This window comes from Cibotium barometz, chromosome 49, assembly GCF_041138505.1.
Source record: "Cibotium barometz isolate CiBa-2024 chromosome 49, ASM4113850v1, whole genome shotgun sequence".
NCBI classification, from domain to species: Eukaryota; Viridiplantae; Streptophyta; class Polypodiopsida; order Cyatheales; family Cibotiaceae; genus Cibotium; species Cibotium barometz.
Window position 1 is genome coordinate 10,758,956 of NC_141094.1, and position 144,179 is coordinate 10,903,134.

The 144,179-nt window shown below is 38.7% G+C and overlaps 2 protein-coding genes across 2 annotated transcripts; one reads left to right on the forward strand and one right to left on the reverse strand.

Annotated features, from left to right (window-relative positions):
* Positions 1-43,773: 43,773 nt before the first annotated feature.
* On the reverse strand, positions 43,774-46,911 carry LOC147610281 (G-type lectin S-receptor-like serine/threonine-protein kinase SD2-5). The gene has a single exon (XM_086786217.1). It carries the CDS (start codon positions 46,887-46,889, stop codon positions 44,172-44,174), a length of 2,718 nt encoding a protein of 905 aa, XP_086642343.1. The 5' UTR covers positions 46,890-46,911; the 3' UTR covers positions 43,774-44,171.
* Positions 46,912-68,630: 21,719 nt separating this feature from the next.
* On the forward strand, positions 68,631-76,656 carry LOC147610282 (uncharacterized). The gene is made up of 4 exons (XM_086786546.1): positions 68,631-68,830; positions 75,942-76,203; positions 76,296-76,442; positions 76,525-76,656. Exons 1-4 carry the CDS (start codon positions 68,631-68,633, stop codon positions 76,654-76,656), a joined length of 741 nt encoding a protein of 246 aa, XP_086642672.1.
* The last annotated feature ends 67,523 nt before the right edge of the window (positions 76,657-144,179 follow it).

The window sequence follows — 144,179 nt, forward strand, 5'->3', positions numbered from 1 at the left end:
GAGTTATTCTCCTTAAAATTGAAATTATGCATAAATAGATGTGTAAAGAATCTTTATATAAAAAATAAGGATTGTCTTGCATTCTAAGAATGGATGTGATGAGATGGGATGTGAATCAGATAGATGAGAATGAATAGAGAATAGATGTGATGAAAATTGAAGTAATGAGAATGAGAGGTAGATAGATGTGATGATATGTGATATGAATCAAATAGATGAGAATGAAAGGATAGATAGATGTGATGAGATGGGATGCGAGTCAGATAGATGGGATGCGAGTCAGATAGATGGGAATGAATGGATGGATGGATGAGGATGTATGTGAAGAATAGAAGTGGATGTATGTTATGGTAATTGGGTCTTTAGATGGAAGTACTGCAATTGTATGGAATCCCTAACTTGTTGAGGCCTAGACATGATGGTATTTACCTTATAGTTCCAAGGACCGTGACTACCCGTCGTATATACCGAGGGTATAGCTGCAGCTCTTTACTGGCAGTATATACGAGTAAATCTAAGACTTGAAATTATAAGCATTAATACTATCTAGATGATGAACTCGAATGTGGTTGATATGATTTTAAATTCTGATTGAGAACTGATGAGTTGATTTGGATTCTGATTGAAAAATGAAGATTTCTGAATTTTGGGTGAATTGTAATAACTAGGCAAAACCACAATAAGGATGAATGGGACGAGTCCTTATGATAATGTTCGTAGCTGGATTGACGTTAATGACTTCAACAAATCACCACGAGATTAGTGGATTGTGCTGGCAGATTGCTACTGTTAACACTTGACCCAGTGGATCAAGTTAGGGGGTGTCAAATTAAAACTCTATAAAATGAAAATTTCCATGGCGGACTATTCAGATAGAAATCTCGATCTAATGGACCATTATTGTGATAAGGATTGAATGTTATGATCTGAGTGAATTATTATCTGATGATGAGTTTTATATAAGGAATCTTTATCCCAGGATTCTGTTGGGTTCTCTAGACTATAAGGAACCCAGAATCAGTTGGATCTTAAGAAAAAGAATTCTCCTCTAGCTTTGCGAGATGAGAACATCTCACGTTTTTTAAGTGGGGTAGAATGTAAGATTCCTCCCCAGCCTCTCAAGATGTCCAACATCTTCCCCTGTAATCAAATCCCTCTTCAGAAATATAAAAGATCTTGTTTCTGCCTGTTTTAGCCTAGAGAGAGAAAATGTTTTAGAGAGAGGTTATTCAGATTTTGAATATTTTTGGATGGAGAAATATCTCTTCTTATTAAAATAAGTTTCCTCCGAAACAGAAGTTCAAAAATATTTTCAGAAGGTGCATTAGAAATCAAGTATAATCTGTTCAAGAGGCCTTATCCTAGGGGTCCAGATTTTCAAAAAAAAATAAATTAAGGTTTTGAGGGGCCAATCAAATTCATCCAAATGTGTGGAGAAGATAAATAGAAGAAATAAAAAAATCCCCAAAAAAATGAGTAAATACTCGCATAAGATGAAGAGTGGACTAAGGACCAAAGGAATTCTTAAAAAATGGATTTTTGACACCTCAAAATGGGAATTCCTACCCTCATGAATGAGGCATGTATTTCACATGTGGGATGGAGTTTTAAATCATCAAAAATTGAGATACTTCATCTCTCCTCTATCCTAATTCAAAAAATAAGCTAAACTGACCTAAAAATGGTCAAAAATTGACCAAACTGATCTGGAAAATTCTAGAATCAGTTTGATTGGTTAGGAGCTCACTTATCTTACAAATAGAAGCCTCCCCCTTTTGTTGAAGCTTAATAGTGTTTTATGCATTGTTACTCTACTTCGCCCCAGAGTCAAGAACTATGAATTTCTTAATAATTCATTAAGTTTTGACAATTCCCTCTTCTAAAGAATTGGTGGCCACTCTTGTTGGCAAACAAGAGTAGATCCCTCAAACCATCAAGAGTGGAAACTTATTTTTATTTCAAAAGAGTTATTCTCATCAATTTTGATTTTATGCATAGAATGATGCATAAAGAAATTTTTTTTTGTTTCAAAAGAGTTATTCTCATAATTTTTCATTTTATGCATAAATAGGTGCATAAAGAATTTATTTTTATTCCAAAAGAGTTATTCTCATCAATTTTGATTTTATGCATAGGAAGATGCATAAAGAAATTTATTTTTATTTCAAAAGAGTTATTTTCATCAATTTTCATTTTATGCATAGGAAGATGCATAAAGAAATTTATTTTTATTTCAAAAGAGTTATTCTCATCAAGTTTTATTTTATGCATAAATAGGTGCATAAAGAATTTATTTTTATTCCAAAAGAGTTACTCTCATCAATTTTGATTTTATGCATAGGAAGATGCATAAAGAAATTTATTTTTATTTCAAAAGAGTTATTCTCATCAATTTTCAATTTATGCATAAGAAGATGCATAAAGAAATTTATTTTTATTTCAAAAGAGTTATTCTCATCAATTTTGATTTTATGCACAGAATGATGCATAAAGAAATTTATTTTTATTTCAAAAGAGTTATTCTCATCAATTTTCATTTTATGCATAAATAGGTGCATAAAGAATTTATTTTTATTCCAAAAGAGTTATTCTCATCAATTTTGATTTTATGCATAGGAAGATACATAAAGAAATTTATTTTTATTTCAAAAGAGGTATTTTCATCAATTTTTATTTTATGCATAGAAAGATGCATAAAGAAATTTATTTTTATTTCAAAAGAGTTATTCTCATCAATTTTGATTTTATGCATAGAAAGGTGCATAAAGAAATTATTTTTATTTCAAAAGAGTTATTCTCATCAATTTTGATTTTATGCATAGAAAGGTGCATAAAGAAATTATTTTTATTTCAAAAGAGTTATTCTCATCAATTTTCATTTTATGCATAGAAAGATGCATAAAGAAATTTATTTTTATTTCAAAAGAGTTATTCTCATCAATTTTGATTTTATGCATAGAATGATGCATAAAGAAATTTAATTTTTATTTACAAAGAGTTATTCTCATTAAAATTGAATTTATGCATAGAAAGATGCATAAAAGATTTATTTTTATTTCAAAAGAGTTATTCTCCTTAAAATTGAAATTATGCATAAATAGATGTGTAAAGAATCTTTATATAAAAAAAATAAGGATTCTCTTGCATTCCAAGAATGGATGTGATGAGATGGGATGTGAATGAATAGAGAATAGATGTGATGAGATGGGATGTGAATGAATAGAGAATAGATATGATGAAAATTGAAGTAATGAGAATGAGAGGTAGATAGATGTGATGATATGTGATATGAATCAAATAGATGAGAATGAAAGGATGGATAGATGTGATGAGAATGAGAGGTAAATAGATGTGATGAGATGGGGTGCGAATCAGACGACAGATGGGAATGAATGGATGGATGGATGAGGATGTATGTGAAGAAAAGAAGTGGATGTATGTTATGGTAATTGGGTCTTTAGATGGAAGTACAGCAATTGTATGGAATCCCTAACTTGTTGAGGCCTAGACATGATGGTATTTACCTTATAGTTCCAAGGACCGTGATGACTACCCGTATATATCGAGGGTATAACTGCAACTCTTTACTGGCAGTATATAAGAGTAAATCTAAGACTTGAAATTGTAAGCATTAATACTATCTAGATGATGAATTAGAATGCTTGATATGATTTTAAATTTTGATTGAGAACTGATGAGTTGATTTGGATTCTGAATGAAAAATGAAGATTTCTGAATTCTGGCTGAATTGTAATAACTAGCCAAAACCACAATAAGGATGAAAGGGACGAGTCCCTATGATAATGTTCGTAGCTGGAATGACGTTAATGACTTCAACAAATCACTATGAGATTAGTGGATTGTGTTGGCAGATTGTTGTTGTTAACACTTGACCCAGTGGATCAAGTTAGGGGGTGTCAAATTAAAACTCTATAAAATGGAAAATTTCCATGGCGGACTATTCAGATAGAAATCTCGGTCTAATGGACCATTATTGTGATAAGGATTGAATGTTATGATCTGAGTGAATTATTATCTGATGATGAGTTTTATATAAGGAATCTTTATCCCAGGATTCTGTTGGGTTCTCTAGACTATAAGGAACCCAGAATCAGTTGGATCTTAAGGAAAAGAATTCTCCTCTAGCTTTGCGAGATGAGGACATCTCGCGTTTTTTAAGTGGGGTAGAATGTAAGATTCCTCCCCAGCCTCTCAAGATATCCAACATCTTCCCCTGTAATCAAATCCCTCTTCAAAAATATAAAAGATCTTGTTTCTACCTATTTTGGCCTAGAGAGAGAAAATATTCTAGAGAGAGGTTATTCATATTTTGAATATTTTTGGATGGAAAAATATCTCTTATTAAAATAAGTTTCCCTGAAATAGAAGTTCAAAAATATTTTCAGAAGGTGTATTAGAAATCAAGTATAATCTGTTCAAGAGGCCTTATCCTAGGGGTCCATATTTTCAAAAAAATTTAAATTAAGGTTGGACTAAGGATGAAGAGTGGACTAAGGACCAAAGGAATTCTTAAAAAATGGATTTTTGACACCTCAAAGTGGGAATTCCCCCCCCTCATGAATGAGGCGCCTACTTTACATGTGGGATGGAGTTTTAAATCATCAAAAATTGAGATATTTCATCTCTCCTCTCTCCTAATTCAAGTCTAGTTCCAAAAAGTAATCTAAACTGACCTAAAAATGGTCCAAAATTGACCAAACTGATTTGGAAAATTCTAGAATCAATTTGATTGGTTAGGAGCTCACTTTTTTCTACAAATAGAAGGCTCCCCCTTTTGTTGAAGCTTAATAGTGTTTTATGCACTGTTACTCTACTCCACCCGAGTCAAGAACTATGAATTTCTTAATAATTCATTAAGTTTTGACCATTCCCTCTTCTAAAGGATTGGTGGCCACCCTTGTTGCAAATAAGAGTAGATCCCTCAAACCATCAAGCCAAAGGAAAGCTCTCAGAATTCTTGTAAGTTAGTGATTTTGCCTTTTCTTTATTCTTTTAATGGTTTTTCTAATCTTGTTTTGTTTAAATTGAAAACTCTGATGCTATGCCTTGCTGGAAAGGCTTTCCCCCTCTCTCATTCTTAAATTCAACCCTTCTTTATCCTAGTTAAATAATCTAATTGTTGGAATTAAACTTTTCATATTGTTTCTCTTTTAAAAGTGAAATTTGATTAGTTTAGAGTGCTTAAAACCAATTGGGGATAAGTTTTAAGTAATTTTAAGTCAGAAAATTTAAAAAATGGTCAGCCATACAAAGGAGGTTATGGCAAAATTTTATGAAAATTGGTGAAAAAAGTTTTATCTTTTATTATCCAAAAAGAGAAATCCCCACCATTGTGAATTCTAAAAGTGTAATTTTGATTTTATGCATAGGAAGATGCATAAAAAAATTAATTTTCTTTATTTTCAAAAGAGCTATTCTCATCAACTTTCATTTTATGCATAGGAAGATGCATAAAGAAATTTATTTTTATTTCAAAAGAGTTATTCTCATCAATTTTGATTTTATGCATAGAAAGATGCATAAAGAAATTTATTTTCATTTCAAAAGAGTTATTCTCATCAATTTTTATTTTATGCATAAATAGATGCATAAAGAATTTATTTTTATTCCAAAAGAATTATTCTCATCAATTTTGATTTTATGCATAGAATGATGCATAAAGAAATTTTTTTTTGTTTCAAAAGAGTTTTTTTCATCAATTTTCATTTTATGCATAGAATGATGCATAAAGAAATTTATTTTTATTTCAAAAGAGTTATTCTCATCAATTGCATAAATAGGTGCATAAAGAATTTTTTTCAATTCCAAAAGAGTTATTCTCATCAATTTTGATTTTATGCATAGGAAGATGCATAAAGAAATTTATTTTTATTTCAAAAGAGTTATTTTCATCAATTTTCATTTTATGCATAGAGAGATGCATAAAGAAATTTATTGTTATTTCAAAAGAGTTATTCTCATCAATTTTGATTTTATGCATAGAAAGGTGCATAAAGAAATTATTTTTATTTCAAAAGAGTTATTCTCATCAATTTTCATTTTATGCATAGAAAGATGCATAAAGAAATTTATTTTTATTTCAAAAGAGTTATTCTCATCAATTTTGATTTTATGCATAGAATTGTGCATAAAGAAATTTATTTTTATTTCAAAAGAGTTATTCTCATTAAAATTGAATTTATGCATAGAATGATGCATAAAAGATTTTTTTAATTTCGAAAGTGTTATTCTCCTTAAAATTGAAATTATGCATAAATAGATCTGTAAAGAATCTTTATATTTAAAAAATAAGGATTCTCTTGCATTCTAAGAATGGATGTGATGAGATGGGATTTGAATCAGATAGATGAGAATGAATAGAGAATAGATGAGATGGGATTTGAATCAGATAGATGAGAATGAATAGAGAATAGATGTGATGAAAATTGAAGTAATGAGAATGAGAGGTAGATAGATGTGATGATATGTGATATGAATCAAAAAGATGAGAATGAAAGGATGGATAGATGTGATGAGCATGAGAGGTAAATAGATGTGATGAGATGGGATGCAAATTAGACAGATGGGAATGAATGGATGGATGGATGAGGATGTATGTGAAGAATAGAAGTGGATGTATGTTAAAGAATGGATGTGGATGAGTGTATGTGTAAGGATAGATGCGGATGTGTTTGTGATAAGTATGGATTAGGATGTATGTGAAGAATAGAAGTGGATGTATGTTAAGAATGGATGTGGATGAGTGTATGTGAAAGGATAGATGTGGATGTGTATGTGATATATATGGATGTGGATGTATGTGAAAGGATAGATGTGGATGTGGATGTGATAAATATGGATGTCCATGTATGTGAAATGATAGATGTGGACGTGTATGTGATAAGTATGGATGTGGATGTATGTGAAAGGATAGATGTGGATGTAAATGTGATGGATATGAACGAGAATTGAAGTGATGAGATGTGAAGTAAATTGGATAACAATGAATGATAAGGGATGTGAATGAATGATACAGGATGTGAATGAATGTGATAGCATATGAATCGCTGTGTGAATGAATTATATAGGATGTGAATGAATGATATAGGATATGAATGAATGTGATAGCATATGAATCAAGATGTGAATGAATGATATAGGATGTGAATGAATGATAAGGGATGTGAATGGATGTGATGTGATGTGAATCGAGATATGAATGAATGATAAGGGATGTGAATGGATGTGATGTGATGTGAATCAAGATGTGAATAAATGATATAGGAAGTGAATGAATGATAAGGGATGTGAATGAATGTGATGTGATGTGAATCGGGATGTGAATGAATGATAAGGGATGTGAATGGATGTGATGTGATTTGAATCAGAATGTGAATGAACGATAAGGGACATGAATGAATGTGTTAGCATGTGAATCAGGATGTGAATGAATGTGTTAGCATGTGAATCAGGATGTAAATGAATGTGATAAGATGTGATGTAAACTGGATAGATGTTAATGTATGTGAAGTGATGAGATATATGGGTAGATGCAAGTGGGTGAGATTTGATGAGAAAAAATGAGGAAATGAGTGATGAGATAGAAAAAAGATTTGATTAGATGAGAATGGGAATGCTTATGAAATAATGTGGATTGATGTGCATGGATGTTTGAATGATGTGGATTGCTGTGGATGGATGTATGGAAGATATGGATGGATGTGTGGATAATGTGGATTTATGAGGATGGATGTATGGATGAGGTGGATTGATGTGTGGATAATGTGGATTGATGTGCATGGATGTTTGATTGATGTGGATTGACGTGTGGTTGTATGGAGATGATGTGGATTGATGTGGATTGACGTGTGGATTGATGTAAATGGATGTATGGATGATGTGGATTGATGTGTGGATGATGCGATTGGATGTGATTTGATGTAGGAATGATGTGATTGGATGTGATTTGATGTAGGAATGATGTGATGTGATAGGGATCGATGATGAAAATAAAATTGTGGTAAGATTAAAAAAAAAAGATGGGGTCTAATGTGAAAGGATGGGTCTAATGTGAAAGGATGCAGAGTAATGTGAAAGGATGGGTCTAATGTGAAAGGATGCAGAGTAATGAGAAAAGATAGAAATATTGTTGAAACTGCATTTGTTTGTGAAATCTGTTTTTAAATGACTGTTTTATGTCAAGAATGCTGGAAAAGCATTTTGACTGTCTTGTGAATGAGGTCGTGGGGACCTATCTGTTTAAGTTGCAATTGATAGAGAGTCATCAGAGGACGTCTTGCATAGCAAGGTCGGCCGAGGTCTTGACCAGCCTCGGTTTGATTAAATGGTGAGCTTCCGGTACAGTGGATGAGGGACCAAGGAAGCGGCCTATAAGTGAAGCGCTAGGTGACCTGCGAAGGATCCTAGAGGGTGCTCACCATACGTGGTGACCATACGGTGCTCACGCTCTGGGTCGCCGAAGATACCCACGAGTACGTCGGGGAAGATATTGGAACAAGGAGTAAGAGTTGTTTTCTGAATTCGGGCATGGATCTGGTTGATTGACCTTGATGGTCCTCAACGGATGAGTCCATGGCTCTTTTATATGGATCTGTTGGTTGATCTTGCTGATCTTCAACGGAGATTCCATCTGGATATTTTTATGTGATTATATTGTCGGGTACTATGAGCTAGGAACTATTGAAAAGGCCCTTGAGTGAATAGGTGGTGAGCGTTCTGGTTGCCAATGATGCCATAGGTACACCGATGAAGGAAGGAATTGGAAATTAGGATTCAACTGGATAATTAGAGGATTATGATCAGTAACACTATGGTTTCATTAAATGATTATTTTAAAGATTGTTGAATCTGTGAAAAAGGCAAGTTCATATTCGGTGTGTAAGTGGTGTGACTAGTTTTATGTTTGCATGAATATCCGACTAGGGGGCCTGGGAACTCTTTTCCCTGGTACCCGGGATAAAATCTAACCAAATTCCTAATTGGATCCCATCACTACAGTGGTTGGGCGGTTGGCTAACCCATGGGACTGTAGGCTGGACTGATGGATCCGTAAATCGAGACTCAATTTCTGTATAGTACGATAGATGAGGTAAATCTTGGATAAAAATTGTTCTATAGCAACGGTTGTGCCTCTCAATGAGGAAAAAAGCATTGGTCTCTATGATCCAAGTACAATCGTTTCCCTGATCTGATTATGGGACTTACGGGTTCGGTCAGATCAATTTAGTTAGTTCAGGCTTTTGACTACACCAGAGAAAAGTTATCCTGGAGGAATCGCCCGTGCTTTCGTGGCAAGGGAAGTTTTTTCGAGTTTGGTTTTGGAAGAACCGATGGATTAGTCTCTTGTTTGGATATTCGTGGGTAAGGCCTCAAGAGTGGGACCGTGCCTCGTGCAAGAAGTGCTACTTCCGCTGTTAGCACCCCCAAACTCGTTGTGCAGTGGGGTCAGGGATCTTACAACAATAGTCCAAACATGAGGCATTGGCCATTCAACACTAGAGAGGGAAGGAGAGGGGACTTCTTCAAGCTTACCAAACCCGTTGACCTATGTCAGGACTACATAGCTGTGGGTGCAGAAGAAAATCTTTCGACTCGCAAGGTTAGAAGGGGAACTATCAGAGAATACACCATCCTCAATGTTCACGTGTACGACATAGAATGTTCCTTTTAGGCTCCTTATGGGCTACTCCTCAATGATGTTGGTGGAAGGGAAAATATTTGGAAATGAGAAGATTGTCAAATAAAGTTGAAAAGAACAGTTTCACAGACCATGTACACTAACGTACAAAAGTGAAAGCATACAGCTACAAGGGAAATGAGGAATATGACGATGCGGGTGCAAAGAAATTTTTGATGCCAAGTACACATGTTACACTAGGGCCACCAATCCATCACACCTTGTTTCCTTGAATTTTGGTAGACGCCCCTTCCAATGGTGCTCAACCACATCTCAACGTCAAACTCGATGTGGTCTAGTGGCACTGGGCTGCAAATACACCCAATCTCCCAGTTGAAATTGTTTTTCAACCCAAGCATCGTGTTCCTCTGACTCTTTGTTGTTGAGGAGAAGGCCAAGGGATGAGGTTGAGGCTCTTCTCCTGCATAATACGAGAAGGAAGGGAGAGAGAGAGAGAGAGAGAGAGGTTGAAGATCTACTCACACTATATATATACATATATATAGATATATATATATATATATATATATATGATATATATATATACATATATATATATATATATATATATATATATATATATAGAGAGAGAGAGAGAGAGAGAGAGATAATGTTGCACTATTGGAAGGAGAGAAATCTGAGGTCAAAAAAGAAGTTTTTTGGTATAATATGGTTTGGGTTGGGTTTTGAGAGGGAAAAATGCACTTTTGAAATTTATTTGAAAAAACCTATTTTTTAAGGCACCCTCCTACTTTTTGCACTCCACCTCCCTAATTTATGAAGGCCACTCCCTACGTTTTGAACCCCACAAATGTAGTAATGAGGGAGACAAGCCTAGTTGCCCCCTACTTTTGTTGGAGGAGACCAAATGTGCACACTCCTCTCTTCCTATTGTTCCATTGCTAATGAAGGTCATTAGCAAAGGGCACCAAAGATGTCCTCTCATGTCCATCGTGTGCCTGTGGGTTTCGAAACCACTCATGCATACACTAAACTACATATATGAAGGTCATTAGCAAAGGGCACAAAAGATGTCCTCTCATGTCCATTGTGTGCCTGTGGGTTTCGAAACCACTCATGCATACACTAAACTACATATATGAAGTCTTTTTCTTTTTGTTCTCCCCGTGGTTTTGAAGGTGTCCTTATTTGTTTGGTTGACTAAATGATGACTAAATCTTCTCCTTTTTCCTATTGTTGCTTCTATCATGTATAGGGATGAAAAAAAAATCTTCTTTGGAATTACATACCAAATTAGTGGAAAGATATGACACTAAGCTTTGTGAAACATCCTTGAGAGGCCTCCACAAACATTTTCAATTGGAAGAATGTAGCCTTGTTTTATAATACAGTGGAGAATCTTGTTTTGTAATGAATATTACCAAATTTGGTGGTAGAGTGAAGGCTATGCATTGGGGATGGACGTTAGTTTTTGAACTTTAGAGTGGTGCCTATAGTATCATCATTTGCTATTAGTAGTGGAAGTTCACCAATCCTTATAGATGGTGACAAGAAAAATACTAATGGGATAAGAGAAAAGAGATGCTAATACTAAGAGCATATTGTGGATGATAAGTAAGGTACCATTGCGTAACTCTTTGCATGTAGCATTAACATCTACCAAAGTCTATGAAGTTTGTTGAAGAGCTACCAGCAGTTGCCTATGATGGATATATTTCTTTTGTGTTGCCATGTCAAATAAAAGATTCTTGAATGTCTTGTATAGAACACAAACATGGCCATGTTTGGGTCGATTATGTTACTTATTCTATGGATTATTTTGATGGCAAAGGAAGAATGAGTAGATGTGGTGCGGGTATGTGAGATGTTATAATGTGGAATGCTCATTCCTTGAGTGCTTTGATGGTGGCAAAGGAAGAATGAAGTAGATGTGGTGTGATCATCTCAGATGTTATAATGTGGAATTATACTCATTCCTTGAGTTTGGAATGGTTAATGAAATAAAATGGAATGATTATTTCTTAAGCACTTCGAATAGTTAATGAAAGACAATGGAAATGAAAATTAAAGAAGGTATTCTCTCCAAGGTTAGTAACTATGGAGTATGGGACTTTGATGTGCCGCCACTGTAAAAGTTATTTCTCCAAAAGTGTTGTAAATTTATTTTTCTTCATTTTCATAAAGTGTTGTGGTTTTTAAAGTCTATTGTATTTCAAACCCTTTAAAATGTAATAAAGTAATGATAAGTATAAGTAAGTACAAACGTAAATATAAATATAAGTAAATATTTAAGTGTAAATAATAATATAATTAATTTTACTAAAAATATAAATATGTTTTTATGATTTGTTATATTTTAATGAAGTGTCATTAATTCTTAAGTCTATAGATATAAGTTTAAAAATAAATATAACTTCAAGTATATATTTAAGTGTAAATAATAATATAAGTAACTATTTAAATAATATTATATAATAATAAAGATAATATAATGTAACGTGAAATAGAAGTATGATTTATGATTTATTATATTTTAATGAAATGTCCTTTATTTACTAGAGTATAAACATAAGGTTTAAAAGTAAATATAAGTTTATAGATATTTGTAAGTAATATAATAAACACAAGTATAAATTTATTCTAAATATTATAAATTTAAGTGTAAGTATAAATATGAGTATAAGTTATAGATCAAACTCATTTATACTATCTATTCTCTAGCTCTCCCCCCACTACCCATCATGGCCGCCTCCCCTGCTTTTGCCACGTGGATTAGCACCACTCGCTACGCTCACCTCGAGGCTATCATCTCCACCTTAGACCCAAACTCCACCTTACTAGCTGCATTTTGCGATGCAATGGACGACTTAACCAACTCTAGCCCAAATTCCACCTTGAGTTGGATTCCTTTGGAGTTCCTCAACATCAGCATGAAGAGTGGATCCAACCACAAGAAGGTGGTAGAGCTCTAGCTGATGTGTCGGACAAGATTTCCACACTAGTGGCTGTCCCAACCTCCTATGAAGAGCACATTCCACTTGATCTCATTGAGCGGGATATTACTTTTGCTATTTACATCTTGAACTCTGATGTTCAAGAGCTAGAGGAGGATGATGACATCCAGGATCTCCCTCTAGTAGAATACATAGACATAGAGCCAGAGGAGACCACTCTAGACCCTGTCCTTGAGGCCACAGAGAGCTCTCACATGGCGCTTACATCCATCCAGCCTGCTGAAACCCAAAGTCATGACCCACCACTAGCTTCATTGAGTGCCATCACCATCAAAGGGGTGGAGTACCTCCTCATGCAATATGTGTTGGAGCTCTTGGAATTGAGGGAGGAGGAACTATATAGTATACTTGTGCGAGATGGCAGTGATGATTTCCTCGACTTTGACTACCGAGAAGCCCTACCACAGGTTGATGAGATAGGGCGATATGATGAGAGTAGTGTAGACGATATCTCTGCTATCATTGCCGTCCACAAGTAGATTGAGGATGCAGCTCCTCAATATCAGATCACAGATGAATAGCTCGAGCGCTTGCAGAATGAACTCTTCTTTGGACCTCGACCACCACAGTATGCGAGACTTGAGGTCTAGCCGGACGATCGCAGACCCATTCCAGGAGTAGATCTGGAGACATCCTTAGAAGGAGTTAGACGAAGCAGAAAAGGTATCTCCTTTTACCAGTTTCTCCCCAGATTTGATATTTAGGGCCTCTAGGGCATGTAGACCCCACATGTATGATCCCATGCCCATCAGAGGAGGCTGGGAAGTGCCCTATCCAAAGGCTCATGTGGGAAGCCTTGAATCTGCAAAAATTAGGGCTTCCCATGCCAGCCTTCAGACAGGGCACTTCCTAGCCTCTGATGGTTGGGCATGGGATCATACATGTAGGGTCTACATGTCCTAGAGGCCCTAAATATCAAATTTGGGGCTATTCTTAAAAAAACATCATCCTCTCCCATGCATTGCATGATTGATGATGCTGACATCAATTTTATTTTGCAAGAAATTGTGTATCTTGATGAATTTGCATCGAGGGCAGAGTGGAAGATCTGGGGGCCAAGGAAGGGTTCAGGACTCTGCACTCAAGGAGTACATTGGCAAACTTTCCATGATGTGATAGTCTTCCACAAGACTTACTTTCTGAGGTATGCATAGAACTTTTTGAAGATCAATGCACTTACAAAGGGTGTTGCATTCAAAGTTATTCCGACTAAATCAAGTTTGGAAAAAAAAAATCTACTTCAACGCTCAAAGTTACTTTACTTATTCTCGACTCAAAGGTCAGGGACTTTTTTTTCTGTGGTGGCCCATGGCATTGTTTTGTGGTGGTACAGGATCCCACTGTCATCAAGGTAGAGCTTGAAGGGTTCCATGTTTTGGTCCCAGCCATCAAGGCGGCTTCAGAGTCTTGAGATCCTAGTAGTAAGAAGCCTAGGATATAGCTATGATAATTATGTAGCTTTGATGACCATGTAATTTTTTATGTTATGAATAGAAATTTGGGTTCCATAGTTTTTTGTTTGATACGTGTCTTTTAATGTATTTTATTAGTTGACTCAAGTAAATAAATTAAAATTACATATGTAACTCAAATAAAAATTGTATCCATTCGAAAACGCATATAAATCAACAAATTATATAAACTCAAATTCAAAGAGACTTATTTGCAACACAAGATAAGAGAAATTGTTTTTTTAAATATACATCGAGCTTTACATAGCTTTTAAGAATTACAATCATGCAAGATATAAAAAAAAACAAAACTAAAGATCCTGGCTCGGAGGATCTCTCCAGCGTCGCATGCGTTGCACCAACTACATGTCCTTTTCAGTGATGGTGACCCTCTTCGCATGGACAGCTACAAACATCGTGTCACCAAAAATGTCCACTACGTATGCCTATGCATCCTCCTGGAGTGCCTCCAAAGCTTGGGTTGTCCACCACCGCATAGGTAGTGGGCTTGATGCTACGTGAGCCCAGAACCTCCTATTCACACGGCATTGCAGATCTTGCATGATCTCTCAGACCACACGTTGGAAGGAGAGCTTTGGTATGAGCAGGTTCACCATCTTTTGGTATTTTCTAATCTCACAGAGAGCCACAGTGCCAGGCTTCCACCTATGCTTGCGATGTTACTGCTGTGGTGGTTGGATGGGGGGTACTCCACGTCCCACCTTGGGGGGCCAAACTCTCCTAGCAGTTTTCTTGGTGTGAGCTATACTCTTGGAGGTGAGAGAGAGAAATGAAAGATGAGAAATGAGGTGAAAAGAGGGTTACTTCCATAATTATAGATGAAAATTTATATATTTTCCAAATTAGCTCAATACAAAAATTTTACACTTTTTAATTTTTAAAAATAGTTTTCCTTATCACAATGAGCTCTAATTTTATGTGTACATATAAGTATCATGTAACACCTCCTAGATAAATATCAACCCCATCAGAGGTCTGTAGGGCCCTTGTCCTAAGGGTCGCGTGTATAGACCTGGTATTGAAAAAAGAAGTCCTCTACATGACGCGAGTCTTAGGACAAGGGCCCTACAGGCCTTTTATAGGGGTGATATTTTATCTAAGACATGTAAAGTATATGATCTATGCACATAATAAATTTCAACCCATTCTGATCACTGCACACCATGTATCATTTTTTTCTAGAAAAAAAATATTATCGTGAAAAATAGCACTTGCACATGCACATGCACATAGACTTGCTTGCACACGCACATGCATGCTCATGATTTAAGCCACATGATCTATGCAGAGAACAAATTTCATCCCATTTTGATCTTTGCACACCATGCATTAATTTTTCTTGCACATGTACATGCACTTGCAAAAAAATTTCCAGGAAAATATAAGAACATACACTGATATTAGAAATGAAGAAAACTCAAAATATTCAAATCAATGGGCAAGTCCACTACACAACATTGAAAACGAGGAAACTTATAATATCCAAATCCAGTACATTGCATAAAGTACAACTAGTTGAGTAGAACTGAAGGAAAACATGAAAACACAAAACGATACACGAGCATTTACACAGCTCTTCAAACCATGTCATGGTTAAGGTTGAATGCATCATTATTGTTATGAATCCTACGAACAAGAGTGAGATCTGAGAGCTTTAGTGTGATGCGTTGGGCATTGATGGTGGCTAATAGCTGACCATCATGCATGAGATCCACCAAGTAACTTTCCATCGCCTCTTGAAGAGTAAGCAACGCTTGGGCTGACCATCGCTCCACATTATAGGCTTGATCTCTTGAAAAGTACCTGTAGTGCTTTCCCCTTTGTAGATCTTACAATATTTCTCGTACCAACCTCGAGAAAGGTGCCTTGGGTATATTAACTCTACACTCTTTTGGAACCTTCTAATTTCATGAAGAGCGGCGGTGCCTGTTCTCCATCTTCTCTAAAGCACATAAAATCACATACAAACTCAAATTAAAGGCTTGCTTTTAAATCATAGTCTCTCACCTCAATGGAGTAAATTTTGTAAGGATATTTTTCAATTGTGTATTACCAAATCCTACAACTTCAATTGCTTGGTTCTACACCATCATTTTTTAATTCTGTATCACTGAATTTTATAACATCAATTCCTTGTTCTGGACCATTATTCCTTGGTTCTCAAACAATATAAACTTCTATTATATAGTGGTAACAACATGAGGGCTTGACTTAACATCGGTTACGATAGCGTTCTTGTATCATCATTGCCTTGCTTCTTGAAATATCTTCCTCGTAAGTATGATTATGGAGTCCAAGATTAATTGTACATCTAGTTGTTCTATCTCTATCCCTAGGGAGACAATAGGCATACTAAATTAAGGCTGGGCAAGATGAAACACATTCAAGAAACTCATTACAGTGATGGCACATCAAAAACCCAAACTTCATAGTTACTAGCCTTGGAGAGCATACCTTCTTTAATTTTCCTTTCTATTGTCTTTCATTAGCCATTCCAAGTGCTTAAGAAATAATCATTCCATTTTCTTTCATTAACCATTCCAAAGCACTCAAGGAGTGAGTATTCCACTGCAAATGGATGTGGATGTGGATGTGGATGAGATGTGATGTGATGTAAATGGATGTGGATGAGATGCGATGTGATGAAAATGGATGTAGATGTGATGTGAATAAGATGTAAATGGATGCAGATGTGATGTGAAAAAGATGTGATGATATGTGAAAGGATGTGATGTGATGTAAATGGATGAGAATGAGATTTGATGTGATAGATATGCATGTAAACGAATGTGGGATATGAATGGGTGTGATGGGTGTGATGAGATGTGAGTGGATGTGGTGAGATGTGGTGAGATGTAATGAGATGTGAATGGATGTGATGTGATGTGGATATGGTTAGATATGAATGGATGAGATATGATGTGGATAGATGAGATGTGATGTGATGTAGACTTGGGTAAATGTGAATGGATGTGAAGTGATGTGAATAGATGTGAACGTGATGCGATGCAGCTCATGAGGCTAGTATAGGCTACATGTCTTGTTATGCTACTGTGTCCTGTATTCATAAAGTTTGTTGGCTAAGCCGCCTGGTGTCCGTCACTCCCCTCTGACTCCCCTCTGTGCAGATCAATGCCTTTCGCTAGTTCTGCCAACCGATCGATGCCTTCTGCTAGTTCTGCCAGCCGTGTAGTGTGATGACTCATTGTTGCCCTCCACCACCCTCCTTGTCTACATTTCTCTGACTACACTCATCTTCTCCGTCCGACGTCTAATACAAGAAGCTGAGAAAGGTGAGGTGCCCGAGGTGGAATTCAAAGAAGTACAGGCTAACTTGCCCCAAGTCAGCTCGGTGCATTCGCCTCCTCCACAATTGCAGGAGCATAAGTCATCAATCAACATCGAGCAACCAGATGTGATAGCATCTAATGAACTACACTCGGTAAGTTAATAATCCACAGGTTTTTACTCCTATTCATGGCATGATTGAGTACTAAATTGTGGTTTGTATGCAGCATGTCATGGAGTTGGATGCTGCTTGGGAACATTGAAAAGGTGGCATAAGCATTAGGAGAAATATTGACTCTCCATTTTGCCCCTTAAGGGGTTTCTCTCACTTCTCTCTCTTTAGAAAAAGATTCTAAAATAATGTTATAATATTAGCTCTTGTAGAATCAAGGAGATCTCTTTATATTGTTTTTAAAAGAGATTCACCTATTATTTTATTGTAGTATTGTCTCATCTCCAAAGTTAGGACCAACTGTCCTCAAAATTCTCAAATTTGAAATAATAATTGTTGCCATATATATATAGGCAGTGATGTGTGTGAACACACTTAGGACCGCCGGGGCACTTTTTCCCTCTTTAGGAGGTTTTTTCCCCCGGCCTGTATATACGCCCATCCTTCTAGGACTAACTTATCTTTTGTACATTGACACATTCTAATACAGTTTGTGTTGTGTGCATTCTTGCTTCTTCTTCTCCAAGCTTTGTGTGCTTTCTTGCAACCCTAATTCCAACAATTGGTATCAGAGCAGGCATCGGCTTTCAGGGCTACACCGCCAGCACCCTCCGACTCACGTTCGCCGATTGAGGTGAGCTTTCACGAGCGCTTGCAAGTCCCTATACTCTGCAAAAATTGCATCTGAGGTCGTTTCGGGCTCCGTTTTTGCATTTCAAGTTCTGCAGAGGTGTTTTCGTCATTTTTTGTAGAAATTTTGACAGTGCAATTTTTTACAAAACAGGCATACATATTCTATTGTGGACCGTGCTACATAGCATGAGTTGTTCTCTGTTCAGTCTTTGCTTCATTACAGGTAGCTTTTGCATCAGTTTCAGTCAGTGGCCATGGCTGATAACAGCAATGATGTATTTCGCATGTTGTCTGCTGAGAAGAAAAACTGGATGGAGACAACAACTACCCACTTTGGGCATACATGATGCAGCATGTATTGGTTGCAAAAGGAGTGTGGAACATTGTGCAAGGTATGGATGTACGTCCAGGTTCTGTGGATGTAGAATCTGTTGAGGATGTTGCAGGTTCTAGCAGCTCTACTGTTGCTACTGTTACCCACTGCTGAACAAGCTCGTTGGGATGGTAAAGATGTGCAGGCTCATGCCTTGATTGCACTTTCTGTCAAACGTAACATCACCCCACATATTCGTTCAACTAAAACAGCAAAACAGGCTTGGGATATTCTAGCTGGTTTGTATGCAGGTCGTAACGAGGCAAAAATCTCTTACCTTCGTAAAGAGCTAGAATTGAAGATTATGCAGGAAGATGATGACATGAATGTTTTTCTTGCTGAGATTAAAGATCTCAAAGAATAGTTGATTTCTGCAAGTGAGATTATTCCTGATCATTCTCTTGTGTAGACTGTTCTTGATGCTTTACCTGAGACATATCAGACTTTTGCTTCCACGTGGAGACTTCTTACTGAGGACAGACCTGATGCTGTCAAGTATGATACTTTAGTCAACAAGCTCTTGCAAGAAGCGCAGTCCAGGCAAAACAGGGCCAGGTAGCGTGCAGTTGATCAAGCATTTATTGCTGCCCAACAGCAGAAAAGAAGTGGTAAGGCAGCCCCTTCCACTGTTTCTTCTCCTATTAGTAGGTCTGCAACTTATTCTCCTTCCATAGGTAGCAACAATAAGTCTGAGAAGGCTCTTGATAAAGGTAAGAAAAAGACCAGGTGCAACTATTGTAAGGAAAATGATCATGTCATTAAGAATTGCCCTAAGCTAAAGGCTAAAGAGACAAAGAAGAAAGAGTCAAATGCAGCCACAATAGCGGATGCTTCTACAAATGCAGATTCTGCAAATGTTGTGCAGGATACAGAATGGGCGTTTAGCGTGTATTGCTAGTATGACCCATCTGTACATGATGCATGTTTGGCAGTTTCTGTTGACTCTCATGTTTGGTATTTTGACAGTGGTGCTACAAAGTACATTACCTCGCATCGTGATATGTTCACTTCTCTTGAGGCTGTCCCTAATGGGAATACTGTCACATGTGCCAATAATGCTTCTTACCCAGTGAAGGGCATTGGTAAAATTATGCTTACTGCTGCAAATGGCAGCGCTTTCACACTTTCAGATACTTTGTATGTACCAGGGATAAAGAAGAATCTATTGTCTGTCTTTGCGCTTGCTAGACTTGGACTTGTAGTCAAATTTGTGGATGACAGATGTACTGTTCATGATTTGACTTCTGGTGATACGATTATTGTATCTGGCACCTTGTTTCGTGGGCTGCATAGGCTCAATTCTTATGACAAGTGTGTGGAAGATTCAGCAAATGCAGTTTCTGATGAAAAGGCAGTTTCAGATGCAAAACTATGGCATGCTCGTTTTGGTCATCTGAACTTTGCTAGTTTGCTGCGTTTGCAGAAATTTGATATGGTTGCTTCATTGCCCCCTCTTGAGGCACCATTGAAACATGTTTGTGAAGGCTATATTTTGGGCAAAATGCAGCGTTCTGCATTTCCAAAGGATGGTTCTGTGCGGGCTAATCGCAAATTGCAACTTGTACATAGTGATGTATGTGGGCCTATGCAAACTCCGTCATTTGGTAAACACTTGTACTTCGTGACTTTCATTGATGATTACTCAAGGCATGCATGGGTATATCCACTGAAGGCAAAGTCCGAAGTGTTTTTGTGCTTCAAACAATTTTTGCTTATGGTTGAAAATGTATCCAATTGTAATGTGGGCACCCTCCGTTCTGATCGAGGGGGGGAGTACATGTCTAAAGAGTTTGATGCATTTCTGGCTAGTCGTGGGATAAAACACCAATGTACAGTGCCGTATACCCCTCAGCAAAATGGTGTTGCTGAGAGGAAAAACAGGTCACTTATGGTGGAGATGGCACGATGTATGGTCAAGAGCCAAGCTTTGCCACATGCGTTTTGGCTTGAGGCTATCATGTGTGCTGCATATGTACTCAACAGGTGTCCCACTAAGGCCTTGTAGTCTATTCCTCCATATGAAGCTTGGCATGGAAGGAAGCCTTCTATTGGTCACTTGCGTGTCTTTGGTTGCTTGGCCTATGCTTTAGTGCCTGTGCAACAACGTAGAAAATTGGATGATAAGGCTGTCAAATGCATTTTTGTTGGCTACAGTGCTGAGAGCAAGGGTTACAGATTGTATCATCCACAATCAAAGCGTATCTTGATTAGTCGAGATGTTGTTTTTGTGGAAGATGCTGTACAGCCTTTGTTATCATGTACCAAAGAGACAGGTGTGAGCTCACGGGATGTATTTGATACAAGTGGGAATTCAAATGTAAGTCCTAATGAGGCAAATATTCAGCCTATGCAGATTTCAAACGACATCATAGATCAGTCTATTTCTGATGCAGATTTACAAGATATAATTCATGAGGACAGGGCTGAAAATGAGCAGGCTAGAGGTATGCCTAAATGGCTGGTACAAACCTTGCGTGAAAGTAAAATTGATGCACCTATGTCTAGTCGTACTTGTTCAGGTTTTCAGCATGCCTCTTATGCATCAGATTGTTATGCTTTGGCTGTGTCTAGTATGTGTGAAGAGGAAGAACCTCTTTCATTTGATGAGGCACAAAAATCAGAAAATTGGTTGGCTGCAATGCAAAGTGAATATGATGCTATAATGAAGAATGGTACATGGTCTTTGTGTGATTTGCCTATTGGTAAAAAGGCCATTGGATGTAAGTGGGTTTTTAAGTTGAAACGAAAGCCAGATGGCAGTGTTGATCGCTATAAAGCTAGACTTGTTGCAAAGGGTTATGCTCAACAAAAGGGCATTGATTTTGATGAGACCTTTGCTCCCACTTGTCGTATGACTACCATTCGTAGCATTTGTGCATTGGCAGCTCATAATGGTTGGAATGTACATCAGCTGGACATAAAGACTGCGTTCTTGAATGGAGATTTGCATGAGGAGGTGTATGTATCGCAGCCTCATGGTTTTGTTCAAAGAGGGCACGAAAACAAAGTGTGCAGGTTGAAAAAGGCTTTATATGGTTTAAAGCAAGCTCCATGAGCTTGGTATGAAAAGATACATGCATATTTGACTGCACATGGTTTTCAGAATAGTCCAACAGAAAGCACTTTGTATGTTAAACGTGTGGATGATGTACATCTAATCATTGCTCTCTATGTCGATGACATGCTGCTCACAGGACCAAATGAGAGTCATATTGCTGATTTTAAGGCTGATTTGAATGCCTCTTTTGAAATGTCAGATTTGGGGCATTTGCATCATTATTTGGGGATACAATTTAAGCAGTGTGATGGAGGTATTGCTTTGTGTCAGACAAAGTATATTGAGACATTGTTGCGGAGATTTGGCCTTGAAGACTGCAAGCCTATTGCTACTCCAATGGAGACAGGTTTGAAGTTGAGTCTTCATGATGCTGGAGATCACTTTGATGTCACACTCTATCAGACAGCTGTTGGTTGCCTCATTTATGTATGCATTACGAGGCCGGACATTCAGTTTGCAGTCTCACAGGTGAGCAGGTTTATGCATAGCCCAGGGTCTCAGCATTGGAAGGCAGTTAAACGCATCTTTCGCTACTTGAGTGGCACCATACATCTTGGGTTGTTTTATCCCAAGGGGGGATCGTTGCCGCCAGATTTACATGCTTTTTCGGACTCAGATTGGGCTGGTTGCTATGACACAAGAGTGTCCACAAGTGGTTTTTGTTTCATGCTTGGTAGCTCATGCATATCTTGGTTGAGCAAGAAGCAACCTACTGTGGCCACTTTTAGTTGTGAAGCTGAGTATAGGGCAGCTTTCACAGCTACGGTTGAGTGTGTGTGGCTCAGACGGCTTATGGCTGACTTGGGTGTTGGACAGGAGTCTGCCACCTCTATCTTCACTGACAGTCAGAGCGCATTGGTAGTTGCGAGAAACCCAGTTTTTCATGCTCGCACAAAGCACATTGAGGTGCATTATCACTATGTCAGGGAGAGACTCTCAGCAGGAGAGATCAGCTTGGCCTATGTGCCAACACAGGACAACCTCGCCGATCTTTTCACAAAGGCACTTCCTCGTGAGAAGTTCGAAGCTTTCCGTAAAGCTTTGGGCTTGCTCCCCTTTGTGGACTGATCTACTTCGGCATGGCACTCCCCTATACATGAGTGCCAGCTCTCGTTCATACCATCACTCCCAGGGGAGATTTGTTGCCATATATATATAGGTAGTGATGTGTGTGAACACACTTAGGACCGCCGGGGTACTTTTTCCCTCTTTAGGAGGTTTTTTCCCCCGGCTTGTATATACGCCCATCCTTCTAGGGCTAACTTATCTTTTGTACATTGACACAATCTAATACACTTTGTGTTGTGTGCATTCTTGCTTCTTCTTCTCCAAGCTTTGTGTACTTTCCTGCAACCCTAATTCCAACAATAATATTCTATTTGATCTAAAAACGTGAAGCATCTAAGATGTGACACTCTTAAATGTCCACTTGACTTTTTAGCTTCTAAATCCTTCCAAATAGATTGCATTTATGTATTTCAAAATAGGAAAAGTTGAAAACGGAATAACTTAATGTAGATATTAGATTTTGGAATTTTTTTAACCCATGCCTATCTCTATGCTCTAAGAGTATGACTATTAATTTTCATCATTTTTCATTAAGTATACAAGGGTTTATGAATTTTTTCTTCATTTAGAGACTTCTCTAGATTTTTTAGAATAAGAAAAGTAGGGTTTTCAATTCAGGGCGATGTTAGTTTGCTTTGATGGGATATTGCTTTAGGTTTTTCATTTTCCCTCCTCTGTATAGAGAAAATTCAAAAACACTATTGGGAGAAAAATAGGTAACTGACAAGGGTTACCTAACCTCCCAAAATGTGTGAGATCTCAAAAATGGCTTAAAAACATTTCTAGAATTCCATGTATAAACTTAAAAAATACATGAATTTTGCTATTTTTTTCAAGAATGAAAACACGTGTGACCTTCGTAGATTTATAAACTGCTGTTGTTTGTGATATAAAAATAAACTTGACTTACAAAATTACATAGGAGTCTACATAACTTAAAGAAATATCAATCTTTTTTAAATAAAAATTTATTTTATAACTTTCATGAATATAAGACACTTTTTTTAATGGACTTTTTGGGACAAATTCTACCACTATGCATAAATATGCATATTATTTGATGAGCACTCAAAAAAATATTAGAGTTTAAAGAGGTCAACTTATGGATGTGCAAAGGTGGACTTGTTTTCATATATATATGTAGAAGATGGTAACTATGGAGGCTCTGAGTAAACCTAAGTATGTTAAAAGAGATATTTTTTCAGTAGGACAATCTTAGAGGCAGACATCATATAGCCTATGGGTGTAAATTTTGACCCACATAGGCATTTGTTTTCATGAAGGGAATTTTTGTTATGCAATATGGATAAGGGTGGCAAGAAGAAATTGTAGCCTATATCATGTACATATGTGGTGGTGGAAAAAAATCATAGTATGCATATATTGATGTTTGATCCAGATAGTCATTATCATGAACATAGGTGATGGTATATCTAAGAGTAGTGTAGGAATGAGCTCTAGTTATAAATATTTATAGTGCATGTGAAGGATGTTGAAAGATGGTGTGTCTAAGGGTAGTGTAGAATGAACTCTGGTTATAATTATTTAGAGGACATGCAAAGGATGCTGAGAGATGCAATCTTTGCTCGTGACATTCTCTTTGTGTACAAAGAGAAAAGAGAGGAGCTTAGGGCTTCTGGAATGGTGGTAGAGAAGAGCTTAGAGCTTTCATGATGACGGGAGATTCAAGGTCCCCTATGCTAGAGAGCATACTACTACACATAGACATGGCAAAGTCCAGGCTCACGTGCACCTCCCTCCTCGACATAAATGGTCGCACCACGTGTATTTGCTTATAGTTCTTCAGCTTTAAATTGAATTATAGAACCAAAATCAAGATTGGTGAATCAATTGACTTGTGGTATTCCAAATCAATGCAGCCTTGCACATTTGGATTAAAACCAATGGATTATAGGTCATCATGGATTATCTCATCTAGCTCTTCTGTTATCATGATTTTTTGGCATCTACTATGTAGCGATATTATTTATGATACAAAGGTTACATGGTTACATAGACAAGCATTTTTTTTTATAACCTCCTCTCAAATTTGTAGTCAAAGGTTGCGACTATATGTGTTTTTCACGTCCTTAGCCGTAAACCTATGTTCTACCTATATCACCTTATCCTAGGTATATTTTTTCTTTAATTCTATGCAAAATATCAAGTTTTATGGAAAAGTTGATGTTTTGCATAAAATTGATGTAAAACATCAACTTTTTCATAAAACTTAATGTTTTGCATCAACTCGATGCAAAACATCGAGTTGTGTGGAAAAGTTGATGTTTTGCATTGAGTTGATGCAAAACATCAACTTTTCCACACAACTCGATATTTTGCATCGAGTTGATGCAAAACATCAACTTTTCCGCACAACTCGATGTTTTGCATCAAAGTTGATGCGCAAAACATATAAATTTTCTGCACAACTTGATGTTTTGTATCAAAGTTCATGCAAAACATCAAATTTTTCACACAACTCGATGTTTTGCATCAAAGTTGATGCAAAACATCAACTCTACCACAAAACTTGATATTTTGCATCAAGTTTTAGATGCTCGGGAGAAAAAAGTTGGAGAATTAGAGGTTGATTTTCACAACACACTTTTTTAGCGATTCCGTCTTCGTGGAGCATGCTCAAATGACCTATTCCATAAATTTTGAGTATGAACATGACTATGTTTCGATGCGATTTACAGACCACGTCACAAAGTAACTTGCTGATGCAGCAAGTCATTTTGTGACGTCTGTAAATTGCATAGAAACATAGTCATGTTGGTACTCAGAATTTATGGAATAGGTTGTCTGAGCATGCTTTAAACAGGCCAGAATCGCTAAAACAGGCTGTTTGTGAAAATCAATCTCCGATCCTCCACTTTTCTTCTCCGGAGCATCTCAAACTTGATGCAAAACATCAAGTTTTGTGGTAGAGTTGATGTTTTGCATCAACTTTGATGTAAAACATCGAGTTGTTTGAAAAAGTTGATATTTTGCATCAACTCGATGCAAAACATCGAGTTGTGTGAAAAAGTTGATGTTTTACATCGATACAAAACATCAACTTTTCCACACAACTCGATGTTTTGCATCGAGTTGATGCAAAACATCAAGTTTTATGAAAAAGTTGATATTTTACAACGATTTTATGCAAAACATCAACTTTTCCATAAAACTTGATGTTTTGCATCAAAGTTGATGTAAAACATCAAGTTTTGTGGGAAGTTGATGTTTTGTATAATGTTGATACAAAACATTAAGTATTGTAAAAAAGTTGATCTTTTGCATAGAAAGTTAATGTTTTGAATATAAAGTTAACGTTTTACATCAACTTGATGCAAAATATCAAATTTTCGTAAAAGTTAATGTTTTGTATCAAGTTGATAGAAAACATCAACTTAGCTGAGAAGTTCTTACTCAGCATTAAGTTGGCCACAAATGTTATAGCTAAAACATCCTTACTATGTGTAGTAAAATGTTATAGCTAAAACATCCTCACTATGTGTAGTAACATGTAGGATGATTCGAACCTAAGTCCCTGCCTCATATTTTACAAAAAAGTATTTTGGAAAGTATAAACTTTTGTTTCTTAAAGGGACATTTTTCATACTTTCTAAACTCATTTAATAACTAAAATTACCATTTAACCCTTTTTTGTCACATCAAGGACACATCTTCTTTAAAAATGAGTTGGAAATTATTTTTCAAAATTAGATAACTTTTAAATAGCTTATTCATGATATTTTAAAATTCATATGTACGTAAAAAAGTATATATTATCAATTAAGAAATTGTGATACTCAAGAGCTTCAAAATGGATCTTAATACTACTCTCATCGCTCGAGAGTCAAAATAGGGTTTTACAATTAAGATAATAATTGTATCAAGATAATGCTTTTGTAATATAATTATACAAATAGTTTTTTATAGTTGCACTCTGTAGCACATCCTCAATCATGCTAACATGGCAGATGACCCAAGGAGTCTAAGCTTCAAGTGTACACATAGAAGAAAAAATATATATTTTTGGATAGTGAAGAAGAGGATGCCTCGTCTACCTTCTCAAGGAAAGGCACATAATTATTATGAGGAACCATACCTATGCCATAAGCTATATGTTTAGAAAATTGCTTCTTTTACAGTTGTATCATTTTTTTAATGGATTGAAGATGGAAATAATAAACATTGTCTCTATTTTGGCATGTTTTTTGAAAACTTATTGTTAGATTTTTAGTTATAATCTCAAAAAGTAAGCAAAACAAAGTCTTTTTTTTTCATGTCAATTTTTGTAAGAAACATGTAAAGTGCCCAAAATATTATCGTTTTTTGGTAGTGTTATACGCATGCGTAGACCACTTTTTAAAAAGAGGTAAAAAAACTAAACTTTTTTTATGAAATCTTTGAAAGATGCCAAATGTTTCTCGTTTTCAGGAAATATTACCTATTTTGTCTGCAACAGTGTTTAAATCTGTGTTTTTTTTTTAGTAGCTATTCTCAAGAGCTTTCTTTCCCTCTTAAACCACATTAATGAGTTTAGATATTCTCAATCATGGGGTTTCTTCTCTTTTGTAGAAGCAGAGAAATTTAAGGGTAGGTTGATTATTGGGTGTTATTTAGTTGAAAGCACATATTCATCTTCCCCTTCAATCATCTTTCTGTTCATCAATTTCTGCAAAATAATCAAGAACAATAGAGCAATGGAGGTATGATCATTACTGTTATCTGTTATGTGGTTTTGTTATGGTTTAATTTTGTCTGATTTATTATGTTTTCTTTTCTATTAATATTAATCTTGTTATTCTAAATGTGATTTAGTCATGTGTGAAATAGAAGATAATAGTTGAGTTTAATAATATTATTTCTATGCTATTTGGATTGTTTTGTTATGATTTAATATTGTCTGAGTTGTTTTCTTTTCTTTTCTATTTTGATCATCTTATTGTTCTAAATGTGATTTAGTCATATATAAAATAGCAGATAATAGTTAAGTTTAAGGATGCTATTTTTGTGTTATTTGAATTGTTTATTAGTGATTTTCTAAGTGAAAGAAGTGTGAAATATAATTGTTGATGATTAATCATTATGATTTAGTTTTAGGATATATTGAAGTCTATATGTTATGTTCAATAATATTATTTCTCATTTATAATGTTATTGTTGTGTTATTTGGGTGAAACAAGTGTGTTATTTTGATTACAGGTTATGATTTAGTTTTAAATTATATTAAAGTTATATCTGGTTAAAGTTTTCAATAATGCTATTTTTGGTTATATTTTTGAGTTGTACAAATATATAAAAGCTACTTTTTTTGTTAATAGTTGTATTTCGTTCAGAGCTAATTTTTGGTTAATAGCTGTGTTTTGTCCAAATGCTAATTTTAGGATGCAAGCTGGGAACAAGAAGAGAGACATTCACTTCTAATTGAAGGCCGGGTACGCACCACTAGAAAAGAGAACGGCAACAAGTAGAAGGTAACCAAAGATAATGCAACAAGAAAGAAATTAAATGTAGGGAAAAAACACGTTGATCTTTGGGTTGAGGGGTGTATTTATTCACTCGATCCAATTAACCAAACACCTCCATAGTTTAGTGGGCTTACATCTTTCATCATTAAGTATGTGTGTGAAGGTAATGCAGGGTTATTGGGATACACTAGGAGGCTAGCAATTCTTCCTCATAGTGTTTACACATCTGTTCAACGCACCATGATGGGCATGGATGCAAGGATTAAGGAGCTCACAAAATTACTAAGTGAAAAGGAGAGAGAGAATCAAAGTCTGTAAGATGCGATACATGCTATGAAAAATGTGGTGCATGTTGTCAAGATAGACAATGCAAAAATACATTGCAAAATACAGAGTTTGGAGAAGGACAACAAAAAGATGGTAGCAATGCTTTCAAAGACTGTTGTTGCTAGACTCTCAACGAAAACCAAATAAGCACATGAGCGTGTGAGGTTGCTCAAACCACTTCATGAGTTGACCAAAGGGAGTGGGCAATACAATTGGCGGGTCTATGCACATGTGCAAACATGAAGAATATGTTTTTTCCAACCTAAGTGAAGAGGTTGATGATGCAATTGCAAAGGTCTTAAGCAAAGGTATGGTGAAGTATGCATTGGAAAACCCCAAATTCAAAAGTGCTCCAACACGTGACCACTGTGTTCAAAGGAATGGAATGTTGGTGCCATTAAATCCTAAGTGGGATCCTATTTTAGAAATACCCTTAACAAGGGTCCACTTTTGCACCTTGCATTGCATAGTAAGGATAATAGAGAAGTTGGTGTTTGAGTACGTATGTTTTTCCTACAAGATGCAGCCTACTTTAGATGTTGATGCAACATGCAAGAAGGTATAACAAGTCTTTTCTGATGTTGGATTTCATTGGGGCCAAGTAAAAATAAAAAAGAATGAGAAAAAGTCAGGAAAGAGTGGAAATTTGCCATGCAAACTGTGTTTTGGGGGAACGAAGGCTAGGAAATTCTTATCTCCACCATGAGATGAAGATGGTAAGTTGGTTGTAAAACAACCAGAGAAGTAAAAAGCATGGAAAAAACTACACATGGCTGTACTTGATTGGAGTAATGGAGGATAGACGCGGATGGAAAGGCAAATGTGTGGATTGCACTTGATAAATTGGCACCACTTTTACAAAAGACATTCAATTCTGATGATGCCAATGCATTTAAAGAGGCGGTTGTACACTTTCATAACTCAATGACAGAGGCATGGACTTCAAATTGCATTACACACTATATGGTCAGAGTGGTCTCCATTTCATTTTTACAATTAAATTGTGAATGTAATATTTTGAGTTTAATTGTGGATCCTGTGTTTTTGAATGCAGCACATACTTGAGGCTCATGGTCCATATGAACAAGGAAGTTTGGCGATATGGTCCACACAAGGCATGGAAAAATCTCATTGGCAAGCTCGATGCAGATTCCAAAAAGCAACAACACATGGAGGTGGAATCAATAATTCCAATCCTATGAGGTGGTTACCCCAATGGTAGTATAGGATAATAGAGATAAGATATGAGGACAAATTAATAAAGTCCAAATCCAATGATACAGAAGCAATATATGAAGTGAAGAAAGCAAGATATGAAAATAGCATGGCCAAAGAACATCATGCAGAATGGTTGACAACCCAAGAGATAGTCGGTAGCAAATGGAAATATCAATAGAATTGTAATCATGAAATAACATTTTATGTTTATGAGAGTATTGGAGCAATCCAATGTTTTGAAGAAATAGATGTTTTGCTAAAGTCAACATGGACAACTTTTTCAAAATAAGTGTTTACTAAAGTCAACATGGATAACTTTTTGATAGTGTTGATTTTGTTAAAAGTAAATGTCAATAACTTATAGTAAGTTCCATTTCTCCGTTTCTCTCCATTCCTTCTAGCTTGTGAGTATGGCGCATACTAAGCAAAGACCAAACAAGATGCCTTCCAAGACATCGGTTCATTCATCCGGATCTAGTGAACATACTGACACCAACAATGATGAAGGTCAAGCTCCTCCCATTGCTCCAACTAGGAAAGCTGCTCCCGCTGCTCCAACTGGAAATGCTCATCCACCTACGCATAAAATAAATGTTGGTACCCTTGGCAAGGAATGTAGAAACCTCTAATAAAAAAGCTTATGGACGTGACACATGCTATGATTGAAGAGGCAGGGTTTGTATCACGAGAAATGGAATGCATGGATCTAACGAGCATGACAAGAAAGAGACCTAGACATGTGAGTCGAAGAGTTATTTTGGAGAATGATGGTCATTGCCCCAGAATATGTGACTTTTACAGTGGACCCATTAAGTGAATCCATTTAAGAGTGCAAAAAGAGCATGCAAATAGGATGAGCATCCATTAGCTTTTGAGGTAGTGGTATGTGGCATAATATGGGCTATTTGTAAGACAAGGCCTTAGAGCCATGTTACATGCTTTGGATATTTGTAAGGTTGTCAATGTACATCACCCATAAATCCCACTAGGGAGGAGTGGTTCAAGGATGTGTGTGGAGGCGCTCAAACAACCGTGAAAAGGCATCCAAATGGATTTATCGTGATCAATTCTTAAAAAAAATTCCAAACAAAGAGGGACACATTTGTGCTACTGTGACACAAAGTTGGGGTTTGGACTTCGGTCACTTCTTAGAATCAAAACACACTTGTATGAAACCTCACAGCCTCCTCACCTCCCTTTCTCTCCCTAGGTTAAGATAAAGATATACACATCAAAGGTGAGATCATAATTCATGGAAGGAAAGATGAAAGGCTCACGAGAAGCAAGAATTTCTGCCAGTCTGGCAGCTCCAAACAAGAGGGCAATTCTTTGTTGGAAGAAAATCTTCCGACTCAGGATTATGTGAACGGAAACATACGGGGAATTGTTCAAGCTAGAGTGTAAGGGTTAACATTGCTCAGCGGACAATCGTAAAGATTTACCTATGGTCTCTAAAGTCTTTCCGCATGCTCATTACCGCTAAAACCATTGGTCTTCAAAGTCTTTCCGCATGCTCATTACCGCTAAAACCATTGGTCCTCCAAAGTCTTTTCGCATGTTCATTACCGCTAAAACCATTGGGACCTCCAAAGAAGGGCGGCAATAAGGCAAGGGCTACCTTGAGAAGTCATAGGCCCACCAAGATAATAACTCCTTATCCCACTTATCATGAATCATCAAAGAGGTCCAAAATTAGGTTAAGCATGAGGAGCTAATGCTAAATGAGATATTCACATGCTAGTGTTTGAATAAGGGTTTGAAAGATAAGAGAGTGGCAATGACATAAAATGCTCAATTGAGGAGGCTTCATTCCCTTAATTTGAAAGGGAGAGGAAGGCTCCTTTTATAGGTGGAGAATCACCCTCTCTTCCATTGTTACAAATTACAATATAAAAATCTTCAACCATTGAGTGACATAAGGGTAGATGTCACCATCAATTGTCCTCTTAGGCTAAGTCTTCTATTGATTATTAAATTGAAGACTTTTTGACTTTGAGAGTGTGATGAGATAATAGCCAAGTCTAAGTGGCATGTAGGTGGAGATCCCACTTACACATGGCGGAATTCTCCTCTTCCATGTAGGCATTCTAGAAGAATCTTTCCCAATTATGCACCTACACACACTCCTCCACATGCCTTCCACACTCCCCAACTTGTAGCCTTATGGTGAATACCATATTAATAATACAATTAAAATCCATGTGAGCATGAAGGCCCACTTTTTTTTTCCACATCACTAGCCTATCTACCATACCAAAGTATTTATCAAGCATACTTGTGGCATTTACAATGTTTGCACCCTAAATCAAGCAAAACCATTATATTTGAAGATAGAATGCTATTATCAAGGTAGCTGCCAAGCTGCCGCATCACCACGCCGTTATTCCATTGTGGGTGCCGCAATCTTCTTGGACAAGCTTCACCTTATTACCATTGAGAAGCCATCAAAATATGCACAAAATTGAAAATGAAAGATATCAATTTTTCATGTCACATCTTTTCCCCCCCCAGCAGATCCTCCATGCTTGTCTTAGAGGTCTGCTGGTGATGGTGCTCGAGGATAGAATATCTTTAGCCGGTACTCATTGGCACGTCCGGGAACCTCCTGGCCACTTGCATCCTCTAGAAGATAGGTGTTATTTTTAAACTTTTGCTTTATCTTGAAGGGGCTTTCCCAGCGTCGAAGAAGCTTCTTATCTAGCCGTTTCTCCACACGGCCATCATACCTCATGACTAAGCTCCCTTGCTTGAGTTCTGGCTTCTTGTTCTTCTTTGTGAGAGTGTCATGCCTTGCCTTGCGCTGTTGTTGTACAACCTCCAAATTTTGAAGTGCTTGAAGTCGCCTCTCATACAAGGCCTCCAGTTGTACTAGGCGTTGGGCATGTGTTTCTTCTTCATTATTCAAGCATGCAAAAGATGTGCGAAGGCTTGTGATTTCCAATTCTATTGGTAAAATAGCCTCCATTCCATAAACTAACTGAAAAGGTGTGAAACCAAGAGAGAGTTTATGAGTTGTCCTATAGGCCCATAGGACCTCTGGCAAATGCACATCCCACTTTCTCTTCATAGTATCCACTAGCTTAGACAAAGATCCACAAAGCAGTCCATTAGTTTTTTCTACTAAACCATTATATTGGGGATAATAGGGAGTTGACATAGCATGCTTTATTTTTAATTTCTGCACCAAAGCTTCAATCAAGTCATTCCTGAAAGACGTCCCCCCATCCGTAAGGATTTCTAATGGACACCCAAATCGGGCACATATGTATTCCCTGAGAAAGGATGCCACAACCACTGCTTTATTATTGACCATAGCCTTTCCTTCTGCCCACCTTGTTGCATAATCTGTGGGGCCACCAATATGTAATACTTCCCATGTGAGGAACGAGGAAGTAGGCCCACAAAATCTAATCCCCACCTTTCAAATGGACCATATGCTGGGATAGGGTTTAAGGGTCCAGGAACCAATTGCTTATGCCCATATGCCTGGCATACTTCACAACTTCTGCACCACTCATAGACATCTTTGCTGAGTCGAGGCCAATAATACCCTATGTTAAGGATCCTCCGAGTTGTGCTGGCTGAGGCAAAGTGACCTGAACATTCATGACATAATTCCATAATCCTTTTATATTCTTCCAGGCTCACTACCTGCCTAAGAATCTTATCCTTACCTTTCTTGTAAAGAACATCCCCTACAATTGTGTAAGGATGAGCTTTCCTTGTAAGCCTTTGCTTCTGTTGAGGATTCAATCCAGGAGGGAAGTATCCTCTATCTAAATAGTGTTGAACATCTTGGAGCTCAAGCCAACTTGTATCCATTAATGCAAGAGTAGCTACTTTGAAAGAAACCAAGGTTTTAGTAGCCAATTCATCAACCTTTTGATTATCCTTCCTGTTAACATGCACAAATTTACAAAACTCAAAAGCTTCTTTCAACTCCATTGCCCTTTTATACAATTCTTGGAGATAAGGACTCCTTGCCTTATATTCTCCTTTCATTTGTCGGATGACCAATTGTGAATTCCCTTTAACCTGTACCTCTTTAATTCCATCTTTTATGCAATCTTCTAATCCCCAAATTAATGCATTGTACTCAGCCACATTATTTAATATAGCATTTGGAAATTCCCTACCCTTGGCCCATACCTCTTTTCCTTCTGGATCAAATAAAACTATCCTCCTAGCCCCACATTGCTTGGAAGGGCTAAAGGCTCCATCAAAATGCATAGTGAAACCAGTTGGTGGTGTCTCCAAATCTTCATATACTTCTTCCTTTGCTCCTCTTTCTTCTTCCTCTTCCTTCCTGGTAAGCAAATTTGCAAGAGATGCCCTAGTGGTGTTTTCTAAAATAAAAGTGAAAGAGAATTCTTGAAACTCACAAATCCACTTTGCAAACTTCCCTCTTGTAGGATTGGGTTTGCGGACCAAGAATGTAAAGAAGGTTGAGATGTGAGGAAGAAAAAAGGGCGAGGTAACAAGTATGACCTGAACTTCTTTATTGCAAAAACAAGAGACAAACCACCTTTCTCCATTTCACCATACCTCTCCTCGGCATCAGTGAGTTGTCGGCTTGCATAATACACTGGTTGCATACGCCCTTGCTCTCCCTTTTGCAAGAGTATAGCACCCACTGAATGTGATGAGACACTTAAAAGTCCTCCCCCCACCTAGGAGGCTGCACAATTGGACTTTGACTCATGCATTCCTTGAGCAAACAAAAAGATTGAATTTGATCGGGCCCCCATTGGAAAGAAACATTCTTCTTTGTCAACAGATTTATAGGATACATCTTCTCAGAGAACATGTCAACAAAGCGTTGGTAATAATTTGTTTTACCCAAAATCCTCCTTACCTCCCTTACATTGGTAGGTGGTGGGAGGGCCACAATTGCCTGCACCTTCTCAGGATCCATCTCTATGCCTTCTTCTGAGATAACATGTCCCAAAAGAACCACCTTCCTTCGTGCCAAGCGGCATTTTCTAGGATTAAGACTCCCTTTTACATCATCAATACTTTGCAAGGCCAACCTCAACTTTTCCAAGTGATCCATGCGGCTTGAATAAATGCAAAAATCATCCAAAAAGACCCTTATAAACTTTCCCAAGTAAGGTGCAAATACCTGACTCATGAAGCGTTGAAAAGTTGCTGGTGCATTGGTCAAGCCAAATGGCATCACCCTATAGGCATACACTCCCCAAGGGGTGATAAATGAGGTTTTCCTTTGATCTTCTTCACAAATCCGGATTTGAAAGTATCCAGAGTATCCATCACACACTAAATACAATTCATGACCTGCAACTTGATCCAAAATCTCATCCTGAAAGGGTAGAGGATAATAATCCCTCTTTGTGCATGCATTAAGAGGACGAAAGTCCACACACACACGCCATTTTCTACCCTTTTTGGGAGTGACTACAATTGGGGAAATCCACTCTGAATTCTCTACTGGAAAAATAAATCTAGCTTCAAGCAAATTAGTTACCTCCTTCTTAAGCACCTCCGCTTGCACTACTCCCAAAATGCCTTAGCCGCTGTACCACTGGCTTACTTTGGGACTTAAGATCGATCTTGTGCTCTACTAGGTTAACTTGGCATACTTGTGAGTAGCTGTTTGTAAAAAGGTTAGGAAATCCATCCAACATTTTTAAGTAATTCTCCCTTTCAGTACCTACTATGGACTCATCAAGAAGAAGCTCATTCTATTGGTGAAGACTAGTGAGGTCCACATCTCCTTCCTTGCACATGGTTGAAGAAGCTTCCCCTTCCAAGGCTCCATTGTCTTCAGCATCCCCTCGATCCCTTCCCAGGGAAAGACCAAATGCAACTCCCTCCACCTCCCCTTCAGAGATGGAATCCTCGGAGCTACCACTTGTCTCCTCTTCATCGGATGACTCTAACTCTGAACTTTCGGAAGTTGAAGGTTCACCTCTTACCACTTTCTTGCGAGACGACTCTTGATGTTGTAGTGAACCTTCTTATTCTCACCTTGTAGAATAAGATCACATGTCTCCCACTTTTGAATTGCCTTCACTTGGCGAAGCCATGGCCTACCCAATATCAATGGGTAAGCCCTAGCATCAGGCTTTGTAGGAATGACCTGGAAAGTTGTAGGCACAGAAATACCACATACATCCACTCCCAAATTCCTGACAATTTCTAAGGTTTTCACCCTAGTATTATCAGCAAGTTTGATGTGATAGGGAAAGCTAGTAGAAGACAACTTTAAATTGGCATCTTTCATTGTTTTTTCACTCATGAAATTGATTGACGCACCTCCATCAATGTATGCATTAGAAATTGTTTACCTCTCAATGATGACATCAATCACAGGCACATCATCTCCTACATCAATATCCACCTTTTGAACCATAGGAGTCCCATTATCCCTCTTCTTCTTTTTCTTAGATTCCCTTGTGCTAGCCAGCTTACCCCATTCCTTGCTGAGCTTGGGAGAGAGTGCCAAAAGCTGCCCAAATGTGATTTGTGCCGTTTTCTCCCTAAGATCTGTTAAGAGGTCATAACTAAGAGATCCTTGTCCAAGAGGAAAGTCAGATTGTCCAATTTTTCTCCTAGATGACTTCTTCTTCTTCTTATTTTTCTCCTCTTCTTCAGATTTATCTTCTCGTTCTTCTTCTTCCTGGCTTCTAGTTTTACGACCCCTTTTCGCCATTAATGGCATCAATATTTTCTCTTCTTCTGAGCATATTTCCTCTAAAAGTGCTAAACTTTTGTCCTCTCTTTTTCTCAATTTTGGACACTCAGTGCCATAGTGTCCCTTCTCTTGACATTCATAGCATGTGACATTACTTCTATCCCTAGGTCTATCCTCAACTGGTGGAACCCTAGGTGGCCTTGCATTGACTAAGTGTAACTTCAAATCAGCAAATTGTGCCATAAGTTGTGCAATGTTATGATCCAAGGATGGAGCTTGTACCTGAGATGTTGAGGCTATCTCTACTCGTGGTGGGGTTGGCACACTTGGAGAAGATTGGAATGTGGACTCAATATGAAGAGTGGCCTCCTTCTTCAAAGCAATACGAAGAGCCTCTTTAAAATTAGTGGGATCTTTGCTAAGAACTTTTCCATGCAAGCGGGGATCCAAAGCCCTGATAAACTTGCTCATCTTAAGGTGCTCCATTGCTAAAGAACTCTTTAAATCTCCCATAGAAGGTGAAGAAGAAGAAGCAACAACATGTAAAGCAGCTTGTTGATATTTGATGAACAAGGCTTCATACCTCACTGAAAAGGCCGAAACTGACTCTCCTTCCTTTTGGAAAATCTGATCCAATTGCAATAGTAAAGCATTTGGTGACTCCACTGTCCCAAATCTCTCCTTCATTGCTTTGGTCAACCTTTCCCAATCATTATTGGACTCCTCTGGCAAAGCCTCATGCCAAGTTAAGGCCACACCCTCCAGGAAATCTGGAAGTATTTCTGCCCTCTCCTTCATAGACCAACCCGTCAAGCGGCATGCTCGGTTAAACTCTCGGAGATAACTCCCCGGGTCTTCTCCTTCCGATCCTTGGAACACCAGAATGTTGAACATCGTGCACCAAAAGCAACAAGGAAAATTTACTTATTTTAAAATAACTTTTCTTTAATCATGCGGGACCTTGAGGTTAAATTTACTTATTTCAAAATAACTTTTCTTTAATCATGCGGGACCTTGAGGTTAAAATAGAATAATTCTAAGTAAAACCTGCCCGCCGTCTCCACCAAAAGATGTGACACAAAGTTGGGGTTTGTGGACTTCGGTCACTTCTTAGAATCAAAACACACTTGTATGAAACCTCATAGCCTCCTCACCTCCCTTTCTCTCCCTAGATTAAGATAAAGATATACACATCAAAGGTGAGATCATAATTCATGGAAGGAAAGATGAAAGGCTCACGAGAAGCAAGAATTTATGCGAGTCTAGCAGCTCCAAACAAGAGAGCAAATCTTTGTTGGAAGAAAATCTTCCGACTCAGGATTATGTGAACAGAAACATACGGGGAATGTTGGTAAGGTTCATCCGTTCGTATTGGGCGATTTGGATGGAACATATTAAAGAAAAAGAATATAGCAATCACTTACAAGAGGATAAGACACATGGGGTTTGCCTTTTGATAAGAGATTAGGAGGAATTAATCATGATTAAGAAGAAATAATGGCCAAAAGTCTATAAAAATAGAGATACACAGAGAATTGTAGTTTTAAATCCATATAGGCTGTGCAAGAGATGATTACATAGGGCGTAGAGCTTGAAGAGAGCTTTGCGCCTATATAAAAACTTTCAAAAACGGGCAACCGAGTGAAAAGTTATGAGCATTTTACTACAAGACTATAAAACTGCTAAAATTCGCCTAAAAAATAGTAAGTTTCAAGAAGAAATTCTGATCATCAATGAAGTAAGGGATTAAGAAATTAGTTACATGAGTGGAAAGAGCATATAAAGAGCTTCCTAGCCATATAATCAATTTTAGAAAACAATACCCGAGTGATGAGTAATTACCGGTTGAAATTTGGGTATTGGACGACAAAAACTGCACTTCCCTCTCTTTGCATGAAACCTCAATTTTCACATAGCCTCTTGCCTTTCATCTCCTTCATGATTCAAGCTAGAGTGTAAGGGTAAATATTGCTCAGCGGACAATCGTAAAGATTTACCTATGGTCCCAAAAGTCATTCCGCATGCTCATTACCGCTAAAACCATTTGTACCTCCAAAGGAGGGCGGCAATAAGGCAAGGGCTACCTTGAGAAGTCATAGGCCCACCAAGATAATAACTCCTTATCCCACTTATCATGAATCATCAAAGAGGTCCAAAATTAGGTTAAGCACGAGGAGCTAATGCTAAATGAGATATTCACATGTAAAGAGAGTGTTTGAATAAGGGTTTGAAAGATAAGAGAGTGGCAATGACATAAAATGCTCAATTGAGGAGGCTTCATTCCCTTAATTTGAAAGGGAGAGGAGGGCTCCTTTTATAGGTGGAGAATCACCCTCTCTTCCATTGTTACAAATTACAACATAAAAATCTTCAACCCTTCAGTGACATAAGGGTAGATGTCACCATCAATTGTCCTCTTAGGCTGTCTTCTATTGATTATTAAATTGAAGACTTTTTTACTTTGAGAGTGTGATGAGATAATAGCCAAGTCTAAGTGGCATGTAGGTGGAGATCCCACTTACACATGGTGGAATTCTCCTCTTCCATGTAGGCATTCTAGAAGAATCTTTCCCAATTATGCACCTACACACACTCCTCCACATGCCTTCCACACTCCCCAACTTGTAGCCTTATGGTGAATACCATATTAATAATACAATTAAAATCCATGTGAGCATGAAGGCCCACTTTTTTTTTCCACATCACTAGCCTATCTACCATACCAAAGTATTTATCAAGCATACTTGTGGCATTTACAATGTGTGCACCCTAAATCAAGCAAAACCATTATATTTGAAGATAGAATGCTATTATCAAGGTAGCCGCCAAGCCGCCACATCACCACGACGTTATTCCATTGTGGGCGCCGCAATCTTCTTGGACAAGCTTCCGGGTGAAAGCAAGGGTTGGTGGTACAAAAAAAGGGCCAATTTTTTTTCCACCTTTTTGGTACTTTGGGGGGGGAATTTGAGGGTAAAAGGTTTGTATTTAGGAACTATTTTCAAGATCTTTGAGAATCTTTTATGCAGTACCACCCCGTGAGAGTAGTGGTGTCATGAGTGGTGGTAGTGGTTTCAATTTTCTATTGTTTTTGTTCATTTGTGTTTGAACTAAGCGAGCGTCGTCTGGTCACCTTCTTCTGACGATCTCTCTCTCTCTCTCTCTATCTCTCTCCCCCCGCATTCGATTGTAGCAGAGCTGCTCTGCTCTAGAGCTCGCATTGATCAGTCGTCTAGCCATGAGGACCCCAAAGGCCAAGGGAGCTGCCAGCAGAGCGTCACCTTCAACATGCAAACCGAAAGCGAAGGCAAAGGAGGGAATGGTGCCTCCTGGCAGCAGCAACAAGAAGGGTGCTTCCACCACACCCCCCAACAAACAAAGCCGGAGCACATAGCTAGTCCCAACACAAGGGCAAGTGCAAAACAGTGCAAGGTCGACTCCGAACGGACCTCACTCCTCTTCGACGACGATGAATCAAAATCTACCAGCAAGTCAAGACGTGGTACGCTATTCATTGGCATATGCATGTGCTAAGTAAATGGTGCATGTTCACTCCCTGCACTGACATTTGAAGTTAAATGAACGGTACTATATTTGGTACTTTGCAGTAGCAAATTTGGTACTCTTTGAGTACCACAATTGGTACTGTAGGGCATCACCTCACATTAGACACAATGTCGGGCACCACATTTAATCTGTAGGAGTCAGCAATTCTCTGATTGGCATATGCATATGTTAAGTAAATGGTGCATGTTCACTCCCTGCACTGACATTTGCAGTTAAATGAATAGTACTATATTTGGTACTTTGCAGTAGCAAATTTGGTACTCTTTGAGTACCACAATTGGTTCTGTAGGGCATCACCTCACATTAGACACAATGTCGGGCACCACATTCAATCTATAGGAGTCAGCAATTCTCTGATTTGTTTTGAACACATTTTAGGTAAGAACAAAATGGAGGAGTACCCTCGACAAACTAGGTTTTGTTACACGGCATGGGACCTGCATGAAGAGTACGGTCTCAGTCTTGAGGGCAAACTCTTCAAGGACTTGACTGATGAGGGCATGCCACCCGAGCAAGGGTTAACTGTATTCAAGTTCAAGTACCAAAAGAACAGTAAGATCTATTTAAACCATTTGCAGCCACAACTGGTGGAAGACTGCAGACTTCTATTCTCCAAAGTTTATCAGGGGCCCCCTTCATGTGGTGAATTGACCAACAAATTTTCTACGTGCTACGCTTTTGAGAAATGCCATGCAGCGAAAAAAGACCCAGCAGGGCATAAAGTAGCATGGGCCCGGTTTGGGGAAGGAGTGTTGCAGATGATCTCATCTAGGAGTGGCGGGCTTGAGCATAAAATTGAGGCATGGAGGAGGCAAAATGCTTCCTCCCCTGGCAGTGTCCTGCATTCAGATAAGAAGGCCCGGATGACTCAAAGTGGTAGTAATATCTGCACAAAACCAGAGAATGCTGGCAGAGGGGTAATTGCTGACTACCTACCTGATTTAGAGGCATTGCTGCAAAGACTGGCACACCCAGTGTCACATCTAGGATGGTCAAACCTCAGAAGCCTGAAGGCCTCTATTCAAGCAAACAAGGACCAGCTACTACTGGTATATGAAGGTAGAAAGGACGTGGCGAAGAGTTTGATGGAAGACATAAATATCCTGGAAGCACGCATTGTTCAGCTTCAGCAATAAATCCCTGTTCCGGATGAAGAGATCAGAGAGGTGCAGGCTGAGCTAGGAGCAAGTCGGTGCTTGTTGCGACACGGGGTTTTTGAAAATATCCAAAAGCTCCAAGCGGAGGTTGAACAGCAGGAGGTATTGTATTTCTGGCCTATTGCATTGTGTTTGACTATTGATAGTGTTTAATTTGCACATGGTTTGGCAATTTGGCATGTTTCACTTCTTGATTGGTTTATCTGCTGACATTTTTGGTGGTTTTGGAACTTCTTGAACTGTTTTGGTACTTTCTTTACTTGTTTTGGTATTTTTTATAACACTTGGTGTTGTGCTGGTGCCTTTCTTGGTACTTAATGGTGCTTCTTTATTTCATTTGGTACTCTATTGAACTATTTTTGTGCTGTTTTGGTTCTTTCAGGTTACTGAGTTTAGTCTAATAGGGCACCTTTGGTTGTCTTGGATAATTGGTTGCACCCATGACTGGTACTTTTGGTGCTTTGCTGTTCATTTGAAACTCTTTTGACCTATTATGATACTGCTTTGGTACTTTCTAGCTACAAGTTTTAGAGTCTTTAAGGTATTGCAGGTACATCTTGGGTTCAATGTTGGCACTAACTTTGGTACCTTTTGTGCTTCTTTGCTTCATGTGGTACTCTTTTGAAGTGTTTTGGTACTGAAGTTGAGCTTTTATTTAGTCTTATATGGTAGTGCTAAATATGTCTTGGGTGCTATCTAGGTATTATCTTTGGTATTTTTTGTTTTCTTTGATTCGTTTGGTACTTTTTGCACTATTTTGGTACTAGTTTGAAATTTCACTGTGACAAGTTTTTGGGTCTTTTGGGTATTTTTGGGAGTCTTGTGTGTTTTTGGTACTTAATTGTACCAAATTATTGTTGTTTACAATTGTTTTGGCATAATTTAAATGTTTACCTTTTGGTACTATTTTGATACTGATTTGTTAACCTTTTGGTACTGTTTTGGTTTGTCATTGGTTTGTCTTGGTACTGTTTTGTTACCTATTTTGGTACTATTTTGCTACTATTTGGTTTTGTTTTGGTACTGTTTTGTTTCCTATTTGGTGCTATTTTGCTACTATTTGCTACTATTTTGGTACTAATTTGCTACCTTTTTAGCACTGTCTAAAACCTATTTGGTACTATTTTAGTACTATTTGATACTATTCTGCTACTATTTGATATTATTTTGGTAGTTTTTGGTACTTCATGTACCAATTTTGTGTTGTTTAAAACTATTTTGATACAATCCAACCTTTTTTAGTACTGTTTTGGTAGTTTTTGGTACTTCATGTACCAATTTAGTGTTGTTTAAAACTATTTTGGTACAATCCGACCCTTTTTAGTACTGTTTTTATTCTGCTTGGGTTTGGCTTGGGAGTTGTTGAAACTTCATTGTACCCATTTAGTGCTGTTTAGAACTGTTATGGTACAATTTACCTGTTTTGGTACCTATTCTGGTTCAGTTTTTGTACTGCTTGTGTACTTCCTTGCTAATTGTTTGTTTTGGTGGATAAATGGATAGAGTATGTCTGTTTTACAGATGGAGTATGTGAAGCTCCACAATGAATGCTTGGAGACCCAAGACCATCAAGAATTTGTACATAAGTTGTGTGCTGATGTGAAGAGGGGGATGAAATATACATTGACTCCAAGGCCTCATGTCGTGGACCCTGCCAACACAATTCATGTGTTTGGTACTTGTGTTGCCTATGGGGAGGCTTTGGAGGCTTCTTACGTGGTTGGTACCTTCATGCTTCCCTGCAGGCATCAGTACCATCCATTGTGTTTTGCAGCTGTGTTGAGAACAAGAGATATGTGCGTGAAGGCACGTTGCAACACCGCAATCCCTTCGGAGGCAAAAGCCTGGGTGTCAGGGAGGTCATTATTGAAGAGTAAGTGGGGTGTTTGTGTTGGACACTGTATGTTTATATTGTTTGAACTGATGATCTAATCTTGTCTTTCATCTTTGTGCATATGTAGGTAGAGAATCTTTCGGTACAGACACCCATGACAACACCCCAATGGATAGGAAGGATCTCCCTGGTCACAGTAAGTCAGATGCCACTTACATGTTTAAAGAAGATCCTTACAAGTCAATGCAGAAAATACTGCAAGACCTTGATGCCAACACAAGGGAAGGGAAAGGGGCTGAGCCTGCTGTAGACTCAAGCATGGGGGAAGATCGACTAAAAGCGGAAGTGCACGAGAGAGACAAAGACGAAAAGGGACCAGAGGAGAAAGAACAGGGGGGAAGTGATTTGATTGAGGAGGTTGCTGAGCAAGAGACTGACCAAGGCGAGAAGAACAATGAAGAGATGCCGGCTGTTGAGGAGGTGACAGTTGAAGTTCTCTCAGAGGCAGAGGTTTTGGCTACGGCATCAACATCTGCAAAGGACAAGGCAGGTAGAAAGAGGAGGAAGAACGGAAAGACGGCAGCGAAAGCGACTCAAAGTGCACAGGAGGCTGCAGGTGCAGAGGAGCCCAAAGACACTGAGGAGGCCAAAGCAGGGTAGACTCACCACCCTAGTCTAATCACAACCATCTTTTTCTAGCATGGATACTCTTGACACCCCCAAGTCCATCAAGGTTTGAGCTCAAGGCCTTTTCCACATAAAGCAAACCACCTAGCCACTTGGTGTCAATGGTTGGAAGTGTAACTAGTCTATGGAGTGTTTGTGAAGATTGCTTGGTAGATTTTCCTCCGTACCAGTAGGCCCTTGCTTTCTTTTGCCTCTAAATGCTTGTGAATCGGGCCTTAAATCAAGTTTTGAAAATGCTTGAAGGAAAAATAGGTTGCAATTGGGAGAGCTCCACACGGACGTTTCGCTTACTAGTGTGTAGCAAGCAACCTTCCAATTGCCTTTTATTGAGATTCTATCCATGCAACAAAAGTGGATTCTTTCATGCTTAGAAACTTTAAAAGTATTTTCTTTCCATTGTGAACCAAGACTGCCATTGGAAATTGTGTCCTGCCTAACAAGACAGGACACAGTAGCATAACAAGACATATGTAGCCTATAATAACAAGACATATGTAGCCTATACTAGCCTCATGAGCTGCATTAGATTCATCGAGCATGGAGTGCAAGAAGCCACGAGGATGGCGTGGTGGGCGGAACAGATCCCTCCGTTGTTGTTTGTGATTGTGGATCTTCGAAATGATCAAAGGTAGAAGAAGACCTCGATACTGTTAATTTGAGCCGTTCGTAGGCCTCCAAAAAGGACGACTGGTCGTCGGATGAAGGGCTCTGAAGAGGCGGCGGAGGGATATCCGCCACGCCCTCCAGCATTTTGACGACGAAAGACATGGGCGGCCGGGCGGTGGGGTGTGGCTGGACACACCAGAGCCCGATCAAAACCATGCGCTCCAGGCTGGCGGCTGGCACGGCTGAGCGGAGGCGGTCGTCCAGCAGGGCAGCCATGCTGGAATTATGCTCGTACAGAAGGGTGCCGCTGCCACCCTGGACTGAAGCAGCAGGGGTCGGATTGGCTGCATTCAATGACATGGCGGGGATGGAGTTTGCTGCATTTGATGACGTGATTGCTATTCGGAAGGCCATCGTGGGCAGGTAGCCGTAGTCGGCATCGAGGGAGCGCCTGCCGCTGATGAGCTCCAGTAAGACGACACCGTAGCTGTAGACGTCCGACTTGGCTGTGATGGTCGCGTCCTGCAGCCACTCCGGCGCCAGGTAGCCTCTCGTTCCTTTGAGGCTGGTCATGGCGAAGCTCTGGTGGTCCCGCCCGACCAGCTTAGCAAGGCCAAAGTCCGCCAGTTTGGCGTTGAACTCCTCATCCAGCAGGATGTTCTCTGGCTTCGCATCGCAATGCACGATGCGCTCTGCGCACTCGTGATGCAAGTAGGCAAGCCCCTTTGCCGTATCCAGAGCTATCCTGCCCCTCTGCTCCCAATCCAGGTGCGCCTGGTCTCTTCCCGGATTAACGCCGAACAGCCACCTATCCAAGGACCCATTTGCCATATGCTCATACACTAGCATCCTGGATTCACCCTCGATGCAGAAGCCCTTGAGAGTCACCAGATTCATATGTGACACGCTGCCTATGGTGGCCACCTCCGCCCTGAATTGAGCCGAGCTTTGGCCATGGCCCTCTTCTAGCTTCTTCACAGCTAGCTTCACACCAGACGGCATCACACCTTCATATACCGCCCCAAACCCTCCAGAGCCGAGCTTTGTGGAGAATTCCTTGGTGGCCATCTCCAGCTCCTTGTAAGTGAACCTAGGAGGAAGCCTTGGAAGCGCCTGCAGAAAAATCTCTTCACTTGCAGCTTCTGATCTTCTTCTACCCCTTCTTAATTTGCACCAACAATTACACAACACCATGATTAAGCACAAGCTGGCACCAATGGCTGCACAGACAACTCCTATCACCTCGTGCGTTCTGGAAGAATGCCTCTCTCTCAGAACCTTGAGCAGCATCAACTGGCTGCTGTTCGCCCTTGTAGGCACAGTTTGCAGAACTGAGAAAAGAGAACAGGAACCGGTGGCCGGGTCATACAGCGCCGCCTTGCAACTGCAACTCTTCACACAAAAGGAACCGCAAACCTCAGATGAGTGAGCTGCAAGAGCAGAGAGCTGAGGTTGAAAGGAGACATTTACAGGAACAAAGGTGTAAAGGCTGGAATCGACCACGGCTGTGCAATTTGATGCATAAGAGGGCAAAGCTTTGAGAGGCTGGCAATCAGGGCCACTTTGTTGGAAACCTTGTGGGCAGCTGCACGCTCCCGTGGCCATGTCGCAAACACTAAAATCCCCACAATGTTCGGGATACTCGCAAGCACTTATGGAAGAGTTGTAAAAAATTTCCCATTGATGTTCAGTCCGGTAAAATGCTAGCAAGTTTGCTGAGGGAGGATCTATCAAAGCAACTCTCAAAGTGCGATTAGATGGTGGAACAAGAGTAGGAGCGATGGACCCAAGAACTGTTGCATGCTTATCATAGAACGTTAACCCATCCTCAACAGTCACATAGGCAACGGCCTCTGTATTAGCCGCTAGACTGTAGCTCCAGTACACAAACCTTGAAGTAGAATCATTACTGTTAGTGAAAAGAATCAAAGTGCTCTGGTTGTTGAGCTCCATACCATAGTTGCCTCGGACATTGAAGTCGGTGCTGCCGCCCGGAACAGAGGACTCACTGTAGAGAGTGGTGTTAGCTGTAAAATTCATTCCTGAGTAGAATTGAAACACTGGGCTCTGGTCGAAGCTTTGCCATACAGTGGCGCCTTGCTTGTTTTGCAAAACAAGGTTCCCAGAGTCTTGGAGGGTAAGGTTGTGGACACCCATTCGTGCTGTGTGGGTTTGCCAGGCCGTGTTGACGTTGCCATCGTATTGGAACAGTAAATCTCCGTCTGCAGACAAGTAGAGCCGACAAGTGGTTGCCGCAAGAGGCTGGGCGTTATTGGCGGCCCATAGCATGGTACCAGGGTTAATCTTAACGTTTCTTACACCAGCCATACAGTAAGAGCCGGGGGAATCCCGCCAGGTTTCAACATTGAGATTAAACATGCCATTGGGAGAGACAAGAACTAAGTGGTTGGAGTTGATCTCAGGAGGAAGGTAAGTGTCCAGAGGGATACTAGAGGGTACTGAGGACTCGGAATCATCACAGATAACTGCAGGCAGCATCGAGGAAAGGAGAAAATCTAACACAAGCCAGTGCCAAAATGGCGAAACCATGTTGGAGAAGCAAGAAGAGACTGATCCAACACCACACACACAGATATACCTGAGGCCGTAAACCATTAATCCAACCCCACACACACACATATATACTGTAGACTTGTCTAAATAAATAAAAACTAGCTTGACCTTCGAAAAAATCATCTATATTTATGCGTTTATGTGTAAAATGTTTTCCACGAGGAGAGGCCTTCTCGAGAACGTTTGAGGGCTTTGATGCACGTGGGTTTCACCGTTTCTCTAAAGTTTTCAAATTTGGAAGGTGGAATCATTCATCCGTTCACACGTCGTCAGTATTGAACCCAGAGCCGAATGTTCTATTGGCTAGAAGGTTTAGTTTTAAATACCTTATTTTTTACTTTTTTTTATATTTTCTTCAAAACTCATCTCTCTCTCTCTTTATATATATCTCTATTTTTATATTTATATTATCTTAAGGAAGGGTTTCACAAAGCTGCCACTTGTCAAGAATTTGGAGGTTCTAGAAGAGGAGGAGGAGGTTTCGGTAGAATTTGATTTTGAAAGCCTCAAAAGACGTGTGAAGCACGAGTTCCCAACTAGTATTATCTTAAGGAAGAGTTTCACAAAGTTGCCACGCATTTAGAGGTTGAGGAAGGGGAAGAAGAGGTTTGGGTAAATTTTGAATTTGGAGTCTCAAAAAACGTGCTAAACACGGGTTGCCCACTAATACAAAGAAAAGGCATTGTATCTTTTCTTTTAAAAATAATGCTAGTTTTATATGTAGGGAACAAGGGTTGCCCACTAATACAAAGGAAAGGTATTGTACCTTAAAAATAATGCGAGTTTTATATTACTACCAAAAACCTCCCTTGCCTTTCCGCAACTATTGTATTTTTCTCTTTTTTCCTTTATTCTTGAACACTTCTAAGCCCATTTATTATTCATAGCCTAAAAGTTCAAGAGTCAACAATCAAGTCTTGTCAAGAGAGATTTTTCATGTAATCAAGTCTTTGTAAGAAATATATTTTTAATGTAATGAAGTCTTTTTAAGATCAACAATCAAGTCTTATCAAGAGAGAGATTTTTCATGTAATCAAGTCTTTGTAAGGAATATATTTTTAATGTAATCAAGTCTTTTCAAGAGACACATTGAAATGGACTTTTGCAAGAAGGCTTGAAAACATAGACACTATCTATCTATCTATCTATCTATACAAGATAAAGGAAGAGTGCCTACCCCTGCACGTGGAGAAAGGAGAGGGAGAAGTTTTGAAAAGGAGAAAAGAGAAGAGAAGACAAGTGTTTGGGGGTTTCTTTCCCACACGCCTAGATGCATTGGGGCACACAGGTAGTTATTACCATCAAACCATTTACTCATTGAATGAGTTTCTTATATATATATATATATATATATATATACATAATACATTAGTAGAAACCAAATTGCCCACCCCTCCCCCCTCCTCCTCACACACACACACACACACAGACATACGTACATATCTTCTAATATTATATTATGTGCATGTGGAAGAGAGAGAATATACACACACACACATATATATATTATGTGTATGTATAAGAGAGAGAGTATACATACACACACACAAGTATATATATTATGTATGTATGTGTATCTATAGGTATGTAAGCATGTATATATAAATAGATTTATATGTATGTCGACGCACACACATGTATGTTCATGCACACACACACACACACAAGCACATGATATGTGCACACATGCATACAAACACACATACACACACTCGTACGCATGGACACACGTGCAACACATAGACATATGCACACAAGCACATAAATACACTCACATACACAAGTACATGTGCACACACATAGACATGCACACACATAGATGTACACACGAGTATATTCACAGAGAGGTAGAGAATTTCTATGTAGGAGATAGTTTGTGTGGCAAGAGATAGTGTGCGTTTGCATTAGTGTATATGCGGTGTGTACATGTGTGTGTGTGTGTGTGTGTGTATGTGTGTGTGTGTGTGAGAGAGAGAGAGAGAGAGAGAGAGTATATGCATGCATGTGCATATATCTGCATCTATATGTAGAATGTGCTTGAGAGAGAGTGAGATGGGGCAGACCTGGAGAGAGAGAGAGAGAGAGAGAGAGAGAGAGAGAGATGTAACGAGGGAGAGGGTGAAAAGAGAGAGAAAGAGATAGAGAATAAAAAGTAGCTTTTAATAAAATATAAACAGAAATATAAATCAAATAAAAAACATATATTTATATGTGTGTATACATGTGTGTGTGTTTTTATTTACATTTATACATACATACATACATACATACATACACACATGTATGTATATGTATATACATATATGTGTGTGTGTGTTTGGATGTGTGTATGATATATCTATCTATATATTTAAAAGTGACCACATCTTATCACCCATCTCCATACATTAAAATTTAATCAAAATTAATTAAATTATGTTGATGTTTGTATTAATATTTTTAAATACATGTATATATGTATAAGTATATGTGTCTATGTATGGTATATGTATCTAAAACATAATATTGTATATACTATATATTTACATATGTGTATGTGTGCGTGAGAGAGAGAGAGAGAGAGAGAGAGAGAGTGTGTGTGTGTATGTGTGTATGTGTGCATGCGCGTGTGTGTGTGAGTGAGTGAGAGAGAGAGAGAGAGAGAGAGAGCGCTTCTATGTGTGGGAGAGTATAAGAAGAAAGAGAGAGTGTGGGCATGTGTGTGTGTGACAGAGAGAGAGAGAGAGAGAGTGAACATTAGGAAAAAAGGGAGCTCAATTGGGGCCTTTTACGGTTTGGAAAAATAAGCTCTCAACCAATCAATAGAGGGCCAACGTAACGTTGAAAATTCACAAAAATAAGAGAAAATAGATAAAAGCAACAATACTTTATGTAGGTACAAGCGTGCTACATTAATGTGGAGATTGGTTTTTTATTCTCACAAGATCTTTGGACATGAAGATAGAATCTAGTCTAACATTTTCTCTAACAAGGGCCTTCTCGCTTCCACCTTCCTTTGAACTTTGAAATGTTGTGCTGTCTTTCCTTCGAAAGGTCTACCATTCTACACCACTGCCTCATTGTGCAGCAGCCTCTTCTTTTCCAAAACTGCTCCCTTGATCCTGTTTGGCTTAGAGTAAGATGTTTCTTGTCAATTGTCTGTCTGCCCGAACTTGTCTTGCGAGACTATCCAAATGATCTTTCGCAACACAGGCCTAATTGTATATATTTTGTATTGTGGTTTTGTTCTTTATGAGGTGTATGGATTTTTAAGATGAAGCTTTCTTTCTTTGCTTATTGACATTCTTGTGTTATTTTATTTCAGATTTATACCCTTCATCGTATGAGACATGGCAAAACATCGATTGTATTCTGGGATTTATGTATGGATCGATAGGCGAACAACAATACCAAGGTCGATGTGCAACAGAGCTAGCTCAATCGGGTATATTTTTTACTGATCATTTTTATCAGTTGTTGCTGGACAATGCTAACACACATGGTGTGTTAAGAAAACAGGACCTTCCGGCATGGAATTCAGTGGATTGGCCTCTCCCACATTTTAGTGTTACAGAGGCATATAGGGCCAAGCTTTTCAAAGAAGTACAAAAAGCTCTGAGGCCCAATATTGCCACAAGGATAATAAAAATTTCTTTATGCATGCCTCTCACAGTTTTTGTAGACTTGTTTAATACCTTTCCAGTGAAGGTTTCAAAAACAATGCTCACAGTTAAAGCAACAAGTTTGGCATACATGCCACAATTTTTGGATAAAGGTTGGGATAAGAAGACATGTAGTTCAGTGTTTTGTGAGGTTGTCCAACCTTCTATGCAACTGAAGTACATTGTTGCATCACAAAATTTTATTTTTTCTTTTTATTATAAGCGCAGTCGAATGCTAGGCACAAAACTAGTCCCAATGGATCAAGATGAAGATTCTTTTGGTGCAGAAAATAAACTTCTTGATATTGATGTTGTTGAGAATGGTGATGTGCTAGTCAATATCTCATTAAGACAATGTTGTTGTTGAGAATGGTGATGTGCTAGTCAATATCTCATTAAGACAATGTTGCTCCCTAGCTCAATTGCACAATGACATTCTATTTGAGACAGAAGGTTCTACTTCAAAGGACTTTTTATTTATCTACAACAATAAGTGTTGAAATATACAAGTGAATAGGGTGTGTGTGGGAACAAGCCCTTGGTTAGAGGCTGTAAAAGAAGATGAGTAAATGTGAAAGAACCTGTGATGAAAAGGTGAGAAGAATCTACTCGGAGAGAATAAAGGGTAGCATGAGAGAATTTAGGAGTGTGGAGATATTTTGGGAGATATTCAGGGAAAAGAGAAAAGGTGGAGAGAATCAGGCAAGAGGTGGAGATATTCTGGGAGTGAATCATGGAAAAATCAATGGGATTTGATGCTTGATGTAAACTCTATAAATTGAGGCATAGCCCTAATGAGAATTTGCTGGTTTTTGAGTATCCATGCCTACATTAATCTATTTGCTAATTATTCACTAATTACGTCTTAATCATTTGCTAATCACTTTGTTAATGATGTTGATTCTAGTGTTTGATCCACCATAGCTCATCATTATGCTCAAATTTCAACATGGTATCAGAGCCATGCCTAGAATCTATCAGAATTATGAGCCCATTAGTTAATTAATTAGGATTAGTAGATAATTAGCAAAAAAATCAAATTTTTAGTGAGTTTTTCAGTTTCCCCTTCACCCCTAGCCAGTGGAGGATCTCTAGCACCTTGCACAGTCAAAATTAGGTCTTGTGCTTCTAACACAAGCTAGCGAACATCTTTGGCTACAAGCCCATGCAAACGGCGCAGCAAACCGCGAAGAAACAAAGGAGAAATCACGAAATTCACTGGCGCCTATTTTTCTGAGTGATTTGTAGATCTTGTGCTCATCAAGTCAAATCCTTCTAATTCCTCTTAGCCCAAGGGGTAATCAAGCATGCTCTACAAGCTGGTGAAGACAGAATTGAGTTTCATCAAGTCCACAGTGAGATCCAAGCTCTTCATCAAATCTGCAGGTGACTTTGGTAAAACAGAGATTAAGCTTTCAATATTTGGTCAAATCTTGTGTTTCTTCGCTTAATCCTCTACTAGACTCATTGCTATTGATGCCTTTGAAAGCATTTGAGCTCATTTAAAGTGGAAGGCACCAGATTTGGACTCCCCGCATACTCTGTTTTTTGCACACAAACCAGAGCATTAATTTACTAATCAATGATTAATCAGTGCTAATCATTGTATTTTGGTGAAATTGAGGGTTCAAATTAACCATTAGGTATCTGATACAGATCCCTAAAGCTTCAGATTGCAAATCGGAGTTGGTTTGATACTCCAACCATCCTGTACAAATTGGTTACCCTTAATTTAGTGTAATTTCTAGTGATTTTATGCTGATAAAATTGTTGTAATCATCTATTAAACACCCGATTGAGTTGTAAAAGGGTAGATACTGCCCTTGAATCTTGAAATTGGATCAAGAGGTAAGACTCCCTTCACATCACCATGAGTTCAGCACAGGAAATAGCCAAATTTAATGGGGAACAGTTTTATACATGGCAGACAAAAACCAGTATTTGCTGATGAGGAAAAATCTGTGGGGATTAGTTGAAGGGAGAGATGAATGCCTAGAGAGAGGAGAAAATGAGTGGAAGAGTAGGAATGAAAAAGCATTGGGCTTTATTGCACTCAGTTTAAATGATGAAATCATTCATCACATCACAGGGATACAGTGGGCAAAAGATGCATGGGATGAACTCAATAAATTATTTGGTACACAAGCAAAAAATTCAAAGATAAATCTGTTAATGCAATTCTACAAATTGGACATGAAGGAAAGTGAACCTTTAATCACACACTTAAACAAATATAAAAGCATTAAGTAACAGCTGGCAGCTATTGGCAACAAAAAGGTAGAAGATGATGAAGCATTAGCTGTACTTCTGAAGAGTGTGGACAAAGGAGATTATGAAAACATTGTAGCAACACTAAAGAATGTACCTGAATTGAAGATACACGAGATAGAAGCAGCTCTACTAGAGAAAGAAAGTAGAGACAAAGAGAAGAAAGGGCTCGACTCAACAGCAGGAGAGGAAAAAGCATTCTTCACCCGAGGAGGATTCTCTCGAGGACGAGGATGAGGAAGAGGCAGAGTAGGAGGGAGGACCTTCACTTGCCACAAATGTGGAAAGCCAGGACACATGGCGAGAGACTACTACAGCAAACCCAGTGAAGAAGGAACGACATCGGCAAACTTCATGGAGGCTCTAAGGGAAGTGGAGTCGGATCATCTTTTCTGAGAGAGAGAGAGAGAGAGAGAGACCCCACAACCTAATGTAACCTGCCCAACAAAGTAAAACCACCTCTGAGCCACCGATGATGTAGGCCAAGTGGTAGATGTATGTGTGAGCACTTTAGTCAAGGTCGCGGGCACTTATAGTAGCCTTGGACACATAGAGAGAGAGAGTGTCAAGGACTATGGAGTTTAGGGACTTGAGGCACTGGTCGCGGGCTATCAAGTAAGAGCGAAACTTGGTATAGGGTCCAGGTGTGCTAGGATTATTCACTTGAGGGGAGGTGTTGAAATATACAAGTGAATAGGGTGTGTGTGGGAACAAGCCCTTGGTTAGAGGCTGTAAAAGAAGATGAGTAAATGTGAAAGAACCTGTGAAAAGGTGAGAAGAATCTACTAGGAGAGAATAAAGGGTAGCATGAGAGAATTTAGGAGTGTGGAGATATTCTAGGAGATATTCAGGGAAAAGAGAAGAGGTGGAGAGAATCAGGCAAGAGGTGGAGATATTCTGGGAGTGAATCATGGAGAAATCAATGGGATTTGATGCTTGATGTAAACTCTATAAATTGAGGCATAGCCCTAATGAGAATTTGCTGGTTTTTAAGTATCCATGCCTACATTAATCTATTTGCTAATTATTCACTAATTACGTCTTAATCATTTACTAATCACTTTGTTAATGATGTTGATTCTAGTGTTTGATCCACCATAGCTCATCATTATGCTCAAATTTCAACAATAAGAAGGTACACCATCTGACTTATCCTAGTCTCATTAAGCATTGCTATTAGTTTACTTTACCTTATTGATTCATATTGCTTTTTTGCAGGTGCTCAAAAGAAGAGAGAGTTCAATAAAATGCAAAGACATTGAAATTTTGAAAATTGAGATAACACAGACTCCATAAACAAAGGTATTATATTCAATAAAGTAAAATTTTATACAGAAGTGTTTAATTGCATATGTAGAACATATTCTTGACAACCATTTTCTATTTATCTACAGCCTGATCCAGAGGCTGCTCTACATGGTCCAAGCTCTCCGTATCATCTTTTTTTGGAGAATTTGTTTTCTACTGCTCCATCCTGTCATGTACAATCTCTTGGTGCTGCTCCATTGTATCCTATACTGCCCCTAGAGCATCTGTTTGCTACTGCTCCATCTTCTCAGAACAAGTCCTTGTTCCTGTGGCTTCTCCTCATCAGCACTAGGTCCTTGTTCCTGTGGCACCACATCAGCATCATCTGTGTCATCAAGGTGTATGACACCTTCTCGGACTTTAGAGCTCTCACCCAACTCGACAGTAGTAGCTGGTACAATAGGTTTGGGGGAGGCATACTTCAAAAACTTCCAAATTGTATCAGCTCTGAAACTATATACATAGTTCAAACTGAAGCTATCTTCTCTCATCTGCAATGGCATATGATGATTTAGAACACTTTGTACCAATATCAATTATTTTGAAGCTAAATGAAAATTATTTTTTCTTACAAGGTCTGGCTGTCCTATCTCAAAATAGCTTGAAAGTATATATTTGGCACTGATCAGCACTCTCCAGCGGCGGCAGCTACTTGAATCATCTTGTTGTGGTGTCTGTACAGTTGGAAAGATATGTTAGAAACTGTTAACATCTGAACACAAAATTATTCAATAGGTTCAAAGGCATAGCATGAAATAGACATCAGTAGAGGGAACAACTTTCTACCTCTAAATTTATTGGCTCTATTGAACCCAAAAGATTGACATTAGGAGGACAGTGATCCAATGTATCTAGAAGCCTTCTAATACAACTGCAATACATATAATTCAGTTAGTGTGCATTAAATCAAAATAATGAAGTTTAAAGTTAAAAATAGCACACACACCACTTACAATTTCAGCTCTCTGTGTGTGTTTTTAAGAGAGTTGAATATAAAGCATTGCTTTTGCGGGATGTCAATAGAAGCAAAGCTCCAATGGTCACTGCGTAAGGAAAAAAGCATTAAGAAATCAAAGGCTATAAGAGTTCTCAATCTTAAAGAAGAATCCCAAAAGAAGCAGTCACCCACATACCTGTTATGGTATGGAAGTAGCAAAACATCGATAACATCAAAATTGCAGTGTCTGAACCAATTGGAAATATCCATGGGAGTTTCCTTTGCATCTCTTAACTTGAAGGAAATGGCAGGATCAATAATATGAACTGTATGCTGTACAGCATGGTTAAGCCAGCTTCTCATCATGCTGCATTGGACCAAACAATAATTAGGGTAGGGTGTAAAGGAGGTACAAGAAGGATTGTTTTGCAAACAAATGTAAAATAAAAGACACTTACTAGAGCATTGCAAGAATGATAGTATCTGAGCAATACTCATTCTTATGAGCCAATGCTGCCAAGCATGGTTTTGTCAAGTCAAAATTATTCAGTGAAGTTTCATCCTCAATATGGACAACTATGTTAGGGCCCAGCTCCTGCAACCTTCTCTGTATCTGCAGCTCCCTCTGTACAGTCTCCACATCTATAATAGATTTAGATTCTTTTATTTGCTGCTTCAGTGACTCCTCATAAGCAGCTTTCCCTCTAGTGTTCTTTGAGTGGATTACTTCAACAACCTTAACCTCATCTACCTTCAACTTTCTTGTAGGTGGAATTAATAATATGTCTCTCATCTTGATGTCCTGCCATTCCACAGGATGGACCAGCTTGTCATACCTCCATCTCACTCTGGACAAAGTGTTGAAGTCTTTGGCCATCAGAGTTACCCTGTGAGCATGGGCTGCTACCAGCATTGCATCTTCAAAATATTTCTCCAAGTAATCCTCTGCCATTTCCTGTAAGGAAAGAATGGCAGTCCTGTTCCACCTGAAACCAAGGTGCCAACTATCACATATGTCTTTCACTATTCTCTGAAAAGGTGCCTTGGGGATTGCAAAGCCTATAGCTTTCTGTTGCTTCTTGATCTCCTTTAGCACACCTGGACCATGTTTCAATCTCTTGGCCTTTTGCTGGAGCAAGCTCATTGGCTTCCCCTTCTTGCCATGTGCAACTCTTCCCTTTGGAGGCACACTAAATTCCTTGATACCTGCCCCAGCTGCTGCTGTTGCAAGCCCTTGCCCCTTGCCAGCACTCCTTGCAGTTGACTTGGTTCTTGCCGTCACTCTGACAAGCTGCATACAAAGCAATGGAAAGAGATTACAGCCATGGAGAACATGGAATGACACAAAAAGGCAATGACAGGGGTGGATGAAGCAACATTTATAAATTTGCAACAAAACACGATTTCGACAGTTTGAAATTCCTAACAGCTCACTCTCGCATTTTCCTGCAAATACCTGAAGTAACATGCTGGTACATTCCTATAGTGATTTCTCTGTCTTTACAACTAAATACAATATGGATTGAGTTTATGCAAGGAGTGTACAGCCATGGATAACTTGGAAAGGCACAAAACCACAATGACAGGGGTGGATGAAGCAACAGTTTTATATTTGCAACAAAACGCGATTTCGGCTGTTTGAAATTCCTAAAGCCTTCTCCTCGCGTTTTCCTGCAAATTCATGAGGAAGCATGCTGGAACATGCCTTCAGTCATTTCACTGTGTTTGCAACTTGATGCAGGATGGATTGAGTCTATGGAAGGCAAGAAGAGTGCACAGACTGAAGGAAGAAACTATAAATAAAATTTTATCCTTAAGTGCAATTATCACACTTTAAGATCTGCAAACATTGCTAAATCTATAAAGATGATCAATCTCTCACTCAACCAGCCCAATTCAAAAGTCTTCCTGCTTGTGTGTTATACTATTAAACAAGAAGATAAGGATATAGAGAGTCTTACTGACCTGGAAGCTATCTGTGGGTGTGCTGTGCTGGTGATGAGTACCCTGTGCTAGGGATGAACTTGTGTTGCTAGTCAGGATGCTGATGGTGCAGAGTAGGGAGGTAGGGAGGCAAGAGAGCTGAGAGGGGAGGGCCAAGACAGGAGAGATTAAACAGGAGGGAAAAGATTAGTGCAAAATACAAACAAAGCAGCTACTAAATACCACACGTGTGGAATGGAGTCGTTTTTTCACACGTGTGGATGGGACCCAGATCTCTTGGAGTTTGAAACTTGGCACATGTGAATGGGACACTTTTTGCCTTTGAACTTGTGCCAATCATGATTTCATAATCAGTTTTTTAAATGAAAAATGGCTCAAAAATTATTATCTATAGTTGGAATGCCTAGAAATGAGATGTTATATTTAAAAAATCTATAACCACTCTTCCCTCCCCGTCTTTCATCCCTGCCAACACCCTCCCATCATCCTTTTCCTTCCCTCTCTGATCCCTTCCTACCCAACACACTCCATCCAGACTGCAACCTGCCTGAAGACTACTACCACTGTCTGATCTCCAGGTTATCTAGGCTGCAGCTTAAGTTTGGGAGAGAGTAGAAGATTCACCAGTGCAACTCCAACAGCATGGAAAGGGAAAAGAAAGGTCAGAGTTCTATATTCTTTTCAATGTTTTTTGATATATATTTCTTCCATCCATAGAATTCTTGATGTCCAGACATCTGGGCAATTCCCATCCACCACATCCCATATCCCAAATTTCCACTAAGCTCCAGCATTACTTGTCACATGTCCCAGTCCTACTGTCGAAGAATCTTACTGTCCAGGAATCTGGTACATCACCCTAGGATTTGATTGGAGATGGATATCAATAAAACCTAGAAGTTTGCAACAAAATGCGAGGAGAGTGCTTAACATTTTCCAAATGGCCCTATATCGCGTTTTCCTGCAAATTCTTATATTCCTTTTGGTTTTCATTTCTTCCTCATTGTTTTGCTTTCTTTGGCCCTGGGAAATTCTTCCTAGTATCATCTACTGTCCAGGAATCTGTGAGATGATCCTAGCATTTGATTGGAGATGGATATCAATAGAAATGGAAAATTTGCAACAAAATGCGAGGAGAGTACTTGACATTTTCCAAATGGCCCTACATCGCATTTTCTTGCAAATTCCTGTGTCCCTTTTGGTTTTCACTTCTTCCTCATTGTTTTTCTTTCTTTGGCCCTGGGGATTTCTTCCTTGATGATGAGAAAAGTTTTTGCTTTGGAATAGTTGATTCTGAGGCCCCTCCTTTCAAAAGGAAGCTGGACTTTTCTGCTGCTATACTTAGACCACAGCAATCACCAGGTGAGACATGTGTGCTCATGAAGGGAGTTGTTTGGTGATATCCTATACATTCCCTAATTGCATATGTCAGCATAAAGAATTCATGATATATAAATTTTGGTTCAGGCAAAAGGAAGAGACTGGAGCAGAAAGCTGAGTCTTCCCTCTCAAAACAAAAGGAACCAGAAGAGGACAAATCTCCAGATTTGCTCCTATTTGACTTTCTTCACAAATGCAAGGCTCAGAGGAACTTCCACATATACCACAATATTTTCAATAGGGAGTTCACTATGAGCTCTGTACTGGAGTATCACAGAGATTTTCTTTCAGACCATTGGGATACCTTCAAACAACTGAGAGAGGCAAGAAGAATTGTGGAAGGTGAAAAGGTTTTTGTGCATATAAATCATATTGTCTCCATTGACAGGCTGAGGTACCATGTGAATAGAAGATTTGACAGCCTACCTGAGGAATATAAATTCAACTGTAACTTGCACACCAGAAAGTGTAAAGTGCTTGAGGAAACCATGGCATTCCTTATGTACATTGTCTTCCGTCAGCACTCTCTAGAAGAGCAAGGGAAAGAGGCTAAAGAAGAAGACACATCTGAAGCAGAGGAAAAAGAGGATGTTCCTGTGGCAACAGAAATGGAAGAGCAGGGAGAAGATATCAACCTCTAGGATGAGGGGCTGCAAGTGGTTGCTCTTGACCTTGTTCAATTGAGGACTGAAACTCTTAGGGAAGCACAGCCAGTTGAAGATTTTGATGTTCAGAGCAGCAACTATGCAGTGCCCATGCTTCCAGGTGTCTTGATTGGTGGTAAAGATTATGTTTTCCTCCATGATATAGAGTGTATGTTCAATTTGAGGGAGGACTATGCCATTTCCATTATTGCCCAGGCTTCAAGGCTTGACAAGGAGGTTGGCATAGAGGATGACCATTCACTACTGGCTTTGGAAACAACTTTTGATCCTGCAGAGGCCCTTACTATTTGTTTCAAAGAGGCTGAAAAGTTCCAAGAGCTAGATGAAGCTGCCTTCCCAGCTCACATAGGAAGCTATGAATCTCTCAGCACTATACAAGGGAAAGCTTAAAGAAGAGGCTGGACTGGAGGGGAGAGGAATAAATCTTTGGAAAGATGAACTTCTTGATGAAAATGAGAAGGTATGATCTTGTTACTTCAAATCAAATACTTTATCTTGTGTTTAAATGTTTTGTAATTGTGTATTGTCTCACTCCAATCTTTTGATATGTGGCAGCTACAAATTGAGGATGACACATTCCTCCAGAGAACAAGTGGAAGCAGACCGGCTGGATTTGGCAAAATGTTAAGCCTAGCTCATTATATTCATGATCTAGGCAGTGCTAAGATCTTGATTTACCATAGGCAGTTGAGCAACAATGGAGAAGCCATTGTTTACTTCTTTAAATGTTTGTCTAGGGTTTTAGGTGGACATGATCATTCATGGCAAAAGGAAAAGATCATTTTGATAGAGAGGTTGTCTGCCATAGATATATCTGGGGATTATGTGAATAAGCAGGCCTCTAGGGCCTCTTACTTTTTGTCTTACACTTCTTATGCATTAGCATGTGGTATTAAGGAGCCCAAATGTCTAGAGGGCTATGGAAAACACAAGCTCATAAGGTTTCGAGAGCCACCCATGATTGCATCAGGCGACATAATCCAAGAAGAAGAACACGTGGAGATAGTTGAAGACAAGGATACCCCTCCCAGACAAGCAACAGAGGCAAGCATTGATAAACAGACAGTCGACATCAAGCTAACAAGGAAGAAAAAGAGTCCAATCAAGATCAAAAAGAGAGTTCCGATTGGCAGGCCCTAGGAGTAATAGGATTTAGTCATCAAATATAGCACAAACATTATGTTGAAGTTGAACTGATTTGTACAAAGTCTTTGATCCTCTACCTTTCCCTCGTAGAAGTCAAAGAAGTACGTCCAACGTCATGCCTTCATCCGCCATCTTAGTCTTCCTTTGCCGGCCCCTTGATATGTAAGACTATCCGCATCACGGAGTTGAGCTCCTTCTTGTTTTGCAAGATCCCCACCCACCACTTCGAATTAATATTTGAGAAAACCACACTTCAAGATATCATTCTGAATTGATATTCCCTCCTCGATGGTGGTGGTGGATTGACATGCAACTTGTCATCAGTTCCTTATCCGTACGGATGATCAGTACCCTTTTGCATTTGTCCCATCACCGTACGACACTTCAGTACTCTTCCCACACTCAGTAGCTTCTAAAAGCGTTTGACACTCAGTACCTTATTGGTAAGATCAATAGTGTGTCTAGCATAATTAAGTAGTATTGATTGAATTTTTAGTGTATAGCTCATGGATGTATTGATGCTTGTTAATATAGATCACATGTTTCACAAAAGAAGTACTTTTAATGGAGTCTCAAAACATATAGGCATAACACCAAGAGTCACTTATTCCACAAAATAAAAATCTATTGATTGAGTTTGAAAACATGTGGACATAACACCAATAAGTTACAAACTGCTATTCATGTTTACTTGTCCATTTATGGTTTCTAAATATCTTCGAATCCCTCCATTGTCTATGTCTCTCTGCTGCCATTGAATTGTCCAAAGTTTGTCTTCGTCTTTGCTTTTGGGCTAGAATAAAAGCAAGCTTGACTTTGGAGCTAGCAACTTTTCTTTTAGCATGCAGCCTCTGTAGTATGCCTCGGTAAAACCATTGGAAGACTTCCTTCAGACTATTTGCCTTTTGACTCCCTTTGTAGTGTTGTGTGTGTCTGAAAAATGCATTACGTGTGCCATGTAGTGAGACTTCTCCATGCCTTGGGTAGACCAAATTGCTGGGCATCCATACTTTTTGACAAAATAGGGAAGGTGGTTGTAGATGATATGCTGTTTTCACAGAGACATAAGAATGCATAGTAAGTTATAAAAAAAAAGAGGATTACACCTAAGTAAAAGAAGAAGACAGAACTTTACCATGTGAGTTATATTGCAGGCTATCCACGCGTCTTTCATTGACTTCCTAAAATGTTTAATTGCCTCTTCAAAGTTCTTGTAATCACTCTTTGTCCATGTTACATTGTCACAGAACATGAAGAGTTGATCAAGAGACCTCCACACCTCTGCCTTCACATTTTGTGCTTCCCCATCTGCCTCATGATCTTTCACGGCATTATGGACTTGCTTCCACAATCCATAATTAATCCTTAAAACTGTTCTACCTTGCCTTACTTGCTTACTACTGTGTTTGGGTCGAGACAAGAATCTTCTTGCCTTAACACCACCAATAGAGGGCTTGATTGGTACCTCCTTGCCATTGGTAGACTTTTTAAAATCCTTTGTGATATGAACATCACCTCCATGCAGACCTATATCAGATAACACTTTTTCCAATGCTTGAAGAGCATCCTTTCTATTTTTTTCGAGACGGAGTTTCCAAGCAAATCCAATATACAAAAATACCAATTTCTCAATAATTCGACATAGACCATGCAATGTGCATATGTGAACATTACATAGTGGAATGTCAAGAATGGCCTTGAAGTCAGGGTCAACTTTATCTCTATTAGGTGCTCTCTTCCACCATTTGGAATCCATTACTTGAGCTGATTCTTTGCAGTAAAGACAAGGAGACTTTGAGTTGCCTCCTTTACTAACGTTATACATGCACTTAAGTATTTTAAGATCCCCCGCCATGTGCCACTCTACTTGAAAATCACCTATTCCTGCAACATGGAGATTCTCTCCTTGCACTTGTCTTTTAATTATTCTTGGTATTTCCGTGTGGTGAAACACCCAATCTAGTGTTTCATGGTCTTCTGTCTTCACCTGTGATTATAGAAAACAAAATTCTTACTATAAAAGATTTGAAAACAATGACTAAAATCAAGTACGAAACAAAAAATGATCATACATGGAATGAGCCTAACCACCATATGTGTTTCTTCGACTGTACACTAAAATACTTTGAACTCGCTTCAGTCAATGATGTATCAAGTGCTCCATTCATCAATGTAATAATAATCCTTTCCATTTTCTTTTCCTTTACAACCTCACACTCATCCAGTTTGATAACAAATTTCAAAATGCCTTTGCACTCCTCAAATATTATTCCATAAAACTCGACCATTCTTCTTTGAAGTTGTTGTAGATCTACAAATATATTGTTCCAAGGGTCATACACAGTGGTTCCTTTACCACCATGAAATATTTCTTCAATATGGATATATTGCCCAATAAACTCATCTATACTTTCATTCAAATGACCTCTTATCCTCCACACGGTTGCTGGATTTGGCAGTAAAACTTGTTTAATCCTTTGATCTTTCAAAGTTGAGGATATCGCATGGAAAATCGAACTATATCCCTTCCTGCTAACTCCACTAACATCAAGAGCCTCTTGGATTGTAGTGCCATCAACTTGATTATTGGATATAAAGTCCTCTACAACATTGCGTTTGATTGTTTTGTATTTTTTTTCTTCAATCAAACCTTTTGCTACCACCACAAGAAAGCAATCCTTTCATTTGTTTAACAGGAAGAAGGTTGGGATCCATATTTTCTTTTGCAGGCTCCAATAGTTTCCTATAGTAACAACACAATATGCCTATATCATTCAACACCTCCATTCTTGTTTTGCGTTAATGGACAAAATAGATATAGTCATTTGAGAGCCTTTTTGAGTATATAAAATGAAAAATTTCAAACTAGCCTTGCTTCCTGAATTCTTCGCTTGCACCACCAATCCCAGCCTTCAAATTTGCAATGTTTTTAATCTTCTTGCTTCGTAGTCTGTCTCCAAGCACGGTTCTCTTCCTTCTTGCTCTTGTCAACTCTTTTTTACTCTTTGAATGCTCTTCAATTTCATTCTACAAACTGCTGCTCCAATTTTGCACGAATGGCTATCTCTTGCATCCTGGCCCCCTTTTCTTGTAGGTACATCATTTTATATGTTTCTGCAAATGCAGACTGCGCTGAAATATAACCAAGAAGTCCATTTTGTCCATCGCCCGCAAACCTCAGTAGTGTGGTTGGATTGACAAATGGAGGTGTAGAGTTTTTTACTAGACGTTTTGGATATATGCTTCCATCGCACCATAAGTCAATATGTTGAAGCCCTTCTCTTCTCATATTTTTCCGTTGTTGAGCATTCATCACCATATCCTTTCGTCTTTTTTGTGCTGGAGCATATTGTTCTTCTAAGTCGATGTGAAGATGGTGTAATCGCTTCTTTTGAGAATGTGACTCACTAGTATCGGCCATTTTTTGTGCTTCTAAGGTTACAAAGTTTGCTTGTCAATCTCATAGTCTTTTTGTAACATGAATCGTGGAAGTGTAGCGGTATCCATGTAAATATTTTGAAAAAGTGCAATCATCAAGTTCAGTGATGGATTCTTTATGAGAGGCCTGCACACGTCGTCAAAAGAGATACGGAATCTTCGGGAAACAAAAAAAAAACTAAGGAGATATTTAATGCAAAATCGTGTTAGTTAGACAAAAGATTATCTTATTCCTTTCTGAACTGACAGTTCTGTAGTCCTTACTGACAGTTTTGAGTCACGTTTCCGTATTTTACTATTTTTGAGGTCTTTTAGGAGAGAAATAAATCAAAAAATAGTGAATTTCTTACAGGCCCCCAAAATGAGCTCCCTTTTTCCCTGATGAGAGAGCGGGTTTGTATATGTGTGTTCATGTGAGAGAGAGAGAGAGAGTTTCAACATTTGAGAGTGTGTGTACGTGACAGAGAGAGGGAGAGGGTCATGTGCATGTGCATGTGTGTGTGTGTGTGTGAAAGAGAGAGAGAGAGAGAGAGAGAGAGAGAGAGAGAGAGAGAGAGAGAGAGAGAAAGAGAGCGAGTGTGTATATGTGTGTTCATGTGTGAGAGAGAGAGAGTTTCAACATTTGAGAGTGTGTGTACGTGATAGAGAGAGGAAGAGGGTCATGTGCATGTGCATGTGTGTGTGTGTGTGAAAGAGAGAGCGAGAGATAGATAGAGAGAGAGAGAGAGAGAGAGAGAGAGAGAGAGAGAGAGAGAGAGAGATGGTTGTAGAGAGGGAATAGTTCTTTTCTGGAACCTTGGTCGGCTGCAACAATGCATGGGTGCAATACTAGTTTTTATTAATCTCTAGTAGCCCAGACCCACCTTCCGATTGATTGCCCTGCTCCCTCTCTTACCTCTCCCGCTTAAAAAAAGGCTCAATTTTTTTTTCCATTAGAAAAAAAACCCTTTTAAAAAAAATTAATTCTACACTCTCTCTCTTTTTATATTCTAGTGGCTTGACCCATCCGGCAAGAGTATTGGTTCAGTTTTCTCTTTAATTCAATTACACTTTCTCATAAAAATAAAAATAAAAGAGTATAGGTTCTTTCTTTTAACTCTTACTCTTTGGTTAACTAACTCTCTCTCAAAGTAACTCTCTATATGTTTAGCGGTCGATGCCTTTAATTGGTTGGCAGATTTTCCTCCATAGCGATAGGCCCCTGCTTTCTTTTGCCTATGGATATGTTTGTGAAAGCTAGGGGCGGATGCCTTTAATTGGTGGGCAAATTTTCCGCGATAGGCTCTGGTTGAAGGAAACAGAGTTGGAAGAGGTCCACAGTGCACACGTTGGATAATGATGGTCAAACTTCGAAATGAACAGTTCGTGGGTCTCCGAAAAGGACGTTGTTGGATAAAGGCCTTTGAAGAGGCAGCATTTTGACGACGAAAGACACGGGCCGCCGGGCGGTGGGGTGGGATGACGGGTTGGACACACCAGAGCCCGATCAAAACCATGAGCTTCAGGCTGGCGGCCGCAATGCTGGAAATTGTGAAGGGTACTGCTGCCACCCTGGACTGAAGTAGGACTCGCATTGGCTGCATTCAATGACATGGCGAGGATGGATTTTCCTGCATTCGATGACGTGGTTGCTATTCGGAAGGCCATCCTGGGCAGGTAGCCGTAGGGAGCGCTTGCCGCTGATGAGCTCCAGCAGGACGACACCGTAGCTGTAGACGACGTCCGATTTGGCTGTGATCGTGGCGTCCCGGGGCCGGGTAACCGGTGGTCATGGGGCGAAGCTCTGGTGGCCCCGCCCAACCAGCTTAGCAAGGCCGAACTCCGCCACCTTGGCTTTCAACTCCTCATCCAGCAGGATATTCTCTGGCTTCACATCGCACAGTTGCACGATGCGTTCTGCGCACTCGTGATGCAAGTAGGCAAGACCCTTTGCCGTATCCAGAGCTATCCTGCACCTCTTCTGGTCTCTCCCCGGATTAACGCCTGAACAACCACCTATCCAAGGACCGTCATACAGTGGCAACCTGGACTCACCCTCGATGCAGAAGCCCTCAAGCGTCACCACATTCATATGTTACACGCTCCCTATGGTTGCCACCTCCGAGCTAGCTTCACACCAGACCGCATTACACCTTCATACACCGCCCCAAACCCTCCAGAGCCGAGCTTTGTGGAGAATTCCTTCATCTGCAGCTTCTTGTAAGTAAAAACCTAGAAGAAAGCCTTGGAAGCTCCTGCAGAAAAATCTCTTCACTTGCAGGTAAATCGCCTTCTGATCTTCTTCTACCCCTTCTTAATTTGCACCAATTACACAACACCATGAAGCAGACGATTAAGCACAAGGCACCAATGGCTGCACAGACGACTCCTATCACCTCGTGCTTTCTAGAATAATGCCTAGTCTCTAACACAACCAGCTTGAGCAGCATCAACGGGCTGCTGTTCACCCTTGTAGGCAAAGTTTGCAGGACTGAGACAAAAGAACAGGAACCGGTGGCTGGGTCATACAGAGCCGCCTGCACGCAAGGAGGTATTGAATATTACTGCACGTGTCCGCTCAGATATCTGTAATAATATAAGGTTGATAATACAAACAACAACTAGTTCGAGCGAATGTAACCGCAATGATCGCTCATGCGTGCGTAGTCTGTGTGTCTCAGAGAGAGATCCTAGAGAGGCATGCACCGAATTCAGCATGGCATCAGGCGGCTGGCCTGTGGGGGGCCAATTTCTTCATGTCTGCCCTTGTTAACATTGCGTTCGTCCCAGCAAGACAACATTGACCCTGCTGATGGAGGACATCACCCTCAAATAGAAGAATCAGACCCTCTGCCCATACCAAAAAGGAGCAAGGGCGATCTTGATGCATAAAATACCCTGCATGTGCTCGAATTTCAACCAGGAGAAGGCCCACCAGTCGAGCAATCTCTTGCTCAGAAGGAACAACATCATGTGCTTGAGACGCAAGGCACTTCTGGAGAAGACTACCTCCTACCATTGCCAGAATTGGCTCAATCTCTTGTGCTCGAACCAAAGAGCCTGGGCACCCCTACCATAAATCTTCATCACCATCAAATCGACCAATCCCTCATGCCCACTAATGTTGTCATGCTCCATCTGTTCATGCTCTACCCGTGCATGTGATTCCCTCCTATGATCTCGCTCATGAGGATGCCTTTTAGGCATATGATGTATGGCTTCCTCCAATGCCTCGGCCCCAGGTAAAAATGAAGGCCTACCTCCGGCTATGTCTCATAAGCAACACCCCCTTTCATCCTGGGAGTGTGGGAATACACATGATCTCTCTTCCCACTATGCTAGTGATCACCTTTTAGTTAGGATTGGTATATTCTAAATGGCCTAATCGGTATATTCTAATTTTTATGAAAAAGTGTCGGGCCGTCAAAAAAATTAAAAAAATGTCGAAATAATCGTGAAAAACAGAAATTTAACTCCAATGTTTTGTTATGCTTTTGATGCATATTGGGATGTCTATTTCCACTCTGGGAAATTTTTAACATAAGGTACACGCCCCCTTATTAGGGGGTCTGAGGGCAATTATAGTAAAACCTCATTGGTTTTTTCCACCTATGTGACAGTGTAATTAGTAGTCATATAGTGACTGCGAGCCCAAAAAAGCATGCATGGTGGCTGTGTGAGACAATTATTGTTTTAGGCCTTAAAAAGCATAGTTTCTTACATAAAGTTGATGCACTACATCAACTTCTCCATGCAAACTCGATGTTACATTGAGTTTACGACAAACTCGATGTACAACATCAAGTTTGTGTGGAGAAGTTGATGCAGTGCATCAACTTTGCTCACATAAGCATGCAAAAAATAGTAATCATGATATAATAATTCAAAAGTTGCTTTTTTTAACTAGTAAAATTACCCTAAAAGCACTTTCGCGCGAGAAAACCATCGCTTTCTCCTCTGACACTTTATTATTTGCACATATCTTCTTGTTATCCCTTTTTCTACACAATGGGCAACATCTTTGCTTGATTTCATGCTATGTGGCTTCTCTATGTTTTCTATACCACACTGTGACTAACTGAAATTAATTGACACAAATATGGTGGACATAAGAGATGGCGACCTTCATCTAAGGTGAGATCTTCTTCTCCATTCAAACTTTTTTAGTTTTTCCTTTATTTGATTCCATTATAATGCATCCAATTCCCCATGACTCGATGCAGTGCATCGAGTTTGCACGTAAACTGAAGGTTGAGAACAATCTACACTCAATCTTCTCTTGAAAGGATTTATCTCTACCGTGTATCTCGACAATTATTCTTATTTCTTCTTCTCCACCCTCAATGATCTGGCAACTATATCGATGTGCTGCATCAAAATCTAGGCCCACAAGTTCATCCCTTCTCATCTTTCCCTTTGTTTTTCCATACCGCTTTTACAACAATGTAAGTCCTCTTTCAATGTTCCCCTAGTTGTTTCCTTTTTGTTACAAAAAATAGTTTATTTCTTAATTCATGAATCTTAAATTCTTCTTTTTTGATCATATAGAAGTAGAATAATTTTTGTTGTACTTTTAATGTCTTTTGATTTCCTTTTCTTGTCATATAGAAGCTTGTTTTGCTCTATTTCCTGTATTATTTTGTTTTGATTTGCTTGGGATAGCCGTGTTGTTTCTCACTTTAATGGTTAGCTCCACCTTATTAATTTTTGTTGGTTTTGATTGGTTGAACCAACTAATAATTATTTTGCTATATCTATTTCTTTTTATGGGTGACGAGATGAAGAAGTCCTCTAAGAGGCCTGTTGTGTTGAGGCTCTAGAATTTGATTCACCTCCTCAAATACAAGCTACAAAGAAGGCAAGAAAGGAACGTTATAAAAAAACTACAAAGGAAGCCCAAGCTGCTACTTTACTTGGAAAAAGATCCCTCTTCCAACAAGTGGAGGCTTCACAAGAGCATGAGAAGAGAGATGGTGCTGTAGGTGTCAAGCATACCAACACAATGTTGGATGCTATTGCAAAGAAAGAAGTACAAACTCAAACTCAAACTCAACCAGGTTTTGGGACCATTGCCACTTTTCCTCCTCTGGGTACTACGACGATGACTGAAGCCTTCAACCAAATGAGATTTATAGCTTCATCGTCATCGTCTGTTGATGAAGATGAAGAAGAGAATCAGAAGGAGGATGAACCTATGACTGTTCTAGTGAGAGATAGGACAAAGACAACTTCTTATTATGTACCCCCAAGAAGAACTCATGGTTTTATAAATGCACCAAAAGATAGACCTCAACTCCTCTGGTAAGGGTAATCTTCTCAAAGATCATAAGTCTTGTGGCAAAGTGTTAAAGGTGGATTATACAGGGGAAGAGAGAGATGATGTTGTTTCTTTTATTGTTGATGATACGAACAACATTAGAGAGTTTCTAGTGAGCCAAAATAATCTTCAAGTGGGTCTTTGTGGTCCTGTGCAATTGACTTGTGCATTGGAAAAAAATGACAATCTGTTTAGGGAGCTTAGGACCTTTCTTGACTCTGACTACTGCAGCCTCTAATGTTCCTAGCTTAGAGGTCACCCCCCAATAGGCTCCAAGGTCTTCTGCACTTAACTCGCATGGGAAAGGAGGGAAACAAAGAGAAGTTAAAAGGACTTCTGTGTCTACAAGCTCTCGAGGTGAGAGAACATCTCATAAAAACATCAATTTGTCAAGTGAGGAGGATTCTTATTCTTCAGATGATAACAAGGAGCTTGACATCATCACTCCTGGTGGTGATCTTGGCATAGGTGCACTCCCAACTCAACAAGATAAAATAAGAGAGATAATTAAACAATAGTAGAAACTTGTGCTCAATGGTAGGATTTTAAACTTGCCATAGAAAAGATACATCGACCACCTAACTATTGATGCACCATTTGGTAGAAGATCAATGGACATTAGAGAATCTCACATAGCACATATCAATAATCTTAAGAAGAAAATGAAGGTAAATCCCCATGCCACAGTAGTGGTTCCATTTATTGTTTTGGTAGACTCCCAAGATTGTGCCAATAAAAATAGCTTCAAAATGGTAGAATGTCAAAATTATAACTATTATGTCATTGGGGGCTCACACGCTGCTGAAGCTAGGAGGGAACTATTAAAGGAAAATCCAAATAGTCCCAAAATCTATGCTACTCTCACAGTTCACTACAAGACAATGCTGCCATACACGCGTTTCATACACGCGATAAATTACGAACGCGTGTATGGTCGCGCTTGTATTTGAATAAAATCGGGCGCGTGTATTTTAGCATTTAAATTCGCGTGTATATTTGCATTTATCAACGCGTGTATAAACGCGTTTATATACACGCAGTAATACACGCATAAATACACGATAATATTTACGGGGTAATACTCGCTATTATACACAGATAAATACACGCCACTGTACACGGATTAATACACGCATGGCAGAGAAAAACTGAAAAAAAACTGAATTCCTTAACAAAATTAAAAACTATTTTCCTTAAACCATCTCATAGTACATTACAGTATACATCATTACACAATCCCACTACATGCATTTACAACAATGAAATATATTCAAAAATAAATCATGCATATGAGATGATAGAAATGTCATCAATTTAGAACATACAGTGACGGATTGGTTAGGGTTCGATCTCATCTTCAATAAGATCCATCCTTGTCAAACGATCAACATCAATATCCATTTGATCAATTGGTAAGGCTACGATTAAATTTATTCCACTATCGATATTCTGTACTCCATTGATAATGGTATCGATGTCCTGATCATCCTCATCAACATCACCATCATCCTCAATGGTAGGGTCATTCTCATGATCATGAGAAATGGCATGCTCATCCTCATTATCACGATCATCTCTTATTTCTTGATCATCGATCACAACATCTTCAATGGCATGTTCGACGTCATCTTCATTGCGGCTTGTTACATCCTCCATATGCTCCATATCAGTGAATGTATTATACATCACTTTGGAACGTGGTGCAATAGGGATGACGTACCACCATTTGATGTCATGCACCATTGGTAGATAGATAACCTACTCAAATACACACAGTACAGTAATTAATTAGCATATCAAAAAGTCAAGGGGTACGCGAGCTTAGATATATATGTACATGAAACACATTAGTAAAAAAATGCATACCTGCTCACATTGTTGTGGCAATACGAGCCTATCTTTCTTTGTTTGCCAGAACTTTGTAGAGTCAATAGTTACATATCCACTTGCATGGCGTTTTATCGTTGCATCAGGCCCTTTTTCCACCACGTTCATTTGCCATTTGACATCCAAAACATACACAAAGAAACGACGAAAGTCAAGCCTAAATATGTCTTGGATTATGCCACAATAATCATCCATTTTTCCATTAGCTCCCTCAAAGCTACTAATGACACCGCAATCTTGTGTATTTCTCTTTTCATCAATTCTTTGTGTTCGAAAATGCTTGCCTTCACACCATATAGCATTGAACATAGTGCACTGGACCAAAATAGAAGCAATATTAATATTGTGTAAGCAATGTGAATAAATATTAAAAGCAAATCACTTACAACTAATGCAAAACATTAGTTATATGTACCTTTGACATGCATCCTCGTGCATACTCCCATTCTTCCGCCGTGATATGCAGCCCCTCGTCACTCTCTGCTCTCTCCATTTCCTCATGCAACCAATCAACATGGATATCATTCGGAAGTGTTGCTAGATGCTTAGGGTACGCCTTCCGAGAGCCATGTTGCCTCCGAAAGAGAGCTCTTTCTGCTTGCCTTTTTGTCTTTGCATCCTCATATCTTGTAACCCATCTGCTCATCACATCACTATTAAGGATACAAGTGAAATTGAGATCATCAATCAATGTTCTGTCAATTACTTTACTCTGTCCTTTTCCTTGAGGCACAATAGAGGTCATCCTCAAGTCCTCTTCATTGCTCCATAGTCGTGGCAAAGAGCTGTCCACCTAACCAAGAAATTCTGAAATATATACAAGAGACTCTTGTATCAACCAACCCTCGGCCATGCTTCCTTCAGGCCTTGCACTTTGCCTCACAAAGTCTTTTAAGGTCTTCATGAAGCGCTCTAGAAAGAACATCCAACGTGCATGCACAGTACCACATAAAGCAATTTCGTCCACTAAATGCACAATGAGATGTAGTTGACTTGTGAGAATGGTTCGCGGAAAAGTCTCCTCTACCAAACAAACCACCTCCACTGCCATAACACGCGCATCATCCAACGTGGCTGGATCAATTGCTTTGGAACTAACATATCTGAAAAATAAATAAATAGTACGTTATACCTCATGCACGTTCATTTTGCAAGGTATAATGAAGGGTGATCTGAGCATGGGTTTTACATACCTCACAAGCTCGCCCATCTTATAAATACATTTTTTCAAACTCTTATTCGCATAATGGTCGATGCTTGTAGGTAGTATGAACTGCGCACATAAGAGCACATTTATGGTTTATGGCATTACAAAATTTAATTTCAACGTACGTACAAGACTTGGAAAACACTTACTTGAAGCATCTTGTGCCAATCGTGGGACTTCAACCCATATAGTTGCTCAACGCCTCTTTTCTTAGTGGTTGTAAAGGCTCCCTTCAATGATCTCATGCATCCAGTGGGAGTACGCAAAGTGGTGATGGCCTGCTTTACCTGCTTCTCCTCTTTCTTTGATATAATCCATGGTGCAGGCGGAAGACGAACGTGCCCACCCACCTCTCGTGGCCAAGCTTGACGCATACGTCCTGCGACCCGCAAGTCCTCACGTACGCTAACATTGTCTCGTTTACCAGTAATATGTTCCCAAATACCAGATCCCACATTCTTGAAGATGTGCATGGGATCAAGAAGATGGTTGATCTTAAGATGGGTCCAATATGGCAGCCGAAAAAAAATGGAGTACCTGCACAAGGGATTGCTCTATGTGACCTTTAATCCAATTAGAGACTACACAAAACAAGATTGAAAAAACATCACTATACCTGTTCATGCCATCTGGAGGAAGAATAGTTGTAGACTCCCAAATACGCTTCCAATCTTTTGCACGAAGTGTTTGTGGAGGAATGTTACTCTTACTAGCAACATATTTAGGATGATCTGAGGGGAGAAATCGATGATGATTATCGAATATAGTCTTACACAAACCATCAGCATACTCATGTACTAACGAAGGACCACAAACAGGACATGCATGTTTACCCGATGTTTTCAAACCTGTTAAAATATAAATAAAAGTTAGAATAATAAAGTCAAACCGTCTAATTAATATATATAGCCAATAGTAATAGAGTAGGGAGGTAATTAGAATTCTTACCAGAACAATCGCTGTATCCTGGAAAGTCATGCATTGTCCACATCAACACTGCTTTTAAGTCGAAGTGTCGAGAGGAGGGAGGCCTACTAATGTCCACCACCGCAACACCTCTCCATAGTTCCTCCAACTCATCAATCAGTGGTTCAAGATAAACATCCATATGCTTGACTTTATGTTTCCCTGGAATTAGAAGGGATAACATAAGATGTCCCTTCTTGATCGCCATTGATGGTGGAAGGTTGTAATTCACCAGCACAACTGGCCACACGCTGTATGCGGTGCTTTTAAAACCAAATGGATTCACTCCATCCATACCCAGGCCAAGTCTCAAGTTTCTGGGCTCTGTTTTAAAGCTGGGCCACTCATCTTCAATATGCTTCCAAGCAGGAGTGTCTGCGGGAATTCTCCACATGCCATCATCCGATCGATGTGAGGAATGCCATGACATGAGCTCTGCTATGGATTTGCACTTGAACATGTGTTTGATGCGAGGAATTATAGGAAAGTGACACAAGACTTTACGAGGTACATCAAAACTCTTCATATCTATTCTGTACCTTGCTTCACCACAAGTGGGACATGTCAGAGCCTCCTTATGCGTCCCACGAAATAGAATGCAATCATTGACGCATGCATGTATTTTATCATAATCCAGTCCTCCAAGAGATGTCACATAGCGCCTCGCTATGTCTCTTGAGGTGGGTAGTCTATTTTCCTTTGGAAGCATGTTTGACAATAGCCTGCATCCAATATCATCAATTATAATTAGTCTTAAATCCTAAACCTTAAACCACTAATTCAAATTTATAAGTTAGAATGCTTACTTCAACAATGCGTCAAGACTTGCATTGCTCCATCCATAAACTGTTTGTATATTAAGTAGTTCAAGGGAAGCACGTAAAACTGAGAATGTGCACCCTTCAAACACCGGTGTCGATGAAGCTTTATAAAGATGCTCTTGTTCCATATCATCGTCGTCCATACCTTTGGGATCATCCTTAAAAAGATTCCGCACCATATCATCAAGCACCTCCTCTTCCACAACTTCGTGGGGTGCAGGGCTATTGTCGTCCCTTTCCCACTCATCTCTAACAATAGATCCCGAAGCTCCAGCATCATCTCGTCGACGCTTTACGTGCTCTCGTCGCACGTAGGGTACCATGTTAGGGTGTGGTACTGCATCCTGCTTCAATTTATCAAATTATATGTTACAACTCTATTAATTTAATTTGGATACCATGAGTCATTTGAATACCATCAATTTACATCTACTCACCTCTAAACCTGTTTGATTCCATTCTCCATACATGGAGATGTGATTCAAGGTGATTCGACGTGCTCGTACAATGCATCCTTGACATCGATTGCACATACATTTGATCCGTTGTCCCAACCACACATCGCGATTACGATGACGCATTGTCTCATCTTCCCCAGAACTGCTTGAAGAGGTTGATGACATCCTGTGTACAAACCAGAAAATACAAACTCATCACATATTTTTAATGAAAGCACAAAATCGCGTGTATTCACGCGGCTATCTCCTAAAACTTCCGTGTATAAACGCGGCTACTTCCTAAAAAACGCGTGTATTCACGCGGCTAATTTCTGCAAAACGCGTGTATAAACGCAGCTAAAATCCTATACACGCGAATATACCTGCGTTTATAAACGCGAACATAAACGCGGCGGCATATTTAAACTAAAAATAGCCCGCCTTCCCCAAATATAGATTTTGAACTTAGAAATCAACAGTGCATGCGTTTTCGCCTATTTTCGCCTCTTCCAACAGCAAGGAGGGAGCAGAGAAAGGAGCACACACACGGGAGAAGGAGGGAGCAGAGAAGGAGCAGAGAGGACTCACTTTTTCAGAGGTGAGTCACTTTGTCCTGTGCCTTGTCTCTTTTGTCAGATTTGTTTACTTTGCTCTTTGCTCTTTGGGTTTGTCTTTTTGCACACGATTGGGTTGCTGCATCCTGACAGGGGCGACAATGGCTGGTCCTTTTATAAGGACATTCTGTCTTTGTCGGGGGGTCGGTCTTTTCGAAAAAAAATTTTCGCAGGTCGCGTGTACAGACGCGTGTAGAAGCGCGTGTAACCTGTCTGCAGAGTTTTTTCACGCGCATATACACGCGTTTTTGGCCGGGTGTATACACGCGTTTTTTGACGGGTGTATACACGCGTTTCTGCAGACAGAAAACTGCGGCGTTTCAGATTTCATGGTTTGCAGGCAATTGACTTGTGTAATGACAATGTGTGAGTCAAGAGACAGCTTGTGATGTACATGATGATGTTTGTTGCAGGTTCTTTATGGATATTCCAGGTTCTTCATCCGATCCATTTGCGTACAGCAATTGGTTGATGGAGATGATGAATCACTTTGGGCGCCAACCTGGTCCGGTTGAGCTTACAGAGTATATGTATGCCCATCCCCCTCCTTCCCTGCCTGGTGTCTATACCCCTACCGCGAGTATCCAAGGCACTCCAGTGCCGTCTATTCCTCCGAGTCCGACGAGACGGCATGCAGCTTCTCCTCTTCCACGTCCACCGAGGAGACATACCTCGTCCCAGACACACTCACGTACACCCTCACAGCCACCATCACGTGCTCCCTCAGAGCCACCGTCACGTCAGGGCTCACAGCCACCGTCACGTAGACAATCCCCCAGTCGTGACTCCACCCGCAGCAGTAGGAAGAGTGGGAGTGGAGGATGCGGCGGGTGCTTTAGTGGGGGAGGTGGGGGAGGTGGGGGAGGTAGTAGGGCACGGGGTGAGAGAGGAGATAGAGGGAGAAGAGTTAGAGGAGACAGTTCGGAAGAGGAGGAGATGAGAGAGATGGAGAGAGTGGTTTGCTATGATGTGACGGATAGGGGCGGGATAGTGATGGGGATGCGAGGGGGAGGGAGGTAATGGAGTACATGCGTGGGGTAGTATCAAAATTGTTTTATTAAATTTAAAGATCAAAATAGCCGATTAGTTGGGGAGGTGATAGAGGCTGTACACAGTCGGTACCCCAATCCCCCACATGCTACATTCTCGGATGTATGGGGAAGGACGCGAATAAGGGAGATCTTAAGTAATAAAAGATCTCACCTTAAAAAACTCGCGTACGATGACCGGCTAAATGTAGCTGCGGGTGGCTATCCTGCCGAGAAACCTGCCACTGCGCACAAACGCGAGTGGAAGGAGGCAAAGAAACGAGCAGAGGGTGGCGTGAAGAGCAGGCAGCATGTGGAGGCACGACGGATCCAGATGGAGACCGTTGGATCTTCGCATTTCGGATCTGGCGACGTCGAGTCATGGGAGGCAGAGTTCGTAAGTATCCTGTCACTTTATTTGATTGTTTACTTAATTCATTGATTCTATGAATTGTTTTAATCTTACAAATTGTGTTGATTATGATACAGCGACGGGTTACGGGGAGGAAGCCCACAACCCACGATACTGCGTATGCTCGCCGGCATAGCAGACGTGACACGTGGGCCATCTTCAGAGCCGAGGGACGTATTACGGACGCGCAGTTTGAGTTGGCCATGAGACCATACGGTCGACAGGTACTTGAAAATTCGTAACGAATGGTTTTGGTTTATTGAATTGCATATATATATACTTATATACTATATATTACTTGAACAGGCACAAGCTGCTGATGATCCACCGGCCGCCGCTACAGAGGGTGGACGTGAGCACTACTCCTCGGACATTCCGACCGATGCGAGCTCATCTGAGCATGGGGGAAGCACCGAGTCATCATCTGGGTCTGAGTAGTACTCAGACTTGTAGTATCACATTCCATATTTAGGATGTGATTGTATATATTTTTTTGTAAACTCAAGCCATCATGGGCTACTTCGAGATATGGACTCCCTTGTATACATGTATGAAATTTTGATAGTAATATTGAATTGATTGATCGATAGTATTACATTCATGTCTGTCTTGAACCGTGTAATGACAATGTATGCATTCATGTCGTTCTTGTCTTAATCTCCCTCGTGCATATGTTCTTCGTGGATGGTCTAATGGGATGGTCTAATGCACCAAAAACCCTAAACCAGAGAGTGCTATTGGGTGCTGGAATGCTGGAACAGTATTCAGGCACCAAATAGCACTCTCTGGATTTTTTTTTTACTCTCTGTTCGCGTGTATAAACGCGTCAAAACTGCTAAAATTCGCGTGTATCTACGCGGATACCCTGGAAATTACGCGTGTATTAACGCGTATAAACTGGCAATAACGCGTGTATACACGCAAGTAAAAACGCGTCTGGGACATGGAAACTGAACAGGATGTGGCTATACACCCGTGTATAGGGGCGTGTATTAACGCGTCAGTATAAAAAAACGCGGCTATACACCCGTGTATACGCGCGTCTGAGAGGTACTTTACACGCGGTTTTACACGCATGTCTCTGGCCGCGATTATACACGCGCTGATACACGGGGCCGCTACTTTTCTTCACAAGTCATTTTTAGCGGCTAAGAGCGCGGGTATGAGCCCAATCCCTTGTAGTGGTTGAAGAGGCAAAACATCTTGCATGGGATCATTATAATGATAATGACCATCGTGCAAAGATGTCCCAGGTTGAGAAAATCAGGTTTTTTCACCATGAGTTTGAGGAATATGTGGCATGACACCAAAAGGTTGATGGCATATTATGCATTAGAAGACCTTTGGACATCTTTTGGGCCTTTTAAGGATTCTTAATTTTTAGGGATTAAGGCTAATTTTGTGATTTCTTAAGGAGACAACGTCAATCAAGAGGGCTACTTGGATCTTATAATTTGAGCTTTCTAGCCCATAACTCCCCTACAAAAATAGGGTCTAATGTTGTCATTCTCTCTCCTCTTCTCTTTCTAGCAAACTCCTAACTGGGGGGAGGGCAAAATGGACAAAAAACATTTCTACCATTTTGCAAGTTTTATACTTTGAAACTGACCCCATATTAATTCTTATTTTATGCATAGAAAGGTGCATAAAGAATTTTATTTTTAATTCAAAAGAGTGATTTTCATCATAAATAATTTTATGCATAAATAAGATGCATAAGAGAAATTCTTTTATTCTAAAAGTATAATTCCTACTAAATTGGATTTATGCATGGATAGATGCATAAAGAATTTAAATTAATCCAAAAAGTGTTATTTTTATTAATTCTTATTTTATGCATAGAAAGGTGCATAAAGAATTTTATTTTTAATTCAAAAGAGTGATTTTCATCATAAATAATTTTATGCATAAATTAGATGCATAAGAGAAATTCTTTTATTCTAAAAGTGCAGTTTCTACTAAATTAGAATTATGTATAAAAGATTGATTTTTATTTTGAAGTGTTATTCTCCTTAAAATGAAATTTATGCATAAATAGATGCGTAAAGAAATCTTATATCAAATAGAAGAATTCTTTCGTATTCTATAAATAGATATTAGGATGTGATAAGATGCGTATGAGATGTGATAAGAATGAGTATGGATGTATGCATGTAGATGTGGATGTATGGATGTGAATGTGGATGTGGATGTGGATGTATGGATGTAGATACGGATGTGGATGTATGTATGCGAATGTGGATGTGGATGTGGATGTATGGATGTCGATACGGATGTGGATGTATGTATGTGGATGTGGATGTATGAATGAGGATGTGAAAATGGATGTATGCATGTAGATGTGGATGTATGGATGTGAATGTGGATGTGGATGTGGATGTATGGATGTAGATACGGATGTGGATGTATGTATGTGGATGTGGATGTATGAATGAGGATGTGAAAATGGATGTATACATGTAGATGTGGATGTATGGATGTGAATTGGGATGTGGATGTGGATGTGGATGCGGATGTATGGATGTAGATACGGATGTGGATGTATGTATGTGGATGTATGTATGAATGAGGATGTGAAAATGGATGTATGCATGTAGATGTGGATGTATGGATGTGAATGTGGATGTGGATGTGGATGTATGGATGTAGATACGGATGTGGATGTGGATGTATGAATGAGGATGTGAAAATGGATGTATGCATGTAGATGTGGATGTATGGATGTGAATGTGAATGTGGATGTGGATGTATGGATGTAGATACGGATGTGGATGTATGTATATGGATGTGGATGTATGAATGAGGATGTGAAAATAGATGTATGCATGTAGATGTGGATGTATGGATGTGAAAATAGATGTATGCATGTAGATGTGGATGTATGGATGTGAATGTGGATGTGGATGTGGATGTATGGATGTAGATACGGATGTGGATGTATGTATGTGGATGTGGATGTATGAATGAGGATGTGAAAATGGATGTATGCATGTAGATGTGGATGTATGGATGTGAATGTGGATATGGATGTGTATGTATGAATGCGGATATGGAATTGGATGTATGATGTGGATGTACGAACATGGATGTGTATATAGAATAATGAATGTGAACGTGTATGTGAAATAATGTGTCGTCGATATGAGTGAATGGATGAGAATGAGTACACATATGAATGGAATGTGGAATAAGTAATGTGGACTGAGGAGAGATAATGTGGAAAGACGAGAGTTCGATATAGAAACTGTATTTTGTGACGTGTTTGTAAATGACTGTTTTATGTCAAGAATGCTGGGGAAGCATTTTGACCGTCTTGTGGATTAAGGTCATGGAGACCTAACTGATAAAGTTGCAACTGCTGAGACGGAGAGTCAATGGAGGACGTCTCGTGTAACAAGGTCGACCGAGGTCTTGACCAGCCACGGTTTGATTTAAATGGTGAGCTTCCGGTGTACGGTGGATGAGGGACCAAGGAAGCGGCCTATGAGTGAAGCGCTAGGTCACCTGCGAAGATCCTAGAGGGTGCTGACCATACGGTGCTGGGTTGTTGCAAGATCAGGGTGTCCAGTTTTGTCCAGTTTATGCTGGACTGGGACAATGCTTGGAGAGCAAGTTTTGGGGGGCAAGGTACTTAAAATGCGATCAAACAAATAATAGAAAATACGCTTGCCCTTAAATTAACCCAATATAACTTAAATTAATATAAATTAGTCTAATTAATAAAAAATAATCAAAAATATGATGAAATGATTAAAAAAATGATCTTTCCATACTTAGAGTGATCCAATTTATTTTTCCATAGATGCACCATTACAAGCACACTAGTCCCTATAGGTTTTATATGATTCACATCAAAAATGTAATTTTACTAATTAGATTATTAATATTTGCAGGCCTTCTGATAGTCTGAAAGAATTTTGAAAAAGAGATCATTAAAAATCCAACCATTGGATTTGCAATTTTTACTAACCACCACATTCTACTAATGTCTCAGTATCTACCCACTCTTTTGATCTACAAGATTGAGGATTTTAAGTGGTAGCTATTGTGGGTACAAAAAGTGGCGTATATTATAACACTTTAAAGACCTTGAAATATTTAAAGAAAATAGACAAATATCTTAAAATTTTCTCAAAAAATCAAGTTAAGCTCCATATTATGTGAAGATCTAAGGTACAAAGTGGGAATCTCATATGAGTTTATATGTAAAAGATATTAGCATTTTATGGAATCGGTTCAAATTTGGGACAGGGTGTATACATTGACTTTGTACCTAAGAAAATGAGGACTTTTGACTATCTAATGCTTAATCAAATTATGCAACTATATTTCCAACTTTAAATATGATGTTCCAACAAAAGAACTTGAAACGAAATTCCTTCATTTACTAGGAGAGATTAGCCACTAAAGGTAAACAAATGGCTATTTTTTTACTGTTTACAGGGTGCCTGAGTGGACAAAACTGGGCACCCTGATCTTGCAACCACCCTGCTCGGGCTCTGGGTCGTCGAAGATACCCACACGTGCATCGTGGAAGATATTGGAACAAGGAGTAAGAGTTGTTTTCTGAAACCGGGCATGGATCTGGTTGATTGACCTTGCTGGTCCTCAACGGATGAGTCCATGGCTCTCTTATATGGATCTGTTGATTGATCTTGCTAATCTTCAACAAGGATTCCATCTTGATTTTTATATGTGAAAATATTGCCGGGTACTATGAGCTAGGAACTATTGAAAAGGTCCCTGAGTGAACAGGTGGTGAGCGTTCTAGTTGCCAATAATGCCATAAGTACATCGATGAATGAATGATTGAAAATATGGATTCAACCAGAGATTTCGAGGATTGTCATCAGTGACATAATGGTTTCATTAAAGGATTGTTTTAAAGTTAGTTGATGCTGAGAAAAAGGCAATTTCATATTGGGTGTGTAAGTTGTGTGACTAGTTTTATGTTTGCATGAACTTCTGGCTAGGGGGCCTCGGAACTCTTTTCCCTGGTACCCGGGACAAAACCTAACCAATTTCCTAATTGGATCCCATCACTACAGTGGTTGGGCGCCCATGGGACTGAATGGGGTTAGGCTGGACTGATGGATCCGTAAATCGAGACTCAATTTCTGTTATTACGATAGATGAAATAAATCCCGGATAGTAATTGTTCTATGGATAGGAATCAACGGCTGTGCCTCTTGATGGGAAAAAAAGCATTGATCCCAATGATCCAAGTGCAAGTTTCTTCCTTGATCTGATCGAGTATCCTTATAGGTGCAGTCGGATCAGCTTGATCAGTAATGGTCTTGACTACGTTAGAGTAAAAAGTTATCCTGGTGGAATCGCCCGTGCTTTCCGAGTAAAGCAAGTTCTTCTGGGTTTGGTTTTGGAAAAACCGACAGATTAGTCTCTTGTCCGGATATCCGTGGACGAGGCCCCAAGTGTGGGACCCTGACTCGCGTAAGAAGTGCTACTTTCGCTGCTAGCACCCCGAATCCATTACGTGTGGTAGGGGCAGGGATCTCACAGGACCTCTCTCAACCCTCTAAAATGCCAATTTTGGGTCAAGTATGGAGTAATCTTGGGACATATTTTCTCAAAACATGGAATCTCCACAGATGACGGCAAGGTGTGACTTATTCTTGCGCTGCCACCCCCGATCAATTTCAAAGGAGTCCAATGATTCATGGGACATGTGTTGAGATACATGGATCGAGCTCTCCTAAACAAAAAAATCATGTATCTAATCAAAATCTAATCTTACACTAATGACAATACTAATCTAAGGTGATAGAAATGAATGAGACTCATTGTGATGAGTGCGTGCTAATTAAGTTTAAACTCAAGTTCAGTTACGTTACAAGATGGAAACTTATACTCATAAAAAGACTTGAGATGTTGTGCTTGTATTCCATTGCTTGAAATGTCCTCCTTTTATATGAGGAGAGTATAACTTAGCATTTCTCTTGCATGTGGGATAATTCTCACTTGGTGATGTGCCTACTCAAACTCACTCCATATTGTCCTTGTGCTCTTTGGCACCACATTTCTTAACACCCCCCTTGGTACCAAATCGTTGGGCTATGTAAGGTGGTGGTCATCACAACGAGAAACTTTGGCCCATGTGCTACTTTGGCACTTCCCCCCCTTAATGCTACTTTGGCTCTAGGTGAGAGATAAATTTCCAGCTAGGGTACGTCATTGGTCCTAGAGGCTAGTTACAAGCACTTTTTGTAGGAAGTAGGATTTACAAATTTTTGGTAGTGAGGTGGGTATGTCCTTTGTCTTCATGTTCGAGCTCTCGTGCTTTGCAAAGCTTCTTTTGATTGTTGCTCTTCGGTGGTTGTCACTCTCTCTCTTTTTTTCTTTTCATACATGTGCATTAGAGTGTTTATTTGGCTGCTTACAAGAGTCTCTCGTGCTTTGCAAAGCTTATTTTGATTGTTGCTCTTTGGTGGTTGTCACTCTCTTTTTTTTTTCCTTTTTTTTTCTTTTCATACATGTGCATTAGAGTGTTTATTTGGCTGCTTACAAGAGTCTCTCGTGCTTTGCAAAGCTTCTTTTGATTGTGCTCTTTGATGATTGTCACTCTCTCTTTTTTTTCCCTTTTTTTCTTTTCATACATGTGCATTAGAGTGTTTATTTGGCCATTTACAAGAGTTACAATTTTTCTATGAGAACAATTTTTATCGATGAAGATTGCATTGGTGATGTTTGTGCCGACACACATGTTGATGATGATGTGGTGTCAAAGACTGTGAGCCACTTGATGTTGATGATGTCCATGTTGGTGCATGTACAAAATCTTTGTTTGAGGATTACTTCAATGGTGTCCATGTGTGAATAGCCTCTTAAGGAGGGCTCCTTTACACCAAATATAAAAGTAAACCTTATCTCTAAATTTTTATGTGGTCTACTACTTCTTCGGTGATGTTTCGCGCTATTGTGTTGTTGCCTTTACTGAGATGAGGAGGTCTTCCCTTCGACTACTTACATGAGCTGCACAGTGAGCTCTCTCTATCCATCACTATGCCTGCCTTCTTTCTTCTTTCATGCTATACGAAATTGTTGGTGGTGGCGAGATAGGGCTACTGTGTGGCTGTTGGCGATGATACTCACAGTGCATTAGCTAATCTCTTCGCTTGTCAATTTTGTTGTGCATGAGCTGCTTCTTCTCTTTGGTGCCCGTCAGCTTGCTTATATTTTCCTTACCTCTAGAGTTGCCCAACGATCAACTGATAGAGGGAAGCCTTTTTTAATGAGGCATCTTGCTCTATCCTTATTAATTGGTGCTTTGGTGGGTGTAGGATATTAGATAGGAAGTGTGTAAATTCTTCTCCCCATTCATGAATCAAACATAGCTGTTAACCACATATTGGTTAACACATTCCTACGAAAACTATGTTCACACACTTATGTAACGGGCGCCGATGATATATATTGTAAATCCTATCATTTGATGAGGGAAATTTCCTAAATACACTCCCAAGTATTGATCTTCAAAGGAAAGACAAGAGAATCTTGGTCAGTTTGCCAAACCATAGAGAAAAACCTTGTAACTATGTTTTGGGCACCTCGGGTCACTTACTCCCGAGACGGGCGACCTAGTGGGAAAAGGCTTAGAACTATCATAGCCAATTTCTCTTGTTTGTAACTCATTCTCCCATTTGTGCAATAGAAGTGGAGTGTTCTCTCTCTCCCTCTCTCTTGCAACTCTAATCTAGCATGTGTGGTGTGCTTAGGGTTAGGGTTAGGGTTTGGGAGTAACGCTAATCACTTGTTCACTCTTGCTTTCTCTCTCTCCCTCCTGCTTGAGTGATTGGGCTACCAACACGATCGTCTCCCACAAAGATCCTACATGATCTTCGCGAGAGAGGTTGCCTCACCCGTTGGGTTAGAGCAACTGCCTCGGTGTGACAATGAGTGCAAGAGGATGATAGGTGACGAGCGGCTACGATGGAGCTCTTGAGCCTAGCTTGAGCTCGACGGATAGGCAACTTCTCACGACATGTTAAGGTAGGGTTTCCTTAACATCTTTGGCACCATGTCCGGGGATCGCCATCCCCCCACCACTACTTGTCTAAGCCATCTTTGATTCGAATCTGACGGAATCTCCATAGCCCGGTGTGAGGTAAGCTCTTTGACATGCAATTTTTTTAAAATATATTTTGATGTTTTGCATGTTTTGGCATTAGTTTTCTAAACACTTGCCTTGAATCAAATCCATGTTTAGTCCACTCTCATTAGGCCCTAATTAGCAAGAATTAGCACTAATTTGGTCTCTTTTTTTCTCTCTCTCTCACTTTTGAGTGGTTTAATTAGAGACCTAATTAGGGGAATTAATTGGAGATAATTACATCTTTGGATTAGCCTAAACATTGCTAATCCACCTATCAAATCTCCATCCCTAAACTCCTCACCAATTAGGAGTAATTAGAGGAGGAAAAAGAAGAGGGTCAAAGAGTGATTAAACGTGGGATTAAGAAGATTAATCATTAGTTAAGTTAGAGTGTCTCTAAATTACTTGAAATCCATTCATTTAGAGGTAGCCTCTAACTTATAGCTTATCCCAACCACCTTGCATTAACGAGGGGGTCTTAGTTGTATCCCACGTACTTTCCTACAAATTTGAAATTCAAATTCAAATTCCAAACTTGCCACGGTCATTCCATCCTAAAGCCACGGGCCTACGCTTACAATGGACGTATGCTTGTAAGCGTACAATGGACGTACGCTTGTAATCCACGGGCCTACGCTTACAGCCGTACGCTTATAATGGGCGTACAACCGCACCCAAAAAAATAAATTTAAAAAAATTAAAAAATTATAAAAATTACCACGAACATACCAACCTAAATGTACGACTGTACAAACCTTTGCCAACGGCCATACCAACCTAAGTGTATGGTTGTATCAACCTAAGCGTATGGACGTACCATTCTCGAAAAAATAAAAAAAATAAAAAAATAAAAAAATTTACCACGAGCGTACCATCCTAAGCGCATGGTCGTACTAACCAAAGCGTACGGACGTACCATCCCCAAAAAAAACATATTCAAAAAAATTACCATGGGCGTACCATCCTAAGTGTACGACATTACCAACCTTTGCCACACAACTGTACCAACCTAAGCATATGGATGTACCATCTCCAAAAAATGTTTTTTTAACATAAATTTTAAAAAATATCATGGGCGTACCATCCTAAACGTACGACCCTACCAACCTTTGCCAATGACCATACCAACCTAAGTTTATGGCCGTACCAACATAAGCATACGGACGTACCATCCCAGAAAAAAAATCAAATTTCCAAATCTTTAGTGGTGCTTATGGTCTATCTCTGCGACTCACTAGAGTCATTTTTACATGCATAAAATTCCTCAAAAGGGTGCATTCATGCGCAAGGCAAACGTGAGCTAAAACTCTTATTTTGAGCCTGCACGCACACCGTTAAAGCTTTTGTAAGCTTTTCCACACACCATGAATACCTTTCGGTCCTGGTTGTATGCCCCCATTCCATTTAGAGGATGCCGTCCCCAATTGAACATTCATATGTGGTCGTCGCCACACCACACGTGTTTGGTTGTTAGGGCGAAATGATTTATGAAGAGCCCTCATCTAGTGGGGCCCCTCCTTACACGCACCCGAATGTGGATAGATGCCCTGAGGACACTCGTGTACCTTCTTCTCTATCCGCCACCACAGATCTATTCCCACCCCCCACCCTTGCACCACCTCCCCTTGCGCCATAACTTGACCTCGGGGGGTTCACCTAAAAAATACCACATGAGTTCAAATGAAGGAGTTTTTTAATTCAAAATTTTAAGGCAAATTTACAGAATACATTTACAAAAGGGGTTTTTTTTAATAGATTTTGAGAAAAAACTTATAAGTTCATAAAGAAAAAGGGGTCATTTTACGCATGAAAAATTCACAGGTAAGGGGTTTTTAAAATACCCCTTAAACACACGTGATGCATAAGGTTTCTTAGTAGTGCACCCCTCGAGAACTTGACATTCCGAGCTTAGCACAAGCTCTAGGAAAGGAGAGTGTCACAACACTTGCACACCCATAAATATCATATATAAAACCTATGTGGGTGAAAAATTCCATGGAGTTGGAGACCCCGTATTCCACATCGAGGTCTTTAACCAAATCTGTTAGGCATTTAAAATTTTCGACGATGCAACCAAAGTCCATCTCCTTGGACTCAGCCTTGAAGGCAAGGTCATGCAATGGTTCCAATCCTTGGACCCAGAGCACAATAGTGCTTTCAAAGCAATGAACGAGGCCTTCATACTTGGCTTTGCACCCTACTGGCCCAAATGGACCCCCATCATCCAACTATTCCAATTGGAATAAAAACCCAAGGAAACAATACGCGATTTATCACACACATTAAGTACCTTGATTCGCTTTGCGGCGAAGAGAGGAAAAATTTAAGTGATAAGTACTTAATGAACCATTTCCTCTTGGGCTTGCACAATCCAAGGCTACATGACCACATGGTCAAGGACCCCTCCAACTTTGATTAGGCCTACAAATGGGCAATCTTTCTTGATGAGAAGGCTATTCCATGCAATAGGCCACCGTGCCAATGCCAACCCAAATCTCATGTGTAACATTACCTTCCTCTCCTCCCGGGCCTCACGCCTTACTGGTGGCACCACCCCATACTACCTACTCACACATAGCACCACCGCCACCATCTCGAGTGCCCATCTTTCCATTCCAACCGTTGCCTCTCTAGGAAAACCCCATTGCTCATGGAGAGATTCACTCTCGGTTCATTGCTAAACCCTTGGAGCCTAAGCGCTTCGCCATCCCAGAGGCATGTTGAGAGATTTAATCGCGGTGTTGTGTGTATGTGGGAAAGCACCCTAGAGGTATAAGATATTGTGGTAAGATAAGAATGCCACATGTAATATTGTATGGTATGTGAGTGTTGACCAAAAGAGTGGAAAAGGGAGTGCCACATGGATGATGATGTGTAAAGTGGATAAGGCTAGAAAACCTATATCAAAGTAGCACACTCATTGTCATTAGTACTGCATTTGGAGAGAGATTATGACCATGAAGATTTGGAGATTATGGTGCTACCCAAAGAAGCTGAAAATGGAGATTTTAGCAAGTATGAAGGTTATGGAGTCTTCGGTGTGTCAACAAAGAAGCTGCCAAGAAAAGATTTGTGAAGGTATTTTGGATTTTGCCTCATTAATTTTTTGTTTTGAGCATGGAAGAATGCTCAATGTAAAGAAGGGTTGCTGATTTATGGGATGAGTGCATCCCATGGCGCTTGCAAGTTGGCAAAGAGCATGTGTAGAGGTGCATGCTTGTCTATGTGAGAGGCAAGAAGTAATGGGCTGATTTGCATCTCAACTTGGAGAATGTTCAACTAGAATGGCTCATAGAGTTGCTTATGGAAGATGGGAAATGATGGTGGAAGCACTTAATATATTTGGCATGTTTGGCACCTAGAGATTTCTTGTGAGAAATCTAGTTGGAGGCACCCTTGGAGTGGTTTCCTTGTGAGGGAAGCCTCATGGAGATCTTTCTTGTCAAAGATGGAAGGAAAGTTTTTATCGAGTTCAACATGGCTGTGTAAATGCCTATGATGAAACCTTATGGAAGAGGTTGAGGAGGCGAGTCTTTTTTCAACAAGGAGAAGATGTGTCTAAGAGTTCTTGGAGTGCATGCTTTGGCAATCCTCTTCTTTCAGTCTTCTTGTTGTGGCAGCTTCTCTTCATGCGTCCACATCTTCCTTCAATGCTTCCTCTAGCTTTTCTTCTTGGTGTGGATCTTCCTCTTGGAAAGAGATGTTCTTTTTCTTCAATGGATGGGGCCATGAGCTTGTCCGTCAGTTCTTGCTCCATGTGAGCAACATGTTTAAATGTTTTGTTGACAGTTCTTTTGGGCTTTTGATGTTTATCTTGTGTCATTATGCAATGCAAACCCAAATCTATGTGGGAGGTCTTACCTCTTGCCTTATTCTGGACAAGGGTAGTGTTTGATCTCATTTTTACACTGATGTAATGTGCCCAATACATAATGCATATAGCATTCATTCTTATGCACATTCCCAAATGCGAATTTGACTGTGAATAATCTTGAATTTGAGTGTGATTTGTAAGCATTAACCAAGGATTAAATGCAAAATGATGATTACCACAAATTTATCAGCATAATTCTACCAGAAATTACATTAAATCAAGCGTAACCAATTTGTACGGAATGGTTGGAGTATCAAACCATCTCCGAATTGCAATCTAAAGTTATAGGGATCTGTATCAGATACCTAATGGTTAATTTGAACCCTCAATTGTACCAAAATATAGTGATTAGCATTGATTAATCATTGATTAATAAATTAATCCTATGTTTTGTGTGCAAAAAACAGAGTATGCGGGGAGCCCAGATCTGAGGCCTTAGAGTTCAAATGAGCTCAAATCCTTTCAAGGCCATCAATAGCAATCAGACTAGTAGAGGATTAAGCCAAGAAACACAAGATTTGACCAAACGTTGAATGCTTAATCTCTGTTTTACCAAAGTCACATGCAGATTTGATGAAGAGCTTGGATCTCACTGTAGACTTGATCAAATCAAATTCTGACTTCACCAGCTTGTAGAGCATGCGTGAAAACCCTGGGGGCTAAGAGTAATTAGGCTGACTCACCTTGAGTGAGTGTAGATCTGAGATCTCCTTCAGAAAAATGATGCTTCTTAATTAGCAAAAATCGAGAGCTTGCGTCGACAATTTGAGGTATTTCTTGAATGGGCTGGAGCACAACTGAGTTAGCTATGTTGGGCTAGAAGCATTTGAGCTAATGTTGAGCCTACAAGGAAAGGGAGCTCCTCCACCACAGCTGGGGGTACAGAGGGTTAGTTGAAAAAGAGGGAAAAATATTAATTTTGTACTAATCCTAAGTAGCCAAGTGATTAGCAAGATAATGGGCTCACAAATTAATGGATTCTAGGCTTGGCTCTGATACCATGTTAAAGTTACAGCAATGTGATGAGCTATGGTGGATCAAATGCTAGAATCAACATCATTAACAAAGTGATTAGATGATAATTAAGATGTGATTAGTGAACAATTAACTAATAGCTTAATGTAGGCATGGATAATCAAAAACTAGCAAATTCTCATTAGGCCAATGCCTCAATTTATAGAGTTTACATCCAAGCATCTAATCCCACTGATTTCTCCTTGATTCACTCCACTCTTTTGCTTGATTCTCTCCACCTCTTCACTTTTCCCAGAATATCTCCATACTTCCTAAATCTCCTCATGCTGCCCTTTATTCTCTCCCTGTAGATTCTTCTCACCTTTTCACAGGTTCTCTCATATTTACAGATTCTCTTTTACAGCCTCTAGCCAAGGGCTTGTTCCCACACACACCCTATTCACTTGTATATTTTAACAGTATATACTTATCTTGACAGTTTGTATGACATAAATATTTTCTCTATTATTTATAAGCATGAGCATGATATACAACCAATGCTAAGAGTTTAAAGAGGTCAACTTATAGGTGTGCAAAGGCAGACTTCAATTCATATATATATGTAGAAGATGATAACTATGGAGGCTGTGAGTAAACCTAAGCATGCTAAAAGAATAGAAAATTAAAATATTTTTTCGGTGGGACAATTTTAGAGATAGACATCATATTGCCTATGGGTGTAAATTTTGACCCACAACATAGGCATTTGTTTTCATGAAGTAAGTTCTTGTTATGCAGTATGGATAAGAGTAGCGGGAAGAAATTGTAGCCTATATCACATGTGTACATATATGGTGGTGGCAAAAATTCATATAGTATGCATATGTTGATGTTTGATCCAGGTATATCTAAGAGTAGTGTAGGAATGAGCTCTAGTTATAATTATTTTAGAGTACATGTGAAGGATGTTGAGAGATGGTATGTCTAAGGGTAGTGTAGAATGAACTCTTGTTATAATTATTTGGAGGACATGCGAAGGATGCTTAGATATGCAATCTTCGCTCATGACATTGTCTTTGTGTACAAAGAAAATGAGAGGATCTTAGGGCTTCTGGAAAGGTGGTAGAGAAGAGCTTGGAGCTTTCACGAGATGACTGTAGATTCAAGGTCCCCTATGCTGGAGAGCATACTACTGCACATAGGCATGGCAGAGTCCAGGCTCACATGCACCCCCCTCCAACATAGATGGTCCCACCACATGTATTTGCTTATAGTTCTTCAGCTTTACAATTGAATTGTAAAACAAAAATCAGGATTGACGAATCAATTGACTCATGGTTTTTCAAATCAATGGAGCTTTGCACATCTGGATTAGAATCAATGGATTACAGGTCATCATGGATTATCTCATCTAGCTCTTCTGCTATCATGAATTTTTGGCATCTACTATGTAACGATATTATTTATGATACAAAGGTTACATGGTTACATAGACAAGCATTTTTTTAATGACCTTCTCTCAAATTTGTAGTCAATGGTTGTGACCATATGTGTTTTCCAGGTCCTTAGTCCTAAACCTATGTTCTACCTATATCACCTTGTCCTATGCATATTTTTTCTTTAATTCTATGATTTATAAGATTTTTAAAAAAAAATTTGAGATTTTATTGGCTACTATCTACTATTTGGAATGAGCTTTTACAGATTTATGTGGTAATAAAAATAAAAATAATTCTCATAAAAAATGTAAAAATATTTCAAAGTTTAGAAAAATAGCCCCCCTAAAAGTTGATGTTTTACATCAAAGTTGATGTAAAACATCAACTTTTCCACACAACTCGATGTTTTGCATCGAAGTTGATGCAAAACATCAACTCTACCACAAAACTTGATGTTTTGCATCAAATTTCAGATGCTCTGGAGAAGAAAGTTGGAGGATCGGAAGTTGATTTTCACAAACGGCCTGTTTTAGTCATTCCGTCCATGCAAGCATACTCAGATGACCTATTCCATAAATTTTGAGTATCAACACAACTATGTTTCGATGCGATGTGCAGACATCAAAAAGCAATTTGCTAATGCAGCAAATCGCTTTTTGATGTCTGAAGCGATTTGCTAATGCAGCAAATCACTTTTTAACGTTTGCACATCGCATGGAAACATAGTCATGTTGCTACTCAAAATTTATGGAATAGGTCATCTGAGCATGGCTAGGCGAACGGAATCACTAAAAAGGCCATTTGTGAAAATCGACCTTTGATTCTCTAACTTTCTTTTCCGGAGCATCCGCCGAAACTTGATGTAAAACATCAAGTTTTGTGGTAGAGTTGATGTTTTGCATCAAATTTGATGCAAAACATCGAGTTGTGTGGAAAAGAAGATGTTTTGCATCAACTCGATGCAAAACATCATTTTTTAGCCTAAAAGTTGATGTTTTGCATCGTCGAGTTGATGTTTTGCATCGTCGAGTTGATGCAAAACATCAACTTTTCCATAAAAACTTGATGTTTTGATATTTTCCATCGAGTTGATGCAAAACATCAAGTTTTATGAAAAAGTTGTGTTTTACATCGAGTTGATGCAAAATATCAACTTTTCCACAAAACTCGATGTTTAGTTTTATGGGAAGTTGATGTTTTGCATAACATTGATACAAAACATCAAGTATTGTAAAAAAGTTGATCTTTTATATATAAAGTTGATATTTTGCATATAAAGTTGGTGTTTTACATCAACTTGATGCAAAATATCATTTTTTTAAAAAAGTTGATGTTTTGTATCAAGTTGATGAAAAACATCAACCCCTAGTTGAGAAGTTCTTACTCAGCATTAAGTTGGCCGCAAATGTTATAGCTAAAACATCCTTACCATGTGCAGTAGGATTTGAACCTAAGTCCATGCCTGATATTTTACAAAAAAAGTATTTTGAAAAGTATAAACTTTTATTTCTTAAGCGAGCTCTTTCATGCTTCCTAAACTCATTCAATAACTAAAATTACCATTTAACCCCTTTTTGTCACATGAAGAACACATCTTCTTTAGAAATGAGTGTGTATTTTTTTAAAAAATTAGACAACTATTAAATAGCTTATTCATAATATTTTAAAATTCATCTATACGTAACGAACTCTTTTTAAATAAATATATATTATCAATTAAGAAATTGTGATACTCAAGAGCCTCAAAATGGATTTTAATACTACTCTCATATCAAGAGCCAAAATAGGGTTTTATAATTAAGATAATAACTATATCAAGATAACGCTTTTATAATATAATCGTATAAATACTTTTTTATAGTTGCACTCTTTAGAACATCCTCAATCATGCTAACATTGGCACAGCTGACCCAAGGAGTCTAAGCTTCAAGTGTACACATAGAAGAAAAAATATGTATTTGTGGATAGTGTCTTAATATGTATTTGTGGATAGTGACTTAAGAAGAGGATGCCTCGTCTACCTTCTCAGGGAAAGGCATATCAACTGGTGATGGTGTAACAATGATTATGAGGAACCATAACTATGCCATAAGCTATATGTTTAGAAAATAGCTTCTTTTTATAGTTGTATCATTTTTTAAATGGATTGAAGATGGAAATAATAAACGTTATCTCTATTTCGGCATGTTTTTCGAAAACTTATTGTTATATTTTCAATTATAATCTCAAAAAGTAAGCAAAACGAACTCTTTTTTTTCATGTCAATTTTTTTAAGAAATATATAAAGTGCCCAAAATATTATCATTTTTTGGTAGTGTTGGACGCATGCATAGACCACTTTTAAAAAGAGGTTAAAAAACTAAACTTTTTTTATGGAATCTTTAAAACATGCCAAATGTTTCTCGTTTTCAAGAAATATTACCTATTTTTTCCACAATAGTGTTAAGGGATAAAGGAACCTATGCAAAAGGATAAATGAATCATGTTGTAACTTACATCAGTGAAACAATGTGCTTAGTAATTTAGGTAAACCTCATAGATGAACGGTTCTAATCACTGGTAAGCGGGTGGTTGGGTGGATCTAATGAGTCAGGTGTTTCCTTTACAAGATACTAGAAACGGAAAAGAGATCCTTGACATTTTAGGTAGGACCCCCCTATGGAGATCGCTTTTATAAATCAGATCATCCAAGAGAGGCACTGATGAGATAGCTCTCACAATGGGTTAGGATTGATCTTACCGAGTTAGGTGCCTCCCTATCCCTAGTGACGGGATGGCTGGTATCTTACAGGTGGTATCAGAACTTTGGTTTGTGGGAGTAAAGACTCTTAAATTTATAGTCTAAATTGATGAGTATGGCCTTGTACTAACTTCAGTGTTGACCACATTGGCATAGTTTAAAGGGATCTTTGATCATCTGTTGGTAGTCAAACCACTTGTAGAACGAAAGGGTTGGGGAGAATACTTCTTGGATCATTACCAAACCATCATCATAATTGATTGACTATAATGGAATTTTTTATTATCCCCATCTACTGGTTATTAATGAAGTAAAGGTTGGAACCTGGATGCTAAAATATACATGCTCTGAGTTTTAGAAAAAAAATATGGTTTTGAAATACTTTATATTTTTGGAGTCAACGTAGTGTGGATGAGACCTTAGAGGTAATTGGAAAACCAATCTAGGACTACTTTTCACATAACATCATTAGAGATCTATAAAGGCAAACTTGCCATGGATTGACTAGAAGCAGATAAATGCCAACCTCAATTGAGAGACTAGAAAAGTCTTAAGAAGTAGTAACCTCAAGGAACATTGGTAAACCCAAGCCACATTTCAAAACAATAGGCAAATTGGAAAAATCAAAAGGTGTTTGTAGTTAAAACTCATCAAAACCAATGATGATACTAAAAAGAGGGACCATTTCCTTGTCATCTTCTCCCTCCATGCATAGCGATGGTGTTGACATGTCTCTGTCTTATGCGTACACGTTTTGGCTACCTCTTGCTCCTATAGAGAAACCCCTCCCTTTCCTCTCAATCCAAGGGACACTCCCCCTCTTGTCACCTCCCTACCCTCTCTCGCAATTCGCTCCATTGCCACAGCAGTAGGCATCCTCTCACCACCCTTTATCTCATCTCCTCTCGCGAGCTCTCACCCCCTCTCTCTCTATGGCTTCCCTCATCTCTTGGCCAGCCCTCTCCCTCACTAGATCTCACCCCCGCCTTCTCTCATTTACTCCGCCAACCTTCCCCTCACTACCCTTCATAGGCTCTCTTCTTTTCTCAACCCTTGTAGGCCTCTCCCTCCCCCTCTAGCAAACCCCTTGCCAGCCTTACCCTCTATAAAGCCCTCTCCCTTCTTGTGCACCCTCTCGTCACCCCTTCTTCTCTCAATAGAGGTGACACACACACACATGCCACCTTAGGAGTTATTTGGGTAGACTTCTTCTTTGGTCTTTCTTGAGAGAGAGCATCTTATTTGGGTAGTCTTTCTTGAGAGAGAGAGCATCTTATTTGGGTAGTCTTTACTTCTTCTTCGGTCTTTCATTCTTGAGAGAGAGAGAGAGAGAGCATCTTATTTTCTATATGTTTGGACGTTGTGCCTCTTCAGCCCTCCTACTTGCTTAGTGATAGCTAATATAGTTGTTTGTTTGCTTTTGCGAAAAACCTTCCACCTTTACTACAGTAGGCTGGCCCCCAGAGTGCCAAGGCAACCATACGGGTGGGCTTCTTTAGGTTGGATGAAAGCCAAGACAATTGGATCTCTCTTTGAGAGTTCATACAAGCACCTGATAACTACAATGTTGGTCGGCGGTGGTCAAGTGGGTCTTGTCCCTGAGCTATTTAGATTCTTGGATGTGGACTCTAGTGGCTTCTTAGTGTGTCAATGAGTATATCACTCTCCACCACTACTTGCTTGATGCCGGCCTCCATGTGTGTGACTCTTGCAATGCCCCCATCATGATGTTGGGTTACACTTGTCAGATTTGTTGAGACGAGTGCATGTCTGCCCACAATGCTGGTGGGTGGTGACACCTCCAAACTCTGTTATAATTGTTATGCATCTAGAACCTTTGCACACCAACATGATGCCCTCATTGACAACAACACCATGTACAACTTGCTCTTGTCCACAAGACCAACAAGACCCAAGTATACGGCTAGGCCAAAGGTATGTTATGAAAATCCAAGGATTGTCAAATGAAATTATATTGCAAGTACAAGGTGGGATGATGCGAAAAGATGAGGGAAATGATAAACCACACCAAGGCAATGTATAAAGGAAAATGTAGATTGTCAGCTACCTACTACTACCTGCTTGCAAGTTAGCCATCTCATTTCAATTTGGAATGGCAAGTAAGTCAATCTTAACTCAAAACCATTTTAGTTCACTGATTGAGATTCTAGTAAACTGATTTTGTTTTTGAAAAGTGAGGATTTAAGTTTATTGATGAAATTATATAAAATGAGGTTTTTGCCCTCATTAATCATCTTGGGTTGTGACTAAATTGTTGGCTTGACCATCACACACTAGAACGTGATTCCATCTAGTAACGGTTATTTTGTACCGAGACCTATGTGACTTCCTAAGGCCTAGGATTTGGCTTGGGAATGCAATTGTAAAAATGAAATGGAGACCACTCTGACCATATAGTGTGTAATGCAATTTGAAGTCCATGCCTCTGTCATTGAGTTATGAAAGTGTACAACCGCCTCTTTAAATGCATTGACATCATCAGAATTGAATGTCATCTTTTGTAAAAGTGGTGCCAATTTATCAAGTGCAATCCACACATTTGCCTTTGCTATCCGCTTCTTTCCCCCATTGCTTCGATCAGGGACAACCATGTGTAGTTTTTTCCATGCTTCATACTTCTCTGGTTGTTTTACAACCAACTTACCATCTTCATCTCATGGTGGAGATAGTAATTTCCTATCCTTCGCTCCCCCAAAACATGGTTTGCATGGCAAATTTCCACTCTTTCGTGACTTTTTCTCATCCTTTTTTATATGTACTTGGCCCTGGTGCAATCCAACATCAGACAAGAATTATTCTACCTTCTTGCATGTTGCATCAACATCTGAAACAGGCTACATCTTGTAGGAAAAACATACGTACTCAAACACCAACTTCTCTATTATCCTTACTATGCAAGCAAGGTGCAAAAGTGGACCCTTGTTAAGGGTATTTCTAAAATAGGATCCCACTTAGGATCTAATGGCACCAACATTCCATTCCTTTGAACACACTGGTCACATGTTGGAGCACCACATTGTCCTGTCCTTGCAATCCATTGTTTCTTCCCATCGTTGCCTTTCTTCCTGAATTGCATGCATTTCAATGTTTTCAAATCACGAGCAAGATGCCATTCTACCTTGTATTCACCAAATCCATCGACATGCAAAACTTCACCACCATTGTTTTGCCGTCGTACAATATCTAGTATCTCTGTTAAGTGAAAAAAATTCTTAAGTACTCCATGGTCCTCCTTTGGTACCTCAAATGCAGCAAGCCACCATATTTCATTCTCTGATTGCACACTAAAATATTTTGGATGTTTTGAATTGAGGGACATAGAAAGGGATGAGGTTGGGAGAGAGAGAGAGATTGAGGGAAGGAGAGAGATTGAGAGAGAGGGTGGATTAGGGAAAAATAGTGAGAGGGGGAAGACGGTGGGAGAGGGAGAGATAGAGGGAAGAGGAGAGGAGAGATAGAGGGAAGAGGAGAGGAGAGATTGTGCATAGGGAGTGAGAGAGAGGGAAGGAGAGATTATGCATAGGGAGGGTGGGAGAGGCAAGGTGGAAGGATATAGGAAAGAGGGTGGGAGAGGGAGAAGGAGAGAGAGTGGAAGAGAGAAAGGGAAGAGGTTTGGAGAGAGAGAGAGAGAGAGAGAGAGAGGGAGGGAGAGGAGGAAGGAGAGAGAGTGGGAGAGGGAGGGTGGATAAGTGTGAGAAAGAGTGAGAGGGGGACGATGGTGGGAGAGGGAAGAGGGTGGGAGATTGAGAGAGAGGGAGGGGGCAGGAGCTAAATTAGCATAGAGGGGAGAAGGTGGGTTTGGCTGAGAGGTGGTGGTGGAGGCTATAGGAGGTAGTGGTGGGTTGGTTTGAATGTAGTGGTGGAGGGATTGGAGAGAGAATATCCACATTCTTAAGAGGGAAGGGTTGCTAGTAAAAGCTTCTTCCACCAAGATCCCTCAAAAAATACACTCAAATCCCATCATGTTATCCTATCACCTCTATACCCATGAGGTATCACAACAGCTCACCCATATCGTTTATTTTGAAATTCCTCTTGAGGAGCATCTTCACCTCATGATTCCCACTGTCATTGTCCCCTGTGACAATCAAGTCATTATTATTGATGGGCAACCACAAGAATGCCCTTGAAGTATCGTAGCTCACCCAAATCCTTTATTTCAAACTTTCTCTTCAAGACCATCTTCACCTCATAAATGCCACTATCATTTGTTGAGATGTCAAGCTTAACAGGAGCTGACACTCACAAGGCATATGCGTGACCATTCGACATTCACATCACTGGTGGGTTTGGTAGCTTGCACGATATATCTTTGCCAGAGATTCTATAGCTAGACTACACCCACTAGTCCACATCTACCCACTCCACTTTAGTGTGTTCACATTATGGACCGCTTGTATATACTCTAGTATGTGTGTTAGTCACTTTATCTCCTTTGTAGACCTCTTTTGTTGAAGAAGAAGAAGAATAGTTTTCAGCCTCATCTTGTGTGTTCTCTTCTAGAGTTTGTGTGAGTGTGTGTGTGCTTGCAAGAGATTAAGCTCTCTTCCTCCCTACAACTTTTCATGGTATTAGATCTTGATTCATGCTGCTAAGAAGCTGAGTGATAATCAAGAGAAGCATAGGAAGTGGTACGAGGGCAAGAGCTTCATCTATTCTTCCCCTTTGTGTTGGCTACTACACATTTGTCTCGGTAGCTCTTTGGGAGGCACCGACAAATGAACTCCAATTGAGGAGAGATGTCTTCACTAAAGTGGAACTCCAAGGCAACTATATCATCATTAGGACAATAAATTTCGGGTTAAAAACGTGTTTTGAGCATGTCTGTTTTTCAGTTCAAAGGCGTTCGCGTGCGTACACTGCGGGAGTAAGTTTCAATTCTCTGCAGATTTTTGTATTTGGAACTGCAAGAAGGAAAATTGATTGTGTAGATACTGTGTGTATTGCAAATAGATATTACAGGTACCACCATTGGGTGTATGTATGCAAATTGAGGTCTCACTGGTTGTGAAAGTCTAGGCGCAATATAGTACTGTTGTGACACAAAGTTGGGGTTTTGACTTCGGTCACTTCATAGAATCAAAACACACTTGTATGAAACCTCATAGCTTCCTTACCTCCCTTTCTCTCCCTAGGTTAAGATAAAGATAAACACAGCAAAGGTGAGATCATAATTCATGGAAGGAAAGATGAAAGGCTCAGAAGAAGCAATAATTTTTGCCAGTCTTGCAGCTCCAAACAAGAGGGCAATTCTTTGCTGGAAGAAAATCTTCAGACTCAGGATTATGTGAACGGAAACATACGGGGAATGTTGTAAGGTTCATCCATTCTTGAATTGGACGATTTGGACGGAACATCTTTAAGTAAAAGAATATAGCAATCACTTACAAGAGGATAAGATACATGGTATTTGCTTTTTGATAAGAGATTAAGAGGAATTAATCATTATTAAGAAGAAATAATGGCCAAAAGTCTATAAAAATAGAGATACATAGAGAATTGTAGTTTTAAATCCATATAGACTATACAAAAGAGGATTATATAGGTATGTAGAGCTTGAAGAGAGATTTGCACCTATATAAAAACTTTCAAAAACGGGCAACCGAGCAAAAAGTTATGAGTATTTTACTACAAGACTATAAAACTGTGAAAATTCGCCTAAAAGTTGGTAACTTTGGGAGAAATTCTCATCACCAATGAATTAAAGGATTAAGACATTAGTTACATGAGTGGAAAAAGCATATAAAGAGCTTCCTAGCCATATGATCAATTTTAGAAACCAATACCAAAGTGATGAGTAATTATCGGTTGAAATTTGGGTATTAGACCACAAAAACTGCACTTCCCTCTCTTTGCATGAAACCTCAATTTTCACATAGCCTCTTGCCTTTCATCTCCTTCATGATTCAAGCTAGAGGGTAAGGGTTAACATTGCTCAGCGAACAATCATAAAGATTTACCTATGGTCCCCAAAGTCTTTCCACATGCTCATTACTGCTAAAACCATTGGTACCTCCAAAGGAGGGCGGCAATAAGGCAAGGGCTACCTTGAGAAGTCACAGGCCCACCAAGATAATAAATCCTTATCCCACTTATCATGAATCATCAAAGAGGTCCAAAATTGGGTTAAGCATGAGGAGCTAGTGCTAAATGAAGCATTCACATGTAAAGAGTGTTTAAATAAGGGTTTGAAGATAAGAGAATGGCAATGACACAAAATGCTCAATTGAGGAGGCTTCCTTCATTTCTTTAAAAGGGAGAGGAGGGCTCCTTTTATAGGTGGAGAATCACCCTCTCTTCCATTGTTACAAATTACAACATAAAAATCTTCAATCCCATAAGGGTAGATGTCACCATCAATTGTCCTCTTCGGAGGCTGTCTTCTATTGATTATTAAATTAAAGACTTTTTGACTTTGAAAGTGTGATGAGATAATAGCCAAGTCTAAGTGGCATGTAGGTAGAGATCCCACTTACACATGGCAGAATTCTCCTCTTCCATGTAGGCATTCTAGAAGAATCTTTCCCAATTATGCACCTACACACACTTCTCCACATGCCTTCCACGCTCCCCAACTTGTAGCCTTATGGTGAATACTATATTAATAATACAAGTAAAATCCATGTGAGCATGAAGGCCCACTTTTATTTTCCACATCACTAGTCTATCTACCATACCAAAGTATATATCAAGCATACTTGTGGCATTTGCAATGTGTGCACTCTAAATCAAGTAAAACCATTATATTTGAAGATAGAATGCTGTTATCAGGGTAGCCGCCAAGCCGCCGCATCACCACGCCCTTATTCCATTGTGGGTGCCGAAATCTTCTTGGACAAGCTTCTACCTTATTACCATTGAGAAACCATCAAAATATGTACAAAATTGAAAATGAAAAATATCAATTTTTCATGTCACATATTTTCCCCCCCAGCAGATCCTCCATGCTTGTCTTGGGGTTCTGTTGGCCATGGTGCTCGAGGGTAAAAGATACTCATTGGCACGTCCGGGAAGCTCCTGGTGGCCACTTGCATCCTCTAGAAGATAGGTGTTATTTTTGAACTTTTGCTTTATCCTGAAGGGGCTTTCCCAGCGTCGAAGAAGCTTCTTGTCTAGCCGTTTCTCCACACGGCCATCATACCTCATGACTAAGCTTCCTTGCTTGAGTTCTCGCTTCTTCTTCTTCTTCGTGAGAGTGTCATGCCTTGCCTTGCAGCGTTGTTGTGTAGCCTTGCAGCCTCCAAATTTTGAAGTGCCTGAAGTCACCTCTCATCCAAGGTCTCCAGTTGGGCATGTGTTTCTTCTTCATTATTCAAGCATACAAAGGTGTGCGAAGGCTTGTGATTTCCAATTCTATTGGAAAAATAGCCTCCATTCCATAAACTAACTGAAAAGGTGTGAAACCAATAGAGAGTTTGGGAGTTGTCCTATAGGCCCATATAGGACCTCTGGCAAATGCACATCCCACTCTCTTCATAGTATCTAGCTTAGACAAAGATCCACAAAGAAGTCCATTAGTTTTTTCTACTAAACCATTACATTGGGGATAATAGGGAGTTGACATAGCATGCTTTATTTTTAATTTCTACACCAAAGCTTCAATCAAATCATTCCTAAAAGACCTCCCCCCATTTGTAAGGATTTCTAATGGGCACCCAAATCGGGCACATCTGTATTCCCTTAGAAAGGATGCCACAACCACTGCTTTATTATTGAGCATGGCCTTCGCTTCTGCCCACCTTGTTGCATAATCTGTGGCCCACCAATATGTATTACTTCCAATGATGTGAGGAACGAGAAAGTGGGCCCACAAAATCTAATCCCCACCTTTCAAATGGACCATATGCTGGGATAGGGTTTAAGGGTCCGGGAACCAATTGCTTATGCCCATATGCCTGGCATACTTCACAGCTTCTTCACAGCTTCTCTACAGCACCACTCATAGACATTCTTGCTGAGTCGAGGCCAATAATAACCTGTGTTACGGATGCTCCAAGTTGTGCTAGCTGAAGCAAAGTGACCTGAACATTCATGACATAATTCCAAAATCCTTTTAGATTCTTCCAGGCTCACTACCCTCCTAAGAATCTTATCCTTACCTTGCTTGTAAAGAATATCCCCTAGAATTGTGTAAGGATGAGCTTTCCTTTTGTAAGCCTTTGCTTCTATTGAGGATTCAATCCAGGAGGGAAGTATCCTGTATCTAAATAGTGTTGAACATCTGAGAGCTCAGGCCAACTTGTATCCATTAATGCAAGAATAGCTACTTTGAAAGAAGCCAAAGTTTTAGTAGCCAATTCATCAGCCTTTTGATTATCCTTCCTATTAACATGCACAAATTTACAAAACTCAAAAGCTTCTTTTAACTCCATTGCCCTTTTATACAATTCTTGGAGATTAGGACTCCTTGCCTTATATTCTCCTTTTATTTGTCGGATGACCAATTGCGAATCCCCTTTAACCTCTACCTCTTTAATTCCATCTTTCATGTAATCTTCTAATCCCCAAATTAATGCATTATACTTAGCCACATTATTTGATATAGCCTTTGGAAATTCCCTACCCTTGGCCCATACCTCTTTTTCTTCTGGATCAAATAAAACTATCCCCCCAGCCCCACATTGCCTGGAAGGGCTAAAGGCTCCATCAAAATGCATATAGTGAAAGCAGTTGATGGTGTCTCCAAATCTTCATATACTTCTTCCTTTGTTCCTGTTCCTTCTTCCTCTTCCTTCCTTGTAAGCAAATCTGCAAGAGAGTCCCTAGTGGTGTTTTCTGTAATAAAAGTGAAAGAGAATTCTTGAAGCTCACAAATCCACTTTGCGAAATTCCCTCTTGCAGTAGTGAGATGTGAGGAAGAAAAAAGGGCGAGGTAACAAGTATGACCTGAACTTCTTTACTGCAAAAACAAGAGACAAACAACCTTTCTCCATTTCATCATACCTCTCCTCGACATCAGTGAGTTGTCGGCTTGCATAATACACTGGTTGCATATGCCTTTGCTCTCCCTTTTGCAAAAGTATAGCACCCACTGAATGTGATGAGACACTTGGGTTCACATAAAAATCCTCCCCCCCACCTAGGAGGCTACACAATTGGACTTTGACTCATGCATTCCTTGAGCAAACAAAAAGAAAGTCTCTCCCCTTCCTTCCTCTACATCTATCAATGTAGGAGACATGTTTACATGTTCACCTCCATTGATCCTCCTAGTAGTCTAACCTCCTCACTGTACCAACTCTGTAAAACCTGGATAAGTTCTCTCATGAGAACACTGATGGAAGTCTCAAATGGGTTATATTCATTTCCAAGACTATTTAATGTGGTCACAATAAGATCATCATCATCAATGGGTGAACCAATGGTACCTAATGAATCTGTAACACCTTTTAACTTCTCAGATAGGCATGGTATCCTTTTTCATGTTAAAAAATTTTGTTATTTGAGTTACTCATAAAAACCCAGTGTAGCACTTCACTTGCTCTTTTTGCCCATGCCTTGTACTATCATCCATATGATCCTTCTCTCCGCTCTTTTTGATCACCTATAAAAAAGTCCCACATGCCCTTGGATATTATAAAGTTTTACATATGGAATTTCCATGCGTGGAAACTATTCTTGTCAAGTTTCTCACATGATTTGAAATAGACTTGACTCTTTCGGTTACCCAATAGCACTAAACACTCGCAATGTAATCAACACAAAGCCACTTCTCTTGAACTACTCAACCATAATGAGTTAAGTTCTCATATAGTGTCCTAATGATTGGGAGAGACTTTGAGGCTCAATGACCCACCACATGGTGATGGAGAGCATCCAAAAATCATCATTCTTTGCATAACTAGTTACATATACGATAACCTTGGTTTAAGTAAGCCAATTAGTGTGATTAAGGAATGAGAATCTCATGTGTAGGAAAGTTAGATGAGAAAGCTTTATTAACCATCATGTTTTCGAAAGGAATTGTTGATTTTATGGTCAGAAAATCTTGGCTAATCACATGATTAGAAAAAATGATCAACCTCATGATTTGGATATTGCTCTAATACTTAGAAAACTAGGGATTTGATATGACTAGGGTTCATTTAATACTTATGATAGGGTAATAGTCTTCAGCTTAGGGATTAAGAAGAATTAATGCCTAAATATTAGGCATAAATCTTAATATTTAATAACTAAGGAAAGCTAATGTTTGTCAATATATGCGATAAGGTGGATCACTCTTTAGTTGCAAAAGATGTAGAGAGCCATGCATAAGGCAACATGATTTCATTATTGGATGGAATGTGTTGATATGAAAACACAACTCGTGTTATGAAGATAATATTATTGAGGATCAATAGTGTGACCACATGGTTGTTGAGATGTCAAGCTCAACACGAGCTAACACTCATGACTAGGTGACCAATCAACCTTTACACCACTAGTGTGTTTGGTAGTTGACGCAATGGATCTTTGCCAGTGATTCTATAGCTAGAGGCTACACCTACCTAATTACACAGAGTTCTAGCATACTTATCTTGCCCAGCTCACCTATGTATAGCATGTTCACATTATGTAATCTAGTACTTATGTTGGTTTTCATTTATCCTTTGTAGATCTATATTGAGAGAAACATAGATTCATAAGATTTTAGCCTTCCATCAATGTGTGTGTCTTCTCCATTGTTGTAAGTGTTTGTGTGTGTGCTTGAAAGAGCTCAATCTTTCTCTCCTCCTTCAATATTTTCATGGTATTAGAGCTTGGATTAGGCTAAGGAGATGAGTAGCAAGCTAAGGAGATGAGTAGCAAGAAAAGGAAGCTATGCATGGGTAAGAGCATCATCATCTCTTCCTTTTCTTGTTTTGGTACGCAACTCATTAGGTAGCTTTGGGAGCTACATGCCTCTGATTGAGGAGCCGTCTTCGCAGGTGCAAAGATACTTGTATTATCTGTAGAACTTATATTGATATTTTGTGGCCAGATTACGTTTTGACATCCATTTTGGCCACTATAAGGTGTTTTCGAGCACTTTTGTGAAGTTCTATTTTTCTAAAAATCTCTATCTGAACTCTCACACAGTGCAGTAGTAAGAATGGACTTGGCAAAGAATATAAATAATTCAAGACCTCTATTACTGTAAGAGATAATGTTCCCAACTTTTAGAATTTAGTGTTTATGTTAATCATAGAAGATAATTCTTTGGGTGAAGACTCTTCCTTCCAAAGAAAGAACACTTCAATTAGGTCTTCTACTCAAATTTGGGTAGAGGTAGAGGTAGCGGTCACAGTGTGGCCAAGGTGGTGGCCATTTTGGAAATAAGAATTATGGACAAACAGGAGTAGTAGTGTAATGATTCATAGTAGTAGCAAAAAACACACATGAGGAAGATTCTAGTCTCAATGAAAGGGAATCCAAAGAAGCTAGGGCAAGTGGTAAAGACAGCAATTGGAATCAAGTTCAAAGGATTACTTTTATTGTGGCAAACCAGGTCACAACAGAATAACATAAGAAGCAAAGTGACATAAAAAGTAACAAGTTTCACTAAAACAATTCTACATCTTCAAGCAAAGTAGGCTAAAGATATATGTGAGCATTTATTATATGGAACACCACATATTAAATTAGGTGACTACAGATGTACCCATAAACAATGATGATGTATTGTATGTGGATTCGACAGCCTCTAACCACATGACTTGCCATGATTACTCGTTTAGAAATGTAAAAAATGTAGTAAAACCAAGTTATGTAGAGATGATGGGATGGCATGACTCATTCTATTACTCACATTGGGAATATGCCATTCGCTATATAGGATGAGGTACTTGGCTAATGTACTTTATATTCCTAACATAACAAAGAATTTAATTTATATTGGGTAGATGATTGAGCAGGGTCTGCATTACTCTTTAACCTTGTTGTGAGGGTTGCTATATTGAGGACTTCAACAGACTCCAACAGAAAATGTTATTTGATTGGCAAAGGCAAATAAGTTTGTGTAAAATGTTTAATTTAGATATAAGCATGCCTAAGGTGAAAGTTGATATGTTTACACAAGGTGCAAGTGTTGTGGCCAATATAGATATCTGTCACAAATGCATTGGTCGTGTAAAAAAGCAGATTAAAGTCTATGTAGAATTTAGAAATTATTACAAGTTTACCAAAGTTTAAGGTGTCAATTTGTAAAGCAAACAAAGAATGCATTTCCACATGACATGTATGTAATTAAAAGAGAACTTGATGTGGTTTAATCAGATGTATAGGGGAGTCAACAAAGATAGCATCAATGGGAGGATGTCGTTACTATGTATTTTTCATTAATGTGGTCATGTGAGGAAGGTGTGGGTCTATTTCATGAAACATAGAATATGGGCTAAAAAATAAACATGTTTACGGGTGAAGTGCTAAAGGTGAGAGAGAGGGGGAGATTGCTTCTCCAATGAGTTCATTGAGAAAGCATGGACTTTAGAGGCAATTCATATGTAGGTACACTCCACATCAAAATGGTATTGGAATAGGCACATTGTAGAGGTTACTTGTGCATTGATGGGGCTGAGAAGAGTATACCTCAGAATTATTGGGTTGATGTAGTTGTGACTGCAGTTTACATTATGAATAGGTCCCCCACAATGGTAGTGCATGGTGTGACTCTAGAGGGGAAGTGTACTAGCTAAAAACCAAATTTATCACACATGAAAGTGTTTAGATACATTTTGTATGTACAGAAAAAGGAGTTTAGATGTTATAACCCTATCACATGTGAGATGAGGGTGAGTAGGGATATCTTCTTTGAGGAGATGAGTAGTTGGTATGCTACTATAAAAGACTCAATTAGGGCTGATGCATAGGAGCAGATGATTGTGTTGAATACAAGTCAGTATCACAATCATTGAGTGGACTGAGAGAGTCCTCTAGTAGTGGGTCTATTGATAAACCATGGATTGGCAGGTTGCATCAGAAAATCAGTCTTGTAGGTTCAATAAGTGCATCACATAAAGGTAAAGAGAAGGCTAATCAGTCACTTAGTATGCCTGGCATTTTAGTAGGGCATTCATTTTAGCCTTGATGAGGAGTTTGGGCTTCTAACTATCAAGACACCTGGTGCAAGGAAGGCTAAGGCACCTATAAGGACATTAAGGACAGATCCAAGACTATGCGGCAAGTCAATGTGGGTAGGGTCAAAAATCCTTTTTAGAGATTGACGTCGTATGATGGTTATGTAGCTCACCATTTTGCATACATGGCAAAGGTTATGCAGGAGGCTCTCGGGGGGGGGTGCACTACTAGAAAACCCTAGGTATCACATGCATTCAAGAGGTATTAAAAAAACCCCTTAGCTAAAAATTTTCCCCAATAAAACAACCCCTCTTTACTTATGAACTAAATGATTTTTTTCTAAAGTTGAATTAAAAAACCCCTCCTGTTAATGTAATCGTAGTAATTTTTCTCAATGTATCTAATTAAAAAACCCCTCCTGTTGATATCATGTGGTACACTAACATTTTTTGAGGTGAACCCCCCAAGAGGAGGCTAAACCCACATGTTTTGAGGATGTTGCTGGTATGCACATTGGGAGAAAACTATGGATGAAGAAATGGTTGCATTGGATGCAAATAAGACATGGAAATGGTGCCTTTGCTTGATGATATAAAAAGCCTATTGGATGTAAGTGGGTCTACAAAGTGAAGCACAAGTCAGATGGAAGAATTAGCAAGTACAAGGTATTGATATATGAGGAGACATTCATCCCCACCATTACCAAGATGGCAACCATGGGAGCTCTTATTGTAGTGGCAACATACAAACGTTGGGTTTTGCATCAGATGGATATAAAGAGTATGTTCTTGCATTGTGAGTTGTAAGAAGAAGTATATTTGGAACATCCACTTGGTTATGAGTATTCAAGTAACCTATATTATATGTGCAAGCTACGTAGAGCCTTGTATGTCTTGAAGCAGGCACCAAGAGTATGGCATGATAAGATTGCATAGTATCTTATCACCATTGGCTTTCATTGTCATGATCATTCACTCTATATAAGTGAAAAAATGATAAAGAGATTTTGGTTATCACCATCTATGTGGATGACATGATTTTTTAGGGTGATAATAAAGAGAAATTAGAGAATGTAAAGGGGCATGAGGGATCTGGATGAGTTGAGATACTTTCTTGGCATTGAGGTCATTAGGATTCCTGAGGGCATATCGCATCAGAGAGATAATATGACATGTTGTCCAAATACATTATAGCTGGCTATAAGCCCATGTCTCTACCATTAGATTAGAATGGCAAGCTGAGTGCAAATCAAGGAGGTGAGATTTTAGAAAATGCCACTATGTGCAGAGAGCTAGTTTATGCAGGCTCCTCAAAAACTGCATTTGGATAGTGCACACTATTCTACATGAGGTCCATAGTGAGTTATGTCCTCTTCTTTGAGGTTGGTATATACATTTGCATTAGGAGTGGTGTTGTTACATGGAGCAGAAAGAAGTAGCCTTGGTAGTTGCCTTATCAAGAATAGAGGTAGAGTATAGGGGTACTATGATGGTTGTGCAACATGTGATGTAGCTTGGTTTACATAAGCTACTTGGAAATTTGGGACTGCATGTGGAGAAGCAAGTTATCATCTATTGTGAAAACCTTAATAGCATATAGTTGGCCAGAAACCCAGTGTTTCATGCTTAGACGGAACATAGAGGTCCATTATCCCATCATCAGAGAAGGTCTTGGCAGGAAATGCTAATGTCGTCGTGTACGTCAGCACAAAGAGGAATAGGTAGATGACATTCTCACTAAGACCTTGGGAGCAGAGAAGCTTCGTATATTCCACATTATGCTTGGAGTCTTAGACATGGAGTTGAGCTAAAGGGGGAGTATCAAGGTATCAAGCTCAACACAAGATAACACTTATGACATGCCTAGGTGACCATTCCACCTTTACACCACTCGCACATTTCATAGTTGACACGACAAATCTTTGTGAATGATTTTATAACTGGACTACACCTACCTAGTCCAACTGAGTCATAGCATACTTATCTTGGCAGCTCACTTTCTTAGAATGTTCACATTATGGACCACTTATACATAGTACACTTGTACTTATATTGGTTTTCACTTGTTTGGGTCGGAATGCCAAAGTCATGGCCCAGTCGGGTGCATTTAACACCATAGTCGTGGCTTAGTTAGGTAAGAGTAACAAACTAACTAGTTAGTAGGTCATCATGGATGTAACTCAGTCATGCTCAGATCATGATGCCATCTCTTTTATTTGTAACTTCACATTATAAATTTGTAATGAAAATATGTACACTAGTTTGCTGTTAGCTAGTTGTGTTGCTGTTAGCTAGTTGTGTTAATCAAAATCTACCATTTTGTATATCTGTCTCTTCGCTTGTTTTCAATCGGGTTTTTCAATTAGCGGGTAGTACACATACGGGTCGATCTGTCTTGTGTAATTGTTGCATCTCTTGTAAGTATATTATGCTATCTTTTTTATCTTGTTTTGTACACATTTCTCTGTGTCTAGCTAGTGTATTATTGTGTGCATAACCAGAGAACTCACTAGGTTATCAGGTAGCAGTCACCCGACAACATTTTGGCGACGATGCATCTTGCTGCCTATTTCACTTTTTGTTTCCTTTGTTCTATGTTTGAGTCCTTCATTCATGTCAGCACGTGAACAACACTATTTGGCGCAGCTACAAGCTCAGACACTTTAGTTTGCTGACTCTAGCTCGGAACCATCACTAGACAAAGGAACACGGTGTAAGATTCCTCCCCCAGCCCCTCAAGATGTCCAGTTTCTCTCCCTGTAATTAATCCCCTTTTCAGAATAATAACAGATCTTGTTTCTATCTGTTTTGGCCTCTAGAGAGAGAAAATATTCTAGAGAGAGATAATTTAGTTTCTAGATATCTTTGGATGAAAAAATATCCCTTCTTATTAAAATGATTTTTCTTGAAATAAAAATTCAAAAAGAACTTTCCAGTGTGCAATTGGAATAAATTGAAAATAGGTAAAAAGGACCTTAGCTTGAGGGTCTAGATCCTAAAATTTTGGATTAAGGTTCCTATGGACCAATAAGATTAATCCAAATGTAGGGAGGAGATAAATTGAAGAGTAAAAGAAAAATCTCCGAAAATGAGTAAATACTCACATAAGATGAAGAGTTGACTAAGGACAAGGTTTATTAGTTAAAAAGAAGAGATATTTAGAGGAAATGATGCATTTTTGACACCTCAGTGGTGTGGGGAATTCCCCTCATGAAGGAGGTGCCTATTTCACATGTGTGGATGAGTTTTAAACTCACAAATAATGAGATATTTTCATCTCTCCTCTCTCTTGTTTCAACTAGATCCAAAACGTAAGCTGACCTAAAAATGGTTAAAAAGTGACCAAACCGATTTTAAAAATTCTAGAATCAGTTTACTTGGTTAGAGGCTCACTTTTTCCAATTAATAGAAGCCTCCCCCCTTGTAAAAGGTTAATAGTGCTTATGCACTGTTACTCCACTCCTCCCCAGAGTCAAATACATTGAATTCACTTGATAATTCAATTGTTTTTGACTAAATCCTCTCCAAAAGAACTGGTGGCCACTCTTGCTGCAAACAAGAGTAGAACCCTCAATCCCTCAAGCCAAAGGAAAGCTTACAAACTCCATGTAAGCTTAATTCTTACTTATTGTGAATTTTAAATCTATGGTTTTCTTAAATTTACAATTCAGCCCTTCTTAATCCTAGAAAGTTTAATTAAATTATTGATTAAACTCTTTTCATTATTTACTCTCTTAATTTTTAGAAAATGGAGTAGATTAGAGATATTAGAATTCAAATTGGATTAATTCAAGTCATAAATTAAATATTAAAATTGAGAAATGGTCAGCCATACAAAGGAGGTTATGGCAAAATTTTCTTAAATTTTGTGGAACTAAAGTTTATCATTAGGTTATTCTAAAAGAATAATTCCTTCCGTTTGTGGATTCTAAAAGAATTATTTTTATTTCAAAAGTGTTATTCCCATTAAAATTAAATTTATGCATAGAAAGATGCATAAAGGAATTTATTTTTATTTCAAAAGAGTTATTCTCATCAAATTTGATTTTATGCATAGAAAGATGCATAAAGGAATTTATTTTTATTCCAAAAGTGTTATTCTCATCAAATTTGATTTTATGCATAGAAAGATGCATAAAGGAATTTATTTTTATTCCAAAAGTGTTATTCTCATCAAATTTGATTTTATGCATAGAAAGATGCATAAACTATTTATTTTTATTCCAAAAGTTTTATTTTCATCAAATTTGATTTTATGCATAGAAAGATGCATAAAGGATTTATTTTTATTCCAAAAGTATTATTTTCATCAAAATTGATTTTATGCATAGAAAGATGCATAAAGGATTTCTTTTTATTCCAAAAGTGTTAATTTCATTAAAATTGATTTTATGCATAGAAAGATACATAAAGGATTTCTTTTTATTTTAAAAGTGTTGTTTTCCTTAAAATTGAATTTAGGCATAAATAGATGCATAAAAGGATTTTGTTAAGTGTTATTCCCACTGAAGTTGATTTTATGCACAAATAGATGCGTAAAGAATCTTTATATCAAAAATTAGAATTCTCTTAAATTCTATGTTTAAATGAATGTAATGAGAATAGATGCGATGAGAATCAGATAGATATGAATGAATGGATAGATGGATGTGATATAAATAGAAGTGATGAGAATATGATGTGGATAGATGTGATGAGATGTGATGTGAATCAGATAGATGGGAATGAATGGATGGATAGGTGTGATGTGAATAGAGGCGATGAGAATGAGGTGGATAGATTTGATGAGATGCGATGTGAATGAGATAAATGTGAATGAATGGATGAGATGTCATGTCATGTGAATCAAAATGTAAATGAAAGATATGGGATGTGAGTGAATGTATGTGATGATAATGAATGTGAATGTGTATGTGAGGAATGGATGTGAATGAGTATGTGAAAGAATGGATAAGGATGTGTATGAGAAGAATGGATGTGAATGTGTATGTGAAGAATGGATGTGAATGAGTATGTGAAAGAATGGATGTGGATGTATGTGAAAGAATGTGATGTGTATGTGAAAGAATGGATGTGGATGTATGTGAAAGAACGGATATAGATGTGTATGTGAAAGAATGTGATGTGATGTGACATGAATATATGTGGATGTGAAGTGATAGATATGAATGTATGGATAGATATGAGTAGTCGTACATGTGAACGACTGGATGGATGTGGATGAATGAGATGAGATGTGTATAAATGAGATATAATGTGGATAGAAGTGATGTGATATAATGGTGATGAGAATGAATGTGATGGATATGAATGAATGTGAATGTGATGGATATGAATGAAAGTGAATGTGATGGATATGAATGAATCTGATGTGAATTGGGATAGATGTGAATGAATGAGATGTGAGGTAAAATGAATGAGATGTCATGTGAGTGAATGTGATGTGGTCTGAATGGATGAGATGTGAGTAAATGTGATGTGGTCTGAATGGATGAGATGTGAATGAATGTGATGTGATGAGATGTGGATATGGATGAGATGCGAGTGGATGAGATGTGGATATGAATGAGATGCGAGTGGATGAGATTTGATGAGGATAAACTGAGGAAAGATGTGATGAGATGAAAATGATATGATTGGATGAGAATAGGAATACTTATGAAATGGTTGTGGAATTAATTAATGTGGTTTGATGTGGAGCAATGTGGAAAGACGAGGGTTCGTTATAGAAACTGTATTTTTGAACTGTTTTTAAATGACTGTTTTATGTCAAGAATGCTAGAGAAGCATTTTGACCGTCTTGTAAATGAGGTCGTGGAGACCTAATCTGATAAAGTTGCAACAGCTGACGACGAGTCATTGGAGGACGTCTCGTGTAGCAAGGTCGGTCGAAGCCTCGGTTCGATTAAAATGGTGAGCTTCTAGTACAGTGGATGAGGGGCCAAGGAAGCGGCCTATGAGTGAAGCGCTAGATCACCTGCGAAGGATCCAAGGAGTAAGAGTTGTTTTCTGAATTCGGGCATGGATCTGATTGATTGACCTTGTTGGTCCTCAACGGATGAGTCCATGGCTCTTTTATATGGATCTGTTGGTTGATCTTGCTGATCTTCAGCGGAGTTTCCATTTTGATATGTGAATATATTGCCAGTTACTATATGAGCTAGGAACTATCGAAAAGGCCCCTGAGTGGACAGGTGGTGAGCGTTCTGGTTGCCAATGATGCCATAGGTACACCGATGAAGAAATGATTGGAAATAAGGATTTAACCAGAGATTTTGAGGATTAGAATTAGTGACTCAATGGTTTCATTAAATGATTGTTTTTAAAGATAGCTGATTCTGTGAAAAAGGCAATTTCATATTGGGTGTGTGAGTGGCGTGACTAGTTTTAAGTTTGCGTGAATATTCGGTTAGGGGGCCTGGGAACTCTGTTCTCTGGTACCCGGGACAAAACGTAACCAAGTTTCTAATTGGATCCCATCACTACAGTGGTTGGCTAATCCATGGGATTGGATGGGGTCAGGTTGGATGGATCCCTAAATTGAAACTCAATTCTGTTATGGTACGATAGATGAAGTAAATCCTACACAAAAATTGTTCTATGGAAAAAATCAACGGCTGTGCCTCTCAATGAGGAAAAAAGCGTTGGTCTCTATGATCCAAGTGCAATATTTTCCCTGATCTAACTATGGGACTTACGGGCTCGATCAGATCAGTTCTATTAGATAAAACTTTTGACTACGTTAGAGAAAAGTTATCCTGGAGGAATTGCCCGTGCTTTCTGAGCAAGGGAAGTTTTTTCGGGTTCGGTTTTGGAATAACCGATGGATTAGTCTCTTGTCCGGATATCCGTGGGCGAGGCCCCGAGTGTGGGACCCTACCCCGCGCAAGAAGTGCTACTTCCGCTACTAGCACCCCCTGAATTTGTTATGCGGTGGGGACAGGGATCTTACACACGGTAACTCTGCCACAACAACCACTATACATACCACCACCCCGCCCCTACCACCCACTCCCTAGTTTCTACAATACAACATGTTTCAGGACCAGTTGTCACAGTGAAGTATCTAAAATTCTCTAGGAAATACTAAGAGGATGTGGATGCCCACATCCTTCTCTTTGATAGTGCTAGCGGGTATTGTTTACATAGCCATTGATGAAAGTGTTGAGTGTCCTGGTTCATGCTTTGGAAGTATTGCATTGTAAGCAATAAGTATAATGATATGGTGGCTCACCTAGTGCTTTTAAGTGTTAAAAGTATGTGGACTAAAGCAAGGCTTTTCTAATGGTTCCATTATGTTATTAAAAGGATAACTCACATGAATAGAATGTAGCATGACTAAATTTTCCTTTGTTTAAGGTTGTACTTTAGGTAGATGTAGATATACAAAAATTAGGCTCTTATTTTTTAAGGATGGTAGAGTAATAGGGGTAGAAGTAATATCAAGGGTTAACACTACTAGGATATCTTACATACATTCTCCTCGGTAAATAAATGACCTATCATGGATGGTATAGTGATAGGCATAGAGGGAATTTCAAGGGCTGATACTACTAGGATATCCTACATGCAATGTCCTTGGTAAATAAATGTCCTATAAAAGGTGTTCTTCTCCTGAGACCATATGGAAAACTTAAAGAATTATTTTATTAGTCATATATATTTGGATGGAATGTTGTGTGATAAGATTAGAGCTAAACTCTTGAATTGGTATGTTCTTAACAAGGAGAAACAACCTCACACAGATACCCTTGTCAACCATCGAGTCTAAGACCAAGTTGGTTCCTTGGTTGGAATTATTAGGTCATTACTTAGAAAACTTAGAAAGATGTAAGTGATGACCTGAATTGAGATTTTAATGTTTTTGAAAAGAATTATTCCATGATGATAAGTAAATGATAGATTGATGGTGATCGACTGCCTTAGTCACCACCATAACTCTAAGACCAGGTTGGTTTCTTGATTGGAATTATAAGTTTCATTACTTCTTGGAAAATTTACAAGGGAAAATTTACAAAGATATCAGTGGTCAATGAATCATGTTATTTAAAAGTAAATTCTCCATCAATTGTTTGAGATTTTAATGTTGTTGAAAAGAATGATTCCATAATGATAAGTAAATGGTTTTTGTTTTAAGACCAGGGTGGTTCCTTGGTTGGAACTATTGTTTCATTACTTAGAAAAGCTAGAAAGATGTAAGTGATTATGAATCGTGTTGTTTAAAAGTAAAGTCTCCATCAATTGGTTGAGGTTTTACAATTGTTGAAAATAATGATTCCATGATGATAACTAAACAGTTTCTATTTTAAGAAGTATATGATAGTTACCCAGAGTGGTGTTTGAGGTTGCTCAACATGATATTGTCACCCATGAGTGAACCCTCATGGGGACTATCTACCAAGGCCAAGTATGTCATAAGGGATATGTTAACATGTGCATATTCTCATGTGGTAGCCAAGATTGTATATATCTAGGTCTGAACCTCCTAGGTAGTCACATCAACTTATGTTATATGTTGTAAGGGTTATGTTAACATGTGCATCTCATGTGCATATAGCTCATGTCTATATTCTCATGTGGTGGTCATGATTGTCTATATATCTAGGTCCGAACCTCCTAGGTAGTCACATAAAGCTATGTTATAATTTGTAAGGGTTATGTTAGCATGTGCATCTTGTGTGGTGGCCATGATTGGCTATCTATCTAGGTCTGAACCACCTGGGTAGTGACATCAAGTTCTATTTCAAGTTATGCTTCATGAGCATCCCTTCTGGTGGGCACATGCGATTCCATATTGAGGTCATAACCCCCTTGCTAGTAGTCGCATAAAGAGAGTTTCGTGGATCACCTAGGTGGAGGGACTGAGAGCCTAGGAACTGTAAGTGATGCCAAAGGATTTCTAATCAAGAAGTTCATTGAGGGAACTTGACATGGAAATGAGGCCATGATATTCTTGAAAATTGGATATTATCACCAATGAGTGCATCCTCATGAGGACCATCTACCAAGGCCAAGCCCTTCCTTAGTAGGTCACAAGGGTTATGTTGACATATGCACCTTGTGTGGTGGCTATAATTGACCATCTATCTAGGTCAGAACCCCTTGGGTAGTCTTATTGGTTTCTTTCTTGTGAGGTACCCCTTGTGGTGTTCTTACGTGATCGTCCTACTGTGAGGATGTAACCCCTTGTGGTGTTCTTACGTGATCGTCCTACTGTGAGGATGTAACCCCTTGATATTAAAAGGGAGTTCTCCTTGTTGGCCTTGGATGAAGCTCCTAGGATATCATGATTATGATAATTTTTTGAAAAAAATGATTATTTAATTTTAAGTTTGGATTTCAAAATGAAGAATATGTGCATAAGAATTGTGTACTGGTGTGCTTGTTTTTATGATTACATGAACCCTCAATACCTAGTGTCAGCTAGGGGAATAACTCCTTTGTAACTGAGCATAACCTAACAAACCAATTTAAATATTGGATCCATGAACTAAAGGGTTGGGTAAAGGCTAACCCATTGGATCAATGGGGGTTAGCACGGACTTGGGTACTAAAGCAATGAAACTTTGGGATTCCCAAGGTAGAATACCACTTCAACATAGTTTAGATTTCACTTAGACTGCCTACATTACACTATAGATCACTTTTTACGATGAGCCTTGAGGAGCTACTAGGCCACTAGGATGGTTATTTTTATGGGATCAGCATAGGGGAAGTTTTTAAGTTTCTTGGAGGAATAGTCTACATTACTTGTTTGACGATGGATTTTTCTAGTTGAGCCTCAATAGCCATTTGTCATGTCAATTTAGGGGGAGGCCCTAGTAGGTCACTCTATCCCTTTTAAAATAATACTTCTGCTATACATCTCACAAATAGATTAACGGGATAGGGGTCTTACACTAGTTGAGAATAATCCTATCATAGAAGAAGAACCTCATAACCCACTAGATTTCTATCTAGAATACCATGGCTTAGTGGTAGGAAGCCCATAAAGGAGTAAGCCTAACAAGAACATTTGAGGCTAGTAAGACACCAATTGATAACATTAATGTAAATAGCATCACAATCTTACTAAGAAAGGGATTTAAATGCATCGAAGAGAGCACCCTCAGATGTCAAAGGACCCTTAGCATACTTAAGATGTCAAGGACCTCATAGAAGAACCTCCTAAATTGAAAGATCCCTCCCCGCTCCACGCAACAAATTTGGGGGTGCTAGCAGTGGAAGTAGCACTTCTTGCCCAGGGCGGCAGAGTCTCCCAGTCGGGGCCTCGCCCCCCACGGATATCCGGACAACAGACTAATCCCTCGGTTCTTTCAAAATCGAACCCAGAAAAGCTTCCCTCGCCTAGAAAGCACGGGCGATAACACCGAGAAAAATCTATTCTAACGTAGTCAAGAGGCTTAACTAGCCAAACTAATCCCACTGAACCCTTAAGTCACATGGTCAGATCAAGGAAGAGACTTGTACTTGGATCGTAGAGACCAACGCTTTTTTCCTTATCAAGAGGCATAGCCGTTGATTCGTTTCCATAGAACAAGGACTATCTGAGATTTACTTCAACTATCGTAACTTAATAGAATTGAGTCTCATTTTAGGGATCCATCAGTCCAGCCTAAGCCCATCCAATCCCATAGGTTAGCCAACCTCCCAACCACTGTAGTGATAGGATCCATTTAGGAATTTGGTTATGTTTTGCCCCGGGTCCCAAGGAAAAGAGTTCCCAGGCCCCCTAGCCGGAGCTTTAAGCAAACTTCAAGATAGTCACACCACTTACACACCCAATACAAAATTGCCTATTTCACAGATTCAACTGTCTTTAAAACAATCTTTTAATGAAACCATAGTATCACTGATCATAATCCTCCAAAATATCTAGCTTGAGTTCCAATTTGAAATCATTCCTTCATCGGTGTACTTATGGCATCATTGGTAACCAGAATGCTTACCACCTGTTAACTCAAGGGCCTTTTCAATAGTTCCTAGCTCTCATAGTACCCGAAAATATATTCACTTAAGAAAATCCATATGGACTCTCCGTTGAAGATCAGCAAGATCAACCAACAGATCCACATAAAAGAGCCATGGACTCATCCGTTGAGGACCAGCAAGGCCAATCAACCAAATCCATGCCCGAGTTCAGAAAATAACTCTAACTCCTTGTTCCATTTTCTTCCTCGATGCACGCGTGGGTATCTTCGGCAACCCAAAGCCCGAGCACCGTATGGTCAGCACCCTCTAGGCTTCTTCGCAGGTCACCTGCCACTCATAGGCCGCTTCCTTGGTCCCTCATCCACCATACCGGAAGCTCACCATTTAAGGCTGGTCAAGAACTCGGCCGACCTTGCTACACGAGACATCCTCCATTGACTCTCTGTCAGCTGTTGCAACTTTATGACTTAGGTCTCCACGACCTCATTCACAAGATGGTCAAAATGCTTCCCCAACATTCTTGACATAAAATTTTAAAACAGGTTTCATAAATACAGTTTCTAACGAACTCTCATCTTTCCACATTGTTCGATATCATTTCTCGTTATTCCGCATTCTTCTACATCAATTCACATTATTTATTTCACATTCAGTCATATGTATTCCCATCGTCTTCATCCATTCTTATCCAATCACATCATATTACATCTCATCACATCTATCCACATCATCTATCCTCATCACATCATGTCACAACATATCCACATCACATCTCATCCATTCATATCACATCACATCCATCTACATTCATTCATATCCACATCACATCCACATATCATCACATCACGTTCACATCTATTTACATCACTTCACATCTATTCACATCTACCCAAGTCCACATCACATCTCATCTCATCTATCCACATCATATCTCATCCATTCATATCTAACCAGATCCACATCACATCACATCCATTCACATCTCATTTACATCACATTCACATCTCACCACATCCACTCACATCTCATCACATCTATCACACCCATTCACATCCCACATTCATTCACATCTCGTCACATCCATCCTCATCTTATCACATCTCGTTCGCATCCATCCACATCACATCACATTCATTCCATCCTCATATATCCATATCACATCTCATTCATTCCATTCACATCTATCCATATCACACCACATCCATTCACAGCTCATCACATTCATCCACATTATTGAGAGAGGGAGAGAGAGACGAGACAAGAGACACCACATATGCTCCACAAGAATGAATCATATTAGTCACAAGTCACATATATATAGGCAAGACCTAGAGTGAGTTAGGGGTAGCTATATATAGCTCCAACACCCCCACTCAAATAAAGGTCTCCAGCAGTGAGTAAAAAAACCCTTGGGAGCACAAGGGAAAAACCCGAGCTCCTACATATAAATGTACAATGCCACCTTAAAGTCGATGTGCAATGTGCTTCTATATACAAAGTACAAAGAGTAAATGTGCATGATGTGAAGTAATGATGTGAAGTAATGTGTGAAGTGTCCTAAAGTCTATAGGCTATGTACAAGTCTAGACAAAATTGACATGACGTGAGATGTGCTAATCTCCAAAAAGAGAGGCCGCCGCAACTCCAAGTTTTGATCGTAGAACTGTAAACCGAGCTTCATGGAGTCCTTTGGTGAGAATTTCTGCAATCATTTGATCAATTGGACAATTTTCTACCATTATTTCTCCTTTCCTTACTTCATGTCGAACATAGTGATAATAAACTACAATATGCTTGGACTTGCTATGTTGCACGTAGTCCTTGGCTAGACTAATAGCACTTTAGTTGTCACATCTAAGAGGAGTGCTTGAGGAAGTAGAATGACCAATATCAGCAAGAAATTATCGAAGCCAAACCAATTCACGAGCTGCTAAAGATGTAGCTACATATTCAGACTCTGTAGTAGAAACTGCAATACAGCGTTGTTTCTTGCTAGCCCAAGATACCAAACAACCATTGATAAAGAAGCAATTACCCCACTGATGGATCGCATGGACAAGTCCAATCAGCATCTGAATAACCCAAAAGATTAAGAGAAGTTGATGAAGATATGTCTTCTTGATGGCGATATACAAGTCTGAAATCTATAGTGCCCTTCAAGTACTTCAAAACACGTTTAGCTTGAGACCAATGTCTTGTAGATGGAGAGGACAAGTATTTTCCTAACAGATTTGCTGCAAATAGAATATCAGGACAAGTGCTCATGCCCCACAAATTGAAGACAACCAACAAGATTAGCATAGGGTTGATTTAAAGCTAATGCCTCAATATTTGCAGAAGTACTCCTAGTAGAGCTTGCAAGACAAGGAGTGTTTGCTAAATGTGCAGTAGCCAATCCAAAATTTTGAACTATATCTTGGATAAACTTTGTTTGACGAAGAAGAAAAATACCATTGTGATGATACCTTTGAACTTAAATACCAAGGCATGAATGGATGTCACCAAGATCCACCATATCAAAGGCGATAAAACCTTTTTTACTTGTTGCATGAAAGATAGATTATTAGACACAAGTATAGTTCCACCATATCAAAGGCGATAAAACCTTTTTTACTTGTTGCATGAAAGATAGATTATTAGACACAAGTATAGTGTCATCAACATAAAGGGCCAATATCACAAAATGGTTATTCACATTGCACTTGATATAAAGATTTGGATCAGAGAAGCAAGAAACAAGCCCCTAAGATGTGAGAAATTGATCAATCTTGATGTACCATGATCGTGAAGCTTGTTTTAGTCGTACAAAGCACGATGGAGTTGGCATACGAGATGTTCCTTTTCGGGAATTGTAAATCCTTCAGGTTGCTCCATATATATTTCCTCCTTTAAGTCTTCATTAAGAAAAGCCGTATTAACATCCATTTGATGTATTCCCAAATCAAACTGAGTTGCAAAAGCTAGTAGTAGCTTGTACTACGAGCTACGGGTGAAAAAGTGTCATGATAGTCAATCCCTACCACTATTGCTCCTTTCCTTACTTCATGTCGAACATAGTGATAATGAACTGCAATATGCTTGGACTTGCTATGTTGCACGTAGTCCTTGGCTAGACTAATAGCACTTTGGTTGTCACACATCACATCACATTCATTCCATCCACATTACATCACATCCACATCTATCCATATCACATCTCATTCATTCCATCCACATTACATCACATCCACATCTATCCATATCACACCACATCTATTCACAGTTCATCACATTCATCCACATCCATCCATTCATTCATCCACATCTATTCACAGTTCATCTATTCATTCATCCACATCCATCCATTCATTCATCCACATCTCATCACATCCACTCACATCTCATCACATCACATTCACATCTTATCGCATCACATTCACATCTCATCTAATCACATCGCATCTATTTACGTCCCATCACATTCAATTACATTCATTCAGATCCACATCACATCTTATCTCGTCCACTTTTAGTACATTTTCTACTTTCGATTCAAATAGGATTTTTCTAAGTTTCTGCCAATTTCTTGGCCTAGTTAAATGTACTTTTTTCTCGATCCCATTGAATCTACGTATCAGAGTGTTGTTGAAGGTTTAAAAAGGAAAAATAAACCTTATCAGAATTGAATAGTAAAAACTCAAGAAGAGTATTTACGTAATGTATTTTCATTCCTTAAGCTTCATTAATGAGAATTAATTCTAAACTTCCATTTACTCATTGGATCCTCAATCTTCCCAGGGATTCCAGATTCTCTTTTCTGAATAAGAATTATCCAAGTTTTCTCGATGGATATTTTCACATTCTTTCTCAAATTTCTCAAGTAAGATATATTCAAATTTTTCTTTTTTGAATAAAAGATTCATGGGACTTACAAAAATAAATTCTATCTATATTTTTCAATAAAAATAATAATACTCAAAATTCTACTTTTGATAAATACTCATAATTTGAATTATGCCAAAAATTTCTCTTTTACCATTTAATTACTTGGATCTCAAATATCATGGGAATTCCTCTTTTTGCATAAAAATAAATTTACCAAAAATTTCTCTTTCTTTTAATTAAATATTTATGCATAAATACTAAAAATTTATTTCACATGAATATGATGAAAATCATTCTTTTTGCATAGGATGTCCGATCTTAGAATATGGTAGGAAGTCCTCTTTTAGCATTATGCATCAAAATAAGACATGTATTATTTCTAAAAATTTTACCATAGCTTCGCTCTGCTATTACTGATAACTCTCAAATTTTCCTAAAAGAGTAAAAGCTTGTAATGAAAATATGATAGTAGTTCCTCTTTTATGCTTAAAATCAAACTATGAATTTAAATCATAATTATAAACATAACTATGATTATCTCACTAGATTAAGCTAATTTCAACATTTCTCTTTTTCCAAATTGTTAGGATAATCCATTTCTCATTTAGAATGAATTAAAGTAGTTTTTAACTACTCATAAACAATCTAAAAGAATTTATCATTATTTTAATAGCATAAAATCATGAAAATATCATTTTCTTACTCTCTAGCTCATCAAGCCTAGAGTTTAGCTTTGAATTAAGAGACTATCATTGAGAATCATCCTTTTCCAAGGGATTTAGCCATAAATATGGCTATTCTTTTAGAGAGAGAGATTTACTTAAGAAAGCATTATAAATAATCATAAAGATTAACTTTCTCTTAATTAAACATTAAGACTTTTAGGAAAATCTTGATTTGAATTAAAACTGTCATTTAGAAAGCTTCTCAAGCTTGAGAGTGGTTGAGAAGAAGAAAGTTATTGAGATAATTTGAAAAAAATATATATAAATCAATTTTACCTCCAGGTTTGGCTTGATTCTTTGTTTTAGCAGTGAAGCCCCTGACCAATCAATTGGTCCACCAAGAGGAGAAGAGTAACTCAAAGAGTTGTTATAGACAGAGAGAAGCTCAAGCTCCCAAGAGAGAGAAAAATTTAAGGGATAATAGAAAATATGATTATTTTAATATCATACTAGCATGGTATAGCTCCAATATGAACATACAAAGGAATGAGGGTCTATTTATAAGCAAGGGAGACCACTAACCAAGTCCAACTAGGTTCTAGAATTTTTCAGGTTCAGTTTGACTCAATTTAGATAAGATTTAGACCAGTTTGGCTCCCTTATTGATTTGGTTTGATCGAGGAGAGAGGAGAGATAAAAATATCACAATTTTTTTGAATTAAAAAACCCTTCCACACATGTGAAAAAGACGCCTACCTCAAAGGTCCCCCTCTCCTTACCAAGGTGTCAAAAATGCATCGTTTCTCCAAAATATCTCATTTTTTTAGTAATATCTCTTACTTTTTAACTAATAAACCTTGTACTCAGTCAACTCTTCATCTTATGTGAGCATTTACTCATTTTTTGGATATTTTCTTTTATTCTTTGGATTTATCTCATCCCAACACTTAGATTAATACAATTGGCCCATTGGAACCTTAATTGGACCATAATTCAAAAATTTCTAAAAATGTAGACCCTTAGGCGGCTAAGGTCCCTTATACCATTTTCAATTAATTCCTAATGCACATTGGAAAGTCTATTTTGAACTTCTAATTCAGGGGAATCCATTTTAGACATTAGGAAGATTTTTATATCCAAATATATCTCAATTTTGGATTGTCTCTCTCTAGATATTTTCTCTCTCTAGGCCAAAATAGGGTAAAACAAGATCTTTCTTCTATTTCAGAAAGGGTAATAATTACAAAAATAGAAGGGGAGGTTCTTACACCTTTACACCTCAAAAGCTGGAGGGAGAAATCTTACATCCTACCTCACTTAAAAAACGTGAGATGTCCTCATCTTGCACAGCTGGAGGATAATCTCTTAGTTCTCTTTCTTCTTCTATTACTTCCAGCGTTTCTGCCTTGGAAGTAGATGGGCGATTTGGGAACATCTCTCTTTAACTTTCCCTATTCTGAGGCGCAGGTCTTGCATTACTTTGGATTGAAACTGAGGGTTGGTTAGAGGGTCTACCTCTGGGATTTCCCTAATTTTGACGGAAAGGAACAACCTGATTACTCTGATGAGGGTGCCTACTTTTGTGTTAGCAGATGCCCTCGGTTTAGCCTGAAGACATGCATTTTTCACTAGGAATGCCTAATCTCTTCTAGTTAACCTAAAAATTTTACTTCAAGGTCTTCTAATGAAATATCACATGCAAAGTTAGGTAGCTAAACATATAATTCAATCAAAAAATCCAATCTTTCTAAGGGCCCATTTGCATGGGTACAAAATCTGGGCATATGCCCCTCGGGGGGAGGGGGGGGGGGAGGGGGGGAGAGAGAGAAGGGGGGTGGGGGGTCACTCATAAATATATAAGCGTAGCAGGTAGGTTCAACAGAAGGGGTTTTTAATATCCTTATTTTACACATTTTTTACATACAAAAAGATAACATTTAAAGGAGGTAAAAGGATAGCATTTAAAGGGGTATTTACAGATTGAATAGAAAAGGGTGTGTTTTATTCATGAAAAATTTACAAATAAAAGTTTTTTAATTACGCTTTGAATGCACGTGATATAGAGAGTTTACATAGTAAACCCCCCGAGATATGCCCTACCCCGAGTTCGGACAAGTGGACTATTGTTGTTAGCCGTCACATGCACAATAGAGACGTGGTTACGTGAGAGCTTATGCCTGTGTAACTGATCTGATGTTAGAGAAAGGATATGCAGGTCTTCCCCTTTCTCTAGATGGTATCAGATGGGTACCTTGGAGCCTTTTGGGGGGCTCTTCCTTAACTTTGATCACGAAGACGACACCCCACCCCCACTCAAGTTTAGAGCAACCATTGTGTTGGAGTATGGTTTACACCATACTAACCGTATGTACCGGACACATGTCTGTTACAACATAACAACCTTGTAACTACCTCTTCCCTCTATTTAACTAGAGGTCAACCCATTGTAAACAGTAGTCATATATATATCAATATACAATACTTGGTATTTGTACCAACTGTCATCTTGTTTCTTTGTTCTCTATTTGTCTCTATTTCTACACACACAGCTTTCATGGAAACCTTAGCCTCAGCTCCAAATCCTTACATGGTATCATTGCTTTCCTTGGGAGCCTGTGGGAGCCTTCTTGCTTTCGCTTCAACTCCTCACCGGTGTCCACACCTTGTAGGTGAGTCTGGCCTCTGTGCCCTCGTTGTCGTCGACTCAGCTGCATCTATGGCACCAGCCATGGTGTTGGCTTGCTCACGCCGGTCCTGTTTTCCTCTGCGGGCTCAGCCCAAAGAAGACTTTGCTTCAATAGCCCCCTCAAACGATGGGGCCTCCTACGTGCGTTTGCTATTACCCATCTCGCTTACACCTGTTCCAAAGAGCTATGACCTCACACACTATCCACGGCCTCTCTATGAGCAGTCTCCAGCCCCAACCCTAATGTTGACTCTATTCTTGCTATCGGCCCTAATGAATCAGCTCCCCTTGCAGCGCTAGATGGCATCCCTGCAACCATGGAATGTTTTTCAAACATGGCTCCACTGTGGCTCACTTTGCAACAATGGTCCAATGCCTCTTCTGCAATAGTCGAACTCTTCTCCTCCTTTTTCAATGGGGGGAATGATTGCATAAGCTGCATTAAACGCCCCTCTAAGGGACACTCAACAACAATTGCCCTAGCAGGCCTCATATCTACAACAACCCAGTTGGTCTCTTTGTAGCCCTCGCTTGCTTGTGCATCACAGGCCCCTACCATCGAAGCCCTCTCCTTAGAGGCACACACAATGTTTTCAGGAGAGGCTTCCAACACCCATCCCTCTGTTACGCATGTAACAATCATGCATGCATTGACATCCCTGTCTCCTCTTGCAAAAGAACATGTCCATGGTGGAAATTTCCTTTTTCACAGATTCAGCTCTCTTTAAAACAATCTTTTAATGAAACCATAGTGTCACCGACCATAATCCTCCAAAATATCCAGGTTGAATTCTAATTTGCAATCATTCCTTGATCGGTGTACCTATGGCATCATTGGTAACCAGAACGCTTACCACCTGTCTACTCAGGGGCCTTTTCAATAGTTCCTAGCTCATAGTACCCGAAAATATATTCACTTATAAAAATCCACATGGACTCTCTATTGATGATTAGCAAGCTCAACCAACAGATCCATGTAAAAGAGCCATGGACTCATCCGTTAAGGACTCATCCGTTAAGGACCAGCAAGGTCAATCAACCAGATCCATGCCCGAGTTCAGAAAATAACTCTAACACCTTGTTCCATTTTTTTCCTCGCCACACACGTGGGTATCTTTGGCGACCCAGAGCCCGAGCACCGTATGGTCAACACCCTCTAGGATTCTTCGCAGGTCACCTAGCGCTTCACTCATAGGCCACTTCCTTGGTCCCTCATCCACCGTACAAGAAGCTCACCATTTAAATCGAACCGAGGCTGGTCAAGACCTCGGCCGACCTTGCTACGCGAGACGTCCTCCATTGACTCTCCGTCAGCTGTTGCAACTTTATCACTTAGGTCTCCACGACCTCGTTCACAAGATGGTCAAAATGCTTTCCCAGCATTCTTGACATAAAATAGTCATTTAAAAATAGGTCATAAATACAGTTTCTAACGAACTCTCATCTTTTCACATCGTTCCACATCATTTCCCGTTATTCCACATTCTTCTAAATCAATTCTCTTTGCTTAATCCACATCCAATTATATGTATTCTCATCGTCCTTCATCCATTCTCATCCAATCACATCATATTATATCTCATCACATCTCTCCACATCTATCCTCATCACATCTCATCCATTCTCATCTACCCATATCCACATCACATCACATCACATCCATTCACATCACATCTCATCCATTCACATCTATCCCGATTCACATCACATCACATTACATCCATTCACATCACATCTCATCTATTTGCATCTATCCCGATTCTTATCACATCCATTCTCATCACATCACATCTATCCCGACTCATATCACATCACATCACATCTCATCCATTCACATCTATCCTGATTCACATCACATCACATCCATTCACATCACATCTCATCCATTCACATCTATCCTAATTCACATCACATCTTATCACATCTCATCTATTCACATCCATCCCGACTCACATCACATCCATTCACATCACATCTCATCCATTCACATCTATCCCGATTCACATCACATCTCATCCATTCACATCTATCTCGATTCACATCACATCTCATCATATCCATTCTCATCACATCTCATCTATTCACATCTATCCCGACTCACATCACATCTCATCACATTCATTCACATCACATCTCATCCATTCACATCTATCCCGATTCACATCACATCACATTACATCCATTCACATCTATCCCGATTCACATCACATCACATCACATCACATCCACATCATATCTCACCCATTCACATCTATGCCAATTCACATCACATTACATCACATCTCACCCATTCACATCTATCTCGATTCACATCACATCACATCCATTCACATCACATCACATCCACATCACATCTCACCCATTCACATCTATCCCAATTCACATCACATCTCATCCATTCACATTTATTCCATTCATTGCATTCCCATCCCATCACATACATTCTATTATATCACATCTATATCCATCCATATCTCATCACATCCATACACATTCCATCTCATTCATCCACATCCATCCAGTCATCCACATGCACGTCTATCCACATCCATCCATACATTTACATTCACATCCACATATATTCACATCACATCACATTTTATCCACATCTCATCACATTCACATTCACATCCACATCCACATCCCTTTACATTATATCCCTTTACATTACATCACATCCACATCCACATCCCTTTACATTACATCACATTTCATCCACACCTCATCACATTCACATCCATATCCCTTTACATCACATCACATCTCATCCACATCCACATCCACATCCATTTACATCACATCACATCCTTTCACATCCACATCCATTTACATCACATCACATCACATCCTATCACATCCACATCCACATTCATTTACATCACATCACATCCTTTCACATCCACATCCACATTCATTTACATCACATCACATCCTTTCACATATCCTCACATCTCAATCTCATCTCTTCATTCACATCCACAAAATTTATATCACAGCCTTTCACATATCCTCACATCTCATTCACACCCACATTCATCTATATCACAGCCTTTCACATATCCTCACATCTCATTCACATCCACATTCATCTATATCACATCCTTTCACATATCCTCACATCTCATTCTCATCTCTTCATTCACATCCACATTCATTTATATCACATCCTTTCACATATCCTCACATCTCATTCTGATCTCTTCATTCACATCCACATCCATTTCACATTTAGTAACATTTTCTATTTTTGATACTGATGGGACTTTTCTAATATTCCTACCAATTGCTTGGCCTAGGTAAAGGTTCTTTTTCTCAACGGATATTTTCATATTCTTTCTCAATTTTCTCAAGTGAAATATATTCAATAATCTTCTTTTTGAGTAAAAGATTCATGGGATTTACAAAAATAGATTCTACCCATATTTCCCAATAATGTTCAAAATTTCGCTTTTGATAAATACTCATAATACTAAAAAATTCTCTTTTTCTATTTAATTTCTTGGATCTCAAATATCATGGGAATTCTTCTTTTTAATTGAATTCCAAATGTCATGGGAATTCCTCTTTTATTATAAATAAATTTACCTAAAATTTCTCTTTTATCATGAATTCCAAATGTCATGGGAATTCCTCTTTTATTTTATCATAAAATAAATTTACCTAAAATTTCTCTTTTCTTTAATAAAAATATCCATTATTCCAAATATGCCAAGAATTCCACTTTTACCATTTAAATGATTGAATTCCAAATGTCATGAGAATTCCTCTTTTATCATTTAAATTTTCTCATGCATAAATTAAATTTATCTAAAATTTCTCTTTGAATTTTAATAAAAATATCTATTAATTCAATATGCTAAGAATTTTATTTTTTTCATTTAAATGATTTAATTCCAAATGTCATGGGAATTCCTCTTTTATCATTTGAATAAAATTACCATAATTTTCTCTTTTCTTAATTATTTAATTATGCACAAACCTTAAAAATTAGTTTTCCATTGAATGTGATGAAAATCATTCTTTTAGCATAGGATGACCAATTCTAGAATATGGTAGGAAGTCCTCTTTTCATGTTATGCATAAGAATGAATTATGTATCAATTTCTTAAAAATTTTGCCATAGCTCCGCTCTGCTATTACTGATAATTTTCAATATTTTTGAAAAGAATAAACTTAGTAATACAATTATGATAGTATAACTATCTTCTAAACTTAAATTCAATTTATGGATTTAAATAATAAGATTATCACAATTTTAGAAGCATAAAAGTATAAAAAGCCACTTTCTTAATCTCTAGCTTCACAAGCTGAGTTTGATTTGTGAATTGAGAATTTATTAATGAGAAGCATCATTTGAATAGAGAATTGGTCATAGGAATGACCATTCTTTTGGGGAGAGAGAGATAAACATAAAAAGCATCCTAATTAAGCATAAATGTAAACTTTTCTTAATTATTCATTATTTACAACTCTTAAGAAAAGCTTGATTTGCATTATAAACACTTAATTTAGAAACTTCTCAAGCTTGAGAGGGGTTGAGAAGTGAAAACATTGAGAACAGTAGAGAAAAACCATGAAATTATACCTTGTCTCTTGATTTTACTTGTTTATCTATCTTAGAAGAAGCCCTCAACCAATTAATTGGTTAGTGCGTTGAGAGGAAAGCTCCAAGGATGGTTGAAGAGAGAAAGAATCTCAACTCTCTCCAAAAGTAGAGAATTTTTAAGGGATAATAGAAAATATGAGTATTTTAATGTAATACTGGCATGGTATAGCTCAAAGACGAGAATACAAAAGAATGAGGGTCTATTTATAGGTGAGGGAGGCCACTAACTGAGTCCAACTAAGTTCTAGAATTTTCCAGCTTCAGTTTGGCTGAATTTGGACAAGATTTGGACCAGTTTAGCTCCCTTTTTTATTTGGTTTGATCCCGGAGAGAGGAGAGATAAAAATATCACAACTTTTTTTGAATTAAAAACTTATCCACATGTGTGAAATAGGCACCTACCTTAAAGGTCTCCCCTTCCTTACCAAGGTGTCAAAAATTCATCATTCCTCCAAAATATCTCATTTTTTTAGTAATATCTCATAGTTTTTAACTAATAAACCTTGTACATAGTCAACTCTTCATCTTATGTCAGCATTTACTCATTTTTGGGTATTTTCTTTTATTCTTTAGATTTATCTCACCCAAACACTTGGATTAATCTTATTGGCTCATAAGAATCTTAATTGGACCATAATCCAAAATTTTCAGAAAATCTTGACCCTTAGGCTAAGGTCCTTTATACACATTTTCAATTAATTCTAAATGCACATTGGAAAGTTCTTTTTGAATTTCTATTTCACGGGAAACCATTTTAGACACTAGGAGGATTTTTATATCTAAAAATATCTCAATTTTGGATTATCTCTCTCTAGATATTTTCTCTCTCTAGGCCAAAACAAGGTAAAACAGGATCTTTCTTTTATTTCGAAGAGGGGAATAATTACAAGAATAGGAGGGGAGGTTCTTCCACCTCTATACCTCAAAAGCTGGAGGGAGGAATCTTACATAATGGCACATGCAAAGGACAAGGACAAGGTGCCTTCTTTCAGTGTTCAATCTAAAAAAGACAATTTGTTGTGGCTAGGAGCCTTTGAGGTGCCAAAGGAGAACCATGAAATGCTAGATTGGATGCTTCAAAGATGTCTAGGGATTATTGAAATCATCAAGCAACAAATAAATGGTGAACAGCTTGAAGTTCTAGGTGTGGGTACCTTTATAGTGGATTGGCATTTAGGAGGAGATTTGAAAACAATGAAATTTATGCTTGGTTGTGACACAAGTGCTACCTCTTTACTTTCTTTCCCTCTATGCATGAAGAAATCAAAGCAAAAGTGCAAGAAGGAAGATGAATTGCGATGGATTGATGGAGTCATGTCATGTAACTTGGAAGCACTGCCAGCAGACAGGGATGCGAAGGATCCTACATGGAATCCCATTATTTCATTCCCATGTGAAAAAATTCACTTCTGCACATTACATGCCATGATGAGAATATTTGATAAGTTGCTTAAATTTCACATTGAATTTGTATTCACTATGAAGGTAGCTACTCGATCCATGGAAGCCATTTCCAAATTGGAGGATCTACTCAACTCTCTAGGGGTGCATGGAGGCAACATCAAAATAGTGAAGGGATGAAAAGATGTCTGGAGATAATCACGTTGTGGCGGCACAACAAGTATCAATGAGTGGAGCAAAGGCTATGCGCTTTTTGCACAATATGTCGAGGAAAAACTCCAAACCAAGATGGGAGTTGTGGAAAGAGTTTTGCAAGTGTAAGACTGATTGTGACAAGGATGCAAGTCTTCGTAATAGGCGGGCAAAGGTTTGGGCTTGTTTTGACAAGATGGTGTCAATCATGCTGTTGAGTGCTACCAACGAAGCCTATTCAAGATAACAGTCATCAATTTTACTCAACTGGTCATTGAATAGTTGGGGGGAAATATCAATCACCCATTACATGGTACTTTTTTGTTATTATTAAGTTGTTACAATCTATATGTATTTATAAGCTGCAAAATCTTTTTTGGTGACCTTTTTTGAGGATGCAAACCTCTCTACTATCCATGCCAAGAGGGTTACTATAATGACGAAGGATCTTAAATTATCTAGGCTTTTGCGTCATCAAGACTTACAATCAATAGTCACGCTGATATGTAAAAACATTTCTTTATCAATAGAAAGCTCAATTTTTCTTTGAGGATTCCAACTTTTGGATCTCAAGGCCTTATCTAAAGTGTTGTGCTTATCTAGAATGCGGAGAAAATTATCCTCATCAAGCAAATCAGCTATTTTTGCAACCTTTCAAGGAAGCTACGCTCCCAAGGTCCTTGTAAATACAACCATCATTGAAAGTGTAGGAGAGAGAGATGTCGCGTGCATTGTAGATTTCATCATAAGCGAGCACTCTTTTCCTCAACAAGAGAAGGCACAAGGCCTCAAAAGAAGCTATCAAAAGACTTTGAAAAAATTTGGGATGTAAATTGTAAAGCTTATCATGTAATCCTATTTTGGTAATAAAAGTACACTTTTTTTTAAACTATCTACAAGGGGGCCAATTTTAACTTTTATAGTCAAATTTTAAATGAAGTGAATTTTTCTACTATGCAATTGATTATGAATTTGCAATTGATTATTAATTTGTAATTAAATGGAGTGAGTTCAATTTTGTACTTGAGTTTGTACTAATTAATTGGATTTTTATAATTATACTTGAAATCAATTTTAAAAAAACATTCCCTGACTTCCCTGCCCCGAAACCTTGATCCAAAAGCAGTTGGGAAATCCATACTACGATGTCCAAATCCTTCACAGCAGCTATAGAACTTTACTTCTTTGTTCAAGGGTAGAACTTTTGAAGTTGAATTCTAGGGGATTGAGTTTCGGGAAAAAGACCTTTCTTCCATTCTGGAACTTCCCATATCTTGAGTTTGACCTTGTTGTCTCTCAGGTGGTGGAAAGTTGGAATTACCTTCCAGGGTTAGAAATATTTTGAAATATGATGGTGCTGGCTTCAGCGGGATCTTGACATCAAAGGACTTAGCGAAATCCTTCACCATCCACACTGCTTCGGCCATGGAAACTGACTTGGCATTCTTCACTACGATATTCAAGGGTTCATTCACTCCGCGAATGAACCTGGCCACATCAGCTGTTCTTCATCCAATGGTTGGCGAGTACTTGAGGAGGAGAGCGAACGCTTGGTGATACACTTTGATAATTCTGCTCCCCTGGGTTAACTCTAAGAATTCATTCATCTTGGTTTCCAAAAAGTTAGGAGGACAGAATCTCTTCCTTAGGTAAATCTTGAGATCATTCCATGTCTGGGTATTCCGATCCAGACGGTTTGTCTCGTAGTGGTTTCTCCATGCCACTCAAGTTGTTTCTACTATCTTCAGTCTTATAAGAGCCATTTTACTTTTCTCGTTGTACCCAGTGACATTGAAGTATTCTTCCATTGCTTCGATCCACTTCTACACAGCCTCACCCAAGTTTTTCCCTTTACCTTTGAAAGGTCCAAGTTACGCTCTATGAACATCTGGGTCGAGCTCTTCCTTATCAAGTTGGGGATTAACATTCCCACCACGACGACCTTGATCCATGATCCTATCAATATGAAAATTCTTGTTAAGTCTCTTTTTTTTCCAAATTAACCAAGATGCTCATGTGAAAAGAACACTTTATTTATAATTCAAATCCGACTTTAGATCCAACTGATTCTGGGGTTCTTTATAGTTTGGTCAGCCCCCCACTGGATAAAGATCCCTTCTATAAGAAGAACATACAGAACTCATTACCAGATAATAATTCATTCATATTCTTAACACAATAATGGTCCATCAGACCGAAAATTTCATCAGAACATTCCTCCACGGGAATTTCAGTTATGCAGGTTCTTAATTTGTCATCCCTTAATTAGATCCACTAGGTCAAAGATCAAACAGCAGTAATCTATCAGCACAATCCACTAATCTCATAATGATTTGCTGAAGTCATATTCGTCTTGCAGTTACTAACATCGTCACTGGGATTCGTCTCATTCATCTTCATTGTGGCTTTGTTCAACTTGTCTTCTTTCAACCAAAGTCCATAGATCATCATCTTTCAATCACAATCCAAATCAATTCATCAATTCTCAACCAAAATTCAAAAATCATATCAATCAGCATTCGAATTCATCCTCTGGATAGCATTTTTTCTTATAACTTCAAGGTCTTAGATTTACTCGTATATATTATCAGTAAAGAGCTGTAGATATACCCACGGTATATACGGGTAGTCATGGTCCTTGGAGCTATAAGGTAAATACCATCATATCTAGGCCTCAAGCAAGTCAGCGATTCTACAATTACGGTACTTCCATCTGAAGACCCAATTTCCAATTTATGAATCTTCCTTTTAAATGTCAATTTGTATGAATTTCATCACATCATTACAATCTTTTACTGGTACTTCATAAACTTTTTACATTTCTTACTACTTCTCGGTTGATCCACTTTAGCCAATTTGCTCTAATACTAGTAGCTGAAAGATCCCTGCCTGCTCCGCGCAACGAATTTTGGGGCTCTAGCAACGGAAGTAGCACTTCTTGCACAGGGCAGAGTCTCCCAATCGGGGCCTCGCTCACCCACGGATATCCGGACAAGATACTAATCCCTCAGTTCTTTCAAAACCGAAACCAAAAAAACTTCTCTCGCCCAGAAAGCACGGATGATTCCACTGAGAAAAATCTATTCTAACGTAGTCAAGAGCCTTAACTAACCAAACTGATCCAACCAAACTCTTAAGTCACATGGTCAAATCAAGGAAGAGACTTGTACTTGGATCATAGAGACTTGTACTTGTACTTGGATCATAGAGACTTGTATTTGTACTTGGATCATAGAGACTTGTACTTGGATTATAGAGACTTGTACTTGTACTTGGATCATAGAGACCAATGCTTTTTTCCTCATCGAGAGGCACAACCGTTAATTCATTTCCATAGAACAAGGACTATCCAGGATTTACTTCAAATATCATAACCTAATAGAATTGAGTCTCATTTTAGGGATCCACAGTCCAACTAACCCCATCCAATCCCATGGGTTAGCCAACCGCCCAACCACTGTAGTAGTGATAGGATCCATTTAGGAATTTGGTTATATTTTGCCTCGGGTACTAGGGAAAAGAGTTCCCAGGCCCCCTAGCCAGCGCTTCAGCCAAACTTCAAGATAGTCACACCACTTACACACCCAATAGGATCCATTTAGGAATTTGGTTATGTTTTGCCCCGGGTACCAGGGAAAAGAGTTCCCAGGCCCCCCTAGCCGCGCTTCAAGCAAACTTCAAGATAGTCACACCACTTACACATCCACTATAAAATTGCTTGTTTCACAGATTCAGTTGTCTTTAAAATAATCTTTTAATGAAACCATAGTATCACTGATCATAATCCTCCAAAATATCTAGCTTGAGTTCCAATATGCACAATCATTCCTTCATCTGTGTACCTATGGCATCATTGGTAACCAGAACGCTCACCACCTGTTCACTCAGGGGTCTTTTCAATAATTCCTAGATTATAGTACCCGAAAATATATTCACTTAAGAAAATCCAGATGGACTCTCCGTTGAAGATCAGCAAGATCAACCATTAACAGATCCACATAAAAAATCCATGGACTCATCCCATTGAGGACCAGCAAGGCCAATCAACCAGATCCAGGCCCGAGTTCAGAAAACAACTCTTAACTCCTTGTTCCATTGTCTTCCCCGACGCACGTGTGGGTATCGTCGGTGACCCAAAGCCCGAGCACCGTATGGTCAGAACCCTCTAGGCTCCTTCGCAGGTCACCTAGCGCTTCACTCATAGGCCGCTTCCTTGGTCCCTTATCCACTCTATTGGAAGCTTACCATTTAAATCGAACTGAGGCTGATCAAGACCTCGGCCAACCTTGCTATGCAAGACGTCCTCCATTGACTCTTCGTTAGCTGTTGCAACTTTATCAATTAGGTCTCCACGACCTAATTCACAAGATGGTCAAAATGCTTCCCCAGCATTCTTAACATAAAACAGTCATTTAAAAACAGGTTTCATAAATACAGTTTCTAACGAACCCTCATCTTTCCACATTGTTCCACATCATTTCTCGTTATTCCACATTCTTCTACATCAATTCACATTCCTTATTCCACATCCAGTCATATGTATTCCCATCGTCTTCATCCATTCTCATCCAATCACATCATATTACATCTCATCACATCTATCCTCATCACATCACGTCACACCATATCCACATCACATCTCATCCATTCATATCACATCACATCCATCTACATTCATTCAGATCCACATCACATCCACATATCATCACATCACGTTTACACCTACTATTTGCATCACTTCACATCTATTCACATATACCCAAGTCCACATCACATCACATCTCATCTATCCACATCATATCTCATCCATTCATATCTAACCAGATTCACATCACATCACATCCATTCACATCTCATTTACATCACATTCACATCTCACCACATCCACTCACATCTCACCACATCCACTCACATCTCATCACATCCATTCACATCTATCACACACATTCATATCCCACATTCATTCACATCTCGTCACATCCATCCTCATCTTATCACATCTCATTCACATCCATCCACATCACATCGCATTCATTCCATACACATCTATCCATATCACATCTCATTCATTTCATCTACATTACATCACCTCCACGTCTATCTATATCACACCACATCCATTCACAGCTCATCACATTCATCCACATCACATCACATCACATTCATTCCATCCACATCTATCTATATAACATCTCATTCATTCCATCCACATTACATCACATCCACATCTATCCATATCACACCATATCCATTCACAGCTCATCACATTCATCCACATCCATCCATTCATTCACATGCACATCTATCACATCACATCTCATTCGCATCCATTTATATCACACCACATCTCATCACATCGACTCACATATCATCACATCACATTCACATCTTATCACATCACATTCACATCTCTGCATCTAATCACATCGCATCTATTTATGCCCCAGCACATTCATTTACATTCATTCAGATCCACATCACATCTTATCTCATCCACTTTTAGTACCGTTTTCTACTTTCGATATACTGATAGGATTTTTCTAAGTTTCTGCCAATTTCTTGGCCTAGTTAAACATACTTTTTTCTTGATCCCATTGAATCTACGTATCACAGTGTTGTTGAAGGTTTAAAAAGGAAAAATATTAGAATTGAATAGTAAAAACTCAGAAAGAGCATTTACGTAATGTATTTTTATTCCTTAAGCTTCATTGATGAGAATTAATTCTAAACTTCCGTTTATTCATTGGATCCTTGATCCTCCCAGGGATTCCAGATTCTCTTTTCTGAATAAGAATTATCCAAGTTTTCTCGATAGATATTTTCACATTCTTTCTCAAATTTCTCAAGATATATTCAATATTCTTCTTTTTTGAATAAAAGATTCATGGGATTTACAAAAATCAATTCTACCCATATTTTTCAATAGAAATAATAATACTCAAACTTTTGATTGAATACTCATAATTTGAATTACGCCAAAATTCCTCTTTTACCATTTAATTACTTGGATCTCAAATATCATGGGAATTCCTCTTTTTGCATAAAAAAATTTGCCAAAAATTTCTCTTTTCTTTTAATTAAATATTTTTTCATAAATACTAAAAATTTATTTCACATGAATATGATGAAAATTATTCTTTTTGCATAGGATGTCAAATCCTAGAATATGGTAAGAAGTCCTCTTTTAGCATTATGCATAAAAATAAGACATGTATTATTTCTAAACATTTTACCATAGCTTCGCTACTATTACTAATGATTCTCAATTTTTCCTAAAAGAGTAAAAGCTTGTAATGAAAATATGATAGTAGTTCCTCTTTTACGCTTAAAATCAAACTATGAATTTAAATCATAATTTAAATCATAATTATAAACATAACTATGATTATCTCACTAGATTAAGCTAATTTCAACAATCTTGTTTTCCCAAATTTTGAGGATAATCCATTTCTCATTTAGAATGAATTAAAGTAGTTTTTAACTACTCATAAACAATCTAAAAGAATTTACCATTATTTTAATAGCACAAAATCATGAAAATATCATTTTCTTACTCTCTAGCTCATTCAAGCCTACAGTTAGCTTTAAATTAAGAGACTATCATTGAGAAGCGTCCTTTTCCAAGGGATTTAGCCATAAAGATGGCTATTCTTTTAGAGAGAGAGATTTACTTAAGAAAGCATTATAAATAATCATAAAGATTAACTTTCTCTTAATTAAACATTGAGACTTTTAGGAAAATCTTGATTTGAATTAAAACAATCATTTAGAAAGCTTCTCAAGCTTGAGAGGGGTTGAGAAGAAGAAAGTTATTGAGATAATTTGAAAAAAAACATATAAATCAATTTTAACTCCAAGTTTGGCTTGATTCTTTGTTAATAGAAGTGAAGCCCCAGACCAATCAGTTGGTCCACCAAGAGGAGAAGAGCAACTCCAAGAGTTGTTGTAGAGAGAGAGAAGCTCGAAGCTCCCAAGAGAGAGAAAAATTTGAAGGATAATAGAAAATATGATTATTTTGATATAATATTGGCATGGTATAGCTCCAATATGAACATACAAAGGAATGAGAGTCTATTTATAGGTGAGGGAGGCCACTAACCATGTCCAACTGGATTATAGAAATTTCCACGTTCAGTTTGACTCAATTTGGACAAGATTTAGACCAGTTTGGCTCCCTTATTGATTTGGTTTAATCCAAGAGAGAGGAGAGATAAAAATATCACAATTTTTTTGAATTAAAAAACCCTTCCACACATGAAAAAGGCCTACGTCAAAGGTCCCCCTCTCCTTACCAAGGTGTCAAAAATGTATCATTTCTCTAAAATATCTCATTTTTTTAGTAATATCTCTTAATTTTTAACTAATAAACCTTGTACTCAATCAACTCTTAATCTTATGTGAGCATTTACTCATTTTTGGATATTTTCTTTTATTATTTATATTTATCTCATCCCAATACTTGGATTAATCTAATTGGCCCATTGGAACCTTAATTGGACCATAATTAAAAAATTTCTAAAAATGTAGAACCTTAGGTGGCTAAGGTCCCTTATACCATTTTCAATTAATTCCTAATGCACATTGGAAAGTCCATTTTGAACTTTTGATTCACGGGAATCCATTTTAGACATTAGGAGGATTTTTATATCCAAAGATATCTCAATTTTGGATTGCCTCTCTCTAGGCCAAAATAGGGTAAAACAAGATCTTTCTTCTATTTCAGAGAGAATAATAATTACAAAAATAGAAGGGGAGGTTCTTACACCTTTACATCTCAAAAGCTGGAGGGAAGAATCTTACATAAATGACCTAATTATTATGTGGAATACTGTGGCTTAGTGGTAGAAACCCACCAAGGAGTGAGAACCACATGGCCTAGCCAGGATATTTAACGCAATATACACACCAAGTCACATTTGATGCTATACACACACCTAGTGACAACATTAATGCAAATAGCATCAAGATGTTACTGAGAGAAAGCATTAGGCAAAATATGGACTCTCATTTTTGCCCCTTAAGGATTTCCACACCTCCTCTCTCTAGAAAAATGGGCTCATGGGGTGAAATTTTTACAAATCAACTTAGAAGTGAGCAAAGTTTCAAAATTTGGAATCTACTCTTCAATAGCTCATGATGGGCAATTTTTGCAAATTAAGGAAGTCCCCAAATTGGGGATGATGTGGCATGTGGGGATGATGTGGCACATGCCATGTCATCCCCAATTTGGGGACTTTTTAATATGCAAAAATTTTCCATCGTGATATATATAATTGGAAAGTTATCGAAGAGTAGATTCCAAATTTTCAAAATCTGCTGATCACTTCTGAGTTGATTTGCAAAAATTTCACCAATGAGTCCATTTTTCTAGAGAGAGGAGGTGTGGAAATCCTTAAGGGCAAAAATTAATGGAAAATTAATACACCAATACAAGAAGATCCCTTAGCATGGTTCAGAATCTAGATGTCAAGGCCCTCACAATGTGGTTATGACTACGCAATGAGAGCCATCCTAGAAGTCGTTGACATATAATCCACTAAAAAAACATATGGTATACAAAGTGTGGCATTGATCATTTGATGAATGCCCTCTTAAGCCAACAAATGTAAATCGTCAAATGAATACAAAGTATGGTATCAATTACTTGATTAGTGATGACTGCATGCTTAAGCCAACAAATCTAAAACATCAACAACTAACCCACTAACAATAGATAGTATACAAAGTGTAGCATCAATCATTTGATGACTAACAAATCTAAATCTTCCAATGAATACATCATCGAGACCATTACTAGCTTGGGAATCGTTAGTGTTAATTGTTGGTGTGACATGTCTCTGATGTGTCATCTTCTTTGGTGAATAAATAAAAGGAATTTTTTTTTATGAGAAGGCCGTGAGTGACAAGGGACCAAGCTAAGAAATTGCAAGATATGACATCTTCAGCATCAAAATTCCCTAAGAAAAAAAAAGGAAAAAGAAGAAATAGGGACTATAGAGAAGGGAAGGCAATGACATTGCAAAGTGAGCCTCCAACCAAACTAATTAGACCAAGGACATCCCAAAGTTATAAGGGAGTGAAAGAAAGAAAAGAGAAGGATCCAAAAGACATTTCAAGATATTTTGAGATTGACGATGTTACATATTCCTCCACTCAAATCACCTTAGAATAAGAATGGGGAGTAGAAAACCTAAAGCTCAATCCTAAGAGATAGAACTAAAGAACATAGGGAGAAAGCCTAAAAAGCATCACAAGGTCATAGGGATGAGAGACAAATAAACCAAGGATCCAAGGGATGATCTAGGATACATTAAGATTGAAGATGTTATGGAGCCTCTAACTTAAGTCACAATAAATAAGGATTGAGGGACAAAAATCAATGAAGGATCAATCCTAGTGGATAGGACATATGAACTCTTGGAAATGGCTACAAAGGTAGTGGAAGGATGATACGAGCCAGGACCTAATTACAATGTAGGAAGTTAGTGGAAGGATGATATAAGCTAAGACCTAAATATGATGAACCCCTTCCAAATAAACTACCCAAAGACGTTATAATAATAATCTAAACTCACAGAGAATATCTCAAGGTTAAATGAGGAAACTAGAAGTGGTGTATCGGATCATCCCACTAGAAATAGAGGAACTTACATGAGAGGCAACTTACACTCAAGGAATCAATTCTAGGAGAAAACACTAAGGGGAATTCATATGAATGGGCATGGGTGCTACAATAGTCAAAACAAAACTTGCTACATACCATGCTTTCATACATTAGCATAGACGATGAGTTTGTGAGAACATAACCAATGTTCCTTTGATAAGGCTAGAATGTAAGGAAGAACATTGAGCATTGAGAGTAATCCTCTTTAGCCCCCCTCTGACTATCACTATGGTTGAACACTTAACAAGGAAACCATAATCCTAGAATGTAGTCCATCAATTAATGAGAAATCAACCTAAGCCATTTAGGAGACATGGATAAGGCTAAACAAGAGAACAAGGAAAACCCATAAAAGTTGTATAAAGGCATACTAGTCAATGTAGTGGGTAAATATTTCAAAGGGATGACATGAATGCCACCATTCTCATCAAATTGGATAGTGCGACCCACAACTTGTGAGATGAAGATGGGGGAGGAAGCCCCTCAAACCTTTAAAAATTATTGTCAATGGAAACTTAAGAACACCATAGGAATTTTGAAGGAGGTAAAAGCCCCTCAAACCTTTAAAAATTATCCTTAATGGTAACTTAAGAACATCCACATGAATTTTGAAGGAGGTAAAAGAATAATTGTGTTTCCTAGCCTGTGACATTTGTTGTTATCTCCAAGTCAAATACCTTGCTTATTCCTAGAATTTTTAAGAACATACTTAGAGATGGAATCACTGGGTCTCCTATTTGATGTTTCCATGGCTTAGAACTTGCTTACAAGAGAATAAAGCGACTTAAGTAGGATTAGAGGAACAATAAGGAGGTTAGAAGGCTGCTAGAGGATTAGACAAGAGCTTAGAGGGCCATTAAACCTTGCAACAAGATTTACAAGTGGTTAGAGAGGGATTAAAGAGGTTATAGCAAGATTAATAGAGATATTAAATCTTGCAAGAGGGTTAGAAACTTGCTGCAAGATTAAGGAGAGATTAAAGATACATAAGAGGATTGGAGAGAGATTACAATCTCACAACAAAGATTAGAAGATTACAGGCAAGATTAGAGAGATATTAGAGAGGTTATAGCAAGATTAGTAGAGATATGGAAGCTTACAAGAGGGTTTGAAACTTGCTGCAAGATTAAGGAGAGATTAAAGACATACAAGATGATTAAAGAGAGATTACAAGCTTACATGAAAGATTAGAAGGTTGCAGGCAAGATTAGAAAGGGATTAGAGAGATCTAGGATTAATGGTTTGCATGTGTAATTAGTTTAAGAGGATATAAAGGGGCTAAGAATCTTGGAGAATTTTTTTTCACTATAGAATAATATGGAAGCACTTTTTTGGGGATAAAATCACATTTTTCAAGGAATTTTTTTTAATTTTTAGGGTTACTTTTTGGCCATGCCGGTTTGGTGGGGCCTAAGGGAGGTGAAGTGACACTAGTGGGACTACTAGATAAAAAAGGTGATGTGATTGGGGTTACTACAGGGAAAAGCCTAAAGTATATCAATAAATACCCCTACTTTAGGTCCTAGATCTAGTGGATAGAATGTGCACTCCTTCCCCCTCCCATTGGTTCAAACTTGATTAAAATGATTAAAATGTGCACTCCTTCCCCCTCCCATTGGTTCAAACTTGATTAAAATGATTAAAATGTGCACTCCTTCCCCCTCCCATTGGTTCAAACTTGATTAAAATGTCATTAAAATTAATCCTTAAGGGTCCTTTTGGTATTTCCCCTAATGGTAACCATATAGCTCCAATGGTACACTTGCTACCTAAAATAATGCATACTCAACAGTGGTCCTCAAATACTAAAGTGTGCATCACAGACTATCAAGGTGTGGTATGCATGGGACCTACATAAATTGGCTCTCTAAGCCAATACTGTAACTTAAATCTGGCTTGTTGATCATGACATAGATCAAACTCCCCAAAATCTTCCAACACATAACCTGGATCTGCACCAAGCTTGCCATTTTGATCTAATGGCATCGAGATTGGCTTACAACCAGCCATCCCAAACTTGGACAACATATCCAACTCTAGGATCGAGATTGGCTTACAACTAGCAAACCCATATTTGGACAACATGTCCAACATACTGTCTCTGTGATAGCCAAATACCATCAAGTGTGCGAATGACCTCAATGCCCAAAGTTAGCGCAGATCTCCCAAATTCTTCATGTCAAACTTCCTTTTTAAAAGACTTTTCACATGCTCAATGTCTTCTAAGTTGTGACCCCCAACAATAAGATCATCTACATAGATGGTGATGATCACAATACCCTTATCACTCTTGTGCACATACAAAGAGTGATCTCTACATCTGCCATATGAAAACCAAAAGTGACAAGATACTCAGCAATCTTGTCATGCCATGCTCGTGGAGCTTTCTTCAGCCCCCATACAAGGCCTTACAAATCTTACATACATACTCTTGGTGACCTGCACATACAAAGAGTGATCTCTACATGTGCCATATGAAAACCAAAAGTGACAAGATACTCAGCAATCTTGTCATGCCATGCTTGCAGAGCTTGCTTCAGCCCCCATACAAGGCCTTACAAATCTTACATACATACTCTTGGTGACGTGTATCCTCAGAACCAGAGGTGGTTGATCCATATAAACTTCTTCTCATGCAAGAATGCATTTTTTACATCCATTTGGTGTAAAAACCAGTCTTTAGCAGCAATCATAGCTCTCAAAGTTGCCATCTTTGCAACCAGGGAAAACATTTCCTCATAATCAATCCCATGTTTTTGTGCATATCCTTTGGCTACCAATCTAGCCTTGTACCTGCTTATGTTACCATCACTGTTATGTTTCACCTTATACACCCACTTACATCCAATAGCTTTCTTGCCTTCAGGAAATGGCACCAAATCCCAAGTCTCATTTTCAACCTTTGCATAGGTGCAAAAATAAAAAAGAGAAAGGTCAAGAGGCTTACCTCCTATGCTTGTGGAGAAGGCTTGTACTTACGCGGTTGATCTTCTTGGAGAAGAAACCGTAAAACTAGCCACAAAAAGTAAAGTTTTTAGCTTTGCATTAAGCTTTATGTATAAGGTTGAGTGCATAAAGCGCTTTTTAATGAAAATTATGCGTAAGATGTATGCAGAAAGTTTTTAAGCTTAAAGCTTTATGCATGAATTAGCTCTATGCTTTAGGTATAAGCTTAGGCATGCATAAATCTTTATGCATAAGCTTAAAGTTTTATGCATGCATTAGCTCTATGCTTTATGCATAAGCTTAGGCATGCATAAAGCTTTTACATGAAGCTTAGGCATAGAGCCTCATGCATAGAGCCTTAATGCATAAGGCTCATACATAGAGACTCATGCAAAGAGCCTCATGCTGCAAAGAACCATAATGCATAAGCCTCATGCATAGAGAGTTAATGCAAAAGAATCATGCATGCATAAGTCCTAGAGGAAAACCACACATGTAAGAAAAATAATCCCTGGAACCCGAAGGTGCAAAAATAACAAGGGAAAGGTCCAGAGGCTTACCTCTTATGCTTGTGAGAAGGCTTGTACATGGTTGATCTTCTTGAAGAAGAAACCCTAAAACTAGCCACCACAAAAAGCAAAGTTTCTAGTTGTGCATTAAGCTTTATGAATAAGGTCATGCATAACACTTAATGAAGCTTATGCATAAAGTTTTATGCTTAAGATGTATGCATAATGATTTATGCATAGAGATTAATGTATAAATCCTTATTCATTAAGCTTTATGCATATAGTTTAATGCATAGGGCTCATGCATAGAGCTTAATGTAT

Excerpts from the sequence above, each read along its gene's own strand:
- LOC147610281 (XM_086786217.1), bottom strand. The coding sequence starts at position 46,889 with ATGTGTGTGTGTGGGGTTGGATTAATGGTTTACGGCCTCAGGTATATC.
- LOC147610282 (XM_086786546.1), top strand. The coding sequence starts at position 68,631 with ATGACTGAAGCCTTCAACCAAATGAGATTTATAGCTTCATCGTCATCG. Across the intron at positions 68,831-75,941 it reads GATAGACCTCAACTCCTCTG|GACGCGAATAAGGGAGATCT; the intron begins GTAAGGGTAATC and ends TGTATGGGGAAG. Across the intron at positions 76,443-76,524 it reads TGAGACCATACGGTCGACAG|GCACAAGCTGCTGATGATCC; the intron begins GTACTTGAAAAT and ends TTACTTGAACAG.